We start from the raw sequence: 127,286 nt of genomic DNA on the forward strand, positions 1-127,286 counted from the left end.
TAACAATGTTATTGAAGGATAAAGAAGGAGAATACTATAAAACATGGGATGTTTGGTACGAATGGATAAGAATAAGGTGCAAAGGCATCAAATGATCTATATAATACTATAAAACTATAAAACATGAAGGTTTTCGTGCAAATAAGTGTAAATAAAAATGTATATATGTATAAAATGCCTAGAACGACGAAGAATCAAATACAGAAATGTATAACACGTTAATAGAAGATATTTACAATGTAAACACTGCTATGGTAACATTGTAAAGTGTGGAAATTTGTTTTTAAATGTTAAAACATTGAATAAATAAATTTATTTTTTTAAAAAAGTCCATGGGAGTTGGGCAGCTAAAACATCATTTAAATAAATAATTTATAATCCACTGCAGGAGATGCCTGGAGGATATTCTTTGGAAAGGCACATGTATACCACCGTATGCGCATTCACAGACACGCATACAAACACACCTTGTGCTGGGGAGGAAGGGGGGCAAAAAAGAAACGAGAAATTGTGGGAATGACCCATCGTGAACTTTCACAAGATACAGTAGATACGATCCTGGCTTTCTTGCATTAATGAACGGGTTAACATCCACAGTGTAATAAACCTCTTTGGTCTCAGCTTTAGTCCTCAACTTACAACAGTTCCCTTTAGTGACCATTCAAAGTTACAACAGCCCTGAAAAAAGTGACATGGCCGTTTTTCTCGCTTAATCTCCACGGTCTCGTGATCAAAATTCAGATGTTTGGCAACTGACTCATACTTATAACGGTTGCAATATCCTGGGGGATGGAGTGTGATCCCTTTTTACGACCTTATAAGAAACAAGGTCAAAAGGGAAGCCAGATATGCTTAACAACCGTGTTATTAACTTAACAACAACAGAGGTTCACTTAACAATTGTGGCAAGAAAGGTCATAAAATGGGACAAAACTCACTTAACTGCCTCGCTTAGAAATTTTGGGCTCAATGCCGTCGTAAGTTGAGGATTATCTATATGGGTAGATGTGGCCTTTCATAAGTAACCTATAAACTGGAATTTCCCAAAGGCCTTCAAGTCTTCAGTCCCCTTGCTTACTTTTTCTATCACAATACCAATCTTCCTGTGTGTGGCAACAACACAATTTTTATCTCTGTTCTTTCACCATAGGCCTTAGGAAATGCACACATCCCAAGGCCCCTTGTCCCTCTCCCCCTCCTCCCAGAGTTGTTGCAAATGTAGGGGAACTCACACCCTCCAGGTTTTTTTTTTGTGTGTGTGTGTGTGTGTGTGTGTGTGTTCCTCGATGCCTGGCAGGTCTTGGCCAATTCTCCATTATGCAGAGCTTGAAGTGGTTTGGCTTAATGCAATCCGGCATTCTAAGTATTTGCAGCAAAATATTTTATTTCAATCTGACCAATCAATAGGACAATTTTTCCCGCCGCTGCCGCCGTTTTGGAGTTATGGTGGCGCTGTGGTTGGAATGTGCTATGGCAGGCTAATTCTGCCCACTGCTGGCAGTTCGATCCTGACCGGCTCAAGGTTGACTCAGCCTTCCAGCCTTCCGAGGTGGGTAAAATGAGGCTCCCAGATTGTTGGGGGGCAACAGGCTGACTCTTTAAACCGCTTAGGGAGGGCTATCAAGCCCTGTGAAGTGGTATACAAGCCTTAAGTGTGATTGCTGTCCTGCCACAAGTGCCACATACATGGTGTACATTAAAAAGGGGAGGAGCTTCAGTTGCACCTTGAATTTTGTTTAGTGACTGTTGTAAGTTACAACGGCACTGAAAAAAAGTGACTTATGACTCTTTTACACACTCAACAACTGTTGCAGCAGCCTCATGGTCACGTGATCAAAATTCAGGTGTTTGGCAGCTGACTCATATTTATGACGGTGGCAGGGGCCCTGGGTTTTGTGATTCCCCCTTTGGCGACCTTCTGACAAGCAAAGTCAAGTTTCACTGAACAACGGTGTTGGTAACAACTGGAGTGGTTTACTTAACCAACTGTGACAAGGGAAGTCATAAAATGGGGCAAAACTCACTGAACAATTGTTGGGCTCCCTTGTGGTCCTGCCTCAAGAACTACTTGTACATCCGGCCAGGGTTATCAGCTCAATTGCTTGGTTACAACTTCCCACCGACCCAGAGGTGGTCTTCAGCAGGTTCTGGCCAGTTCTGGAGAACCAGTAGTGGAAATTTTGAATAGTTCTGAGAACTGGCAAATCCCACCTCTGACTGGCCCTGCCCCCACCCATTCTCTGCCTCCCATTGAGTCCCAGCTGGGTCTTCTTTGGTTGCCCTGCACAGGAGAACGGAGCTGGAAAGCAGGTTAGTGGGGTGGGGAGGGAATGGGGATTTTACATAATCCTTCCCCTGGAGTGGGGAGGGAAGGGAGATTTTGCAGTATCCTTCCCCTGCCACGCCCACCAAGCCACACCACGCCCACCAAGCCACGCCCACAGAACCGGTATTAAAAAATTTGAATCCCACCACTGATGGATAGATAGATGGATGGATGGATGGATGGATGGATGGATGGATGGATATTAGAGACAGACAGAGATAGAGAGATAGCTAGATAGACTAGAGATAGATAGTTAGATAGATTAGAGAGAGGAGGTGGATGGCTGAATGGATAGATGGACTTGCAAGCAGCAAGTGTATGGGGCCCGTGCACACTGCCAATTCAGTAAAGTTTGAGGTTGACTCACCACAGCTGCCATTTTTGATGGCTACAAACTAGATAGCAACCCAGGCTTATTGTAAGCTACAATTTCTGGTTGGTGAAAGTCATAAATAGCAGCTGCTTAATATTCAGACCACACAGATGGCCCCCATCACACCTCTTACAAGTATTTGAGGAAAGGGAAAGAGGGCGAAAGTGTGAGCACCTTCTTTTGTCATTGAGCCTTTGGGTGTAACATGTCATGTGAACCAAGGCCCAACTCAATGAATCCAAGGAGAGAAGCAAGCATGTAGCATTGAGGAGCATTTGAAGCCATTGGTGCCCTCTATATAAGCACTCCTTTCAAGCTAATCAGGAACCAAGAATTGTGTTTTGTGACATCCTCATAATGTCATAGGAGTTAATGAACAACTAAATGTTGCAGCTTTGCAAAAAGATGTAACATTTAGAAGGCTTTTAGTGGAAAGGCAGGATATCTACGATTTAAATCAGGGGTCCTCCAACCTTAGCAACTTTAAGCCTGGAGCTTTGCTGGCTGGGGAATTCTGGGAGTTAGTCTTCCAGCCTTAAAGTTGCCAAGGTTGGACACCACCTGATTTAAATTACTAGAAAAATGCAATTATTCATTCTTGGAGATCCTTGTAATGCAGATAAGCATGTACAACAAAAACAGACATACTGATGGGATTACAAGTTACTGTTGTCCTAAGCATAGCAGAGAAAAAGCCCTTCTCTTATCTATTGATTGATTGATTAGATTTTCGATCCCACTTTTATTACTCCATAGTTAGCTCAAAGCGACAAACGTACCTAATACCCCTTCCTCCTATTTTCCCTACATCCCTGTAAGGTGGGTCGGGCTGAGAGAGAGAGTGGCTGGCCCGAAGTCACCCAGGTGGCTTTCATGACAGGACTAGAACTCACAGCCTCCTGATCAGTGGTGGGATTCAAATTTTTTTTTACTACCAGTTCTGTGGGTGTGGCTTGGTGGGCATGGGGTGGATCCCTACTAAATCAGTCACACTTAAATCCCTTTCAGATCAGCCGACTTAGCGTTCATTGTGACTAGATGTCCCATGGAATTCAATTTAGCCACTGTTACAGTGAGAAATGGCCTTCCATTTTCTACCCTCTAACTACGGTAGAAGAAAGCTTGAATTCTTAGTACAGAAAAGCAAATGTAACTTAACAAATGTAACTTAACTTGGCTTGTACAGATAAACTCCTCAACTTACAGCCACAAACGGAGACCAGAAATTCTGTGGTTAAGCAAATCGATTGTTAAATGAGTTGCACATGACTTCACGACCATTTTTGACATGGTTGTTAAGTGAATTGCTGCAGTTGTTAAGTGAATCCGGCTTCTCACTTGCAAGCTTTCAAGAAGACACTGGACTGCCATCTGTCAGAAATGGTGTAGGCAGGGTCTCCTTGCTTGGGCGGGGGGATTGGACTAGATGACCTACAAGGTCCCTTCCAAGTCTGTTAATCTGTTCTCCCATTGATTGCTGGGAAGGTTGCAAATGGTGGACCCCCATGACTCTGAGACATTGCAAACATCATAAATGATTGCCAAGTGCCCCAATTTTTATCACATGACTGTACGGATGCTGCAACATTTATAAATGTGATGGCTGGTTGTAAGTTATTTTTTTCAGTGCTGTTGTAACAATACCAACAATAAGTCAACAATACTAGTAATAGGAAGATAGCAATATGCTCTATTGAAAGGAGTAAGACTAGAAAGTGCTCTGTATCTTAAAATTATCTAGTCCTGCTCAGAAATCCAAACCAAATTTGGGATTGCAGAAGAAAACATCTGGATTCATGGAAATGTGGGGATTAAAAGCAGTATTATTGTTTGTGTTTGGTATCACCCTCCCAGCCACGGAGAACATGCCTTCCAAAAGCAGAAAGTTTTTCTTTTAGAAACACAAAACTCTCATGTTGAGGAATTTTGCCAAGCATGGACCTTCCAGGAAATTCCTAGGTTCTGCTGTTCACAACTTTCTCCTTTATGAAGGTGCTGGAAGCTCAGCCGTCCTTGACTTGATAAAACCCTTGGGACATTTAATTCAGGAAGTTGAAATAGCAGGAATGTGGAGAGCAACAGATGTGTAATCTTAGCATTCTTGGTTTTCAGGAAAACTGAAACCGAGCTATCATTCACCGATTTTGAAAGAAAAGGAACAGAATTCTTTATTGGCCAAGTGTGATTGGACACACAAGGAATTTGTCTTTGGTGCATATGCTCTCAGTGTACATAAAGAAAAAATAAAATACATTCATCAAGAATCATAAGTGATAATAAGCTAACTAATAACCAATAAGATAAGCAATCAAATCATACTAGGAAACAAATAAAACAATATAAATTGTAAAGAGACAAGCAACACAGTTATAGCCCTAAGTGGGAAGAGATAAGGTAATAGGAAGGATGAGATGAAAATAGTAATACAGTCTTACTAAGTAATTTGACAGTGTTTGTGGGAATTAGTTGTTTAGCAGAGTGATGGCATTTGGGAAAAACTGTCCTTGTGTGTAGTTGTTCTGGTGTGCAGTGCCCTATAGCATTGTCATTTTGAGGGTAGAAGTTGCAAAGGTGAATTTTAATAAAAACAACCAAGAGCAATTGCTAAGTGTCCAAAAAATAAAGACAAAGACATCTGTTGAGTGTAAATGGGATAGATAGATAGATAGATAGATAGATAGATAGATAGATAGATAGATAGATAGATAGATAGATAGATAGATAGATAGATAGATAGATAGATAGATAGATAGATAGATAGATAGATAGATAGATAGATAGATAGATAGATAGATAGATGAGAGATGTGTAGACTTCAACTCTCGGCAAACTGGCTGGGGAATTCTGGGAATTGAAGTCCATTTCTTTTAAAAGTTGTCAAGGTTGAGAGACATGGCTCTAGAAAATAGCCACCATTTCATGTCAAGCTATAAAGTTTTTCCCAACTTCACTATGTTCTTCTAAATATTATAACTGGCAGCCTTCTATTTTGCTTGAGTGAATAGTTCTCAGCCCAGTTTATTTCCACATTAAAATCTCCCAGGTTACTGGCTTAATTAACTTTGTTTTTTAATGGTTTCCAGCACTTCTGTTGCAAACTACATTATGAAGGCAGAGTGCGTCAGCGAGTGGCCAAGATTCATTGTTGGTTAAAGACTGCTAGTCAAGAACTAACTGGATATTCCAGGCTGTGGAACAGCTGCAAAAATACAGATGGGCACCTCTGGTTTTTTTTTTTTTTTTTACTGCTGCCAAGTCTCCCTGGGAAAAGAACCATGGGAAGGGATAAAGGAAGCCATCATAATGCCCTCAGTTTGAAGTTTAGAATAGCAGCATCTTTTCAATCTTTGCTGCCCTCTAATGATCATTTTATCTTACTTATTTAGTAATATATATATATATATATCGCTGCCCAGTTTAAGACACCGCAACTCCTGGTTCTTACCTTACTACATTAAAAATTCAGTATAAAAGTAAAACCCCTCCATTGTTCTTAGCCTGATGAATTTTCCAACTGCCATTCAGAAATATCTTTGAATGGAATCAAATGCTGAAAAGTTGCTCTTTTCTATGTTGGATGGTGCTTTACTTTAAATATTCCTACTGGTGATTTTCCCCCCCATTCCTGAAACAGCATTCCTATCTCCTCCTCTCCACCCCCCGCCACCCGCCACCATTTACTGGTACTTCTCAAAGGTGTTAAATTAAGCAGCACATTCGTGGCATTGTAGCAAATTCAATTGGCTGCAAAAAATTCTGCATAAACATGTTTTGTTTTTGTTTTTTTAATGAATGGGCCCTGGCTTTTCCTGCCAGATTCCTTAAAATCCTAATCACCAGTAATGCTGCCATTAAAAAGAAAAAGAAAACTTCCTTGTTCCAGACCAAGGAAAAAGTACACAAGCTTGAAGGCCTAGTTTAATCTCAAAGTCATAGTTAGGGGTTTGAAAACTTCTGTCTCTTGAAGTCCCTTTGAGGAACTCTCTCGCTGCTCCACCAGCCCAGGAAGAAACTGCTTCAAAGAAGCCGGGGGGGGGCTTCTTTGCCACAGCTCCCCCGAAGCGCCCGTTTCACCCCCACCCCGCCCACCCGCGGTTCAACCCAGTGCTCCGTTCTGCCTGCCTGCCTGCCTGCCTTAGTTTCTGGTTGTTTGGGAGCAGCTTCGGCTGAGAATAATAACTATTCGCCTCTTTTACTCAGCCGAAGCTGTTCCGAATCAACCATTAACAAAGGCAGGCAGGCAGGCAGGCAGAACGGGGCACTGAATTGAACCGCGCGCGGGCGGGCGGGGTGGGGGTGACCGGGCGCTTCGGAGGAGCTGCGGCGACAGGAAAAGCCACCCCCCGCTTCTTTGAAGCAGTTTCTTCCTGGGCTGGTGGAGCAGCGAGAGAGCGACTGAGAGAGGAACGAGGCGGGAGGAAACCGAAGCCGCTGAGCCAGAGAGCAGGACAGGCTTTGGTTGCTTCTTCCCTCCCCTTCTTTCATTTGTGTCCTTGATCCCTGATCCCAGCAGCATTCACCGAAGGCGAAGAAAGCCGCCATTTTTTTTATTTTATTTTCTTTGCGGCCTGGTACAGAGTGCTCCACGGACCGGTACCTGTCCGCGTCCCGGTGGTTGGGGACCCCTGGACTAGAAGACCTGTGGATTTCCAGACTCCCATTGCTGGCTGAGGAATTCTGGGAGTTGAAGTCCACAAATCTTCAAGTTGCTAAGGTTGGATACCCTTGTTCCAGAGTGACCTTAATAGCAATTTGCACTTCAGCCATTAGTGGTTGATCCTTTTCTATGCATTGGGACAACCTATTTGTACAAATTAAGCTGTTATCAAACAACCCCTGGGCTATTTTTATTTCAGTTGCTAAGGAGATCGAGGGGAAGGAAAAAAAAACACATTTGTCAATGCAAAGCTGCCACGAGCCCTCTCTTCATCCTCTCAATTAGAGAACATCTTAACATACTGCACCTCTGTATGGTTTGCCAATTGCACAGTGGCAGATAGGAAAGCACTCCAGAGGGTTAACGTCATTGCCCAGAAGATCATTGGTTGCCCTCTCCCCTCTTTGGAAGAGCTTTAGAGCTCCCGCTGCCTTAAGAAAGTTGAAAACATTCTTATTAAAGATCCATCTCATCCAGGGACACCCCCCACTTTTTTTTTGAACTATTACCATCTGGCAGACGGAGGGTACAGGATAATAAAAACAAGAACAAATAGGTTGAAAAACAGCTTCTATCCCAGAGCAGTAACTCTATTGAATTTTACTGTATAGAGCAGTGTCAGGGGTTTCGGTTCAAGGTGTGAAGGATGTGTGTTTGTGTTTATTTTCATGGTCATGATGTGCACTGAAGATGGTGCTTGATTTCCTTGTACGAGGTGCAATGACAATAAAGTAAACTAACCAATTATAGAGTCATAAATTAGCCTGATGTAGGTACAAGCCTTTGCACATGGGGGGAAAACTTTGGCCACTTCTGCAAGGGAAGATTAACCCAATGCCTGCAAAGCAGTTTCTTGATTCTGTAGGTGAATTAATCTATCGCCATCTAAACATCCATTCTCCAGAAATGGACCAGTGAAGGGAGTATAAAGAAATTTGGACAAGGCCTGGAATCAAAGCTTTTCTTCTTTTAATGTACAATATAACGGTAACAGTATAGGGGTAACACTAGAGGGATGTGGTGGCTCAGTGGCTAAGACACTGAGCTTGTTGATCAGAAAGGTCAGCAGTTCAGCGGTTCGAATCCCTAGCACCGCATAATGGAGGGAGCTCCTGTTACTTGTCCAGCTTCTGCCAACCTAGCAGTTCGAAAGCACGTAAAAAATGCAAGTAGAAAAAAATAGGGACCACTTTGTTGGGAAGGTAACCGCGTTCTGTGTGCCTTCGGCGTTTAGTCATGCCGGCCACATGACCACGGAGACGTCTTCGGACAGCGCTGGCTCTTTGGCTTTGTACCGGAGATGAGCACCACCCCCTAGAGCCAGAAACGACTAGCACGTATGTGCGAGGGGAACCTTTACCTATAGGGGTAAGGCCACTACCTGGAATTACTTTGCCTCTCTTTCTTCCATCTAGTCACAGAATACATACACAAATTAAAACACTAATACTGCAGAAAACAGGTTGGTGGTTAAAAGCAAGAAAAGGTAAAGTTTCCCCTGCCCAGTCAGGGTCCAACTCTAGAGCTTGGTACTCATCTGTTTCTTGGCCGAAAGAGCCAGCGTTGTCCATATAATTACCATGGTCATGTGGCCAGCATAGCTCTATGCCAAAAACATGCAAAATGCTTACTTTCCCGCCAAAGTGGTACCTATTTATCTATTTGCATTTGCATGCTTTTGAACTGCTAGGTGGGCAGGAATTGGGGCAAGTAACGGGAACTCACTCTGTCACGTGGCACTCGGGTCTCAAACCTGGGCTATCAGCTTTCTGGTTGACAAGCTCAACTGCCATCATGCCCCCTTTAGATTAAAAGCAGCAGGCTGGAAATCCAAGTTATCATGAGTTCTAGTCCCACTTTAGGCACAGAAGAATCAGAAGATGCTCTGTAGCCTTTTCCAAATGGCATACTTCATATCTACAAGAGAGGTGAGATGCCCTAGAGGTGGAGCTCTCGCCTCACAGTCAGGAGGCTGTGAGTTTAATCCTAGGTAGAGGCAGATATCTCTCTCTGAGCACAATGAGAATATATGGAAACACACTCCACACTGGTAACAGGAAGGGCATCTGGCCAGTAAGCACTCAGCTCCACCCCGATGCAAGGGATTATGGGGTCATGAAGATACTTCATACCTAAAACCTCCTGGAAAGCAACACTCTGAAAGATGAAAAGATGCATTTCAAACAGATCACGAAATAACAGCCCAACATTAAAAAAAAAAAGGAAATGACTGTCCAAACACTGCTTGGATTTATTTTAAACCCTTTAAATCAGTTCAAACTTTATTATTGCTTAAATAATCGGCAGTAGAAATCATTTCCAAGAGAGAGAAAAATAATTAAAAAAACCTATTACACCTGAGCTACAAGAATTTGTGTAAACGCTAGGGGGCAGCAAGGAGACAGAACTCTTCTTTTGTCACCATCTAGTGGCTATTCCTGATTTTTGTAGCTGCATGCAGGCAGTCCTTGACTTACGACCACAACTGGGACCAGAAGTTCCACGGCTAAGCAAGGCCGTTGTTAAGTGGGTCACAGCCATTTAAAAAATTTTTTTTGCCAGTGGCGAAACAAATCACACAATTGTTTAAGTGAATCCAGCTTCCCCCGCTGATTTTTGCTTGTTGGAAGTGGAATGGGAAAGTCGGGAAAAGTGATCACGTGACCCAGAGCATGGCAATCCCCATAGACTGGTTGCCAAGTAACCCATTTTGATCACGTGACTCTGGTGATGCTACTGTTGTGGTTCGCCGGCAGCAGAATCGGACAGTGGGGAAGAACGGGGACCAGTCCAGGAGTCTGGAGAGGACTCGGACGAGGGTCCTGCATCCAATGCAGAGATGGGGCCAGGACCATCTGGGAGTTGTGTGCTACCTCTGGAGCCTTCGGAGTCTGGCAGCAGCGAGGCAGAGGACCCAGGGGAGCCTGTTCCCAGTGCACGTGTGTGCAGAGCTGCTAGAAGGCAAGAACAGCTGAGACAAAAGGGGCAACTCGGGAGTAAGACTGGGAGGTGATTGGCCCTCCCATAAGACATAAAGGACAGGCAAAGGTGAAGAAACCTTTGCAGGAAGCAAAGTCATTCATTCTGTTCGTATTAATCCTTGAAGCTTTGTGTGGACTTTGTACTTCGATTGTTTTTTTATAGTTCATTTGGCACTCTAGTTGTTGGCAGCAATTCAAAGGAAAGAAAGGTGGCTTATCTTGAGGGACTGTTTGGGATTCATTACTGGCTGGGAATGAAAATAATTCTCAGCGCTGAAATAAACCAAGAGTTGTTTTAACTAAGCGTATGCTTAATTATGGTCTTGGGAAGCCTTGGTCAGAACAGCTACAACAGTTGTGTAAAGACCAGCCATGTCACTTTTTTCAGTGCCATTGCAAGTTTGATGGGTTGCTAAGCAAAGGTTGTAAGTTGCACCATTAGCGCCAATACAAAACAATTCCTTTTTCCATTTAATGGAAAATGTGATTGTTAAAAACTGACAGCCTCACACTGGCAGCTTTGTAGGCTGGCCCGATAAAAAGGGAGGAAAAAAGACTGGCCAATTTCACGCCAATTCCCTGTGCCTGGACCACTTCCACACCAGAAACTGCACACAAAAGCTCCCGTTCCACCCCAGCTGTGTTTTTAAATGGAATCCAGTGTGGTGTGCGTGCATCTGCTCAGCTCAATGCAAAACCATTCCAGCAATTACCCTGCGGGGCAGGGGGGTGGGTGAGCAATGCTGGCTCAGGAATTCTGGGAATTGAAGTCCGCAGGTTGTAAAGAGGTGATAGTAGGCCACCCATGTTGAAGGGGGAACAGATGCAGCTGATGAGCATGGTCCCTCTTTTAAGGGCCTGAAGACAAGAAGGCATCTCCAGTTGAAGTGCTGAAGCCAGGAGATATTGGGGCGGAATCCCTCCTGATCAAAGAGCAACTTCGGTATTATGATCTGATTTTGTCGTTGAACGCTATAGCTGAGCTTAAAATGTAAAAAAATTAAAACCGGCTCAGCTGCTGAACGCAGAAATCAGCTCAGAACAGAAGGCACAGCCAATTCTGGAGCAAAAAGCTGTGCTTTTTTTTCCAGGTCCAAATTTTGCACTTACTAGCTTTGTTAGGTAGTGTTAACAACCTATATATTATATATAGGCAGCCTGGAGGAAGGTCTGTGTAAGCCATTAAGGAAACCCCAGTTTAGATCAGAAAATCAGAACAAGTTAAGAATCTGAACATTCCTCCATCTTAATTCTCTTGGGTATAAGCAGCAAGAAGAGAGAGAGAGACTCTTGTCAAGCTATCAAATTCTGTTACTATATGCTTTAAGGTAGTGATTGTTGTGGTATATTTCCTAATAGCAATAGCACTTAGGCTTATATACCGCTTTAACAGTCCTTTCTAAATGGATCGCAGAATCAGCCTATTGCTCCCAGCAATCTGGGTCCTCATTTTACCCACCTCGGAAGGATGGAAGGCTGAGTCAACCTTGAGCCTGGTGAGATTCGAACTGTCAAATTGCAGGCAGCAGAAGTAGCCCTGCAGTACTGAACTCTAACCACTGCGCCACCATGGCTCATCTGGCCAATCTGAAGGGTTGGCACCAATGAACACTGTTGCCATGTGTTGTTCGGTCTAAATGATTTTTGCACACAGTGTGGCACTCTGCACTCCAGGAACTAAATACCCTGTAGGCAGATCAACTCCACATTTTGCCTTTTAAAACTAAAATAAACCTCTTCCTTCTTGGCAGATTTTTTTTTTTCATGCCAGGGTTATAACGGACAAAAGAATGAAAGAAACTTGATCGACTCTAGAAAGGAGTGGTAGCCAAAGTGCTCTGATGGACACTAATTTTTCCCATAGTGCCCAAAAGTGAATTAAGGATGAACTCGTCAAATGAATAGGATTGTGCCCCTATACTTTCTGAGGTGGGAAGGAATAATGGGCTATCCCTATGTGAGACATATGTATCATCTATGTATCCCTATGTATCATCAACGAGGAAGGGGATCATAAGGGAAAGCAAAATATTATGAAACCAGTGGAACATTGTGACTTGGGTGGGTAGAACTGCATTAGACCAAATTCAATCCATCTTTTTTTTTTTCCCCTTGAAGGCCACAGCCAGCCAAACTCTTCCACGCTCACCACTGAGGTGCCCTCCAAGTCCCTCTCATATTGTTACGCCCCTGACAGAGTCTGAATCCAAGGAGGATGAACAGCTGACAGGAAGTGGGAGTGTGGCTCCGTTGCCTGTGGAGGAAACTGGGGAAGGGCAAAAGCTGGCTGGGCAGAGCAGGGGAGAGGTAGAGAAAAGGAGAGGGAGTTCAGAGGAAGACCCAGGCCAACTGCCTCTTCATCCTAGGGCACGCAAGGAAGAACAGAGAGCAACGTGGGTTGCGTGGCTTACGGGGGAGGAAACGGCCCTGATTCCCTTCACTAGGCACACCTGTGAATGAGAGTTTAAAGGAGAGGCAGCTGAGAGCTGCATTAGCCGGGACAAACATGAGTTTATCTTGTGTTGACTGTTATCTGCATTCCTGGCATCCTCCCAACTGGGTTGATTTACTGTCATGCTATTTCCCTTCTGGAACTCCTCATCTTGCTCTGCCGGATTAATTACCTCATCTTGCCTCAATTGGACTTATAAAATTTTCTGTTGACAACTTTTTGAACTTTAATCTCTGCAGCCAAAGGCTGTTCCTGGGAGAGTTTTTCTCTACGCCAGAAGGTAACCAGGACCTTGGAAGCTAATAAAGGGATTCTGGCTATGTTGCCTTTGCGCCACGCCCCAGGTCATCACACATCTTCACATAGTGGCGTACATGTCATTGATCAAGTAATCCAGCCTGGTGTAGCGCTGTGGCTGGCGTGAGCAGCAGATTTTCCCCCCTATCAGCACCACTGCCAAGAAGAAAAACAGCACTCCGAAAAACAAGGCAGCGAGGAGGACGCTTTGGTCAGTCAACAGGGAGAAATCGTTCCTGGCTGGGTTGTCGTCAGGGGTGAAGCCTTCCAAACTAAGTCGTCCATCGCTAAGGTGGGAGCCCCGAAGAGAAGCAGTTGGAGTAGACGGGGCGGATGACAATGAACCGAAACCGCGAGGATCGGTTTCGGAAGGAAGCAATGGTTTGGAAGCAGGGCCCTTGCTTGGCTGGAGAGTGGCCGCCTCTGTCTTTCTGGCATAAGGTGAAGCAGTAGCGGTGTGGCTTGGAGGATTATGAATGGCTGCAGCACCACCAACAGTCCTGCTGGTCAAAGACTCAAGGGTGGCAAGGGATAGTTTAACAGGAGTGGATTGTTGGATGGTGCTAGCAGCACTGTTGCTTTCATGCACTATCGAAGAACCCAAAGTCTCCACTCCCTTTGTCCTTCCAGCCTTGGGATGCTGGGGGGATCCATCCACTTCCTCAAAGGGATGGTCTGAAGGGCCAAAGATTTCCTCTTTCGTAGAGGTCTTGGGCAAAGAATCCGGTCCGTCCAGGGGCCTTGCAAGACCAAACTCAGCTGCTTGTGGGGACGCCAGACTTCCGTTCACTGTAGAATGAGGGACTTTGTTTAAGGAAGGAGCTGGTTTGAATAGCTCTTTGCCTAAAGAAGAAAAGAAAAGGAAGACAGATTATTCTCTACACCTCAGCAAAAAAATAAAAAAAAAAAACAATCTCAAGACACATCAAGAAGTCATCACGAATGGGCCTTAAACCATTACAAGGTTACTCCCATGAATTTCTTAAGGAGTAGGAAATGTGCAGCCTCACTGTTTCTTCATATGAAAGTAAAGCCATTGTCAACCCTGAAATAAACCTGGCCGAGACTATCTTGGAAGGCTTCAGGGTTGACAGACAGCAGTGGGATGGGGGGAAATAGTTAGATGGGGGTTTGTAGCCAAAACACTAAAGTTTCCCTATGGGAACCAAGGACATTCCCACAGGTGGCTGGCCAGAGGAGGAGCAAGTAACCTGGCAACCAGCCAGCATCTGCATTGGACAGTGCGACTGGTGATTTGGAGGGGAAGGGGAACACTTTTACTTTTAATTAGGTGAAAGCCACAGGAAACCCCCGAGTCGGCTTTCACCAATTTGTGCCAATATGATGTACCCAATAAACTGTTCTTTGAGGACCTCAAGTGCCTCGGAGTTTGTTTTCTATGGGTGGCATTACTTGGAATGCTGACAGCTGTACTGTTGTGGTTAGCCAGCAGCAGGTGTGGACGGCTGAGAAGAGTGAGGACTCAGATGATGGGCCAGGACCATTAGGGAGTGGACTGCTAGTTCCAGAGATTGTGGGGGCTGGCAGCAGCGATGAGGAGGTTCCCAAGGAGGCTGTGCCAAGTGCGCGTGCGTGCAGGATTGCTCACAGGAAAGAGCAGCTACAACAGCACGGGCAACTTGGGAGTAAGGCTGCAAGGTAATGGCCCCTCCTTCAAGAAGATAAAAGGCAGCTGTGCAGCGAACGTTCTTTGCAGGAAGCAAAGACGTTTTGCAACTCAGCCTCGTGGACATCACAGTTGGTATTTGAAGACTCTTGTGTTGTAAACTATTTCTTATCTGTTGTTTTTTGGCAGCCTTGAAAAAACTTGGCAAGGCTCTTTCTTGTTGGAGCTAATTAGTTGGAAGCAGCCTTTTATCTGTGAAGAAACAGAATTCATAGATGAAACATTAAAAGGTTGTGCTGCTGCCTTTGTCTTGTGCTTGCTCTCTTGGAAACAGGTTTGGAAACAGGCTAGGTATGAACACATACCTAGCTCAAAAAATGAATCTGAAAGTGGTTTATCTTGACAGCCATTTTCTCAGAAATCTGAAGGCTGTAGATTTTTGGCAGGTGAGTAGGAAATGCCTGAAACCACAAAATCTCTTAAGAATATTTATTGCTCTTTGCAGAATGCTCCTGCTGGTTGGCTCGTGAATCAAGGATTACAATTGGGAGTCACACAATTTGCTGAAACGTGCTGTTGTAATCATAAAGATTCAGGTAGTTAAGGTAGAAACCTGGCACATTGGTCTTGGGGAGAGAAAGCCCTCCACCCAAATTCAATTTTAGCACTAACAGGTGCTTGACAATCATCGATCAATTTAAGAAGGAATTGTGATAAAGATGAGATCATTTACAATTACGTTTATGGTTTATATTCTATTAAAAGAATCCATCCAGAGACTCTTCGATAACAGATCCCACATTGTGCCTTGAAGTATATGGCTTGCTTTGCAAAACAAAAAAACAACAGATCTGGGGATAAAAACTAAACATCCCCATTGAGTAAGAATGGTACTGGCTTATTAAAATAGTCACTTATTCATTACATTGTGTGATGGAATGTAGTCTGGAGTCTCAGGAGAGAGGGGCCCTTTCCTCCTGAGATTTCGGATTACATTCCAACACACACACACACACACACACACACACACACACACACAATTAGCAAATGAATAGAATAACAACTCTGGGAAAAAAAAACATGATTATTTTCCCATGATATCACCACAGGCTCTATTTTGGGAAAAACTTATTTTTCTGGAGCGTGAGAAAGAAAAGGATTCAGTTTCTTTATAATAACATTTGCTACTTTCCACTTTTTGAAGGAACGTCGGCAAAGTTTGACTTACGAAACCCTTTAAAGCTAGTTATACTGCTTGGAGAGTCTAATGGAGCTATTTCAAGTACGTATGTTACAGTTTCCAGCAAATGACTAATTGAACTGGCCGATCAGTAGATTTCCATTTACCTTCTATTATTCTGTACGTGGTCAGTCCTAATGCTGGTTTTACAGGACAGGTTTCTTGGGCAGGGAAATAAAAGTGATAGCAATTTGGAGAACTGCCCTTCATTTTGGTGTTAAAGATGGCATAGTTGCACGTCTTATCACCTAGAAAACAGAGAAACAGAAAATGTATTTTAACAGCAAGCTTTGTGTTTGTCGTATGAACATCTAGTTAGTACAAGGGTCTTCAAACTTGGCAAGTTTAAGACTTGTGGACTTCAACTCCCAGAATCCCTGAGCTAACATGATCAGAGGAGGAATTCTGGGAGTTGAACTCTACAAGTCTTAAAGCTGTCAAGTTTGAAGACCCCAGATCTAGTAATTCCATGCAAGGGAAGAGAAGGGAGTTCTCAAAAATAACGACATCTCAAAAGCCCCAGATATATTCAACCTGTGCATGATTGTCAGAATTGTCCTTGTGTTTATCAGCAAGTTTGTTGGATGTTCACTCCTGCTTGCCTATACAAGAAGTCCTTGTTTAGTGACTGCCTTATACTGTGACTGTTTGCAGTTACGAAGTGACAAAAAAAAGCAACTTTACCACCAATCTTTGCATTTACGTCCTCACCTCCAGAGGTCTATAAAGCAAAGCTGAAGGAAGATTGTAAAAGCACAGGTGGAGTCTCATTTAATGACCGCTTTGCTTAATGTCCGAGTTGTTGGTCCCCACTGTGGTCACTGATTGAGGACTACTTGCAATTCCAACTGTTATACTTATAGGGATGCCAGGAAATAGTCTTTCTTCTCACTGATTTTTTTTTGTTTAAAAACAAACATGTTCCCCATCATTATCCCAAGGAGTGCTGAACAGTCTACCTGACCTCTTTTTATTCTCCCAATAATCCTGTGACTTGGCTTCCTCAGAACCCATTTCCAGTGGAGAAATTTACACTGAATAACAAAGAATTTATCCTGGATTCCAAGGGAGCTGCATGAATGAGAAAATTTATGAACCTGTATACTGCATGTCAAAAAGAGGGCTGTGAAAATATTTACAGACCCCTCACATCCTGGACATAAACTGTTTCAACTTCTACTCTCAAAACGACGCTATAAAGCCCTGCACACCAGAACAACACAAAGACAGTTTTTCCCCGAACGCCATCACTCTGCTAAACAAATAATTCCCTCCCTATTTACTAAGTCTGCACTACTACTATTAATCTTCTCACCTCTCCTTATCACCAATCCCCTCCCACTTGTGACTGTATGAGTGTAACTTTGTCGCTTGTATACTTACGATTTATATTGACTGTTTCCTAGTATGATTTGATTGCTTATTGTATCCTATGACTATTATTAAGTGTTGTACCTGATGATTCTTGACTCTTGACAAATGTATCTTTTCTTTTTATGTACACTGAGAGCATATGCACCAAGACAAATTCCTTGTGTGTCTAATCACACTTGACCAATGAATAATTTTTTCTTTCTTTCTTCTCTTTCTTTCTTTCTTTCTTTCTTTCTTTCTTTCTTTCTTTCTTTCTTTCTCTCTTCTATCTATCTATCTATCTATCTATCTATCTATCTATCTATCTATCTATCTATCTAAAATGAAACCCAGGAGGTTGACCTCAAGTGTCCCAAGATGAGGGCCTTGCATTTCTACAAAGAGGGGAAAAATCGAGGCAGAGTGGAGGAGGATGGAAACAACCTGTGCTGAAAGCCTCAGAGAGAGAGCAAAGTGGTCAGTCTGGGTCAGTGGCAAAAATCCAGCAGTACAAAAGGCCTTGAATAATGCAAATGACCAGCTGTCCGCAAGGAGTATAAATCCTTCCATTCCCCCATCATCCGGTTAGAGCTGAAGAAGCTTCTTGGATGAGAAGTGAAACGTCTTCAAGGAAAAACAAAGAAAGTCTAATTACCTCATGAAAAAGCAACTTTGGGACAACCATGACCTGGACGACTGAGAATCTCCATAGACTTTTAGCTATTCACTTTGGGACGATCCCCCTTTGAATGGTGTGGGAGTATGAACAGATTTCCAGAAAAGTTGCAGAGTACAGGAACCATTTACACTTTAGTTTGACATGCAGACAACACAGACTCATCCCCAACAGCCTGCCCGTCTTCAACAAGTGAAGGGACACAAGACAGAAAACAACCCATCTGCACTAGTCAGGTGACCCTGAGGACACAGATAAACCTTCAAGTGGCCTCGACTTTCTAAAAGAACACAAATGACCAGCTGTCCGCAAGGAGTATAAATCCTCCCATTCCCCCACTGTGATGACCTGGAGTGTAACACAAACATAACAAAATCCAAAACGTAAATAAATGTCCTTTAATGCCTCCAACTTGGCCCCACTGTTCAATAATTCTCAGTTGGAGATAAAACTTATTCAAAAATTGTCTTCAAAAGGAAGCAATACAGTCCGAACTTAATGAGCAGATAAGAGATGAAATAAAAAACTAAAACAAACTACAATGAAGGAATTTCCGCAACGGATTAGGATAAGTAATTACCAACTTCAAGGAGATAACAAGGCACAGTCTGTTGGAGGGACGCCAACCAAGATAACTTCAGCCCAAAATAACACGTACTTTCTTTCTGGCAATGCTGTGTTTTAACTGTCTCTCTTATATACTATTCTCCCCAGCTGCAACCAATGAAGGGGATCATGGCTGCTTCCTCTCTCGTAAGCCAAGTTGTTTCCTTCTCCGTTCCTCCCTGCATGTCCTAGGATGACGAGGGGATGGGCCTGGTTCTTCCTCTGACTGCCCAGCCGGCCTCTGCCCTTCCCCAGCCTCCTCCACAACCTCTGGAGCCACACCTCCACTCACTTTCAGCTGTTCCTCCTCTCCCTCAGAGTCTGACTCTACCAAGGGCATGACACCCCAACCATCCAGTCAGAGCTGAAGAATGGATGAGAAGCGAAACATCTTCAAAGAAAAAACAAACGACAATCTAATAGCTTCTTGAAAAAAAACACCTTTGGGACAACCATGACCTGGATGACTGAGCATCCCCATAGACAGTACAAGATACATTGACAGTCTTTGTTCTGGGATCACCATTTAGAGCTTTCTTCTTGAATACCTGCAGGGTCTATAAGGGAAGCCACTGAGCCTGGTCTGCATACACCTGTCAACTCATACATTCCTATGCCTGTTTGAGTAGTTGCCATAAAAAAGGGGAGGGGGAGGAAGGAAATATGGAAGAGCAGTGCAGCAGTTTGAAATCGAAAGTATATTCCAACTCTTATCTTTAAAAGATTGTAACTAAAATACCAGAGCTTTTGCCCACAAATATATTTAATTGGAGAACGTGAATGATGACACCCAGCCCATGAATGTGCTCAATTGGATTTATTGATTTATGACACACCCAGGGGGGAAACAGGTGACTGTAAATTACATGTGCCAGAGTTGGCTTCATACAGGACAGTGCCAGTATGTTGCCTTTAATAAATCCTTTGAAGCTTTTTGAAGTTTGGCTCAAGAATCATGATTTAATTAGAGCGATTGCTGGAATCCAGACAACAACAGCAAGATCTCCATGCAACTCACTGATGCAAAACCAAGGCAAACACCATTATTGCAATGTGTGGGCTAGGCCGGTTATCTGGAAATAAACCCGGTGGTACACAATGGTCCATAAAACATCCAGGAGGCTCTCGTCCGAGCCTAGCACCTTACTTGGCCTCAAATATGTGGCTGTTACCTGCTATTCTTTCCGAGCAGCAATTCTCCACACAGGCGTTCCAAGATGGTGCATAGATCGGATCCGTCCCCCTGATGCCTTTGGAAAAGGCTGCTGGGATATCGATCGTAGTGTCGTCCACCTCCTCGAAGGAACACCTTTGGGCCTGGGATGGCTTTGCCACGACCAAAGCCAGTGCTACTGATACCCAGGCCAAGCACCGTGTGGTCTGGACAGCCATTTCTTCCTCTCAGGGTAATGGGCTCCAGAAGGATCTTTAGAACTGTTCAAGCTCAGGGTATGGGTTTCCAAGATGGCCACATTCCTTGAAACCCTTCAGCTAAGAAAAAGGAGATTATAACAGGGTTAAAAGCACCGTAGAAGAAATTCCCCCTGGTGAAATAGTCATGTTTCAAATCTGAGTCAAAAGACCAATTACCTGTCACAAAAATGGTTCAACCAGATATGACTAATTGGGATGTAAAGGAACTTTAAGTTGATAAGAAATAGCTTAAGGTGGGGAAAGGAAAGCAACATGACTTCATGAATGTTGCAACAACATACCAAAGCAGTGAGGCAAGTTATGCTTTTCTCAAAGCCCTGGGATATCAAGAGGCTTGCCCTGATCCCAAATCTGAAGAAAGATAAAGCAACTTGGGAATAACAATGGGAAGGCCAAGGGTTATCTCCCAACATTAAGGCAAAAGGTTCTCAAAACTTTGAAGAGAAAACGATTCCTGTGGCTTATAGGAGGAGATATCCTGATAGCCAGAAAAAAAGGTAGGGAATGCTTTGAGTGAAAAAGGACATTTGATGAACGAACACAGATTTTCTAACATAAAGCAAGAATTACATACATAGGTTTGTCAATTATGCACATCAACAAAAGGAGGAATAGAGAAACTAAAGGAGTGCCGTATGCCACTCAGAATCACTTTCATGTGGGAGGCTACACCAGTATGATAAATACCTAAAATAAAGACATATTTTAAGTAGATCAAAGAACCTCCATGAAAAAGTCCAGCTCTGAAGGAACAAGCAGGAATAACCATTAAAGACACCTGGTTGAGCTTGAGATAAAAGAAACGACAAACTACCCCGAAGCTTTTAATAAACACAATTATTAAAAGTGTAAAAATAAAAATATTTGTGCAAACACGAACATTTGCAAAAAAACAAAAGCAAACCCTCAATTAGTAAATGAGGCATGGCAGGCAATAAACCAGTTGGTCAATGGGAGAGCTTCAATCCCAAATGAAATAACCATTGTTTAAAACTGCAGGAGAAAGGGCAGTGAAAGCTCTAACAGCAATACCCATGCTTCCCCAAAAATAAGACCCTGTCCTGTATTTTTTTTTTTTTGCTACCAAAAAAGACACCAGGTCTTATTTTGGGGGGATGCCATCAACTGACTAACCTCACTTGTATGCATTGCCTCTGGCCTCCTTTTCACTGTCAGAGGCCTTCAGTAACTTGTTTTTCTGTGGCCAGAAAGGCTTTCCTGAAGGCCTCAGCAGCTGATAACAGAGCTCTGGATCGATCCAGAGCTTTGTTATCAGCTACAGAGGCCTTCAGGAAAGTCTTGCCAGCCTTGCCAGCTGCAGAAGAAATGGGCCAGGAAGGCAGGTGTCGGGGTGTGCGAGGCCTGGCTACAACTATCCAAAGGTAAGTAGTAGGGCAGCTCCAACTCCCATCACCACCCTAGCTTAATTTTTACCAGTGCACTCTGGAGTGGGCAGGATCTTAATTAGGGTTTATTTTGGGGGGTAGAGCTTATATTGGGCGCACATGTAAAAAAATCAAGCTAGGACTTACTTTCAGGGTAGGTCCTATTTTCGGGAAAATGGTAGATCAACCAATTTGGATAAGTCTGTATGCTCAGAGATTGGAAAATATCTAACAACTAAAATGTGTAAATGTTGAATCACTTGCACAAGTTTATCACACAAATATTTGCTTTAAAACATTACAGGAAAAATGTTAAATGAGCAGGCAGGCAAAAGGTTCAGATAACTAGCACAAAATGGTTAACGGAGAGAAGAACATTTGAGGACGGCTTATCTTTGCTTTGTTGAATACAGCAAAATCACAAAAGGATATGGACCATCCTGTCAATGTCAAGCAACTGGCTTAGCAAATTCACAATGGGGAGTGTAAATGACTCATACTTTTCGTCTCTGAGGCTCCAACTTAATAAAAGAGAGCCAGGATGTTGTAAAAGTAAACAGGAGACTAAAGAAGAAGGCAATGATAACTTAAACAAAATATAAAGGATAAGAACAAAGACCAGAATATTTAGAGCAGTGTTCTTTTTACAGGTGATATACAATTGTGAAGGTTTGACAATGAGAAAGAGAAAGACGACTGATGTGTTAAGTCATCTGGAGACTATCATGAAGTACAACAAAGACCCATCAATCAGTTCTGGACCAAATAAAGACTGCTGCTTAGCTGACATTAACAATCAGTCAACAAAAGATCAAGAAACAAGAACTCACATATTTTGGGCATGTGAGGTAAGTGGACGACAGAGTAGGAAAAAAAAAACCAGGAGGGATTAAAGTTATGGTGAATGGGTGCGATCCGAGAGATTACAGGATTGTTCTTGGAAGAGTTACACATTTTTGCTGCAGGCAAGTCACAGCGAAAAGCTTTTGCCCCGTAACAATCACTAGGAGTCAACTCAACGATGCGTAACTAAGTTGAGGCAGATCACTCTAATGCATAAACAAGGACGCATTTCCTCCTCACTGAAAGACCCACTGGCCTCCAACTTTGTAATTTATACAGCCTGCCACGCAAAAAGGACTTCTGAAAAAGAAAGGAGAAATAGCAGGATGTGCAAAAAAGCTCTGAAGTACTTAGAATCTGTTATATGTTCATTAGATGCAAAAGTGTTTATGCAATGTTTTCTTCTCCAACAGATATATAACAGATATATATATTATATAATATATATTATATATAACAGAGGAGCCTCTGTGGCACAGTGGTTAGAGTTCAGTACTGCAGGCTACTTCTGCTGCAGCAGCTGCCTACAATTTGGCAGTTCAAATCCCACCAGGCTCAAGGTTGACTCAGCCTTCCATCCTTCCAAGGTGGGTAAAATGAGGACCCAGATTGTTGGGAGCAATAGGCTGACTCTGTAAACCACTTAGAGAGGACTGTAAAGTACTGTGAAGTGGTATATAAGTCTAAGTCAGTCAGTCTGTCCTTCCTCCCTCCCTCCCTTTCTCATTCTTCCTGGTGGTGCAGTGGTTAGATCCAGCCCACCGGCCTTGAGTTTGACACCCCTGCCCTATAGCTTACTCCATGGAAAAACTGGGCTGAGAAAGAGGGACAAGCCCAAAGTGATCAACACGGATTCCATTGTTGAGGCTGGACTTAAACCATGATCCACCAGAATCACATCCCATTGATGCCAGTTTGACCCTAAAAGCTTGCACAGTTAAGAGGCAGGGCCTCCCACCATCCGAAGGGAGGCTGAGAAGCAAATCAAAGCCAAAAGACATTCAGGCCTTACAATGGGCAGTAGCAACAACCTGGAAGAACAGGAGGAAGAGCTATAACCAAGACAAGGGTCAGATAAAAGAAAGTTGAGTCCAAAGCAGGAATGTTATTTGATAAAAGCGTCTTAGACTTGACATTCCTTAGCTCTCTTGTGGATAGAGAGAGGGGGTAGCATACCCCCTTGCACGGTTCTGTAACTAACCATATAATAAAAGTAATATTAGTTTACGTGTCTTTTGTTTCCTAGTTTGATCTATTTTTGGAGGGCCGACAAGTCTTCCCATGGATGGTGTTTCTCCTCTTGAACCCTCTCCACCATTCCTGGAGTTAGCAAAAAGCAACCTGTCCTCACGGCCAATCTCCTAATTTTCCCCAAGGCCAATCTTAGAGAACAGGCCCACTTTGAGACTCATCTTGGAGGACCCTTGTAATCAAAGGACGTGATCGAGTGGATGAGGGAAGAATCTCAAGACAAAGGTGGCAAAGAAGGCTGGCCAGAACAACTTATGATGGATGGACTCCCAACTCCCAGAAAATTTCAGCTACTGGCTGTGGAATTCTGGGACCCGAGTCCATCCATGCTAGTTGCCAAGGCTGAAAAACATGGCCATGGTCTGCATTAAAAGGCTACAATGCAGCACACAGCATCAATAGTATACTCTCCATTGTCCCCAATCTCGGTTGTTTGCTGATGTTTGGACTTCAACTCTCTGAATTCTCATCTAAGGGCCATGCTGGCTGGGGAATTCTGGGAACTGACTCAACCACCTTAAAGTTGCCAAGGTTGAAAAACACCTGCTCTACCCGTTTTTGCCATGTGCACAGACGGATTCTGGAGAGAGCCACAACCCACTTATATCAGGAGTGGTGCAGTGGTTAGAACGCAGTACTACAGGTTAATTCTGCTGACTGCTGGATGCCTGCAGTTCGATTCTCATCAGACTCCAGGTTGACTCAGACTTCCATCTTTCTGAGGTGGGTAAAATGAGGACCCAGATTGCTGGGGGCAAGAGGCTGACTCTCTAAACTGTTTAGAGAGGGCTGTAAAGCACTGTGAAGTAGTATATAAGTCTAAGTGCTGCTGCTATTCCTTCCATCCTTCCTCCTTCCCTCCCTGGCTCAAGGTTCACTCAGCCTTCCATCCTTCCGAGGTGGGTAAAATGAAGACCCAGATTGCTAGGGGCAATAGGCTGACTCCCTAAACCACTTAGGGGTGTAAAGCACTGTGAAGTAGCATATAAGTCTAAGTGCTAGTGTTATTGCTATAGCCCTTCCTTCCTTCCTATTCTCCTTCCGGGTGGCACAGTGGTTAGAATGTAGTATTGCAAGCTGACTCTGCTCACTGCCAAGAGTTCGATCCTGACCGGCTCAAGATTCACTCAGCCTTCCATCCTCGAGGTTGGTAAAATGAGAACCCAGATTTTTTGGGGGGCGGGGGGCAATATGGTGACTCTGTAAAACTGCTCAGAGAGGGCTGTAAAGCATTGTGAAGTGGTATAGAAGTCTAAGGGCTATTGCTATTATGGGCTATAGGCTTTGTGGTGAAGAGCACCAACCGGAGCCACCAAGGGAAAATTCCCAATCCGCTGCAAACGGAGACTCTGGTTGGACAAGTGTGCCCGGTATGACTCACCACCAAGGTAGAGGGCTGGGAGAGGCAGCATGGGGGGGGGGCTGCAAAGGCACCCTTTTGTTGCTGGGGAGAGCCCCCTCCCCATGGCCCAATGACCCCGTTGCCCCCCCCGCTTCTCTTGCTCCCCTCTGACCCCTCCTTGCCCCCTCCCCGCTTCCAATGCTTCCCCCCCCACCCCATCTTCCTATCCTTGCGCCCCAGGCTCACCCCAGTGATGGTATCACGGCTCCTTCCTCCGGCCGGGACGGGAACGGGCTGAGGCGCACATCCTCCGGCCGGAGGGAAGATTCCTGGCTAAGCCCCGTGCACAAGACCGGTGGGTGGGTGGGGGGGTTCCCCGGAACGAGCCGTCCAGAACCGGCAGCCGGATGAGATTCAGGGAGGCTGCTTTCCCAGAAAAGCACGACCGTTTCCCGAACGGAGCCCAAACCGCTACGGAGAGCCGACCCAGCCCGCCGCCGCCGCCGCCGCCGCCGCCTTCCCCAGCCACGTAATGGGAGCTAACGCTGCCTGCTTCCCTGAAGAAGCGGCCGCTTCCCGATAGGAAGCGGAAGCGCCTGGTGTGAGGGAGGGGGCGTGGTTAGAACTCTCAGGGAAGAACTCTTTCCGGCCGGCCCCGCCGCGCGCGCAGATGCCTTCGTGTCGCGGGAGGATGACGTAGCGGCCCCGCCGTTGCCTGGTGATGGGGTCCGAGCAGAGCGCCGAGGCTGAGGGCCGCCCTCACGACCCTGCGACAGGTGGGCGCTCCTGAGAGGGATCCGAAGCCTGGATATCGAGTGGGGAGGGATGGGGGGAGCGCGGGCGAGCGGCGGCATCCGCGTAGCTTCGCTTCCCTGCTTTTCCCCTCGTTGTAGTCCGAAGCGCTCCCTGCCCGCGACGGGGCGTTCCCGGCTGCTCAACAGCGGCCCCAAACCCTCGTTGTGCTGAAGAGTTGCGGGTAGAGAGGGGCTGGATGCGAATCGTCCCTTGGAAGCTAGAAAGCGGGGTAGACTGCAGCTGGGTTGTTAAGTCTCGGCAGCTTTCTGAGGTATGTCCCAAAGGTACTTTTTTTTTTTTTCTTCAAGAGGCAACTGGACTTTCTGGTTTTTGTTTTTTTTGAAGACGTTTCGCTTCTCACCCAAGAAGCTTCTTCAGTTCTGACTGGATGGTGGAGGAAGGATTTATACTCCTTGCAGACAGCTGGTCATTTGCATCCTTTTAGAGAGTCACTTGGAGGTTTATCTGTATCCTCAGGGTCACCTGAGTGGTGCAAATGGGTATGGAGAGCCTTCTTGAAACTGTTGAAAGGACCATCATCTCTCTCCACTCTACAACCCAGTCCTTTCAACAGTTCCAAGAAGGGTCTCCACACCTATTTGCACCACTCAGCTCACCCTGAGGACACAGATAAACCTCCAATGGCCTCAATGACTCTCTAAAAAGAATGCAAATGACCAGCTGTCTGCAAGGAGTATAAATCCTTCCATTTCCCCACCATCCAGTCAGAGCTGAAGAAGCTTCTTGGATGAGAAGTGAAACGTCTTTAAAGAAAAACCAGAAAGTCCAGTTGCCTCTTTTGGGGGGGGGAAAAGGCACTTTTGGGACAACCATGAACTGAATGATTGAGAATTTCCATAGACTTTCAGAGGTATGGACTTCAACTCCCAGAATTCCCTAGCCAGCCATACTAGGAAATTCTAGAATTGAAATGAGAAATGTGTATTTCCAGTGAATTATTTTATGCACAGGCATCATTTTGACCCATGGTTGTTTATGCTTTGCGATAGATGATAGATAGATAGATAGATAGATAGATAGATAGATGATAGATAGATAGATAGATAGATAGATAGATAGATAGATAGATAGATGAGAGAAAGAAAGAAAGAGAGATCTACTTTAAGTTTGGAAGCCAGTGAGAAGTAATTCATGCTTTCTCAGCCCCAGGAAGGGCAAACCAATTCTGAAAAACCTTCCTATGAAAACTGCAAAGATTAATCCAGGTACTTGCCAAGAGTCAACATTGACTCAGACATCAAAAAGAGATGAGAAGTAATGAAGACGGTTTTGGTTTTGTGTCCTTTTTTTCAGCATCTCCTTCACCAGCCAAGCAACGAGCTAAAATGGATGATATTGTGGTGGTGACCCAAGGGACTCAGGCATCAAGGAATGTCAGCAGTGACCCAGATGTCATAAAACTACAAGAAATCCCCACTTTCCAACCTCTGTTGAAAGGTAAAAATATCCAAAGTCCACATAAGTTGGATAATGGTTTCCTCTTCCCCCAACACTGTTGATTCCTTGTGTTTCATAACATTCCTATTTTTCCTCTTATTTAGTCTCCTTTGTTTTGGGCTGTTAAGTTTTGAAAGCAGTAAAAGGAAATGAGCAAACTCAGTAATGGCTTCTCCTCTTCCTGTTCCTCATACAGTCCTTCAACTATTTTGAAATTGAAGTTATAATATTGTTGGCTTTAAGACTTTTGTTCACCAGAACAAAAAATATGTTTGAAAAATTGCCATCAAATTTTATGTTTGTGTAGACTTGAATGTGGAGCAGTCCTTTCTGTGTAGCCATCTGCCACTTTTTCCATGTAATGTGATGCTGGGGGCAGCGTTGCCTAAGGCTACTAAAGTTCACTCTCCTCCCCAGGTGGGATGTGGTGGCTCAGTGGTTAAAATGCTGACTCTTAGACAGCTTGGCAGTTCTAGACCTGAATGCCACAGGACAGAGTTACTGTCACTTGGCCCAGCTCCTCCTGCCAACCTAGTAGTTCGAAAGCATGCAAAGGCAAGTATATAAGCATGCGAGAAGGTAACTGCTCTGTGCTTTGCTGTAGGCTCTGTGCTGCAGCATGATGTCATGCTGGTCATATGACCACGGTAATGTCTCAGTGCTGTCTTTGTCTTAAGAAACAGAGATGAGCTCTGCTCCCTAAAGTTGGTCACAATTAGCAGGGTAAAACCTGTGGGGATGCTTTTACCTTATGTTCTTCCCAACATCATTACTAACTTTAAATGTTACTCTTGTGACAGATGGCGTGAAGAAACTAGTTACAGTACTGAAAGGTATCATTCTGGTTTTGCAGTCTTTTTTTGTAGTGTGTGGCTACCATGTTATAGTTCAAGGTAAAGTTTTTTACAAGACAGGAAAACTATCTTTCCATCAAAATTGCCCAGAGTTGATGTATCAGTGAGATGTGCAGCACAGACATTTAATACATAAATGAATAAAGGTACTTCTAGGGGAAGGCTGCATAAAACAGTTTTTCCAGGTGCCTTGTTAACATGTATTGTCTTAAGCTCATTGCCAGCTTTATTTTTCATGCTGCTACTATTACAAATAAAGTTAAAATTTGAATCCAGTGTGGTCCTGTTTATACTTTAAAGTTTTGAATAAAGACAATAGCTTGACAACCTGATATAGAAAAGTTTGAATAAATATTTTTTGGGACTTAAGTCTTTGGCAGTCATTGATTGAACTGCCTAAAGGTGGAAAGTGGGGGCAGGGAACAATTCTCAGTAGCTGTTTTTGGTTGAGCTGTTTTTTAAGTACATGATGCTTTATATGTAGCACCCAGTGCCACCCTTTGAAACAAATGCTACTTTTTCTGGGAATATGTTACAGCTGCAGAATACCAGGAATGGTTGCAAGTTTCTTAAAGGATTGAAGTCTGATGCTGTGTGAGGGATCCCTCATTTATACCCAAAAGGTCAGGTTTCCCATTGTTATGCTGGTGAGGTAGAGCCAGGAGTTGAAGTTCACACGCTATGAATCAGAGCTTCTCTGACCAGACATGATCTGCACTAAATAGGAGCCTCCTAATTTCTAGACTGAAAAGGGGATAGCTAAATTTTGGTCAACTTGAAAAAGCAGCAGGAAAAGATCTAAAATTAAAATAGCAATAGCACTTAGACTTCACAACCCTCTCTAAAAAGTTTACAGAGTCAGCCTATTGCCCCCAACAATCTGGGTCCCATTTTACCCACCTTGGAAGGATGGAAGGCTGAGTCAACCTTGAGCCTGGCGAGATTTGAACTACCAAATTGCAGGCAGCCGGCAGGCAGCAGATGTAGCCTGCGGTACTACATTCTAAACACTGCACCACCACGTCTCAGATGATAGAGCAAGATTTTCATTTGAGTTCTGTGTTCAGCAGTAGGTGCGTGTGTGACTACTATCTCTTGTCTGCAGTGAAGTATCTGCCCTAGCTGAGCCGTGTCAGTGAACTTCTGTTACAAGCATATACGAATTTGACCATCTGTGAATTAGACATTTAATTATGCCCCTGCTGGTAAGGAAAGGACTATTAAATGCCCAAGTAATGAAATATGAAACTTGAACATTGACTTGAAACAAGAAGCCAGGCATTTAATACAGAGTCAGTATTCATATATCTATCAAATTTATATGGCTTTATCAACATCCTGACATCAATATCAAGGAATGTGTTTCTGGAAGTTGGGTGAAATCCTTTTACTATTCAAGATTGATCCGTGCATGGTGAATTCTGTTCTTCATTCAATGCTGTTGTTAAGCATCTGGGTACCTTTGTTTGATTGTAAAAAGTGAAATGTATCGGAGGCAAATATCCAGTGTTTTTTTAAGACCCAACTCTTTGTTGATCATAGTTAAGGTCAGTTGCAACTGAGTGAGGCATCTCAACATCATCTATCCACCCATTCACATGAGCCTTTGATCAGGTAGTACTGCAGGCAAAGCTGAAGTAGCCTAAACTGCACCAATGCCTGCTTTTGTTGTATGCCTATCCTGAGGAAGCCCTGTGACTCTTTGCCTGTAGCAAATGATGAAGGAAAGATTAGCTTTTCATCCCCTAGGCCAGGTGTGTCAAACTCACGATCCGTGGGCCAGATGTGTCATGCACTGGCCACACCCATCCCAGGTTTAGCAAAGGAGAGAAAAGTTGTGATATGTCATGTGACAACAATGTGTTGTTGTGAGTTTGACACCCCTGCCCTAGGCACAGGTTTCACCTTCCAAAGCTGCTGTTGGTTTTAGTGTTTCTCAAATGTTTCCATTACTGTTGGCAGAAGTCTCCCTCAAGAAGCTGATTTGAAGCAAATAATGACTTAACTTTACCTTGTGGGGTTCCATCCACCCTGATTATTATTTGGGTCACAGAAAACTTAATTTTGAGATATGGTCCCAAAGCAACATTTTAGTACTGTGAGTGGAAGAAGTAATTGGAGGTTCCAAATACTTATTAGTATCTTTAAGGGGATGTGTTGCCTTCTGGGGTACCATTCTTGTATTACTGATTTTTTAAAAACAACAACAAATAGCTGTTTGCCAACTTTGGTAAAATACTTTTGACAAATATTGTAAAATATTTTGTACATAAAAATTCTAAATCCAACAGGTGGCACTGTTTCCCACCTCTCTGATGCATAGCAGTTCTGTTGGAGAACTTCAAAAATAAAAAACAACCCTACTATTTAAAGTGATCAGAAGTATTTGCTTAAGGCTTGGAAAAGATCCTCAGAGCCCACAGATGAATGGGAAGGAGCCAGATTTGTAACATGGAGGGTACATTCTCTTTTGTCCAAGTGAAAAATTGGCCTCATGCTCCTTTTAATGATGAGTGGAAATGAGGAAGCCATCATGGACTGGATTATTATATTCTGAAGTTCGAAAATATGTCAGAATGGTAAATGCTGTTTAACATTAGGTATGTTGGCACACACAAAAAATCCAAACTTCACATTATACTGTATATTAATGGGCTGAGAACAATCAAGGCCTGATTAGGAAAAGAATATTATCATCCTAGTGATGAGTCGATGAAATTATCAATCTAGCTAACATGTTGGGAAAAAAAAACCCATCCCTGTAATCATCATTTATATGTTTGGTTATTTTTTAAAAAAAACACTTTTTTGCATTTTTCTAAGTAAAGGAGATTAATGGGCCCCTTTTAAACTCCATTTTACCACCTGTTCCAAAGATTGAAATTATATTTGCTGTTTTATAGACTTTAGGAATAAACATTGATGTTAAATTACAATCTGGACTCAAGGTTTATTTTTTTATTAATCATGTATGTTTACAGTTTTGTCTCTGTCCATCTCATTCTTGTCCTTTAAAAGCCAGCTCTAGCATAATGATCTGTTTTACATCCCCAGTAATGTAAAGAATGAAGTTCTGTTCTTTTTTTTAGGCTAGACAAGGCAACTCAAATTACTCAAGTCATGCAAGGTTGGGAGATAGTTTGATAGGAGGAAAGTGGAATTTTGGCACAGGGATCCCACTGGAGAGAGTGCAAGTATAAATTCAGAGCAGAACAGTCACAAGAATCTTGAGTACTGTTTAAAGCAGTGTTTTTCAACCATGGCAACATTAAAATGTGTGGACTTCAGTGGAATTCTGGGAGCTGAAGTCCTCACATCTTAAAGTTGCCAAGATTGAGAAACATTGGTTTAAGAAAACAGGATACCAGAATAGCAAGAGGTCTTTAGGGCAAGCTACATGCCCAGATTCAAGGGCAGTTCCACTCAAGGAGTTCATAAGAACTCTTTGGTTTTGAGACCTGAAGTCAGGATGAATTGTAATAGTGTTTCCCAACCTGGGTATAAGGTATGTGGACTTCACTTCCCATAATTCCACAACTAGCTTGAACATTGCTAAATTTTCTGGGAATTGAATCCCATGCCTCTCAAAGTTTTTCAGGTTGAGAAACACTGAGCTACAAGAAAGGAATCAGGTTGCTCGTGGAGAATCAATCAAGATATAAGAAAGACTCTTTGTTACTAATTGATTAATGCTACTTATTGATGTAAAATCTATGCTTTTAGGAAGAAAATGCTGACAATAGGCATCACAGGGGATGTTCTGCAGGTACTCAGGTGATTGATATGAGGGGAATTTTTTGAGATTGGATGGCTAAGGTGCCAACCTGAGGATCAAGTAGGGGTTTCCATGGCACCACTGACCCCCACCTCTGAAAACCACTTCCTATGGAGTGTTATGCTTTTATGTTCCAATAAATTGAGGTTGTGTTTGCTTCAATTGGATTATTGCCTCTACTGCTTTCCCCACAAATATATTCCTGCTTACAGTATTGGAAAGTGGTACAGTTTAACTTGGACATAGTCAATTTTGAGAAAAAGTGGCCTTCAACAAATTAGTGTGCTGAGGCTCTTGTTGGTTCATTGATTTGCTGTGATCGTTTCTCTCCCTTGGTTGTCATTGTCCCAGTTTAAAAAACTCTGGACAATCATTTAAATTGGGTCATATATTTTTGGTTTTGCTTCTTTGGCCTTGCTTTTTTTTGCATCCATCATTGGGAAAAAGAGATCTCAGTATTCAGCTTGTACAGTATTTTGGGCTTTCTATTTTTACTTCAGATTATTATTTAATCATATTGTTACTCAGATTATTGGTGTGGTTGTCATAAAGGGAGTCTTTTAAAACCTTTTATAACAGTCTGGATTATTATTATTATTTTTTGGTCTATAGCCATCAAAGATCACAAGAAAACAAGCAACTAGTGCAAACAGCAAAAGGCCGCCAATAACCTTGGGGCTTTGAAACTTTGCAAGTGTTTGTTAGAGTGAAATTCTCCTGTGTATCACCAAATAAGAATGAGCTGAGGTCACTCTTGGCAAGAGCAGGCCTGTTTTTTTCCACACAAACAACACAATATAAGAAGTGGCGTCAAGTAGGAGTAAGGAGGAAGTAAAAGGAAACTCGGGTTGAGTGAAGAGCAGTTTATAAATATATTTTACTTGTGTATGAATGTGTGTATATTATTGTGCGTCCATGTGTATGGCTGTGTGTGTGTGTGTGTGTGTGTGTGTGTAGCCTTTTTTTTCTTCTTTACAAACTTAGAGGAACGTAGTATAAAGATGCTTTTGATAGTCTCCAACATTTGCAGCAATGCTTGTCCTAGAGTTCCCTGTTTAAGGTTTCATAATTCTTTTTGGAAAGACTATGTCTCCTTGAGCAAGCCATAGTTTAAGCCTCCAGATTTCTGGCCGCTTTGCATTTGGTTTTGCAACCAACAATGATCCTTTTAAAGGTTAGGTGGCTGGCAGATAGATGGAATCCAATCCACAGTAGCTCTGGTCTGCCATAAGTATAGCCACAATTGTCTTTCTTCAGATTATCCATCACAGTTGTTTTCCTCTGCTCCAAATTGGACAAACACTCTCCATGGAAACCGGGTTTCTAGGTCTACCCATCACAAGAGTTATTTGCTTTGCTGGGAGTTTCGTTTGTTGTGATTATTTGATTGATAAGAGGCACTGCTGCAGTGTGTTTTTACTGTAGCACACACAGCAATGGGCCACCAATGCTCTATTGGCATAGATCAGGGACCTTACGTACCATGATGTTTTCACACAGCCGTTCCCGTTTGTGGCTTGGCTTTACATATGTGTTTTTAGATAGCCGTTCTTTGTGTGAAGCTGAAGATGTTAAAAAATATAGGTTGAAGTCCCAGAAAATACACAGCTAATTTCATGCATGTTAAAGTGATTTGGAATTTCCATTCCTTCTACAGCATACTCATTAACCTCAAATAAACTGCATGTTTTTTTTAAAGTTTCCATTAGCAATTTTTAATGGTGTACTGCAAAAAAGACTAATCAGTAATATCCTAAGCTTAGACAATTCTAAGATTATGTCTGGAGTAGCTCTCTGAATCCCTGCTGAGAATTACAAATGATTTTGCTTCTTTAAAAAGTATCTGCATTGAAGAGGTACCCCCACTAATGAATTGGGGTGGAAGTTAAATCCTGAATGAGTTTTCATTTGATATCAAATCCAGTTATCTTGCTGTGAAGTATAGAAAGTAGCCTTATGCTGAATAGGTGCAGTGTTTCTCAACCTGGAGAACTTTCAGATGTGTGGATTTCAACTCCTAAAATTCTGGCATCAAATTATCAAACCACTGTTTGTAGAGCTGTCTGAATTGACCAGTATCTTCTACTTCACATTAAAACTTGAATAAAGCTTTCCCCACTAAAACTTGAATAAAAGGACATTTTAGAATAGACTAGACCATCAGTGTCCTGTTGACTCATCATTTCAGACATACAGTAGTCCTCCACTTATGACCACAATTGAGCCCCAAAATTTCTGTTGCTAAGAGAGACATTTGTTAAATGAATTTTGCCCCATTTTATGACATTTCTTGTCTTAGTTGTTAAGTGAATCACAGAAGTTGATAAGTTATAATCCAGTTGTAAAGTGAATCCGGCTTCCCTCCTGACCTGAAGGTTGCAAAAGGTCATCACATGACCCTAGGACACAGCAACCGTCATAAATACATGCCAGTTGCCAAGCATTTGAACTTTGATCATGTGACCATGGGGATGCTGCAGTGGTCATAGATGTGAAAAATAGTAATAACTTTTTTCAGTGCCGTTGTAACTCTGAATGGTTAGTAAATGAACTGTTGTAAGTTGAGGACTTACCTGTATTTCCCTATCTAAATAGAGAAGCAGAATGGCCAAGGACAGGCAAAAACAACAACAACAGTGGGAATAGGAACAACTTGTGACTTCTGTCCAGCTTCCATTGAGTTTCCTTGTTCCTTTCCTCCCTATCTGGTAGGGAGCATTAGGGTAAGTTGCTACTTCTGGGTTGGGAAGAGCAAGAGATTGTGAGACTGGCTGGGAAACTGTCACGGAATGTTGAAAATGAAGACCTGAGTACCAGCAGTTCAACAGCAGCCAGTAAGCACTGAAGCAGCCATAGCTTCCCCAAATGTCATTCCTTCCGGAGTCATGGGTCCCTGGTTTTGGGGCACATTCTGTAAGTTAGCCCATTTGAGGTGCCATGGTTGAAAAATCCATTGCCCTATGATGCACTGATTCTTCTAGTCATGACAATGAGAGTTTTAGCAGTATAGAGACTATCAGGTGCCACAGCTCTTGCGTTAAGTTTAAATTCTGGTTAGCTGTGCCTTAATCTAAATCAGACTTTGGGGAAGCCATGGTCCTCCAGATGTTATTAATATGTAATACCCAGTAGGGTGTGAAAATGTTTCCTTTGAACTATTTCAAGCATAAAGCTTCTTTAAACTACAAAAATCCCAATTTCAAATACTAAACGGATTATTTGAGCGTGAAACAGATTGTTCTGATTATTTTAGAAATGATTTAAAGCAGCCATGCAAGCTTAAAACACCCTGGTTAAAGTTCGAAAGAGTCAAAATACTCAAGGTTAGCCATTTTATGCAAGAAACGGGGAGTTTTGTTATATTTCCTGCTTGAAGTGGTTCAAAACCAAATGGTTTACACTTGCTTAGCACCAAGCATCCATATCTCAATGTTCTTTTGCTATTTCAGCTCTTGGGATTTGAAGTTCAGAAAAATCTACAAAGCTGTAAGACTTGATTTCTCATTATTCCCTGATATATCTCAAAATGACTCGTTCCAGCCAGTAAATCTGAATCCAAAATAAAGATACATTTTGCATGCATGTATTATTGTTTCTGATGTTCTTTCAAACCCCCAAAGGGATATATCCAAACAAAATATTAGGGATTAGGATAGAAACAGTGGATGAAAAAAGATTTCCTCTAAGCACAGACCAGAAAGAGATAAAAAGTTCTAAATAATAACTGAGAATGAACAGTTTCTTGGGCTGCTTAAGAGAAGGATTTAAATGAGAAACTGTCACAATGAATAATACTCTGGAAAGAACTGAAGAAGCTTCTTGGATGAGAAGCGAAATGTGTTTAAGGAAAAACTAAAGAAGTCCAGTTGCTTTTTGAAAAAATACCTTTGAGACAACCATGACTTGGATGACTGAGAATTTCCACAGACAATATTCTGGAAAAGTTGATCTGCATTCATTGTACAGACAATTTTAAAGAAATTGAAGCCAGAACCTTTTTTATGATTAATGGATAAATAGCTGGGGGAAAAAAGCCATGGAAGATTATTTAAATCTAAATAAAAAGCTACATTTATTGTATGCATAGAAATGGAAATGTTTGACACTACATATGGTACTATGGAAGAATGGTTGGTAAAGTTGAAGTTGACCAATTTTGCGGACATGAATAATTTAAATTCTTTGATTAGAGAAAAGACATTATCTACATTCATTACTGACTAGAAGCCTCTTATGGATGTTTTGCATAAAAATGGAAAAAAAATGAACTTGTGACATGTGGTTTTCATTATTAGACAGGATAGATTATAGAAAGAAGAGTAATATATAACTTTAGAGAGGTCAAATATATTTGTCTACTGTGAAGAGTATCACAGTATAAAGAAGCCACTTTATACTTTTTTCTTTCCTTTTTTTCTATTTTTCTTTTACTTTTTTTTTCTCGCACTTTTTCTTTTTTATATATATGTATATATTTCTTTTTCCTTTTCCTTCCTTATTGTCTGTAATATTCATTTGTGTAACCTTTTACCTTTTTGTTTAAAATTTTTAATAAAAGTTATATGGGGAAAAAAGTGTTTTAGCATTTAGATAATGATATGTTTATGTTGGTTTGGCTAACTTACCAACATTGGCTTAACATTATATCATCTTTGACCGTGTGATCATCTTGAAATTTTATTTATTTACATTTACAATATTTATAACCCACTCCAAACAGACCCAAACAGATAATTAACTCTTGTATCTGTTGTTCCACAATTCCTTCTGAGTGCCTATTCCTCAGTCATACCAAATACCTACAGATATGAATGATTTCATCCCTTTGTTACTTTTAGAGAGGTCTGCATTTTCTTTTATTGTATGTCATCCATACAAATGTTTATTTTCATATGCTTCTGACTCATTCCAAATAGTACATGTTCATCTCCTTTAAATGTAATCAAAAAACCCTTTTCTGTTAAATACGTCACTGACAAAAAATTCTCTTTCTAAATATGGAATATTGCCCAGTGTGTTTTGAATGCCCCAGTTTTTATTACTGCATTTAAAATTACTTTGTCCATTTTATTTTAGCTTTAATATTGCTAATAATGTGATATTAAACACCATGCAATCGGAAGAAGTAACAAAGGCTAAATTTACCCTTTCCCCTTCATCAAACTGTGTTTTAACCCCACCAAATTCACGAAGGTGGTGTAGATACTCTAGTAGTTGCAAGGAGCACTACCCCAAGAGACTCTGGTTGCATGTGCCTTTATGTGAAAGTCAGCTGTAAGGGCAAGCAGAAACTGCTTGTGGTGAACAGCCTCTGATAGCTCCTGGATGTAACCTGAAGACCAATGTTGACATTCTTGAGGCTTTTGATCTTGGATGATTTCAATTCACATACCCCAAGGGACATCCAGATTACCTTGTGGGTTCACAGCCTCTATGTTAAGCCTGGAGTTACGGCAAAAAAATCACGGTCCCAGAACAGGTGGTCCTCAACTTATGATCACAGTTGAGCCCAAAATTTCAGTTGGAAAGTGGAGGCATTCGTTAAGTGAGTTTTGATCCGTTTTACGACCTTTCTTGCCACAGTTGTTAAGTGAATTACTGCAGCTGTTAGTAGCAAGACACTTTTTTTCAGAACCATTGTACCCTTGAATGGTCACTAAACTATTGTAAGTAGAGGACTACCTGTACGCTCAGACTCTGCATTTGTGTTGGGATTTGGCCTTTATTTTGGAGTAGATGAGATGCTGTATGAATATGGAGGACATCCTTTGCCTAGCCAGATCCCTTTGTTGCCAAGATGCTTATAACAGATGTTCCAAACCTCTCTATGGGAGGTTGGACTCATAGGTTGGTCCATCTCAGAGAACTTAGGGGGGGATAAGGCTTCTAACAATATATGGCCTCTCATTTCCTAAGTGACTCACTGCAGCTAAGTGTATACTGGGAAAATATATTTTGAAATAATGAAGTAGCTTTATTTTGAGCCAAACTGCTTAGGTTAGTCACATTTTTGCAAGGTGTAACTGATGTAATTGTTTGCATGTACCATAAACTTGGCTGTGTAGCAAAATTGTTTTTCTATTTTAAATATCATCACCTTCCTTCCAAAGAACCTGTCCCCAAAAAGTAATATGATCATTTAGTTATACTATCACTCTTGTCAAATTGTGTAAAGAATGAAGGTCTTCGTTTTAATCAGTATTTATGAAAACCTTGAACGTCAGTGGCATTGGTTATTTTTTAAAGCTCTTCTGATTTGCTTTTATTTCAAAAGGAAAAAAATAGAAAACGAAGGAAGCATTCCGAATCCCTCCTTCCTGGTTTATTCTTTCATTTATCAGTGAGCAAGGGTTGCTCATTGGGTACCATTCACAAAGTGAGATGATATTTCCTTGTCAGGCTGGTCTTTCTGGTTTGTTGTGTCACCAGGATCAAATCAAAGTGACTGCCTGAGACTAATCACACCAGTATTTGACCGCCTTGAACACAATTCCGGCTGCCATTTTCCAACATGACTTGAAAATGTCCTTTAAAAAAGACAGGGCTATTTAAACATTATTTTGACCGAATAATTTTCACTATCTCCTTACAAAATTTGGAAAAGATGATGCAGCTTAGTTTTTAACATTATGTACAAATAAATACGTAGAACATTGGAGCACCTGGATGTAAGAATTGCAAAGAGAACCCATGGCAACTTCTAAGATGGGTGGGCTTCGATTCCCAGAATGCTGGCTGCGGAATTCTGGGAGTTGAAGTTCACCCATTTTAAAGTTGCTAAAGTTGAGAACGACTGGCCTAGGATATTGTATGAAGTGAGGGATGTGTGTTTTACATAAAAAAAAACCCTTTACAGTACTGTTATTCATTGAAGACCTGGCCATTCGACTTAATTGTCACACAGGGAGCAAGTCTTTAATTTATGACAATCTTATTTTTTGTCTGGGTTGTTTACAGAGGGACTGGTTCACCCAGATAACTGGAACATCCTCACAGTATCATCATTGTACTTGCACATTTTAATTTGGAAGGCATTCGGCTACCCTTCCCCCTCCCATCCCCCCACTAGTTTGGAGGTAGAGGAAGTAAATGTTACAGGGAAGTTTCAGGGACATTTCAGATTCAAGTTTGAAGCTGCTGATAAGGCAGCCTATAGTTAGAGGCATAAACAGCCAAGCGAAGGAAGTAGCCTGAGATAATTGGGTGTTCCTGCTCTGTCCCACTTAAGCACATCAATAATATTACTTTTAGGCTTGGTTAACGTAGATGAGAAGAATTTGAAAAGCCGTTCAACTCCAGTCGTGTCTTGACAGGAAATAATGAACGGATATGGCAGCTAAGAATGCAAGAGATTTTCTGCTCATCCAAATAAAAGGTATTTTAATCAGAACTGAAGTCTGAATCCACTCTGGTGTCCTTGATCTTGGAGATCACTCCTAAGTTCCTAACATACCCACCTCTGTGAGCAGAATTAAATAGCTGTTTTGCCTGAATGAGCAATGGTTATGAAGTTAAATTGCCCTTGTACAGGTTTGCAGTAATTTAATTAATTTAGTTTTTATAGCTGCCTTTCTCAAGCAAATGACTCTGGGCAACGAGGTATTGTAGTCCACTCTATGACCAGAGTGGATTTTCAAAATACTGGTAAGCCTTGACTTAATGACTGAAATTGAGCCCCCAATTTTGTTGTTAAGTGAGACATTTGTTAAGTGAGTTAAAGGAGTTTTATGACTTTTTTTTTGCCACAGTTAAGTGAATCACTGCAATTGATAAGTTATTAACATGGTTGTTAAATGAATCTGGTTTTTCTCATTGATTTTGCTTGTCAGAAGGTTGCAAAAGGTGATCTCATGACCTTTAGACACTGCAGTGGTCATAAGTATGAGTCAGTTGCCAAGCGTCTGAATTTTGATCCCATGACCTTGGGGATGAAGCAATAGTTGTAAGTGTGAAAACAGGTCATAAGTCCTTTTTTTCAGTGCTGTTGTAACTTTGAATGGTCACTAAATGAATCGTAGCAACTCAAGCTCTACCAGTACATCAGCAGGACTAAATTACGATGGTGGTTTTTTTTGGCCATTTTTTTTTCAAATTTCTATGCTGCCAGAATCCATATAGACTCTCAGCAGTATCTTTCGCATTTTGGCATTAACATTCTACAAATGGATTGCTCATTTATTCAGAAGATGGATGGAATGGCTTTTCAGTCCGTTGTGAGATCCTAAGAATGAAAGTTGCTGGAGCTTCAGTCAACCAGAACCAAGCTAAGTGAGAGGACAGCAAGCACATGTGCAGAACTGAACTGGTGCCAATTTCCACTGAATATAAAGTGGGAAGAAAAATGTAAAGGCAGCTTGGGTAGGCAGGAGCTGCCCTTTAAAAGACTCTGTTGCTAAATTGAATTCTTTATTGTCATTGTATATACACAGTATACATACAACGAAACTCACATAACACCCAGAGACCAGGCTCAACATGCGCACACACACAGGACAACCCCCAAACACCTCCCCACCTGCCAAAATTCCCCGCCCCCTAAAAACACACAAGCACCCACCACAACAGACCAAATAATATTGTCCAACAGCTCACTGATGGTGGTCCTTAAGTTCACTGTTAAGTGCAATTATAGCTCTGGGATAAAAACTGTTCAGAAAACGTGAGATCTGAGTTTTAATTGTTCTGTATTTTCTCCCAGAAGGCAACAGTTCACAAAGATTGTAAGCAGGATGGGAAGAGTCTCTGAGAATGTTGTGAAACTTCCTCAAACAGCGAGTTGCAAAGATGCCATCCAGGGCTGGTAGCTGGAGCCCAAGTGTCGGGCTTTGAGTTCACTCGGAGCCCGTCAACTCCGAATATGACTCGCAGCAAGTCAGCTGGCCATGTCATCTTATCTCTGCTGCTGCCAGATCTGTATTTCTGCTTGTGTGCTGGCCAATGGCTTTAGAATGACTCAGCAGAGCTGAGGATGGATTCTGCAACAACTGCGGGGATGGAGGATGGATTCTGAAGCAACTGCGGGGCTGCTGGAAATGGCTCTTTTCATGTTTTGATGTGGTGCATATTGTTAAAGGGGTTTGGGGCATATATAGGTGGTAATTAAGCCTTAGGTTAAAACATGGTGAAGGTGGCACCAGGTGGGGATCAGTTAGTGAGGGTCGGAATAGGGTAGGGATGTAGACATAGGGTTAATAGCATTTAGGGATAATGGTTTAGTCACGGCCAGAATTAGAACCGCGTATAGGCCTGGGTGTGGTGGAGTGTGTCTCGTGATAATGGTAATAAAAGGAAAGGGAGCAAACTCAAACCCAACTCTAACCTTGCCTGGCTTTTAGCCTTTCTTGTCAGAGAAGGGTGTTTGTTGTTTGCTGAGCTAATGAGTAAACCACCATTGCACTACAAAGGAGCTGGAGTTTGTATTCATTTCAGGACAAATCTTCAATACTCGAGGACTGGCTGAGACCAATGATATTCTGGGCAGTTTTAATGCTAAAGGGTGGATGGGATCCAACAGATCCCAGCTGTCTTCTTGCATAGCTGAGCTCTTCTTAAATCAGGGCCAAGAAAGATCTTCGCCTGTGTTCTCTGGAGCTCCCAACATACAACTTGGTCTTCCCCAACTTATTCTTTCAACAGTTTATTAGAATGTACATGTAGTATTTACAACCATTCAAAGTTACAAAGGCACTGAAAAAAAGTGAATTAGGGCCATTTCTTCCACCGTTGCAGCATCCCCACAATCACATGATCAAAATCCAGATGCTTGGCAACTGACTCATACTTACGATGGTTTCAGTGTTATCTTTGGTGATCTTCTGACAAGCAAAGTCAACATGAGGAGGCCATCTTCACTTAAAAACCGTGTCACTAACTTAACCAAAACGTCTCACTGAGCAGTATACATTTTGGGCTCAATTGTGGCCGTAAGTCGGGGACCTCCTGTCTACTGTTTGAAGTAGCCCCCTAATTCTAAGAATGTAGGGGTGGGGTTTGGGGTTTTTTTGTTTTTGAAAAATAGGAAAGCACTGTGCCGTATTCTGATGTTCTCGAAATAAGTTGTATTGAAGGTGGCACCTCTCTGCTTGCTTGCTTTAATCAAGCCTAAATAACAGATAACAGATAATCAGAGTTGGAAGGGACCTTATAGGTCATCTAGTCCAACCCCCCGCCCAAGTGGGAGACCCTACACCATTTCTGACAAATGGCAGTCCAATCTCTTCTTGAAGGTCTCAAGTGATGAAGCTCCCACAACTTCTGAGGGCAACTTCTGTTCCATTGGTTGATTGTTCTCGCTGTCAGAAAGTTTCTCCTTATTTCCAGGTTAAATCTCTCCTTGTTCAGTTTCCATCCAAATATATTCCACAAGGAATAATGATTCCTTGTCATGTTTATTGCTTGTCCAATCACCGTGAGGCCTGATCGTTCCATTCTTTTTTTTATCTTTTGGAGTAAGAGCCCAATAGTGTAGAATCAAGTTTTAATGGAATCTGTATTATGTATTATGTATGCATTTGGTAATGGTATAATGTGGAAGAAGACAGAAGTAGCTTTCCATCCATCCTCTTGGCTGCTCCTGTTCTTGTTGCTTGTTTTGTGCTGCCCAGGATGCTACTTATTCAACATTTTTTTGCAATGATTTTTGTTCATTTGAAGTGACTTATTTTTCCCCCAAAGCTGCTTTGAGGCTTGGCTTTTTGGTAGAAAAACAGGCTATATATTTTCACATAATCAGACAAGTCTGACAACGTCCTGTCAGCGGAGGCGAGTGGAAAACGTGATAGAGTAGTCTTTGTCTGCTTTTGTCTGTAAGTCTTATGACCCAGGTAATTGCTCAGAGCAGATGCTAGACATGCCAGTTTTTCTTCTCAGCAGAAGATACTGATAGTGCCACATTGTATAAAGTAGTATTTGTTATTGAAGGGCTTCTCTGCATTTTATAGCTTTTAATTTCCTGACACATTTGCAGGGGAATAAAACAGTAGCTCCATGTCTGCACAGGGTAGCATCAAAGCATTCTGAAGATTTAGATCAGGGGTCGCCAACCTTTTGGACCTCAGGGACCACCAAACTCATAATTTTGGGACCAGAGCCCCTGGGAAAATCCCCCAAAAAGGCTGAAGGAAAATTCCCCATCCCGTTTTCCTATTGATCGATCATTCTTTATTTGGGATTGCAGGATACCATCTCCAGCTCTGTTCTCAGAGGCAGGGAGGGAGGGAGACTGACTGACTGACTGACTTTTGGCTTCGTGCAAGGAAAGCAGCAGAAGTCTTTCTTTCTCTCCCCCAAATTCCGCCAGAAATGAGTCTTTGCTAGACTTGTTGTACTGGCACAGCGTCTTGGAGCAGGTTGCCTTACCGTTTATTTCCCAAAGACTCATTTCTGGAGGAGTTTGGGGGAAAGAAAGAAAGACTTTTGCTGTTTTCCTTGCATGCAGCGAAAAGCAGAAGAAGAAAGAAGCAGAAAGAAGCAGCCTGGTGGCCAGGCAAGGCGCGGGGGGCGAGTGGGGCAAGTTCTCTCCCTTCGCCCTTTTCCTCCTCCCCTCACTACCTCATGCTGTTTGCGATGCAAGCCTTGTGTTCCCGCGCAGCCTGGATTAATTGCTTTGGGGGATGCTTTGGGGGTGACATTTCTCTGTGGACCACCAATATTTTCTCATGGACCACCAGTGGTCCCTGGCCTACTGGTTGGCAACCACTGATGTAGATCAGCTGAATTCTGCTATGTAATAGGCAATATTGACCTCTTGATGGGCTAATTTGGTCAAACCTTCAAAAAAAAAAAAAAAAGACATTGGAACCTAGTTAGGAAGGTGGTGTCTTTCTTACCACCTGAACACCTGTTAATGGAGATGAACTTTATATAGCACAGAGCAGCAACTCTGTGGTCACATACCCTGACTGGGGTTTTTATTTCTACAGGCAGATGTGAAATACAAAGAGCGCAGGTGTTGCAAATCCTTTGCTGAAAGCAAATCACAGGGAAACCAAGTGATCCTGGCTGAGTAATTTCTGGGAAATTTCAGACTTGAGCCACTCTGTAAGGCAACAGAGAAAACAAATGAAAAGATTAGTTTGTCCTGTTGCTTTTTAAACCAGCTTGGAATGGAATCTGAGATTGAGACCAACTTGAGCAGAGCAGGTATGAATGGGTGGATTAAAATTGGCAAGCTCCAAAGTCTTATCTGTCAATCTCTCCCTAAAACCGATTCTTGTAACCTTTCACTGGGCAAAATGGTGCGCCATAGGACAGAATGTTTTGGACGAAGTTGCTTCAAATGGTCCAACTTACAGATTGCATCCAAAATCCAGGACTCATGACTCCCGTGGAATTGAAATTTTTGCAAATTTTAGAAAGGATTTTAATTAATGGCATAAAAATGATCCTGAAACAGTTTACGACACAATACAAAATATCGTAAAACATTTCCCCTGCTGAAGTTTGACTGTACCGTACAGTTCAACATGGGCTATTTTCAAGGCAGGTCCATCTCTGATTCTATCCCATTTTTTCTAGTGAGTACAGTATGTTAGAAGTTCTTAATTTTTAAGAACTTTTCAAGTACATCAGAAGCTATGCCATTGTTGAAGTACTGAGAAATATGATAAGAAAATACCTCTGAAACAGGTTATGGGTGTCTTATTAAGAATTAAAACTAATAAGCCACCTATTAAGAGGACATTTTAAAAAAGGAAGAATTAAAAAAAACTGCCCTTTGTTCAGTCTGTTCTCCAAACCGAAGAGCACGGAAAGACATAAGCACAGCTTCAGTTGAAGGGGATATGTAACTTGTAGGGAGTATCAAGTTTTTCAACTTTAGATTTCCAAACATTAGCATTGCTCAAAAGTTGTGACATGCCTTGGAGATTGTAAAGATATCTTGGTTACTTTAATATAACATAGATATGCTTGGTAAATATCACTTTTTAACATTTTGTTTGCATAGTAACAACTAAGAAAAGAAATTACTGGGAAAATAAGCTACCCAAGCGTCACAAAAAACATTGATTGACCTTGGATGTGATAAGGTAGACATCACTGATGAAATAATAAGAACATACTGTACTTGGTTTATAAAATAGCTGAAGTTTCCTAATATTTTTCAATGATATCTCAGGTGGAGTCATCTCCCTTGGAATCAGTCATGAATGATTGTTATTTGTGGGTATATTATTCATTTGCTTCATTCTATTTTTGTTCTTTTAAAGTTCGTTGGTCATTGACCGAAGAAATACTATAGATTGATTGATCTGAGTGATTGAGGTGAATCAAGATGTCTTGTGCTATGACAGAGTTATTAAAGAATTATATGCGGTTAAAATATTTAAAATTCCTGGAGAGAAAAGCATGGTCAGAGTAGCCTAGAGGTGCAGCTCTCACCTCACAATCAGGAGGCTGTGGGTTTGATCCTAGGTAGAAGCAGATATTTCTGAGTACACTGAGAATATACCTGCTGGAAAAAAACTCCGCATTGGTGATAGGAAGGGCATCCGGCCAATAAACATTCAGCTCTGTTCAGTTGCCTAGACTCCACCTCACCAGGGATTATGGGGTCATTAAAAGAGGATGATTGATTCACTTAACAACAGTGACAACAGTCATAAAATGGGGCAAAACTCACTTAACAAGTTTCTCACTTAGCAACATAAATTTTGGGCTCAGTTGTGGTCATACCTGTACAATAGTCATGTTATTTATTGTTGTTCTCTATATAAAAAGATTTATGAATGGTCCCAATGTACTTCATGGAACCAATGTACTTCAGCTGTGTGTTTTCAAAAGGCTTTTTACAGATCAGTTTGGTTTGGAATATGGTCTCCTGGGGCTTCTCTCGGTTTTCAGAACATTGAAATAGGATCTTTTCAGAGTGTTGATGAATTTGGGGGCTATTCCTTGATTTTCAGCCAGAAAGATGAACTCGGAAAAAATTATTTCACTGTAATGCTGTTTCCACTCCATCAGTAAATATCAGAAATGTAAATAAATAAATAGGCACAGAACTGCAAGGGGGAAATGGAAGCAGTCTGTCTGTTAATAGGAATAAAATCTGATGTGGTTTGAATTGATTTTTTCCCCTTCAGGAGCTTTTATGTCTTCCATATGCTGCATAAAGAAACATTGCTATAGCAGTTTTATTTAAGCTTCTGGTACAAATATGCCGGAAACTGTTTGGATCATCTGTCTTCCTTAACCCCCAGCCCAGCTCCAAATCTGTATTGCTAAAATGTGCCAAAACAGCTGCTTTGAGGGAGTACTTTTCTCCTCCCCACAATTAAGGGTGTAAATAAGGATGGGAGGCTTCTGGAGAACATAATTATTCAATTTCTGCCTTTAAACACCTCCAAAAATTTGGGAAAATGTCCTGGAATTGTGACACCAAAATCTAGCCATTTTGATACTAAAAGTTATCCTGAGCCGTTTTTCACATTTTGGTGAAAATGTGATGTTTGATGATTGGTTTAGAGTGGGTCTGGAAACCTGAAACCTCTTGCTCTCATTTTCACCCTCTTATTTTTTTTATTTTGTTAAATAATTAACATCCAAAATCCTGACCTTCCATACATATCATAGCTTTCTATAGCTCCTTGGGACTGGGACTGAGGCAGAAGGAGCTATCGTTCTCTTTACTTTGCTTTATTGTCATTGCACCTCATACAACGAAATCAAACACCATCTTCAATGCCTATCATGACCATGACCATGAAAATAAACACACACATCCTTCACCCTCCACACATTGAATCTAAAAACCCTGACACCGCACCAACACTACACTGTATAGCAGAATTCAACAGAGCTACTGTCCTGGGATAGAAGCTGTTTTTCAACCTATTTGTCCTTGTTTTTATTATTCTGTACCGTCTGCCAGATGGTAACAGTTCAAAAAAAGGGTGCCCAGGATGAGATGGATCTTTGAGAATGTTTTGAACTTTCTTAAGAGCTATAAAGCTCTTCCAAAGAGGGGAGAGGGCAGCCAATGATCTTCTGGGCAATGACGTTAACCCACTGGAGTGCTGTCCTATCTGCCCCTGTGCAATTGGCAAACCCTACAGAGGTGCAGTAAGTGAAGATGCTCTCTATGGTGCAGCGGTAGAAGGTCACCAGCAGTTTCTCATTCAGTTGTTGTTTTCTGAGAAGCCTCAGGTGGTATAATCTCTGCTGGGCCATTTTGACTAGGGCTTCAATGTGAGCACCCCAGGTCAGGTCCACTTTTATGGTAACACCCAGAAACTTAAAAGTGACCTCTTGCTCCACTCAGTCTCCATGGATAAGCAAGGGCTGGATGTCAGATCTGTTCTTTCCATAGTCCACTCTAAGCTCCTTGGTCTTATTGGTGTTGAGGACCAGGTTATTGTCTCCACACCACGAAAGCAACTGGTCCACCTCATCTCGATAGGCAGACTCATCCCTCCCCAGAGATGAGTTCCACCACTGTTGTATCATCCCCCTTTTTTCCAGTGCGTTTTCCCCTTATATGTGGCCTATGCAAGAGGTTGCATCCCACTGAATGACCCATTGAGCTCCCTGAACTGTTGATTAAGCACCATGAGCATATAATAATGTATGAGCAATGTGGTGGCCTAGTGGTGAAGACGCTCTCCTCCCACTCAGAAGGTTGAGAGTTCACTTCTAGGCAGCGGCAGATGCTCTCTTAGGGCGCAAAAGAAAAACAAAATACCTGCTGCAAACTCCACATAGGCATCAGGCAGGGCATCCAGCCAGTGAATAATCGGCTCCATCGAGTTGCCCTGACTCCACCCCAAATTAAAGGATTACAGAGTCATAAAAACAAAAGTGTAGAAAACCATACAGGTTCGTGACCACCCTTTGTTTTTAGTGACAATTCAAAGTTACAACATGGAAAAAGTGACTCTATGGCCATTTTTTTACTCAGGACCCTTGCAGCATCCCCCTGGGGGATCACATGATCAAAATCCAGGCGCTTGGCAACTGACTCATATTTATGACGGTTGCAGTGTGCCGGGGTCATGTGATCAACTTGTACGACCTTCAGACAAGCAAAGTCAACGGGGAAGCCAGATTAGCTCTGTTGCTAACTTAACAACTGCACTGATTCACTTAACAACCATGGCAAGAAAGGTCGTACAATGGGGGTAAAATTCATTTAACAACTATCTCACTTAGCAACAGAAATTTGGGGCTGAACTGTGGGCATAAGTCGAGGGCTACCTGCATTTGTCTTCCTTTCATTATGAGTGGAAATGAAGATCCAGAATGCCTTAAAAATTATCACTGCTACTATCCATAAAAGAAGCTCTCGGTCAGCTTTGGAAGCCATATTGAGATTGAGACACGCTGCCAGAAACCTGAGAAAGTGGGAGGGTTGAGTAGCTCTAAGTAGACAAAATTCTTTTGTTAGTTCAAGGTCACTGAGTATGGCGCAGGATGAAATGAGGATCTTGCTTTAGGACGGATCGTGATTGGGCCATGTGATGTGATGACGGCCAAGCGGGAGATGGATTTGTAGTTTTAAATATTGCAAGGAAGCCCAAAAACTTTCAGATTGGTGATTCCACAGATGTGCCGGTTTACTATCCAATTAAAGGTACCTTTGAGATATGTCTGTCTCAGAGTTATTGATTGGAATGGAGGTTGCTGGAACGCCGACACACACACTCTCTCTCTCTGTCTCTCTCTCTTTTTTTTGCTAAAAAATCAGCTCTTATCTGGATTACCCTAGCAATGTTTTAAGTTAACATATCTCAACCTTGGCAGCTTGGAAGACATGAGATTTCAATGCCTAGAATTCTGAGAGTTGAAATCCACACATCTTAAAGTTGCCAAGGTTGAGAAACATTGTTTTCAGTGACCTTCCCATGTAGGCCTGGGGTGACAAATTAAAGGCCCGGGGGCCAGATCCGACCCGCAAGGTACTTAGATCCGACCCAGGGGGCTGCACTGGAAACAGCGAAGGATAAGACCGCCATGCTTCTGCCAGCGAAAATGGAGCTCCCAGGCTCCGTTTTCAGCTGCCAGGACCATCCCAAGCTCCATTTTCCCTGGCAGAGGGTTGCCGTGGCAGGCAAAAACGGAGCCCGGGAGCCCATTTTCACTGGCAGAGCGCTTAGGCCACCACAGGCGCCCTGACACAAATGACATCAAACTGGCCACACCCACCCTAGCCACACCCACCCTAGCCACGCCCCCCTGAGGTCAAACACAGCCCTGATGCGGCCCTCAGTGAAATCGAGTTTGACACCCATGATGTAGGCAGATAATATTTGGACATTTTGTGGGTGGGTTTTTTTGTTTTTTGTTTTGGTCTTTCTCATCCTTTAGTTCTTGGCAATGTCCTTAATTACCCTCTCTTTCTCTCCTCTCCTTTCTAGGACTTCTTAGTGGGCAGATGTCTCCTACCAACATTAAACTAGAAAAACTTGATTCTCAGCAAGTACTACAGCTGTGTCTCCGGTACCAGGACCACCTCCACCAGTGTGCAGAAGCTGTGGCCTTTGACCAGAATGCTTTAGTCAAGCGGATCAAAGAGGTGCGTCCATGTTGGGTCTGGAAAAGGGGATCTCCAGTAGATGGGGCTATGAAGTACGGAACGATTCGCACACAAACCATTGCATGCACTGAACTGGCTTGCATGCTTCATATGTTGTTCCAAATACAAAATGAAAGCATTCGGGGCAGGAGCACTAGTGTTGGGTGGTGGTGGGAATGGAAGTGGGGAAAATCTAAGGACAGCAGCAGCAGTAACTCAGGAGAACAAGGACAAGATAGATACTTGAGGACTTTCTGCTCCCCTGAAAAATTACTTTAATTAAAAGTTTAATGAAAAGAAGGACTAGGGGTGACATGATAGCAGCGTTCCAGTGTCTCAGGGGCTGCCACAAAGAAGAGAGAGTCAAGCTATTTTCCAAAGCACCTGAGGGTAAAACAAGAAACCATGGATAGAAACTAACTGAGGAGAGAAGAAACTTAGAACTAAGGAGAAATTTCCTAACAGTTTAGAACAACAACAACAGTAACAATCAGTGGAACAACTTCCCTCCAGAAGTTGTGGTTGCTCCAACACTGAAAGTTTTTAAGAAGAGATTGGATAACCCTTTGTCTGAAATGGTGTAGGGCAGGGGTCTCCAACCTTGGCAACTTTAAGACTTGTGGACTTCAACTCCCAGAATTCCTCAGCGTGTGTGATGTGATTCTCTTTTGCGACCTTCTAACGAGGAAAGTCCATGGGGAAACTGGATTCATTGAACAACCGTGTTACTAATTTAACAACTGCAGTGACTCACTTAACAAAGGTGGGAAGAAAAATCGTAAAATGGGGCAAAACTCACATAACAAATTTCTCACTTAGCAATATAAAATTTGGACTCAAGTTGAGAACTATCTCTACTGGAAAACGCACATTACTAGAAAGTTGAAATCATAGACATCAACTGAACATCAGTTTAAAATGCATGTGTTTCCTTTAAAAAGAAGGTGTGAACATTTAAATGCTAATTCCTGCGTCTGATTGCTTAAACTTTTTGTACTTTTCCACGCGGAACAACTTTAAGTCATTTCTTGTGTCACTGCCTAAACAGTAGGAGTGCCTGTGAGACAGCCATAGCTATTTTACGGCACAAGTCTAACTGAGAAGAAGCAAATGCTTGCTTTTAGAAAATCCTTTAAAAAAAAATCAACAGAAAGTGAAACAGCTAATTGTACCTTAGATGCTGGTGATTCAGAGTACTTGCATCATAGTGTCACAACATGCATGACATTATTGTGGCTTGTAAAAATGTCCACAAAACTCTACAGAACTTCCAGGAGGAACTGGGATCTATACATAGCTTGGAAAAATGCAGTCTTTCTCTATTTTTTCCTAGATGATGAAATCCCAGAATGGCTGCCCCAATCTATTGCTTTACTCACAAAATAATATGCACTGTGTATGTTTGAGTATATTTGGTGGAAGTGGGGAGGGAAGGAGAAAGAATCTGGAAGAGGGAAGAGTTTAAGTCCTTCCTTCCTTCCTTCCTTCCTTCCTTCCTTCCTTCCTTCCTTCCTTCCTTCCTTCCTTCCTTCCTTCGTGGGTAAACGTGATTAATGTAAATAAACAAAAAGCCCAAGTCTGCAAAAATAAACAATAAATGCAGTTTATACAAACTTTCTAAGTTTGAAACAAAAGTAATTCACGTCAAGTTAACTTGTATCAATTAAGGTTGATTTCTAAAATACAGACTCAAGAAGGTACATTGTATGGAAAAAAACCCAAGAGTAAGAAGAGAAGGAAGACAGTTCTTGATGAATTGCGTACTTGGGAGCAAAACAAGGATTAGTCATCCTGATGTGCTGGAATAAACCCAGCATTCGCTTTAATGATAAATGATCACTATATATAACAGCTTTCCAGCTGTGTCTGCATCTAGGATTTCTGAGGATGACTAATGTGCTGTTATTATCGGAAGCAGAGGAGCTGGAAAATTATAGGCTTATAATACTAGGGTATAGAAAATATATAATGTCTCTCTATACTCTATCCAATTTTCTCTTGGAAAATTGCTTCCTATTTTTTTCTCCTAGAGAACGCAGCTCTTCCAGAGTTCATGAAAAGCAACATGTCAGGCTAGACCAGTGGTGGCTAACCTTTTTGGGTTCCTGTGCCAAAAATTGTGCACGTGCTTGTGCTTGCACGCTCATGTGTCAGCACCCAGAAGGCAATGTGCCCCCCCCCCACACCCCCTGTACATATGCACGCAATCTCTCCCTGGCCACCCCCTTACCTGCACTACATTTGAGGCCTTTTTCGGCCTCCCAGAGGCTTGAGGAAAACTTCTGCAGGCTTTGCAGGATGAAAAATGGGCCCGTTTCATCCCTTCCGGTATTTCCGGGAATACAGGAAGTGATGAAATGGGCCTATTTTTCAGCCTGCAAAGGCTTTCCTCAAGACTCTGGGAGGCCGAAAAAGGCCTCAAACAGGCTGAAAATCATCTGAGGAGCACGCACATGCGCAGTAAGGTAAGTTTGCTTGTGTTTCGCATGCCAGCACAAATGGTTCTGCGTGCCACCTGTGGCATGCATGCCATAGGTTCGCCATCACGGGGCTAGACTAAGAGGGGAGGTTTATCTTGTTGGAAGAGGGTTGAGACCGGATTCGATGTAGCTGCAAACGAAGGGAAACCAATGCATATTTAACGGACACTAGAGAGATCCTGCATAAAAATCCAGTGAGAACATTGATGGGAAAGATGCAGTGGGGGGAAAGGATGTAGAATAAAAAAAAAAGGTGAGCAAACACCATTGGGTTGACTTGATTCCAGTGGCAGAGAAGTGGAGTGCATCTCTATTTTAAAATGGATTTTGAAGGAGGAATTCAGAGTTGAGATGGCGTTAAAATAATGGCCAGTGCAGTCTCAGGGCTGTAGCCCAGCCGGAATATGGTCCAGATCATCCCCTAAAAAGTGATGGCGCAATGGTTAGAACGCAGTATTGTGGGCTAACTCTGCCGACTGCCAGCAGTTCAACCCCGACAGGCTGAAGGTTGACTCAGCCTTCCAAAGTTGGTAAAATGAGGACTCAGACTGTTGGGGGCAATGTGCTGAATCTGTAAGCCACTTAGAGAGGGCTGTAAAGCACTGTGAAGCAGTATATAAGTCCAAGTGCTATTGCTAAAAAGGGAAAGTTGCAGAAAGTTATTCACTGACTAGCGCTGATGATCTTATGTACTTTGGGTACAACCATGCACCAAGAATCCCCTTTTTTCAACTGTGAGCTATAAAAATTCTCCTAAATCACTTACTTAACACTTATGGGTCTAAGGATGGCCTTTTGAGAAAGGGGTGTACCCACACCTCTTTCAAGACAGGCACCACCATCCTGCAGAGAGGCATTATTTGTGTGAAGAAGACATAACACCTTTTTGTTTAATGTGAACATTTCGTTCAGTTCCACAGTATTTCATTACAGTAATTTTGCTTCACTTCCCAGCAAGTGATAAGAAATCAATCCTATCTCCTGTGTGCATTAGTTTATGAAGTAATCCATGAACCTCTGAGTGTTGTTACCTGTGAAATATACATTCACTCTTCGTTGTTGGACATCTGGCATGGATATTTGCATTGCAGTGATCCAGGAGACACACCTGGCAGGGAAGATGCATCGTAAGATGAGTTCATTTGATTCCTGGGGTTGAAAAAGTGCTTATTATGAGTTATGCAGAATTTTGTTTGTGAAAGAAGTTGCGAACCGTTCCATGGGTAAGGAACCATGTACAGTACAATGCAAAATCACGCTCACTGTACTGTATCAGGCTTTCTTTATAGAGTTGCTAAATACCATAGGACATCGGGTAGAAGAAATATGATCGAACTTCGCATAGGAGACAGATGGTTTAGTTTGCGATCATAAGCCCTCTGCTCATTGGAGACTGGGCTGATGGTACATGAACAGCAAGGTATGACTTCATCAGGTTTGGTGGTGGTGAGATTGATTGCTGACTGCCACAATTTTAAATAGGAGGAGGAGGAGGAATTGGGTCTGCTGTGAGTTTGCTATAAATGTCAAACAGCTGAACCTCTGGATTGGATTTGTATTTTCCAAAGGGCTTCAAGATAAACGTTGAGAGACAATAAACCACCAGCTTTTTCTGTTTCCATCTCTTCTGGGAGAATTCGTTTGGGAAATGCTAATGCGGATTAAATCAGATTGTATGTATGTTGAGGACATCGTGAAATTAATTATCGTTAATGCTCAGTTTTTTTTAAATAATCCAGGTACGTTAAGATTGTCCTCAAAGGTGCTTTTTCAGGAGGCAACTGGACTTCCTTGTTTTTTCTTTGAAGACATTTCTCTTTTCATCCAAGAAGCTTCTTCAGCTCTGACCTAGATGGCCGCTCTGACTGCTCTTTCAAACCAGAGGCCTTCTCTGTCCAAAATGTGGACTTTGCTGTCTTCAAAAGAGTGGGCTTTTGTCTTTTAAATTCAAATGGACTGCTGAATCTTGTCCTGATGGGTTTGTTCTCCTATGTTGTGCCATGTGTTTATGACGTGGTTGTTTTGTTTTCCCAGCGTACAGTTCTGCACATGGCTCACTGCATTGTACTGCATATACCACACTACTTAGTTTGTGTTTGAGTGTTTTATTCTTGGGGTGGACAAGTTTCTGCTTTATTCTTGGGTTTAAAATGTGTATGTTGTGTTGGCTGAAGATCCTCATAAGCTACATTAAGACTGTTGTGAATATTTTTGCCAGCAGGGCATTTAACTGAAATATAAAGCAAGTTTATTGAAGAGTTGCAAAGGGAATAATTCTGAAGAATTCAGACCCCAAGGTGGATTTCTTTGTATTGGTTTGCAGTATCATTAATTTTAAGTAGTGTTGAAAAAATAGCAAGCAACCCTTTTTCCAAGAGAACACAATGGATATAGCTGGCCACACTGTGTGGTTTGCTAATAAAAAAATAATAAAAATTTGGTCACTAATAAATAAGTTACTTAGAGTACTAATGGCAATAGCTAAATACTGGGAAAAATCAAGGTAGGAATATTTATTTACTTACGAGAGGTATATCAGCGCCCGTAGCACATAACTCTAGGTAGCATGCCAAAAAATAATAAAGCCAAGAAAACCAGCCCCCTGACCCACATTCACCAATGTATCATACAATCTAAACTCTAAACTCCCCCTGACGCAGCACTTGGGGGGAATCAACCCTTTATGACTTTCTGTCTGAGGCTAAGGAGTTTGGAGGAAAATTTTCTTGTAAAATTAGAATTGATTGCAAGTTGGAAGTGTGGGCTGAGGAAGATTAAACAGGATAGTTGTTCAGAAAACAGTAATTTTTTTATAGCAACGGCTAGAAAATTCTGCTAGTGAAAGGAAGCTTTGATTAATTGGTGGATCATGTGCTATCAAGTCATTTTACACTCCCTAGGGAATCATCTATATATGTAAAAGCAAAATACCACTCATACATCATCACAAAATCTCCAGAACTGTAAAGCCTACAAACTTGAAATTTGGCTTCTGGGGGCTCACTAAGAAAGGATTTTTCCAAATGACCGTCCAGAAAGCAAAGAAAACACAAGAGGTTTGTCAGAGCGTAGCGGGGGGGGTTTTTTTTTTTTTTGAGTATTTTTTTTTTTAGTCTAATTTTTTCACCTTTTGACGGGGGTTGGTGGAGGGGGGGGGGGGGGGGGGGGGGGGGGGGGTCTCCCCCTTTTTCCTCCCAAAAAGCCACACCCCTTCTTTTACAGGTATCGAGCTAGTATAGATATAGAAAGGAAAGTTAACCACCTTTTATTGAGTAAATTGATGACCTTGGGTCTTCGTTACTCATGCAATGACATATCCTTTTTTTTCCTATTTAAAAATAAAGCCCATAATTTTGGTTTGTAATTTTCAAACTCCAAGCAGCGAAGGTTAGAAGATCAGAGGATCTCGGCTCATATCCGTTCACTGGAAAGATTGGATCTAGTCTTATTTTTATGCTCAAACAAGCCTCTGCAGTGCAGGATACATTCAAGTATTTTTGTTGTCAAGAGTTACCTATTTCCGGGAGAGGCTGCCAGTTTCATCTCCCTGGGTTGAGTCCTGCTTTCCAGATAGCTTTACATGGAACTGTTGCAGGGGTGGGATTCAAAATTTTTAACAACTGGTTCTGTGGGTGTGGCTTAGGTGGTGGGCGTGGCTTGGTGGTCATGTGACTGGGTGGACATAGCTTGGTGGTCATGTTATTGGCTGGGTGTGGCCAACTCAACATCACTCACATCGCGGCACGCATCTCCTCGCCTGGCCTCTCATGACTGTGGAGATGCTGCAACAGTCATAAGTGTGAAAAACAATCATAAGTCACCTTTTTTCAGTGCCATTGTAACTTTGAATGGTCACTCCACACAAGCAAAGTACCAGAAAAGGAGGGGGGGAAAACTCCAGAGAAGTTCCTGAGATAGGAAGTCTAGTCCTGCCAAGAATGTAATAAGGGTTAACGGAGAGGCAGTTTCTGTAAGCAACACCAGAATGTTTCCTTCCTGCCTTCCTTACAGGATTAGGCCAATAATTTCTTCTAACAACCGGTTCTCCCAACTGCTTAGAATGTTAACAACCAGTTCTAGCAAATAGGTGTGAACTGGTAGAATCCCACCCCTGAACTGTTGTATTTTGGCATGCCCCCAAACAATGACTGCTATTGGAATTTCATGCTCTTAAAGCCGTATTTCTCAAGCTTGACACTTTGATGGGTGGACTCCAACTCCCCAAATACCCCTAAAGTCAAACTCGTGGCCTGTGGCCCGGATGCATCACGCAGTGGCCACGCCCACCCCCATTTTAGTGAAGTGGGAAAAAGTCTCGATACGTCACGTGATGATGCGAGTTTGACACCCTTGCCCTAAAGGAATTTGCTCTAGGGAGGTCCCTAAAAAGGATACTTTTGAGGTAGGCCTTTATGGCTCCAATCATAATGTAGTCTCTGGATTACCAGAATTTCCAGAATATAGGCCTGTATGTATAATAAGGTTACTTGTTACTTAAACCGTCTTTGGAAGCGGGGCTGTTTCTTTGGATTTTAGGACAAAATTGTTCTGTCTTCCAGCTGCTTCACAGAAATCCAACTCAACACAAGAAGTATTTAAATGCATATTGTTTAAATTCATACAATATGTAATTGAAATACGTTCTAGGATCAAGTGAAAGTAAGAAATGGTTCCTTGTGAAGAAAAGACTGCATTTCCCACTTTTAAAAGATTAGGATATAATATTTTTGCCTTTTGTGTTTCATCTTTTTTTTTTTTAATAAAAGAAGCATTAAATTATATTTTAAGGCACAAAAGTGAGCAGAACATTTTTTGGGTTGCCTTTTCCTCCATTCCTAAACAACTGAAAAGACCTCTGTTCCAAAGAACTTACCAATGAGAGAAAGGAAGGGGAAAGGTAACCAATGGAGAGCAAGTTTATACACGTTGATAATCATTATCCTAATCCAGTGATGGCTAACCTTTTCGGCCCCGAGTGTGCACGCATCCCCAAAATGCAATGCGCATGCATCCCCGTGCATGCGCCCTGCCCCCCATGCATGCCCCCCCACCCCTGTGCATGCGTGCATGCCTCCTGCATCATGTGCGTGCATCTTCTGTGCCTGCGCGGCCCCCTGTTCATGTGCTCCGTGCATGCTGAGCAGAGAACCCAAGACCAGCTGGCCAGTGGGAAGCACGCATGCGGGACGGAACTGAACTGGGGTGATGGCTCGCGTACCCACAGAGAGGGCTCTGCGTGCCATAGGTTTGCCATCACCGTCCTCATCCTTATCTGAGCGGGCTTTTTAAAAAGTTACTATTCTTGGATAGCGCATAGACATTCAGCAAGGGAATACACTTGTTTGTTTGTTGAAATGACAAGCATAGCTGCCCATCTTATGCACCGTAGCCCGGGCTGCTTCAGTCATAAAACAATAAAAACCAAATTAAAAACTCTCTACTTCTCCAAACACCTCTCACCTTCAACAAGAGCGTACGGGGAGAGAGTATTTTACAAAGGACCACTGCTGAGAAGGCACACACGGCCGAAGTCCCACAGGATGGCAACGTTTAAGGGCAGGGACCTGGAGTGTGCCCAGCCTATTTGACCTGGTGGAACAGGCAAATCTCAGGGAGAGGCCACCCCACAGGTAAATTGTCTCCTGCCCTTCAGGGCTTTAAAGATGACAGTACCTTGAATTGCACCAGGATTGTAAATAGAAGCCAGTGGAATTCGTGCAGCAGTGATGCTAACCTGGGCAAACACTGCGTGCTTTCAGGACTGGTGGTAATTTCTGGATAGTCTTTGTGGCCATCCCCATGTAGACCATTGCAGGGATAGGATCTGTTCATGATGATGGTGATTGCCAACATGGCCTCCCACAATCCTCCCAGAGTCATGTTGTCAGAGTTAAGAGTTAGGGTTGCCATACAAGTTGTAGGAAGAAAGAAACTCTTTTTCATACCGGGAAGGGAACATTAATAATCCATGTCTGGCCGTGGTGGCGCAGTGGTTAGAGTACAGTAATGCAGGCTAATTCTGCCCACTGCCAGGAGTTCGATCCTGACCGGCTCAGGGTTGACTCAGCCTTCCATCCTTCCGAGGTCGGCAAAATGGAGGACTCAGATTGTTGGGGGCAAATAGGCTGACTCTGTAAATCGCTTTGTGAGGGCTGTCAAGCACCGTGAAGCGGTATATATGTCAAAGTTATTAAGTCCCATTTCTGTTGTTTATTTTTACAGATGGATCTTTCAGTAGAAACGCTGTACACTTTAATGCAAGAGCGCCAGAAAAGGTACGCCAAGTACGCCGAGCAGATCCAGAAAGTCAACGAGATGTCCGCCATTCTCCGCCGCGTCCAGATGGGCATTGACCTAACTGTCCCACTGATGGAGAGGCTGAACAGCCTGCTGCCCGAGAACGAGCGGCTGGAACCCTTTTGTATGAAACCGGACAGGGAGCTCAAGTTATAGCTTCCGTCCAGCCCTCTCTTCTCAGGCTTGACTGCAGGACCTTGCTTGAAGCTTCAGGCTCAGGGGTGAGTAGAAGATCCTCCAGGGACGGACAGAGAGTGCAGCTGCTTAGAAGGACGTGCGTATTTGGCTACTTTCACAGTTTTTGCCCGCTTGCTTATCGCTGCTGTCCACCAAGCAGAGTGTTTTTAATCAAGCCAAGATCCTCTGCCTTCCCTTCCATCTACAGTGGTTTTTAACTTTTTATTTCTAGGGTACCTTGTGACCTCCAGGAACAAGCTTAAAACCATTGTTGAGGGCATCTGGTCAGTTCATACAAAATCTGGAGCGAACCAGGGGTGGTCTGACCACCTGTTGCACCGCTTCGAGCGAACCGGATGTTAATTTTACATCCGGTTCGTTGAACTGGTAGTTGCAACAACTGGCTGGCCCCATCCTCCCCGCACCTCCCAGGAGTCTCCGCATGGCCCATTTTGGATCCCAGATAAGTGCAGGGCCCGTGCGGAGGCCAGGGGAGGCCAGAGAGCCTCCGGAGCCTGGGGAGCGGAAAAACGCCCCCCCTCCCCCGGCTGTGGTGCAGGAGGCCAACTAGGCCATGCCCACCATGGCCACGCCCACCCAGCAACCGGGGCAGAGAACCCCTTCCTAAATTTTTTTGAAGGCCACCCCTGGGGCAAACCTCTTCATTGTCACTGTGGCCTGCCTTGTCAGTCTTAGCCTCCCCCAGCATTCCCTGGCCTTTCAAGCCAAGATTGCAGGTTGTGGACAAATGGACTTTGAGGAGTCTTTGTTCCTCAGCTGCCGTCCCGTCTTGTTGAGTAATTCCTAATAATAAAGATCCATTTTAAAAAAAAACCACTGGTTTCCCATATGACACTTTGAAAAGCCCCGTTTTCCTTTTTTTTTTAAAAAATTGGGTCGAAGAGTCTAATTAAACCCATTGGAGGACTTTTAAGAAAAGAAGAAAAAAAAGCCCAATTTGTCTACCAAGATTTTAGGTTCCTTGTAATGATGTGTAGCTTTTTGCAGTTTATAGTGAAATGTCCGAAGCCTGAAGGAGTCTTTGCTCACCTCACTTGCATAACACAATGCAGCTTGTGTGGGATGAATTTCCTTTTTTGAGGCCTAGTGGATTTCCCTCCCTGTGCAATTCGGTTGTGTGCTTAAATTACTTCTTAGTTTATAGGGCTGTTAAACGCGTGACTGCTTGAGTTATGGAAATGTCACGGCTAGGCTAGGCCATTCAGGCCTCCCCTGCCTCCCCTGCCAGGTCAGGTTGCCTCGTCTTTTGCTCCCGTTTCCTCCGAAACTTTCTGAATCCATGTGGTCTCCTCGAGTTGCCAAGATTGCTAATAAAAAATGGTTTTATAAGAAACAGGAGCTATGTTAAATTTGTGGCCAAAGGAAGTTGAAAAAGTGCTAAGCCAGGGAATTCTTACTTTATTGACATTATCCTTAATGGCAATTGGAAGGGGTCTTCCCCACCTTCCAAGATAATTCATAGGCAGGAGCCTGCCCGGGGTATTCAATTTCTCTTTCTCCCTCTGCACTTTTATCTGTGTTGCTGACATTTTTTCCAACATTAAAGCTAAAACTTGCATGGCAACTTGTGTCAGAACAGCCTATATCAGGGGTCCCCAAACTTGGCAACTTTTAAGACTTGTGGACTTCAACTCCCAGAATTTGGGAGTTGAAGTCCACAAGTCTTAAAAGTTGCCAAGTTTGGAGGCCTCTGGCCTCTATTCCAAATTGCCATGTTTTAATCCTACCTGAGTGGCTCTGTCACAAAAGGAGGAGTGGATTCCCCCATTTTTATATTGACTGTAACCTGCCCTTCTCAGATATTCATTACAATCAATGTACTGCCCTGGCTTGAAAAACACAGTGCTTGAATCCCTCTCTCTTATCATCAGTTGGAGGAAGGCTGTCTTCTGTTTCTGTGCTTCGCTTTCTCTGCCACCAAGATGATGAGGTTTCAGTACTGGCCAGTGAGAACAGCCTCACCTCCCAGTCTCGAGACAAAGATGTAGAATCTCTTCTGCATTTTGTTTGAGGAAAGAAAATTTAATAGTGCGTGTATGTGGTGGTGGGTGGTGGGGGAACAGTCTCTAGACAAGAGATTAAATCACTGGCAGATTCTACGGAAATTCTCAGTCATCCAGGTCAGGGTTATCCCAATGGTGCTTTTTCAGGAGGCAACTGGACTTCCTTTTTTTTTTCTTTTGAAGATGTTTCGCTTCTTATCCAAAAAGCCGAGAGCTGAAGAAGCTTCTTGGATATGAAGCGAAACATCTTCAAAAGAAAAACCAGAAAGTCCAGTTGCCTCTCTTTGGGATAACAAGCCCAGGCCATCGAGCGTGTTTTTCCTTTGCATCCTTTAGTGCAATGATTACTTCAATAAGATATTGGTGCCCAGATTCTTAACACTCAAAAGATGAAAGTCCCCCTTCTGCACAGGCAAATGAAACATGCAATCATCTACTCCAGGGGTCCCCAACCACCGGTCCGCGGACCGGTACCAGTCCGCGGAACAAGTCCTACTGGGCCGCTGGCTTGCTGGCGCCGCCATCTTTTTGATGAAAAAGTGCTTCCGGTGAGCTTTTCCGGTAGAAAGCTCACCGGAAGCACTTTTTCATCAAAAAGATGGCGGCGCCCAGCTGATGCCGGTACCGGGCCGCAGCATAAAAAAGGTTGGGGATCACTGATCTACTCCCTTCGTGATTTAATGTGCCCCTTTCCCTGCCCAGACTTCCTTCCACTCAGCAACCTGAAAACCCGTCACCAGGACAATGCGCCCAAGCCCAGGTCAGGTTTGGCCTGATTCGATGCTGCCTAGAATTCCTGGAGGTTACCCTGGTTGGGAACCAGATTGGGGAAGGTCAGACCTGGCCACCCATAGCCGTTCGTGGAAAAGACACCATTCCTTCCACAGGTAGAAACATTAAGTACCCTTGACAGTAACATGGAGAAGGGAATGCATGGAAATAATAAAAAAAAAAAAAGGCACAGAATGCCCTCTCAAGGGATTGAATCCAGTGTAAACATTGCTGTTTTCTTCCAAGGTGATTAAAAGAATTACGGTGATTTCATGCCCCAACACAATTCCATATGCAGACTGGAAACTGGTTGGAGGATATCGCTGTGGGGGGTCTCGTCTAATTGCTGTCATCCATCTTTGAGCTGATTACCAAGCTTTTCCTTCCACAAGTTTTGGGGCCGACATTGTTGGACATTTGATAGTGTGCCACTTTCTCCCCCCACTTCTTTTTTTGTTTTATGTATATTAAAAAAAAACGTTTGCTATTCTAGCATGGTGCAATTTTTTTTCATTTAAAATCATTTTGATAACTTGTTGTATTGTTATTGGGAACTCCTATGAGTGCCCTGTTTGAAATAGTAGCAGATGCATATTTAATAAACATTACACAATGTTGCTTACAGAAGAGGCATTTTAATTTTTTACTTGGAAAGTCTGTTCTAATCACCAGGAAAAGATTTAGCTGTAATTCTGAAAGTCCCTAACTTTTGGTTGCTCTTCTCTGCAAAATGTTCTATTTCGATGGATTTATTTCCAGAAACTAAACCATCTTTTAAGAAATGAATACATATTAAATGCAATAAAACTGCATTCATATTTTATTGTATAACAACTCTAGTCAAGAATTAACAGCCAAGAGCATACCTCAAGTTGATTTGTTGGGCTTTAACATGCCAAAGATATATTTAGAAAAACATACTTGTTAGAAGTTCATATTTCTAACAAAAATGTGTATCACCTAAATTGGTTATATATCTTTTGGCAGCAATATAATAAACAGCTAGTTTTCTTCTAGCAGAACATTGTTACACCCGTTTTCTTATTTTGTAAATTCAACCTCATTTGCTCAATACAAACTCATTCCATAGTTCTTGTTAATAAAATCCACCATAGCCTTTTTAAAAAATAAAAACAAATTTTTAAATGTTACATTTCCTATTGCAAGCCAAATTTTCACAAAGCTGCAACATATCTGATTTATGCTAAGATGATAGCTCTTAACTGGGCCTGCTACAGATAAATTTGGGATTGCAAAAGTTTTGGAAAGGCTAATTCAACCCCCTGGAATAATCCTTATGCACAAATTACTCTTTAGGTGCTCAGTGGGTCATCAACCTTGAAATACCGAAACTGTTGGATGTGGTTGAAGCTTTCATTGCTGATTTCCTTTGGCACATGAGTCAATCCTGAGCCAGAGAGAGAAAGCAACGATGTGCAAACTTCTAGGCAGGAAGAGAAATCCCATATGGTCTTGTGTGCCACTTCCACTTAGTGCAATATGCATCCTCTACCACTGAATCAGTCCGGTATGTTCTCCATCATGATTAATTAGCAGCCATATCTTGATAGAAGCACATCCTGGGTTATCTTGCTTTATTCCAAAATGGGCATAAAAAAACGAACTGCTAGATGGATTGGTTTTTTTCTCCCCCTTCTGGGGTTCCTTAGGAATATTTTAAGTGTACCGAAAGGGGGTTTATTTGTGGTCTTAAATACAGAATAGGGAGGGTAGGATGGTACTTAAGTAGTTTCTTGAAAACTCTGCAGATGATATTCTGGGTACGATATGTATTTTCCTTCGTTGAAAATTCTGTGTTTTCGTCGTTTGTTTGTTTTTGCCTTGCACTGAATTTCCTTCTCTGAGCGATGTATGATCATGACTTATTTATTAATAAACATGGAAAATATGGATAACCTGATATAGCATCTGCCTTCTTTCTTCCGGGTGGCCACTACTTTCGTGCTGCCAGGAGAATGGCTTTGCCGAGATGGTCCAGGGCTTGGGAGTCTTCCAGCCTCACTTTCCCATCTCCCCCACCCTCCCCCATGCACACACACACACACACACACACCTTTTCACTCATAAACTAGTGTTCCTCCAGAGCCTCCTATGTCCTCTCTAGAGATGCTATTCCTACTGTTGAGTGATCATTTATGTATGATAAATGAAGTAAGCACAGATGATTCACCTGTGAAATCATGCTGACAGTTGATACTACAAATGGGAATATTAACAGGGAAAATAGAACTGAACTGAGAGAAGATAATCTAACCAACAAATACGTGTAATAGAGAAATCATGGAGTGGTAAGCTAAAGAGATAAAAGTTTGCAATTGACCTGTGTCGCTGTTGAGAGAGTAGCTTTTGTTGCATAACATAACAATTTCCTGATTAGGGGAGTAAGCTTGGATTTAAATATTTCCCTGGTCATTGATCACGCCAGTTCTCAAGTTGTCTCCCTGCATCAGCCAACAGAACCAGCAAAGGGTTGGGCTGCGTTGTTGATATGGCTTTTCCTTATGTAGAACACCTTGTTCTCTACGGTTAATTTTAGAGACGAATCCAACGCCGGTGTCATTAGATACAGGCTACGTTCTCCAGGAGTCCATAAATACGGAAGCTGAATGGTGATTCAGGGAGAATTGCAATATGGAATGGAGAAGGAAGTGTGCCTCCACCCCAGAACAGGTAGTCCTCAATTTATGACTACAGTTGAGCCCAGCATTTCCATGGCTAAGCAAGACAGCTGTTGAAGTGAGTTTTGCCCCATTTTTACGACCTTCCTTGCCACAGTTGCCACGGGAATCACTGCAGCCGTTAAAGTTGGTCGCGCTTAAGTGAATTTTGATCCTGTGACAAAAACAGCCATGAGTCGCTTCTTTCCCCCAGTGCCTTTATAACTCCAAACGGCCACTAAATGAACATCGATGACTATCTGTAATGGCATTTCCCCCTCTAGATTTTGGTTATACAAAGAGAAACGTTGCAGCAGTACTGGAGTCCCCTATTTTCAGCACACAACAGCTTGTGTATCATTTGGGATTCTGAGAGGGGGAAAAAAAACTTTACAGTTTCTACATTGGTAGAAAAAAATGGATGCTTAAAATAGGGTGGAGCATTAAAAAAATTAGGGCCCCTGCTATTGCAGTCCTTTGACAGTATCCTCTTCACCGCTGCGTGTCTGTTTTATTATTTTATTTTATTATTGTATTTAAATTCTGTCCTATCCTATTCTCTGCTCCTCTATAAATGTGTCACAGGCCCTCCTGCGTGGATTTTTGGAGGAATAAGCAGAGTTATCTCCTCTCCAAGAACAAAAGCCACAAGAGAAACTCTGCATTAGGGTGTTTCATCTGGTTGTGTGTTGTGTGTGTGTGTGTGAAGAACAGCAGAGAACCACTGACAGTATTCCTACTACATTTTGAGTGGCATGTTTTGAAGCTCAAGAGGATAAATGGTACACCTTTTCGATACAACTTCTGTCCTGTTGCTTGTGCTTTACATTCCACCTGTACTGATTGGAAGTATGGAACGGAATCTCTCTGATGCGTCCCTAAAACACACACACACACACACACACCCACCAACCCAAGAGCATCAAAAATGTCCTTTCCTTTTTGCATTCCTGCTTGACCTGTCGGTGCCTGGGGCCTAGAAATTGGGATCGTGCTTTTGTGAGCTTGGATCATGGAAATTGTCGGGTGCTTCCTGGGTGAATGTCCTTGGTAGGTGAGTGCAGAGGATGTAAGTTTCCTTTAGACCAGGGGTGTCCAACCTTGGCAACTTTAAGACTTGTGGACTTCAACTCCCAGAGTTCCTCAGCCAGCTTTGCTGGCTGAGGAACTCTGGGAGTTGAAGTCCACAAGTCTTAAAGTTGCCAAGGTTGGACACCCCTGTTTTAGACACAGTTCAGGCATTTGTATAACAGCACATGCAGGGTCTCAATTGCAAGGCATATTTGTGTACCTTGAATATTAAAGACACAAATTAAGACATAAAACATGGACAATGTGCACGTGGGACAGCTTGCAAGTCTGCAGGGTAATAATCCTCATCGAGAGTTAGCAACACATCCAGAACCTGAAAAAGTCTGCTTGCGTGTCTCATTTTGAGAGGCTGACTAGGCCATTTAATGAAGATTGTCTAAGGTGGCATTCATACAATGGTTGTGCAAATAGCGCGTGTCTTAAAGTCTCTCTCGGCTCCCATTGAGACATGTTTCTTGGGGGGAAAACCAGCTTCTTTCTTTTTTTTTGGTTTGAAACATTTCGCGGCTTATCCAAGTCGCTTCCGAACTGCGAAAACGTTTCAAACCAAAAAGAAAAAACAAGCCCAGTGCCCACGATTCAATTTCCAGACAGCTCCACCTGGATGACTGAGAATCTTGTTAAGACGTATTTCTCGGGAAATAGACAGCAGCGGAGAGCACAAACTTTCAGTCACCTTTCAATCAAAACTTTAGTAGAAACAAACCTCACGTCTGCTTAACAAAGGCCGATTCCTTAAAGACAACAAGGATGTGCAACTTGGCCTGTCACGCCTTCATTTGTTAAGGGAAACTTAGGAAAACAGCTGCATTTTTTTTTATTTTGCCTTAAGGTGATGAGAACGTGCAAGGCAAGAAAAGAGCTGATTGTCTATATTGCAAAAATTAAAATTTTACCATTTAATCCCTCTTGAATACACTCACGGGGCCTCTGTGCGTGCATGCACACACACAAAAGCCACACACGCAGGCACGCACACGCAATCAGTTTTTGTTAAATTTCGTCCATACCGGAGCTGAACAGTATTCTGAAATTTCAGATTTACAGGGAATTGTTTTATAGAAAATTGGGACAGAAGGAATGGGAGGGGGGGGACAGGAAATCAACGAAGAGAGTCAAGAAACTTCAATAATCTCCATGCTGCCTGAAAAGCTGGATTGGCTTCCCATTTTCCCAAGTTCTTCTCGGGACCTGTTCTCTGACATGATACTTTCCCCAAATTCCATCTGGCAACTCCTCCGCTTGAACTGCTTCTCAAAAGAGCTCTCCTCGTGCCAGCTCCGCCGGGAGTCGCCTCGCTCCCCGTGTTTTTCTCTCCTGCGCACCCCATACGTTTGCTCGCACCCCGTGGGTAGCTGGCTGCAACTGAAGGCCGAATAGGTGGCGCTCCTCCCGTATATGGCTGAAGCGGAATAAATATGGGAAGGATCGGCGGTGAAATACCAGCTGCCGGTCAGGGAAGCCGCAGAGGTTTGTGGAGATAAGATGTCCGAATGCCAGCCTTTGAGACCCAGCCCAGCTGCAGACTTGGCCAGATGTTGCTGGCTGGCCGAAAGGCCGAAGAGGAAGTTGGTTCTGTAATTATCTTCCATGCTCCCGCTTCGATGCAACGGGTACAAGGATGACCTCTGAGCAGAACAATTGGTCCTTCCCGAATGCTGCCGCTTGCTCTGGCTGTCGGGCTGCCAACCCTGGTGGGACTTCTCTGGCAGCTTGGTGTGTTCTTTATCGGGGCTGCCCTCGGGGGTCTGTTCTGAAACCTCCTGGACTGGAGAGAACTGGCACAACTTGCCGCCCGCTTCCAAAGTGGCCGAATGCTTGTAGAACTCCAACGTGTCTTCCAAGGAAGGATAGCCTGGTCCTGAAGCCGTAAGGCAAGCGTTGCCGGCGGCGCACGAGACGGACTTGATATCCAAGGAAAATGACCGCTTCAATCTGTTGCTGTCTTCAACTTTATCGGAGGGGACGTTTAACCCAGTTCGGCCTTGCACCAAGGAGCCGCCCTCTGCAGATGGTGGGAGAATGGGAGCTGATGGCTTTCCTGGCTCCGGGGCTTTCGTCTCCACCTTCTCTGAGGTAGAGGAAGCCCAGAGCTGAGAAGAGGCCCGTAGGGGTCCACCACCTGCTCCGTGGTTGCTGCCGTTTTCCAAATGCAAAAGCTTGAGTTTGCTAACAAGCCCGCCGGTGCCTCCCTGGTTCTTGATCTTCTTTTCAAAGTCCAGAAGCTGGCCGAGAAAGTTGAAGTTAGGAGAAATGGTCGGCCTCTTCTCTTTCACAAACCTAAAATAGGAATTTCAAAATGGAAAAAGGGGAATTCAGCCAATTGACCTTGAACTCAAGGCTTGAATTGTGCGTACACAATATTCACTGAGGTTGGCTAGGCTGTAAAAGCATTACTTTCCAAGGTAAGTTGAGGTCACCCATTGCGCAAAGTACACACCCTTGGATGAAAGCAAAGTCACCTTTGACCAGCCACGTATGTTCTGCTCCCTTAAAGAATGATCTGGCAATGCCACGCATGGCTCTTTATTCTGTTCTCCTTGCAATCCTTTTCTGAAATAGCTCTTTCACGAATCATTTAGCATATACCCAAATCGATCGTCTATCTATCTACTAACATCTGTATCTATCCATCGATTTCGATTGTCTGTATCGGGGTCCCCAAACTTGGCAACTTTCAAACTTGTGGACCTCAACTCCCAGAATTCCTCAGCCAGTTATACTGGCTGAGGAATTCTGGGAGTTGAAGTCCACAAGTCTTAAAGTTGCCAAGTTTGGAGACCTCTGGTCTATATCTCTAATCTCTATGAATCTAGATTGTCTATCCCTTCCTCACTTTTCTTCCCCTTCATTCTCCTCTTTTTTCCTTTTGTGTGTTGTATTTTGTAATACTTTATAACTTATTAAAAATGAAATTGGAAAAAACAACAACAATAAATAGTGACTCAGTAGGATAGATTACAAATTTGAGCTGCAACCCACCAGAGGCTCTTCGGAAAGCCAAGATAATGCCACTCTTAATGAATGAGAAACAGGGACCCTTTCTGCCCTATCCAGAAGTAAAGGACCTCTTCTGCAACTGACCGCGCGGAAGCCATTTTTCCAACCATGACTCTGGAAATAGCCAAGTCCCAACCTCCCCGGTTGAGTTTCTTCAGGATGACAAGAGCTCTTCCCCCTTACCTGTAGGCCTCATCTAAGGACATGTCCATCCTTTTCATTATATAGGCAATGGCAATTGTGGCTGAGCGGGATATTCCGGCTAAACAGTGGACTAAGACGCAACCGTTTGAAGCTTTGGCTTTTTCTGTGGCAAGCAAAGAGAAACAAAAATCAGGATACTCTAAAAAGCAGGAAAATCAGAACCCCCCCCTGCACGCAAGATAATCAGATAATCATCCTTGTCAGTGGGGGAAGTCGAGAGACGGACTATTTTATCAATTGAAACCCTGCACTTAAAACAACTGTATTTTAATTGTCAACGGTTAGGGGCAGTTGCACCTTGCATGAAATCGCAGGGTTGTTCTTTTTTTACAGATGTGTTTCAAATGTCTATATTGTTATGAATTATCACCCACCGGGGCTGAGCCGCATAGGCACCCTTTGGGCTCCAGATCCAATTTGTAAGATCCAATTTAAGTGCAGAAGGTGTTTTTTTTTTCCCCCAGAGCTTTCAGTAAGGAGCAAAACTGGGGAGGCGAAAACGAAGGGGGAAATGAACACAGCAGTGATTAAAGATTACATACAATACTTGCACCAGAAAGCTAATCCAGGCCCTTGGGAGTAATGAAAGGTTGGCTAGCCCTTCTTACTCACCCATGTTTCTCCTGTAGCTAATAGCTTTGTAAAACAGAATACAAAACAACAAGAGTCGGAAGGGGCTTTGGAGGTTTTCTAGTCCAACCCCCTGGTCAAGCAGAAGACAAATGGCTGTCCAGTTCTTAAAAGCCTCCAGCGATGGAGCACCCACAGCTTCTGAAGGCAAGCTATTCCATTGATCGATTGTTCTCACTGTCAGGAAATCCGTCCTTAGTTCTAAAAGGGATCTCTCTTTAATTAACTTTTTGCTTCTTATCGGGTGGGATTCTACCAGTTTGGACCGGTTCAGTAGAACCGGTTGTTACGATTCTGCGCAGTTAGGAGAACTGGCAGATTGTGCCCCTGGCTGGCCCCTCCCCTCCCCGACCAGTCACTCTTTATGGTATTTCTTTTTCCTCCCGACGATCGGCTGTTCCGACAATCAGCTGTGCCGCCGGAGTCTCCCTTGCTGCTTCGCCCAGGAGGCTTCCCTGAGGCCCAGGAGGCAAAAAAAAAAAAAAACACGGAGCGCAGGGTGTGTGTGTGTGTGTGGGATGCTGCAAAAAAGCCACGCCCACCCAGTCACGTGGCCATGCCCACCTAGCCATGCCCACAGAAACGGTAGTAAAAATATTTGCAACCCCGCTTCTTGTCCTGTGCTTTGGAGAATAGGTTGATCCCCTCTTCTCCGTGGAGCCCCTCAAATATTGGAAGACTGCTGTGTCACCCCAGACATTCTCTTTGTTAGACTAGTCCAGGGGTGTCCAACCTTGGCAACTTTAAGACTTGTGGACTTCAACTCCCAGAGTTCCTCAGCCAGCAAAGCTGGCTGAGGAACTCTGGGAGTTGAAGTCCACAAGTCTTAAAGTTGCCAAGGTTGGACACCCCTGGACTAGACGTACCCGATTCCTGCAATCATTTACAAATGACTTGTTTATGTAGATATGGCTACCTGCATACTTTGACTGTGGAGGTTATATAAGGCAACGTACTCATCATTTCAGACAGAAAAGTCATCAAGAACATAGCAGACTGGATGTATTCTTTGTGCTTCACCCCAAATTTAACTACCTCAAGGCCTCCGCAAGCCTCCCTCCAGAGGGATGATGGGAACACAGACCGGATCTCCTGTTTATCCAGGAATATTTGCAGGATGTGGTCAAAAAAAAAAAAAAATTCAAGATGATCGACAGCCCTAGGCTTGTTCTTCTACAACATTTTAACGAATCGGCTATAAAAAAAAAACATCCCTGAGAAAAAAATAGCTGAAATTGGAGAAGAAGAAGGAACTTCTCGTGTTCGAAAAGTAATCCGTGGCACTCCTAAAAACCAAGCATGTTTTCCCTATGGTTGCATGTCAACTCAGCATTTATGGAAAGCAGGCACATGGGAAAGACCCCACTCATTTAAGGAATTGGCAACTAGGTGCCACTCCGCACTCCCGTGTCCTCCAATTTCTAATAATTGTGACATGCCTGCCTTCTCTGCTACACCAGAGGCATCTGCAGGAGGGGATCAGAAAGTCAAGATGGCAGCTACAACTGCCCAATTCGCACACCTTTTGAAAATGAGTTGTGGCTTTGGTTATGCAGTTGCAGTCCTTGACTTCTGACGCTCCCTGAATGTTTCTGCTGCTGCTCGGGTGGGAGCCTTTCTCAATAACCTAGAACCCTACCCGAAAACGAGTGGATGGAAATGCATTCCTGGAGTTGTAAAGAGACCCCTGGTTAACTCAAACCTTTACCTATGAAGTCCACGGACTTGTCCAGCCAGGGAAAGATTTTCTCGCAGAAGCTGTCGTTCACCGGCACCCTTAAGAAGTGGGACTCTGGGATGAAGTCAGGTTTGGGACACGTATTGCTGGCGTTTAACACATAGCCAATCTCATTCTGTTGCATGAGCTCCTGTGAAAAGAAGCCGTATTTATAGATGACTTTAATTTTCACGGGGCTCACACCCCTAGTCTCCCGAGATGGGGAGTTCCACATCCAAGCCATAGTGCTTGGAGAAGCTGCCCCCTTCTTAAAGCCTTCCAAAAAGATCACTGAGTTGGGGCCAAGTGGACCTGGGAAGAGCGGGGGTAGATAATTCCAAAGGGCAGGTATCGCTAAGGATTAGCAGATCCCACCAGATTACACTGTTACAGAGAAAGGATCCAAAGTTTGTCCAGCTTCCTCGAGTGAGTGGGACAATCCACCTTACATGGCCCAGTGCTGTGTCTTCTTTGAGCTTATCTATAACAGGTGTGTCAAACTAAAGGCCTGTGGGCTGGATCCAGCCCTTGGGGTACTTAGATCTGGCCCACGGGCAGGGGTGGGATCTGACAGGGTTAACTACCGGTTCGGGATTCACGAGCTTCCCTGCACGCTGTGAGCCGCGCGCCTGTAAACTGTCATCAGCATGCTGCGGGCAGAGAAGCAGCCTTTCCAAAAGCCCTTTTTTCCTGCTTTTTAAACTGCAGCTGTGCCTCGCATGGCAGCTGAAGTTGAAAAAGCAGGAAATAAAGGTCAGGTAAGAGCCCGGGCGGGCGGGCGGATGGGCAAAAACATCAGCAGACATAGAACCGGTTCTATGTCTGCTGCTCTTCAGAGCTACCGGTTCTACAGAGGTGGACAGAACTGGTAGAAACCCACCCCTGCCCATGGGGCCGGCCTGGAAACCGTGAAGGACTGGTCTGCGGTGCCTCTGCCAGTGAAAACAGAGCTTGCAAGGGCTGTGCGCGGCCCTCCTGAGTTCAGTTTTCGCAGGCAGAGGGTTGCAGGAGGCCATCACAGTCAAAAACGGAGCTCGGGAGCCTGTTTTCACTGGCAGAGCACTTGGGCCACCACAGGCACCCCCCCGACACAAGTGACATACTGGTCACGCCTCCCCGAGGTCAAACATAACCCTGATGCGGCCCTCAATGAAATCGAATTTGACACCCCTGATCTATAATCAAAGATGGCCTCAATTTACGCAGCGTTTAGAGCGCTTAGGAAACCTTGCCCTGCCCTGCTTGCTATGGGGCTCAAGTGCACCCATGATCTCTCCTCCCCCCTCCCTCTCATTTCCAGCCTACCTTGTTGAGGACGTCTCTTTGGCATCCCAGGTACAGGTGGGGGAGAATCCGGGTGGGTCCCGTGTTGGAAACCGGTAAGCAAGGTTGAGAAATGCAGGAAGGCACCAGGATAGATTTTCCTTCGCAAAGGCCAGGGAAGCAATTGGAAAATTCAGCAAATCCACCTGAAAGAAAGAAAGTGCGCAGTTTTCCAATTTTCATTTAAAATAATAACAGCAACACCCACCTCAAATCATTTCCCTAATTTGCTAATTCGAAGTTCAGGGTGGCTTCAAGCGTTCTCCCAACACATATTTTTTTTTTGCTTTTAATCTTCAGCGTAGCTGAAAAAGTGAAGCAAACTGTGTTCCCCAGAGAATCACTTCCACATCGAGAAAGCAAAAAATTTTCCCAAACACAAATCGAAACCCTTGCTACTTCAACAAGAACTTCTTGAAAAGTCCCTCTAACTACAAAATCCACTGCTTCACACAATTCAAAGAGACTTTGGTTCTCTCCTCCTTTTGACAGTTTTTGTCTCAACAACCAGCTTCACAAATTCTTTACAACTGTGCAACATGTTTTTGGTATGCAATGATGTATATGCACATTGCAAGTTCCATTCATCTACAAGAGAACTAGTATTCAGTACTGTCAATTCTATTATGATGTCATCAGGCATATGACACACATCATGTACATTTTTGGTGCCCACAATGTTGTTATGGCTCATTCCCTGCATCTATGGTATGCATGAATATGTAGCGTTATTTCTGTGTGTCTTAATTTTCGTACATTTAGAAGTCTATTGGTAACCAGCTCAGATTTATATGCAAATATTTATAATATTTATGACCCAGCAGTGTGCAGCAGCAGCAGCCAAAAAAGCTAATACAATCCTAAATTGCATTAACACAATCAAGATCAAGGGAGGTACTAATACAACTCTATAAAGCCTTAGTAAGACCACACCTAGAGTACTGCATCCAGTTTTGGTCACCACACTATAAAAAAGATGCTGAGACTCTAGAAAAAGTACAGAGAAGAGCAACCAGGATGATTAGGGGACCGGAGACTAAAACATATGAAGAACAGTTACAGGAACTGGGCCTGGCTAGTCTAGTGAAGAGAAGAACCAGGGGAGATATGATAGAAGCCTTCCAACATTTGAGGGGCTGCCACAGAGAGGAGGAAGGGGTCAAGCTATTTGCTAAAGCACCCAAAGGCCAGACAAGGAATAATGGATAGAAACTGAACAAAGAGAGATTTAACCTGGGAATAAGGAGAAACTTTCTGACAGTGAGAACAATCAACCAATGGAACAGCTTGCCCCTTGGAAGTTGTGGGAGTGCCATCATTTGAGACTTTCAAGAACAGATTGGACTCCCATATGTCATAAATGGTGCAAGGTCTGCTGCTTGGGCAGGGGGTTGGGCTAGATGACTTTCAAGGTCCCTTCCAACTCTGATTATCTGTTATCTGTTATAAAACAAGTCTGAGACTGACAGCCTTGAACTGCTATTCAAATGTATGATGTAGAAAATAAAGGAAGAGTTATTGAAACAACGGGTTCTTTCTAATATAACAGAATGATCCCTCCTCTTCTTCCCCCTTCCCCCCCTCTCAAATCATATTTTAAAATTCACATTCGGTCACTTGTTGGCTGAAATATTATACAAGCATGAATGTAAGAAGCTCGTTATTTCATAGAAATTGTAGATGCTCTTCGATAGCATCCTCCATACACATGCAGAGAACAAACAGAAAGAAGAAATAAGAGAAGTCTATGCATGCCCAGGGGTTTATCGATGAGGCCCAACCCAACAGCAAAAGATTACTTTGATTTCCTTCTACTTCTTTTCTCTTTGCAAATTTCCGCCCTTGGTGAAGGAAAATCAATGGCTCTATCAAACAATTCAAAACCCTCTTCTCAAGGGGAAGCATGTATCACTCAAACATGGTTTGTTTGCTTAAGGCCTCTGCTCTTACATCCAACGTATTCGTGCTTGAATCCAGGGTGACAGAAAAAGCCTATATTGAAACATAGTTCCTGCCTCTGGCTTCCATAATACCCTATTCATCAGTTCATTCAGTTTACTGGGGCAAAGTTGTCTATCACAGAAGTCTTTGCTCTTAGAGGATTAGATTAGATTTTGTAACAACCTTGTTCCTTATGCCATCCATCTTGTAAATTCACAGAATTCTTTTTCCCCTCCCGCCATGCAAATGTATATACTAGCTCGATACCCCTGCTTTGCTACGAAACTATGTGGTCGGCTTAGTTTTTGGGGAGGAAAATAAGGGGGAAAATTTTTGCCTCTGCCTACCAGCATCCATCGGTATTCATCTGGGTAGCGTCCTGTCAGTGTGTGAGAGAGTTGAGGGCTGCTTGGAAACTGAAAGAGTATTTGATGTGTGAGCAAGAAGGAGACAGCAAGGAGCCTGGGTGTGGCTTAGCTCAACTGTTCTGTACTAAAGCTGCTTGGTGCCCTGAAACTGAAACTGAAACTCCTCTCCTCTGCTTGTGTTTGGACCAGATTTCTTTTCAGGTGGGGAAGGGGAGTAGAACTCCCTAGCATCAGAGCGTGTTAATAATAATATACAAAATACTAATGCACTGATGGTCATTTAGAAAAAATCCTTTCTTAGTGAGCACCTAGAAGCCAAGAGTGCCAAATTTCAAGTTTGTAGGCTTTACGGTTCTGGAGATTTTGTGATGATGTGTGAGTGGCATTTCACTTTTATAGAGAGAGAGAGATTCAAACTACACTGTGATGTTTCACTGTGTCATGTGTGTGTGTATGTGGGTATATGCATAATGGTTATCTTTTAAGAGCTGAATGCAACGAGATTTCATTTTAATGTATGCTGATTAGTGTACATTTAAAGTAACAATAATTATTCTATTCTCTATTCCCTTCCCTTCCATTTTATTCTGAAACAGTGATGTAGGGTGTGATAAAGAGCCATACATACCTATGGGCCAAGCTTGGCCAATATTGCAAAATAGTGAAAAGATGTGACGATGCCCAAGAAATTTGATCTTATGAGAAGCAAAGATTTTTGTTACAAAATGCCTGCTTGCTGCTCTGTGACTTTGACCATAAGGAAAACAGCTCAAAAATGAGGCTATGGGGAGGAGTAGGGTAGCCATAAAAGGGAGAGGAAACATATATACATACATGCATGCATACATACATACATACATACATACATACAATACATACATACATACCTACACAAAAGGACAACGGCATAGAGATTATTATAGTAAAATAATTTTGTAGATACCTTAAGAACTGGGTAGGAATTTTGTTTATGCACCTTTTTAAAGAGAAACTACTTCACTCCATACAATGTCACTGTGGGAAATGGACAAGTTAACTACACTGTTACTTTAAGAGTCCAGTCTGAGTCCAGAATTGTCATCTATGACACTTATCTAGAGTGACACAACCTCGGAGTAAAGCCTCATGTAAGCAATCCCTATGAAACGTCTTATAGTGAATGCAGACTTCTGCTATTACTATTTATGTTTCCAACTTAGAGAAAGATCTGATTGATTAAATTGGCCCTCTTGAGTCCATGGAAGTAGAATGGAATAGGCCTCCCACTACAACTTCTGAGATACGATGCCACTGGGGTATTTCAAACTTGGCCACTTTAAGGTGTGTGGACATCAACTTCCAGAATTCCTTATTTATGTTAACAGAAAAAAGAAACATTAAAAGAGGGCATACCATCAATCTAAGAGTCTAATGTTGTCATTTTTGGGTGAGGGCACTGAATAGTTTTAAGGATGCAACTTAAAAGAAATGATGCTAATGTCTGATCAAATAAACCTCATTCCCTCCCCCCCCCTCCCCACACACAAACACACACTATTGTGGTACCTGCTCTGCAAGGCAGAGTAACACAACCTAATTGGCCATGTTATTTCAGGCACTTTAGATTATTTATGAACTCTATCATATCCACCCTCTGTGTTAACATGAGAAGTCATGTCCAGTCGTAACAACCACTGGATTTGCAAATCACTAAAAACACATAATTGCATTACAAAAACACCGAGGGTTAAACCAAATGTACCAACATGCATGTATGCAGGGGTGGGCTTCAAAAATTTCAGCAACAGGTTCTCTGCCCAGTTGCAGGGTGGGCGTGGCCATGGTGGGTGTGGCCTAGCTGGCTTCCTGCACCACGGCGGGGAGCCCGTTTTCGCCTTTCCCAGGCTCCGGAGGCTTTCCTCGAGCCTATGGGAGCGTCAAAACTGCCTCCCAGGGCTCTGGAGGCCAGAAATGGCCCCATTTCTGGACTTCCAGAAGGCCCGTTTTTCCCCCTCCCCGAGGCTCAGTGCAGGCCCTGTACTTACTTGGCATCCAAAACAGGCCGTGTGGAGACTCCTGGGAGGAGCGGGAGAGGCCAGCCAGGGATTTGGCAGTTTGCCGAACCAATCATAACATTAGCTACGGATCTGCCCAACCCAGGCGAGCCTGTAGTAGCCTACCCCTTCATGTATGTGAATGAATGAGTGAGAAAGACAGAAAGACAGAAAGAAAGTTGGCATTGGGCAGAAAGTTCAAATGATTGTTGAGTTGTATTCACTTCTCTGTTCATGATCAAATGTTTATAAGAATAGTAAGAAAAAGATTCACAGCCCATTTAAGCCTCGCACCCTAACCTCAGACTCTTACATCACAACCGAAGAGCCAAGTTGGAACTCATAACTGTAGCCACTTGCCTGGCCACACATGCTCTACTCCCTCTCATCTCTTCGTAATTGCAGAAGTTACTCTGCCTATACCTTATTAAATAACCACAGATGGGAAGGAGTGGCCCAGCACTGTACACTTGTGCGTGAGACATGTTGGACTAGAAGAAAGAGGAATTGAAATTCAAAACGTTGCAAGACATTGTTAACCATCCCAGTGATGCAGAGGAGAGCTCTTTGATGGTTGGAATTGAAGAATCTCTTGTTGACGGTGTGCAGAAACTGGGTCTGCTGCTTAACCTTTATCCAAAACAAACTTAAGATTGTATCCATGGTCAATGTCAATCCACAGCAAATAGAGAGGAAGAGTAGAGGCAGCAAACTTTAGCCCAAAAATGAAAAGATGTTTTCTCTTTAAGACAAAGACTTTGGCGGATCCAGACAAAATATTGAAGTGCAAAGAACAGCACACTGATAAGCAAAGTTCCATCTTATCAAGGCCTTGGTCCTCTCAGCGATAGTGTATGGCCATGAGAAATGAACCATCGGAAGGGCTGAGTGAAGAACAAATGGTTGTTAATGGTGATGCTGGAGAACACACATTAGACTGAACAAGGACAAATAACAGATAAAATTAAAACAAAACTCTAAAACAAAACTCAAGCTTACTTATGTTGAACATATGAAGCCAAGGCAAGAGACCTACTCAGTTGGAAAAATTGAAAACAATCTGGGAATGTACTATCGCTGTTGAAACAAACATGACCTTACAAGAACTTAAGTAACACACATTCCTGATGAAATGATGTACGCCAGGTGAAGAAGGGTGGAACAACTGAACAACATTTCCCCCCTTTCAGTTTAGTGATATGGTAGGCATGGATAGATACTACCATCTACCATGGCGTGCTACAATCCAGTTTCTTGCCGTTTGCCTAATTAAAGCTCTCTGCAGACTCAGAGTGTGCTCATCACAGCAAACAAAAAGGAAAAAACTGGAAGATGACAGACCATGGATAGTCACCGAAGAAACATCACCCTAAATGTGCCTGACGTTATGACCCACATTTCAAAATATTTTAGCTGAGTTTGCTGACGATGGAAAATCATAGTACTCCAGTTGGCTAGGAGCTATTCCTATCCTCCTCACTAAGTCTACAGAAGGAACTCTGATGATCACAGAAGCCATTCAGATATCCAATGGACACTGGTGGCTTCTGCAACTTCCCCTAATTACTGGATTCATCTTTGGCATAAGAAGCATGTAAGGTAAAGGTAAAGGTTCCCCTCGCACATACGTGCTAGTCGTTTCTGGCTCTAGGGGGTGCTGCTCATCTCCGTTACAAAGCCGATGAGCCAGCGCTGTCCGAAGACGTCTCCGTGATCATGTGCCCGGCATGACTAAATGCCGAAGGCGCACAGAACGCTGTTACCTTCCCACCAAAGGGGTCCCTATTTTTCTACTTTCATTTTTTACATGCTTTCGAACTGCTAGGTTGGCAGAAGCTGGGACAAGTAACGGGAGCTCACTCCGTATGTGGTGCTAGGGATTCGAACCGCTGTACTGCCAACCTTTCTGATTGACAAGCTCAGAACTTTAGCCACGGAGCCACCGCATCCCTTATAAGAAGCATAGGAATGTCTTAAACAAATAAACCATGTTCAGAATTACAGGCTTAGCATTTGAGATATCACTCATTCACCCATACTTCTACTTTTCAGAAATCTACCTTGTTTATTGCCTCTCGTCTACCAATTAACCTAGTAATTAAAGTGGGTACCATCAATATTTTTATTTTATTTTAATTGTTACCATATATGGTGAGCATTTGTTGGTTTCTTGCCTTTTTCATATTTTATCATACAGAAATCATTAGCAGCCATAGAATAGTAACCAATAGTATGGTCCCATTAGTTCCTGTAGTGGTAAGTTTTTTATATAGAAATTAATATTTACTAAACTACGACACAACGAAACCATGCAGTTATGATCGTGAAGTTTCAGGATTTGAATTTGACTTATAGGACAGTTGAAATCTGCAGAAGGAAATGCCAAGATTTAAATCGCAGCGGATGTCCTGGACAATTGCACTTTATTGCAGATATTTGATTTTCCATCAACATTAGGTTAACAAACATTACCAGCACAGCTGAAAATGTCCATTTTGTCAAACTATTTCCTAGCGTTTTGTTTAGGAGAAGACACCTAAACTTGGGAGGTTCAAGAATATCCTCAGTTCTCGTTATCAGTTTGTAAAAATAGAGATTTTGTTTCTTTTCCCTAATCCGTGGGTCTTTCGGCTGTCACATCCAGCTGTTTTATTTAGTTGGTGGTTTCTGAATATTTCCCCGTGTTAATACAGCGTTTCCAGGGCTGGCTTTTCTAGTTTATTACTTGTGGCTGCAATTCTCGGAGGGGTGTTTTATGAAACCAACTCAAGGCGCCAAAAGCCATTTGTGGAGAAGAAAACTCCAATGGTTTTTCACAATCTAGGCTTGCGGGCTTTCCAAGTATTTAATGATCTGGCTGTTGAGAATGGGGAGAAAAACAGGGGGGGGGGGTTTCAAAAAAGCCTTTCTCTGATTAACGCCCAAGATTTTTCTCTGACTAGGGGAAGTTGTTCAAGATCCATTGGTTTTCCTTCAAGGAATTCTCAACAGTGCAGAACTGGCAAGAGTTTATTCCCTTAGGAATAGCATGGGAGAATTTTAAAAAAGCATTCATATTTGCATCCGTTTTCACCTTTTTCTCCTTTTCTGCCCCCTAAACCGCTCACTGAAACCATTACTTAAAGAAAAGGGTTGTTTTTTTTTCCAACCCAACCACAGATAAACACCCAGACCTTCTTCCAGACCTTGATTGTGTAACTATCCCCCATTTGGGGATAAAGGAACAACTCCGCCGAAAATCTTGGCATCCGTTGAGATGTTCTTGGTCCATTCCTCCAACTTGAGGAACGCAGCCAAGCTGAGATCCTGGGATTCTACATCAATGTTTCTCAATCTTGGCAAATTTAGTTCTTGGGAGTTGAGTTCCACACAGCTTAAAATTGTCAAGGTTGAGAAACGGAGATCTATATCACGGTTGTGGCTCACCATACCCTTAAGAAATCTGAAATCTAGGTTAGTTGCGTATTCAGCTAAAATAATAATCTCTGGGATTATTCTAGTTCCAGTGATAGGAGCTGTGAATATGGAACAGAAGCTCTATCTTGATGCCATTGAGGGTCGCATCAGGGTTATATCTGACCTCTGGGGGGAGTGGGCGGCCAGTTCGATGTCACTCACTTGGGGGGCGCCTGTGGTGGCCCAAGCAATCTGTCAGCGAAACAGGCTGCCGAGCTCCGTTTTCCGCTGCGATGGCCTCCTGCAACCCTCTACCAGTGAAAACGGAGCTCGGGAGGGGCGTGTGCAGCCCTTGCGAGCTCTGTTTTTGCTGGCAGAGGCACCGCAGGCTGGTCCTTCACTGTTTCCATGGTGGCCCCATGGACCAGATCCCATGGGCTGCCTCTGGCCCAGCTCCCGGGCCTTCAGTTTCACACCCCTGCTCTATCCCCTTTCTAATGTGCACTGCATGCATGGTGCACATAATAAAGGGATATGGCTTGTGGTCTCCCTCTTGACTTTTTTGACCTCCCCGCCATGGATGCTCCTGATGTAGCTAAAGATTAAGTTATTATATCCACCAAGAATGTTGACATTTGCAACTTTCCCAGCCGGCTCCCAATGAGCAAAGTCAATGGAGGAGAAATCAGATTCGCTTAACGACCTTAGGATTTGCTTAACAACTGCAGTGAGTTGCTTAATATCTGTGGCAGAAAAGGTGATAAAATCGGCATGACTCACTAAGCAACTGTCTTGCTTAGCAACGTAAATTCTGGTCTGAATTATAGTCATAAATCTAGGACTATCTCTACTGAACTAGAGAGAGTCAATTAACCCCAAGTATGCATTAAAAATGGTTGGAGCTTCGATTCTTATTTATTTAGTTATATTTCTTTGACTATTCCCTGCGGACTCTCTCAATGCAAAGTGAGGTCCTTCTAAGAAGATGCTGTTTAGAAAAAAGAAATAAATATACATCCAATAAATGTGCTTCAGAATGAATTTAGGGCAATGCACACACACCTACCCAGGCACGCACATACATCATATCAGCAGGAAGAATTTATATTTGCACTAACAAATTAAAACCAATCCTTACGTTATTTCTACAGTCACCAACTGGCCAATTTTAAAATAGGCTTTAATTATACTTTCAGATGAATAAGCATTCAAAAATTTGTGGAAACTTGTGTTGGCATGAAATACTCAGCCCAACTATTTTTTTAAAAAAAAGAAATTGTATTGATTTTACAATTAAAACAAACCAACAACACATACATAAATGAAAGAGAGAGAAAGAAGAAAGGAAGAAGAAAATAGAAAGAAAGATGGCACCTTCCTCCTTTGAGATTAGCGAAGATGCACCCCAATATGAGTCCAAATTGCTGGAAATGCAAAAAAAAAGAGGGAACTTTTTTCCATATGTGGTGGTCCTGTACAGAAGCTCAAAAATTTTGGCAGAAAATTAGAAATTGGCTGGAAGAAATGACAAGAGAACAGATCGAATTCAAACCAGAGTCCTTTCTGTTAGGGATCTTTGATAAACAAATTTAAAAAAAATGAAATATATAATAATACACATTTTGACAGCGGCCAGATTGGCTTTTGCACAATGTTGGAAGCAGCCTCATGTTCCATCAGAAGATGATTATTCAAAAAATTTCAAGTCGTGCAGAAATGGACAAATTAACCTTGGCATTAAAAGATAAAGACACTTCAATATACTACAACAGCTGGAACTGCTGGTACAAACGGATAGACCAAAGAAAGACTTCACACTAAAAGGCAAAAGAGGATAGGATAGATCCATAGTAGTGATACACAGATATATGTAAGGATTAGGTGTGTGTACATGGCATAAAATAAGGACAAAAAAGAGGTCTTACAAACTGTTGAAGATGAGAATGTTTTTAATTGTTTTCTACTCAGCCCAACTATTAAGAGTTCATTTCAAAAGTGGATAACTTGATTATTACCCATGAAAGGAATAAACAAGTCGCAGAGAAATAGATTGAAAGCGTTCGGTGGTAGAGAATAAATAAACCACCGTCTCTTGCTCTGGCTACTATGCCCAGATGTTTTGAATTTTTAGAAGCAGTCCCAGTCATGTCCCACCCCAATCAAAACAAAGAATTGTCTCCCTAGATGGAAAACACTGCAATACGTCTTGGAGCATTCCGTTTCAACTGTCTTTTATTTTTGCAAAACTCATCCAAATTACGCCACAGTCAGATCAAGGATGCCATTCACATAGTTTCCAGATCTTGCTGTCCACGTTTGGTGTGGATCAAAGTGTTTCAAATGGATAACAAAACTAAAAAAAAAGAAGCTCATAGAAGCTGAAATATTTAGGCAGGAGAAGCTCAGGTAACGTGGCTTCCAAAGGCTCCGAACAAGGAGATTATCAATAATCCGAATCTAATCTAATCCTAATCTAATCATTTAGAAGTGAAGGTAGACCAGGCCTTCTTTGAGAGAGAGAGAGAGAGAGAGAGAGAGAGAGGGAGGGAGCCCTGAACTTTTCCTAAGGAATATTTCTGCTCCTGTAGATTTATTTTTTAAAATTTTGTTACCCCCCACCACCAAGCCTGACTTAGATTGAATGGCAAAATATTTCCCTCTTCTTGCCCAGATGATGGTCTCAATGTATAACCAACCCTTGGCTACTAGTGTACCATAATGGATTGGCTTAAACCTTAAACTGAGTTCTCAAGACAGAACAGGGGTTTAGAAACTGTTAAGAGACGCAAGCGAAATAGGACCCAATAGGGATAAATTCGTTTGAACTTGGAAGGAATGGAAAGTAACTCAGAGCAAGCCAAGAAGAATTCATATGAAAAGGATATTGAGAATTGCATTTGAAACCATTGCATTCTCCTAAGCCAAGGCAAGTCCCCTGATGTCAGGCTTAATGCCCAACAGAAGAACCAAAACAGTCATCTTGAAAATAGCAGTGAATAGTATCAACAAAGGGAAATGACATTATAAACAGTAATTAAACCTCGGTTCCCAAGAATGCCAAATTCTATTTGATAGGCTGGAAGAAATCATATGGATGTCCAGATGCAATGAACATAAGAGAATGCTGGCATTTTTCAATCAATGTTTACTCCACATATGATTTTTCAGACGAAGAGTGTTTTTTTGGGGGGTTGTAGCCTTTAAAGATGGATAAACAACTTAAGAAAGGGACATGGTGGCTCAGTGGCTAAGATGCTGAGCTTCGATCAGAAAGGCCGGCAGCTCGTGGGTTCGAATCCCTAACACCGCGTAACAGAGTGAGCTCCCGTTACTTGTCCCAGCTTCTGCAGTTCAAAAGCACGTAAAAAATGCAAGTAGAAAAATAGGGACCACTTTGGTAAAAGCGTTCTGTGTGCCTTCGGCATTTAGTCATGCCGGCCACATGACCACGGAGACGTCTTCGGACCATCTGGCTCTTCGGCTTTGTAATGGAGATGAGCACCGCCCCCTAGAGCCGGAAATGACTAGCAGATACGTTCCAGGGGAACCTTCACCTTTAAACAACTTATCTCAATGAGCAAGAGCACCAACTGTGTAGTTTCTCAAGACAAGGCAAGACAAACAGATGGAGACACTGTTTCTGAATCAGGCTGAGTTAAGGTTCTTTCCCTAAGGGAGAGAAGGGAAATCTGTGCTCATAAAGACTCAAAAGAGAAAAAGAGTGAATGTATTAAAAATGTAATAGAAGGAGATAAACTCAGTCCTCTGAAAACTTTGCGTCTCCTCTATCCTACCACAGAAAGTCTTATCACAGAAGGAAAGGAAGTGCTACCAGACAAGAACCTCAAATCTTCTGCCAAGGTCAGGTTTGAGTATGGCTTGAGTCTGCAGGCAGAAGCTGATCGTTAACCTTAATTGCTGAAACACTCTAGACAAACCACAAATGATCAGAGCCATCTAAATGAAAAGAAATGACTTTGAGTGGACAGGTAATTTAGCTGAGGTCCACCTCAACCTGTTCTGATAAAAGACTCTTTGGAGAAAACCCATCAGCTGAGGTGGACCAAAAGCAAGAATGGACATCTGGAAGATCTTCATCCTATTTTCCATTTACAATCCCACCTTTGCTCTCTCCTGCCACATGCTCCTGAAAGCGTTGACAGCTACAGAAACAACTACCTCTAACCAACTTGATGGATCTTCAGGGTCATGACTTTTTTTTTATCTGGTGGGATATTTATTGGTTAAGAACGTTGATCCTTCTTTCACAAAACATTTCTCCAAACTTGATGCTTGGTTTATGCTGAACTAATGTGGGAAAATTGGGCGGCAGACCAGGAGTGGACTTGGGGAACTGGTGATATTCCAGCTATTAGAAGCAATCTAGAACTAAGGAGGACTTTCCTGACAGTTAGAACAATTAATCAGTGGAACGGCGTGTCTTCAGAAGTTGTGGGTTCTCCATTAATGGAGGTTTTTAAGAAGAGACTGGACAGTAATTTGCCCAGAATGGTATAGGTTCTCCTGCTTCAACAGGGAGTTGGACTAAATCTAGAAGACCTTCCAACTCTGTTCTGTCCTGTCCTTTCATGTCCACTAGATACTGACAATTCTTCTGAAAGTTAAGTCCATCTTTTATTTACATTGACCTCCCCAACCTACACAAATGAAATATTCAGAGAGTGAATTCAACACTGCTAACCATTATACAGGTAATCCTCAATTTACAAGCACAATTAAGGCCAACATTTCTATTGCTAAGTGAGACATGTTAACTGAAGTTTCTCATTTTACGACCTTTCTTGCCACATATGTTAAGTAAATCACTGGCTGAGGATACTGGATGAGGAATTCTGGAAGTTGAAGTCCACAAGTCTTAAAGTTGCCAACTTTGAAGGCCCCTGAGCTACAAGATATGGAAACAAAAACCCCATATATCTCTTTTGAAGGACAAAACAGGCTATTATCCAGAACTTATGGAAGTCATTAGGGTGTTTTTTTTTTGTGGACTGCAGGGATACTGACATGTTTTGGCAAGCTAGCTTAGGTCATCTTAGCCCAGTTATACTTCATTTAGCCTGCTAGATCCCTCTCTCAGGAAACGACGAAGCTTGTTTTGAATCATTCCGGCACAAGCATTACATCTGAGGTTACTCCTGAGTTTCTGAAATAAAAACACAATTCAACCTTGGGATGGTCCTAGCAGAGTTTTTTTTAAAAAACCCAAACATTAATGCTGATTTGAGAGGACAGCGGCTGAATGCGATGTGCTTTTGAAATATTTTTTGATAAAATTGCCCACTTCTCCAGGGGACTGAGACATGGCTGTTCTTCTTATTCCATATTTTATAAAGCCACAGGGATTGACCCTGCTAACTCTAGGCCTCTTAGTCTCCAGAATATAATTGGCAAGTTATATGCTAGTTGGTTCTGGTGGGGGACTTTGGGATTATCTGTCTCAGGAAAAAATATGTCAGGAAAAGAACAAGGTAGACTTTGAATCAATCTCCCCAACTAAACGCCAGGAATTTCTATGATAGCATCTGGTCAAAATATATGTCATACAGCCCAAAACATCAGTTCACTCTGCCTTTGTTGAAAATCAGACCTGATTTTAGTTTGATCTCATGGAGAAAAAAAACCCCAGCAGTCCACCAATTAGCATAAAATTCCAAGGCTTCAAAGTCTACATATTCTCATTAGTTAGGGAATTGAAATAGATGCTTTTAATTAGCCAAGAAACACATGCCAATCTCCAATCGCTCTGGATCACGATTCCGCTATTACTCATCTTTCAATCTTTTAATGGCCAAATTCTTGGAATTTAACTGGAATCATGCTAGTTTTGTTTTTTTGTTTTTTCTATTGACCCACCAGAGTTTCATTTGGTTTAAACAAATGGCAGATTTTGCACAGACTACACATTCTTCCTCTTCGAAGGCATCACATTTTCCTGTTACTTTAGATGTTTCATTCCAGCAGAGAGATATAATCTGATTCCTTCTGGACTAACTGTTCCATCCTGACCCTTCAAAAGATTTTATTTAATTTGTGACTGTTGAAGTTAAGATTTTTCTATCAAAAGTCATAAGGGGGGGTTGGTGAAATATAACAACTCTCTAATTTTTTTCAAGGTGTTAATATATCACAGAGAAGTTCTGAATTATTAGATTCTCTTTGGTGCTGGTGGTTTAGATGTTGGACTTGATTAGAGATGATGCCCAAGTACAAACTAAACATAAATTACGGACAAATAAAATTTAGTATATCATGGGAAAAATCGGTTCATCTACATCAGATTTTATACAGCATAGCTAGCACATAGCTTCTAACTTCTGAAAGGAATCTGATAAAACAGGCATAAACAGTGGTGGGATTCAAACATTTTTACTACCGGTTCTGTGGGTATGGCTTGGGCTTGGCTTGGTGGGCGTGGCAAGGGAAGAATACTGCAACATCTCCATTCCCTCCCCACCCACTAACCTGCTTTCCAGCTCTGTTCTCCTGTGCAGGGCAACTAAAGAAGACCCAGCCAATCAGCTGGGACTCAGGAGGCGGAGAATAGATGGGGGTGGGGCCAGTCAGAGGTGGTATTGGCTGGTTCTCCGAACTATTCAAAATTTCTGCTACCGATTTTCCAGAACTGGTCAGAACCTGCTGAATACCACTTCTGGGCATAAACTCACCAAAAATATGTTTTTTTTTAAAATAAACTGGGATAATCAGAAACGGTGATTCTGGATCCTTCTGATGTTTTGCCATTATAGGCTAACTCAAGTCTTCTGCTACAAAGCTCCCAACTTTGTAATTCAATCTTTCGAACACCGTCAACAACTTCACTATCAAATCTGATGAAATTCAGTCTATATTACCACTCTTATTCCAAGGCCAGACAAACCCATTATCTGCATGCTTCTTTGTTGGAGAAAATCTAGACTAAACAGCAGCCCAGACCAAGCAAACATAAATATTAGGGAAAAGTCATTTAATGAACCCAAAGGTGCTTTTTCAAGAGGCAACTGGACTTTCTGGTTTTTCTTTGAAGACATTTCTCTTCTCATCCAAGAAGCTTCTTCAGCTCTGGAGAGCTGAAGAAGCTTCTTGGATGAGAAGCGAAACATCTTCAAAGAAAAAACAGGAAGTCCAGTTGCCTTGTTGAGGTATTGAAGATTTAATAGCTGACCAGCTGTAAATGCTGATGCAATGAGAATGAGTCAGCAGGGTATTGCCATTTTAAGAGTGAGGTTGGGACAGCAGCGTATTGCCACTTTAAGAAGTTGTCTATATAAGAGAGACCATGAGAGGGTGTATGTCTCTCTCCTTGTGTTCTAACTCCATTGTAGTTCTTCCTGCAGAGTAATGAAGATAGATTTCTTGCCCGGTATGTGCCTACCACATATATGTATGTGTATAGCAGTCTTGTATATAAACCACTGTTAAAAGACAAAGCCTCAGTCTGCTTTGTTGTGCTCCTGGGTTGTCTCAAAATAGCAGTCATGCTGCAAACACTCTGACATGCCTTTTGAAAAAGCACCTTTGGAACAAGCCTGACCTGGATGACTGAGAATCTCCACAGACATTTAATAAACAAGGCTGTTTTCTTGCCTTCCCTGTTTCTTTGTCCTCTGTGCCCCTAAAATACTTCGCCCTGTGTTTTCAACAGCTCAGCCTGGAGAACCCATTGCACCTTCTCTACTCTTTGCCTTTTGTACGGCTCAGTGACCCTTGAACTCAAACATTTAAAGAGTTTGTCATCAACTTGCTGAGATAAGGCTATTCAGGCCCTCCAGAGATAAGAGCTAAAGAAAGACTGTACACACGGGACAGGCCACGTGATTGTGTTAATCTGGGCCTTAAAAACTCTTTAAGGGAAGACTAGAAAGCTGCCATGACAAAACAGGCTTCTGCGTTCAAGGCATTCCAAGGAGGAAATGAAATGTTACTGTTGTTTAATTTCCTCCAGCCTTGTAATCTATACAGTGTTTGGGTAATAGCTGACCCTTTTACATACCAACCTTGGACTGAAAAGATAACAGTTGTTGACACTGCAGTTTGTTTTTTTTCTTTCTTCTCATTAATTTAAAAACAGAGGCACTACACCCAACATTTAAAAACAACAGTTTAGCAGTTAGCACAATCTCAAGAGAGGCGAGGACAGTTTTTCTCCTTTCTTAATCGTTCTCCCAAGAATGTTTTAAAAATTGCTCTTCTCAAATGTGGCTGAAGGTTACACTTTTCCCATCTCCCCCACCATCACATTTTCCCCCCTAGGTCTGTTTTCACAACTTTATACAGAGACCCCAACTTTATTTGGTTCCTAAAGAATGACTCAGGTGTAAGAGGCTGTGGCATATTATACCAAAATGTAAATTGGGTGGGAGAAATAATTTAAAGCCAGGCAAATATGCCAACTGTAAGAGACCAAAGCAGATTTACCAAAGGTAGGAAGAAAGCATGTCTGACAAGCCATTTTCCTGGATTCCACCCTCCCCACCCAAAAATATTTGACAAGTTCAAATTGGATTGGGTGTTTTTCATTCAGGGCAGTATGCAGGCTCTTGAGATTGATGTCAGCCCTTTGAGATAGAACAAGTCAAGAAGCCAATGTGACAGGGATTCCAGAAAATGCTGTTTCATTCTTGTAGGCAGGGGTGGGATTCAGCCGGTTCGGGCCGGTTTGAGAGAACCGGATGTTAAATTTTTGCTGAACTGTTAGTTGAACCGACCGGCTGGCCCTGCCCACCCCACCCCGCCCCTCCCAGGAGTCTCTGTGTGGCCCATTTTGGATGCAGGTAACTACAGGGTCCGTGTGGAGGCTCTGGGAGGGTGAAAAATGGCCCTCCCAGAAATTCCAGATGTCTGGAAAATGGGCCTGTTTCTGGCTTCTGGAAGGCCTCTGGAGCCCAGGGAAGGCAGTTTTCACCCTCCCAGAGGCCCGAGAGAAGCCTCCGGACTCTGGGGAAGGTGAAAAACGGCCCTCCTGGAATTTCAGTAGGCCACGCCCACCATGGCCAGGCCCACCCAGCAACCGGGCAGAGAACCAGTTGTTGAGATTTTCGAATCCCACCCCTGCTTGTAGGTTAGAATAACAGAATATGAAAAGCCTATCCCTAGTTTTTAATCTGCTGCACCTAATGCCAAGCAGGGGAAAGCCAGATCCATTCCATGTTCTTTCTGAACTGCCATAATAGCCCACTTGGCTAAGATTAGCATTTTCTTCAAATTGAAAAGAGAAAGGAAGGACACAGCTCGGCAAAACAAGTTCAGTGCCAGAAGTTATGCGCGCTTATTCTTTGGAGTGACTGGTGCAATCCCTTGTGTCCTTGCTCAGGTGTTCAGCCGCGAATCCTACCTGCAAGCAGGTGAACAGAGCTGAAGCTTTTCTCCAATTTTCTCAGCAGGAGACACAAGAAGGAATCGGGAGGGACAGTAGCCAGATCTGTTGAGCTTTGGTCATACACCACGACTTCCTGTTTGCCATCGATTTCAACCTAAGACAAGCCAGGGAGAAGAGACAAGAAATAGTTTTCAATGTAGTCCAAATTTTACCTTTCTGCCATGGTTTTTTCTGGATGACACTATTACTGTACACATTTCCTGTCTCAAACAGGAATGATTTCAAGCAACAGCAATAGCACTTAGACTTATATATCGCTTCACAGTGCTTTACAGCCCTCTCTAAGCAGTTTACAGAGTCAGTATATTGCCCCCAACAATCTGGGTCCTCATTTTACCGACCTCGGAAGGATGGAAGGCTGAGTCAACCTTGAGTCAGTGGGCAGAGTTAGCCTGCAATACTGCATTCCACCCACTGTACCACCATGGTTCTTAATCCCTCTTGTTTCCCAACTTCTGGCTTCTTTCTCAACACAGAAAAATATGCTAAGGCTGGAATATTAGAAAAAGACCCAAGCATTTTGCCTGGGGCTGTAGCACCAGGAATGATGTATCAAAGATATATGGGCCCCGAACTTTCATTATCTTGCAGAGATTCAACTGGAAAACTGGCCAGTTCTTATCCTTTTGCTTTTGACAGTTGGATTACATAATACCTGAAGCATATAATCATTGCTGGCATCAGCACAAAATTGTTTCATGTTTCCAGGGAAAAAAACAACAATATTTCTTATCAACAATGTTTTATTGCTACCTAATGTTGGCAATTTCGTGCTGTACTGATTGTTACTATGAAACCAAGCTGTCTTCAGGGTAAGCTCATAAAACAATGTGATTTATTTGCCTCCTGGTGAAAAGTGGCCAAGGCCACCAGAGCCACTGTTTTGTGAGAGTGCCCAATGATACGTTCCTACAAGTGCAAAAGGGGATACGGATCCTGGATTTACTTCAATGGGCAAATTTAGTCATTGAATTCCTTGGGGAGCAGTAAAAGTGTGGGAGAAGGAAAGGCGGAGGGTGGAGGCAAGAGAAGAATTAGCCTGGAATGTTTATGTTGTTACCAACAGTCTAAGTCCAGCCCTTCTTGAATTCTGTTGACTCTTATCTAGCACAATTTATTGCTGGCTTTTAGTTGACTGGATTCTTGTATACAGGATTGAATAATAAATCAGTTTGACTGGAATGTAACATGGAGTCCTGATTCTTAACACCTGACAAATGCTTTCTGTATACTAGGTAGCCCTTTCTCAATGAAGACTCATTCAGAAACCATTCAAACTAAGATGGTGCTAAACAAGTGGTACTTAGGACCAGTCCTTGTATTACATATGAGCCGTGGTGGCGCAGTGGTTAGAATGCAGTACTGCAGGCTACTTCTGCTGACTGCCAGCTGACTGCAATTTGGCAGTTCAAATCTCACCAGGCTCAAGGTTGACTCAACCTTTCATCCTTCCGAGGTGGGTAAAATAAGGACCCAGATTATTGGGGGGGCAATAGGCTGACTCTGTAAACCGCCTTGAGAGGGCTGCAAAGTACTGTGAAGTGGTATATAAGTGCTATTGCTCTTCCTTCCTTCCTCCCTCCCTCCTTCCCTTTCTCATTCTCCTTCCTGGTGGCGCAGTGGTTAGAATGCAGTATTGCAGGCTGACTCTGCCAACTGCCAGCAGTTCGATTCTCACCGGCTAGCCTTCTATCCTTCTGAATTCAGTTAAATGAAGACCCAGATTGTTGGGGACAATATGCTGACTCTGTAAACCACTTAGAGAGGGCTGTGAAGCGGTATATAAGTCTAAATGTTATTGGTATTGCTAGTGCTGTGTTGATCCTCAGTGTCCTACAGTCATGTGATCATGATTTGCAGCCTTCTTGGTTGGCTTCTTACATGTAAAACCAATGAGAACACTGGGAGGAGATGACAAGGGGACATTGTGCTTAACAACGGCAACCAGAAATGCTGTAGTTTCTATCACGCAGTTATGTGATGTTGCACTTTATTCATGCATCATTTAATGATGGAAATTCTAAACTCAATTACCGTTCTTCAGCTATAATTCCAAGAAATATACATTGCTCCAATGAGCTTTGGGAACATGTAACAGCATTCAAAAAGAAAGCAAGATTATTTAGGAGAATAACGTCTTTCAGAATGAATATTTGGAGACCATAATTTGATCATTCTGAAACACTAAAAATGAAGCAGAATCTTATTTACTGTTTGGCAAATACCGAACAGTGCAGGGATGCAGGATGATTGGGGTTGACGTTGGTTTTAATTTATGCCTTTTATTGTTTTCCTACTGTTTTAAATTTTGCCTTCTACCAAAAGTTAGCTATTTCGAGCGCACAATCTGACAGAAGAATGGGGGATGCAAGTGTAATGAATTAATTAAGTGAAATATAGCCCTGATTTTCACACTGGGCTAAATCTGCCAATTGTTAAGCTTTGGCTCGGCTGGACGTGTAAACCAAATCGCTGTGGTTGCGCTAGCTGACAGCAAAGCAATGTTATGATCTCATTGCAAATTATGACTCATTCAGACGATCGTGGCCAAAACAAAAACCGGGTTAAAATAAAGCACACTCGTCTTTGAAGGCCTAATATGCTAAGTCTGCCAGAGAGCCTGGAATGGGGATTTCATGCACTCCGAGACAAATTTCTCTGACTCTGTGGGGGACTGGCGTCCACAAGCATCCTCGGGGGAGTGAGGGGGTCAAGTGAGATCAAATGCGTCATCTGTGGCTTCTCTACCGGATGGACGCTCGTGTTTGTATCGGCAGGGCCACAAGTTGCGATCCGCTTAACCCGAGGTGAACTGTTTTTTGTTTTTTTTTAAGTGACAAAAGAAAAGGCTAAACCTAACGGCTATTTCAGTTCATAAAACATCAAACTCTTCCTCCCAAGAGTGTTTATTTTACCTTTCCATTGTAGCCACATTTTTTTCAGGATTGAGAGCAAATTGTTGTTAGCGATGCTCAGGATAAGGCCGGTATCAAGAAAACTCTTGATTCTGCTTAAGAATCATTTGTGCCAGACCTGCACAGCATCATCTGACAGCATTACAAAAAAATAAAAATAAAGTTGTTGAGACTTTGGAAAAAGGGCAGAGAAGAGCAACTAAGACGTTTACAGGCCTGGAGACGAAAACGTATGAAGAAGGGTGGCAGGAATTGGGTGTGGCTAGCCTAGAGAAAGGAAGGACTGGGGCTGACATGATAACAGTAGTCCAGTGTTTGAGGGGCTGCCATAAAGAGAAGGGGATCAACTTATTTAAAAAAAAAAAAAAACAGAAGGAAAGACAAGAAAGAATGGATGGAAACTAATCAAGGAGAGAAGCAACCTGGAATTAAGAAGAAACTTCCTAACTGTGAGGACAATTAACCAATGGAACAAAGTTGTGAGTGCTTCATCAATGGAGGTTTTTAAGAAAAGACTGGACAGCCCACCTGTCTGAAATTGTATAAGTGCTTGGGCTTGGAGTTGGACTAGAAGAGCTCAAAGGTTTCTTCCAGATCTGTTCTGGTTGGTTGATCTCTTGCCAATTCCCAACTCTGTCCATCATCTATAAATGTATTCTCCCACCCCTCAAAAAGAAAAACCCACCCTCTGCTTCCCAGCGCCTCACCTTCTGTTTTGCCGAATGCTGAATAAGTTCGGTGATCAGCACCTTATCCTGCTGCAACCTGCGCTTCATGAGCTTGGAGCAATGGATGTTGATGGCCTCCAAGATATGGGACATGTTGTATTCCACAAAGGGGCGGCTGTCAATCAGGAGCAATTTCTCCATGCTGCTTTCCAGCCAAGTCACCAGCCTCTCTCCGGGGATGAGCTGAGCACCATTCATTTCATCCGCCATGACAACCACAGGCGCTTGAACTGGAGCAAGGCTTTGCTTTTTAATCTGCGGCCCCCACGAAGACGATGAGGTAATGGCTATGAACTTAAAGGCCCAGACTCTCCATTGTCCTCCAAATGAATGAGGTCATCTTGGTGGAGACTGGCAAGAGGAAAGGGAGATCCATTTTCTCTTTCGGAGGGTCCTCTAGAGAGAAATGCCCCGTCCAGCCGTGCCACACAAAGACGCCCCTCAGAAGCCATTCATCTTGGGCTACGGAGTCGCCATTTCGCTCTCTCACAAAAGATCCTTCTCAGATGCTCCTGCCATTACCTCATTCTCTATCTTTGTTCCCCCATCGTTGGTTGTCTCCTTCGAGCAGCCTAGGAGCCTGTACAGAAACGAGGCAAACAGAAAGGAAACAAAAACCAACAAGAAGTGAGATGAGACTCTCTAAATCCCAGCCCTGCCTCCCCTTCGTTTGCTCCCACTCTGGTTGTAAGAGCAGGGGCCCCGTTCTCTGGCAACCCCCAAAGGTGTGTGTGTGTGTATATATATATGTGTGTGTGTGTGTGTGTGTGTGTGTGTGCACGGTGGCATCGCAGCCAAGCTTGATTAACACTTGCCATGTGTTCCTCAGGGAGGAAAGGTAGAAAGCAAAAAAGGCAACATCTGGGATGCCTGCCGTATGGAGGAATCTGGTAGCCCCTTTTCAGACCAACTAAAAGAACCACAAGGAAACCAAATCCTAAGTATAACTAAGCAAAATGGAGAAAAGAAAGGGGACCCTCTCAATGAGTGTAAATGGATTAAATTCCCCTTCTAAAGGAAGATTTTTTTTTTTTTTACCATTATGAAAATTGGACACAGAAATAATTGGTTTACAAGAAACACACGTAAAGAAACAGCTATAAATTTTTAGAATACCCCCAAATTGGGGAAACTATATTTTACATCTGCACAGCAAGAGAGAGAGAGAGAGAGAGAGAGAGAGAGAGAGAGAGAGAGAGAGAGAGAGTAGTAGTCTGATATATAAAAGAATCATTGGATTCTAAACAGATATATTCAGATGAAGAAGGAAGAATTTTGATGGTGGAAATAATAACTAAACAAAAAAAGATTTTGATAATATATATATATAAAAGCAAAATACCACTCATGCATCATCACAAAATCTCCAGAACCGTAAAGCCTACAAACTTGAAATTTGACATGTATATTCGTCTTGGCTTCTAGGTACCTACTAAGAAAGGATTTTTCCAAATGACCACCAGAGCATTAGTATTTTCTATATTATTATTAATACGCTCTGATGCTAAGGAGTTCTACTCCCCCTCCCCACCTGAAAAGAAATCTCTTCCAAATGCCAAACACAAGCAGAGGAGAGGAGTTTCAGTTTTAGTTTCACAGAACAGTTGAGCTAAGCCACGCCCAGGCTCCTTGCTCTCTCCTTGCTCACACAGCAAATATTCTTTCAGTTTCCAAACAGCCCTCAACTTTCTCACACTGACAGGACGCTAGCCAGATGAATATTGATGGATGCTGGTAGGCAGAGGCAGATTTTCCCTCCCCTTATTTCCCTCCCCCAAAACTAAGCCCGACCACATAGTTTTGTAGTGAAGCGCAGGTATCAAACTAATAGCAATATATGCACCAAATGATAAACAAGAAAATTTTAACCAAAAATTACATAAGAAAATTTTGGAAATCGAATATCAGACTAACCAAGTTTTATTGAAAGGACAGAAGCTTTCGGGAGATCTGGGCACCAGTCTAGCCCCTCCACGGATCTGAAGAATAGACCTGCAGTTCACAAAACCTTCAGCCTTTTCATAAAATTGATGAAAATTAATGCTGTTCTTCATCCTGGCCACTGTTGAATAATGCAGCTCTCATCTTAAACTGCTGTAAAAGCAAAACCTGATCTTCACCCCTAACGTCCAGAGGGATAATCTCCAGGGACAAAAAATAGCTATCCTAGACATTGATACTTTTCTCTAGGAATAGAATAAATAAAGGCCACCTAAAGCTTCCATATACAAGAGCAGGCATTTCACCCATTCATGAAACTTGGAGCAGTACTGCAACTTCATTCAGCTGGAACCTCTAAAATTAGCAGAATGGACCGGGGCTTCCCCGAAATAAAGTATTGATTTAATGCAGAGCTCTCCAAACTTGGCAACTTTAAGATTTGTGGACTTCAACTCCTAGAATATCTGTCTTAACAAGTCTTAAAGTTGCCAAGTTTGGGGACTCCTGATTTAAAGGGTTTCTTTCCATACACAGTGAAGCATCTGCAGCAAGCGGTTAAAAAGTCACTACAGTGGTCACTACGTATCTTAAACCCCACTCCTCTTTACACAATTTTTTTAAACCCTCCACCCCAAAAGCTCCCAGCGTGTAAACGAACACAATCTTTTCCCGTGCATTTTAAATAAGAGATTAGAAAGGAACACTTAGATCGTAAAAGCCAACACATTTTTCAAACAGTCGCAGTTTTAAGAATTAAACTGAACGGTCTCTAAAATGATCGTGTGAAATTTTCCTAATAGATGAGGCTTGACTATCATGGGTGTTTATTTCTTCCCCAGGCACAGCTGGAGGAAGACTAGCTGTCTTCTGTCATTCCTGACTTCTTTCCAACAATGATGTCGGCGAGAACCGGCCTGAAGCCCCCACAGGATTCTTGGCCAATGTCCAGGATTTCATCATTTGGTTGGTTGTTGCAAAAAGGGTGACTTCAGCACAGAATGGTTGAAAAGCAGTGATTTAATCACTAAAGAGAGCCAGGCTGGGAAGCCAGCTGCCCACCAACCAAAATCCATGCCAGGCATCCTACAAATGACCATCTTTGGCACCTGATTTGGCACCCTTTAAGCATAATGCTGCCATCATATTTATCTCTCTTTAAGCAAAAGAAAAAAACAAACTCAAAATGCCCCGTTAGAACCTGCGCTATTGATCTGAATCCGTCCCCAAACTGGAAATCCAGTGAGGGACAGGGCCTCAAAAACATTGCCCTGAAGATGTCCTGTAAGTATAGAATTTGTTCCAAATAAATAACCTTTGACTTTATGTTCTGGAATGTGTTGAAACAGCTCGTGAAACTTTCCAACGTTATTTTGAAAGATGTCAAATTGTCATTGTTTGGGGGTTTGGCTTTTTTTTTGCTTTTTGCAACTGTAGAAAGTTACCACCCATCCCTCTCCTAGAAGAATGAAATATTTTGAGAAATATTAAAGAGGCAGAATATTATCTTTCCCTGAATGAAAAATGGAGAAAATTGCTCCCGGAGAGCAGCCCCCACCTTCCTTAATATCCCTCAGTGGATGTCAGCACTTAAGAGATAGCTAGCTCTATTCATAAGCAAATATATCCTTACCCAAGATCCAACAACTCTGGAAATGGAAAGAGGCAATTTTCAATCTTTGTAGCTCTACATGGCTTGGCACCAAAGTATCTTCACAAACACCTTCTCTAGGTGAGAATTCTCCTGCACTCTTTATCCCACGGCAGAGGTGGGATTCAGCAGGTTCTGACCAGTTCTGGAGAACCGGTAGTGGAAATTTTGAGTAGTTCGGAGAACCGGCAAATCCCACCTCTGACTGGCCACGCCCCCATCTATTCTCCACCTCCCATTGAGTCCCAGCTGATTGGCTGGGTCTTCTTTGGTTACCCTGCACAGGAGAACAGAGCTGGAAAGCAGGTTAGTGGGGTGGGCAGGGAATGGGGATTTTTCAGTATCCTTTCCCTGCCATGCCCACCAAGCCACATCTACAGAACCAGTAGTAAAAAAAATTGAATCCCACCATTGTCCCACGCGGTACAAAGCATGGGATTCCTCACTACCAAGAAATCGAAACCTTAACAGGTTTCAGTCTTAGCAGCGAGGATTATTTTTGCACAATGTTGGAAAAACGAAGAAGCACCGCAAGATGGAGAGATAATAAAGAAGATATTAAGGTTGTGCAGAAATGGACAGACTTACATTGAAAACAAAACTGGAAAGAAGACACAGAATATTACCAAATAATGGAAAATGTTTTTCCAGTGGATTGAAAAAAAGGGGTGGAGAGTAAGAAGGGAATTTGTATTGTTAAGCAATTTAAATACCCAGACAACACGGTGTTGATCAAGCACTAAGAAATATAATAAATAGAAAATTAATAAAATTTATTAAAAACAAGAAATTGAAACCTATTGGGGATCCTGAGGATCTGACAGTATAGGTAGTCCTTGGCTTACAACAATTCATATAGCGACCATTCAAAGTTACAAGTTATGACCATTTTTCACACTGACAGCCATTGCAGCATCCCCCTGGGGGTCACGTGATCAAAATTCAGACCCTTGGCAACTGACTCATATTGATGACAGTTGCAGTGTCCTAGGGGTCATGGGGTCATCTTCTGACCAGCAAAGTGAATCAGGAAGCCAGATTCACTTAACAACAGGGTTACTAACTTAACCACTGCAGTGATCCAGTTAAACAAGTGTGGCAAGAAAAGTTGTAAAATGGGGAAAATTTACTCAACGACTGTCTTGCTTAGCAACAGAAACGTTGGGACTCAATTGTGGCTGTAAGTCGAGGACTACCTGTTTAACTGTTGCTAAAATTGTTGAGAAATGCCTTAAAAAGAAATCATTTGCAACCTAAAGATTCATTAGTTGTCACAACTAATTGTGCATATATGGCGAGGATGGGAGCTACAACATTGTGGTTTTTTTTTACTGTATTCTTTTTTGGTTTGTTAATTTTATGACTGAAAACTGCTGAGAATCGGGTGAAGCTAGTGATATATTCAACAAATAAATATTTTCTGGTCCAAAAAGGATTAGACATTGTCCTTGGGGAAAGAAGTTGTTATGGGGCTAAAAAATGATTTAACACCAGATTAAACCCAGATTGTTGAGGGCAATAGGCTGACTCTGAAAACTGCTTAGAGGGGGCTGTTAAAGCACTATAAAGCACTATGTAAGTCTAAGTGCTATTGGTATTGCTATAAGTTTGATCAATTTCTAATATTAACCTCATTTTTAAAGTATCTCTTGCTGTGTGGATGAGGAATAGAACAGAATAAAGTAACAGAGTTGGAAGGGACCTTGGAGGTCTTCTAGTCCAACCCCCTGCTTAGGCAGGAAACCCTACACTACTTCAGACAAAAGGTTATCCAATCTCTTCTTTAAAACTTCCAGTGTTGGAGCATTTACAACTTCTGGAGGCAAGTTGTTCCACTTATGAATTGTTCTAACTGTAAGGAAATTTCTCCTTAGTTCAGGGTTCTCTCCTTAATTAGTTTCCATCCATTGCTTCTTGTCCTGCCTTTAGGTGCTTTGGACAATAGCTTGACTCCCTCTTCTATCTTGTCCTTGTTCTCCTGAGTTACTGCTACTGATGTCCTTAGAGTTCCCCACATTCCATTCCCACCCACCCACCCACCCAATACCAGTGCTCCTGCCCTGAATGTTTTCGTTTTGTATTTGGAACAATACACGAGGAGTAAAGGTGGACTGAGAAGAATAGAAAGAGATGCATTATAAGAATCCAGGAAAGGCTGGATTCAAAAGAGTTCCTAGTGTAAGATTAAAAATATACAAGTAATGATAAATGAAGAAAAACATCCCTTTAAAAAAAAAACACCACTGTATTACCGAAGACACATCGTATCTCGTTTGGTGAATAACTTTCCTTCCAAAAGTGAACAAAGAACTATTACAAGGTCTGTGTTACTATCACTATTAATCTTCTCATCACTCCTGATCACCCATCGCCTCCCACTTGTGACTGGATGACTGTAACCTTGTCACTTGTATCATTACGATTTTTATTAACTGTTTCCTAGTATGATTTGATTGCTTATTGTACCCTATGACTATTATTAAATGTTGTACCTTATGATTCGTTGACTCTTGACGAATGTATCTTTTCTTTTAGGTACACTGAGACCATTTGCACCAAGACAAATTCCTTGTGTGTCCAACTACACCTGGCTAATAAAGAATTATATTCTATTCTGTCAGAAAATGTTGATCCTTAACTGTCAAAAGGATTTGCCAAACTTATCTCTAAATCTCTCTCTGCTGAATGCAACCATTATCTTGCTAAAATCCAAATTCAGCCACACAAATCCTCAAGGCTGAGAAGTTGCTGAAAAGAGGTAGAACAACTTCTTACATTCCAAGTCAACAAGGTCACCAGGGATGGGTCAACAGATACTGATCTCTACCTACCCACCATCCTCTGGTCAACTGAGGCTTTCAACACTACGTTTTCTAATAAAAGAAAGAGAGGGTAAATTCAGGACAGTCATCAAGTGAATCCATGGTCACTAATCAATCTTAATCACAACTTTGCCACAGGCAGAGTATCTGTCACCATCCTTGGCCCATTTTAGTCAGTACATCCTAAGTACAGGTAGACCTCAACTTACAACTGGGCACTTAGCAACTATTCAAAGTTACGAAGGGCCCTCAAAAGGTACTTACATCCTAGTTCTGAGGTTCCAGTGCCACCTCCTGAATTTTTACAGCTCTTTACAATGTCTTGTAGCCCTGGGATTGCATTTTCCATTTTTGCCCAAACCCCCTGATTTTTAGCAAAAAAAATTATGGCTTGATGAGCACCTCAAATAAAGGTAGTAAAATCGGATTGGTCACATAATTGTAGTAGCTACTGAGATCCTGTAGATGGCGCTAGCAGCAAACTGCAGTGTTCAACCTATAGGGGCCACTTTGTTATTGCATGATCTCATTCTCTATCTTGGGTTGGAAAGTCCGAGACTTTCCGGACTTATAGGTGACCTCATTTTACTAACATCACCACTATTCTTAAGGATTGGTTGGGAGCTTGTACCAATGTGGTTGGGAGGTTTCACCCATGTGGTATCTATTCTCCAATCCAAATGCTGTATCTATGCTACTCTTCCTTGCTTGTAAAAATGGTATAAAAGAATAAACGCTGCCCAGGCAGTCAGACATCTTGGCACCCTGCACAATGACTGATTTTTGAAATCCATCACATAATGACCTGCTTTATGATCACTGCGACTTACAACTGTGATAGGTTGAGATACCTTTTCCCCCGAAACCCAATTATGTAACATAGTCAGAGGTGGTATTCAGCAGGTTTTGACCAGTTCTGGAGAACTGGTAGTGGAAATTTTGAGTAGTTCAGAGAACCGGCAAATCCCACCTCTGACTGGCCCCGCCCATCATCTAATCTCTGCCTCCCATTGAGTCCCAGCTGATTGGCTGGGTCTTCTTTTGTTGCCCTGCACAGGAGAACGGAGCTGGCAAGCAGGTTAGTGGGGTGGAGAGGGAATGGGGATTTTGCAGTATCCTTCCCCTGCCATGCCCACCAAGCCACACCCACAGAACCAGTAGTAAAAAAAAAAATGAATCCCACCACTGCATATAGCTCTGTCCTGTCTTTCTAGGGATGAAAAAGTATAACAACTAATGAAGTGCACCCCCTGGTCTTGGAGTTTTGGAGGGTGGGGCCTTAGCTAGAGGGATTCAGCCCTTCTTTGCTTTCCTGTGAGAAATCACTCGATCTCACATGAAATAAATGAAATCAAATATAGTATAAAAAGGATGGAACAAGACTGGTAAACATTCTTTTCAATACTCAAAAATGGCAATGTTCAATGATAAAGCAGACAGACTGCAAAGTTTTTCAGCAGATTAAAAGAAAACACAGAAAGAAATGCAGATCCAGAAATGGCTCAGTCTTTGCCTCCAAAGCCTCTATAAGAAGAAACCGGTTAGATGTTTCAAATAATTTAATATTGCGGAATACAGGAAAATTCTAGAGAAAGTTCGGTGTGTTCAGGAGCCCTATTGATGGATTGAAGGCTGAAGTTTAAAGGCTCAGCTCTGTAAGTTATATAAAGAGGCACAGACAGAGACAATTAGATTTGACTTGCATAAAGCAAATAAAAATAAATTAAACATTCATGCAATATCCGGCTGAAATGGTTTACTTATTTCTCCAGAAACAGGACTCTATGAATATCATCTGTTCCTCTGCTTTAGTTCTGCTGGGCTTTCAGATTCTTGGGGATTCTCAACTTTAATCAGAGGCTGGTGGGAATATTAAAGCCCCCATGATTTCCCCAGCCTTATGTCACTGATTTCTCTATTCTGCCCTTTGGTCAAGATGACTCAACTAATAAGGGAGGGGCTGGGAAAAGCTAATTTGGACGTGACCTGAAGCATTCATCTCTCCCCCTGAAGGAATGTGGGTTGACTTCTAGTCTTAGAAGCCACACTAACAATAGCCTGTGTCAGAATAATAGTGGAAGGAAAACAAGGATTTAAAAATTGGGCACCATCCAGTGAAAGCTAATTTCACTTTCTGAACTGAGCTTAATTTTCTCCCATTACAATAAAGAACTCTGGCTGAACTATTATCCATGCTATGCTCGCAAGTTATTATTATTTTTAAATAATACTAGAGCAGAAGAAGAGATTTGTTTCGCTTCTAGTTGAGAACTCATTGTTCTTTCAAAGTTGTGTGACAAGGCTCATGTTGAAACGTGTCTCACCTAAAAGGGTTTCATTTCTTGAGAAAGAGATTTGCCTTGTTGTTTCCTTGTATACTTAACATAGCAGCTTCAAGGAAATGACACCCGTTTCATGTCAAAATTAATTCAGGAGTTGCTCGTTGCTTTATGGAATCTAGATTTAAAATCTAGAACTTCATGTAGGCCGAATAATGTACAAGAATGTGTAGCTGTGCTACCTTTAGTTACCTTTGGGTCCGTCAGTAATTAAAATCTGGTGATGGGCCAGTTTGATTCAAGCATCAGTTGGAAAGTAGAATTTTTATTTCTACTTTACTTTTATAAAAAAAAATAGAAATTTTATTTCTACCATAGCCAAAAAAGAGATAATTTTGGTGTGAGTTTCTCCCCCTCTCTTCACACACACACACACACCACACACTCCATACACCACACACTCCAAAATTAATTCCTTCCTAAACTAAGCTTACTTTTGCTTGATTTCACGCATAGCTGACTGCACAATTCTGAAAGTTCAAGTCCACACATCTTAGAAGTAGCCAAGGTTGAGGAACACTGTTTACCTGAAATTTACTAATTGAAATACCATGTTTGTTTCCTGTGGAGATCTCCATTGCATTCAACTGAATTTCAATTATATTTCTTCTTCAGCTACACAGTTGGACATGATGACCCAATGAACCTTTCCAGCTCTTATTTTCTTCTTTTACTAGACTTGGAAGTGTAATTAAAAACTGCTATCCTTTGAAATCACAACTTGGGGGAGAGGCAAGATTGAAATATCCTTAACCAACATTGAAAGCAAAGTTCTATCAGTCTAACTGAAGACCTATGGATCTGACTTGAGTTGTCCTGACCTGTTGCCTTAAGGACATTTGGCTTATCTCCCTACAGGTGAGCTATGACTCAAAAAAATAATAATGGGAAATTTCACAACAGCCTTTAAAAAAAATATTTCACTTTCTGTTTATGGATTTGGGAGAAACAAGGAAGAATTACTGACAGTGAAAACGATTCATCAGTGGAACAGGAATTGTGGGTTGCTCCATCACTGGAGGTTTTCAAGAAAAGATTGGACAACCATTTATTTGCCCAGGATAGTATGAGGACTTGAAGGATCAGATGATGGAATGTATGTAAATAGTTGGCCCTGGGGATCAGATGAAGGGTCATATGTGGAGATAGGATCCAGGTATGGATGGAATGGACATGAGAAAAAGGAATATGAATTCTGATACATTTTCTATTGTCTTCATATTTCCTATTGTCTTAAGCAGCCTTGCTCCTTCCTGTCCCTCTCTACAGAAGGAGGAGGGTCATGTGGGAGTGGGGGTGCTGTCTCAGATAAAGATTTAAAACTGCTTTTCCTTTTCTCTGTGGAAGGAGGGGGGGTCGCAGGGAGTGAGGGAGCTACCTTGAGCTGCTCTGCAATAGGAAAGAGGTTGGAACTGCACATTCTTAGCGAGGCAGAAGTTAGCACCTTAAACCACTAGCCAGGATATTAGGCCCAAGAATAGCTTGCTTATATGAAAAACCCCAAAAACCACGTAGCTGGCACATGAAACTAGGACACTTTGCAAGATACCCGTGACCTTGGGGTGAAAAACAGATGACGCGACATTTAGCTCTATAGGGGGCTGAGATCCAAATAACCAATCAATTTTATCTGTTATGCATGCATTGTTAGGGGAAGGGCAAAGGGCTGAATGAGACCACCCCTTGACTATAAAAATTGCTGTAAAATTCTCATTGAGGCCTTTGGTTATCTTTCGAACCAGGGTCCTTATATCTTGGTACCAAAATAAAAGCATATTGTATCACACTTTGCGTCCGGTAACTTATCAGCTTCGACACCAAGCAAGAGCCCAATTTTGAGGACAACAAACTCACATCTTGGCGCAAATCCTTTCCAGCCCTACGATTCTATTCTATTTCTGACATGGTTAAAAATAAAACACCCATTCCTTTAAAGAGCAGATGCAAAAAGGAATTATGCAAGAATCTTAGCGGATTTGAAAAAGGAAGCTGTAGCTCGTGAATGAACATAATTAGAATAGGGAGTGCTAATGCTAGGATTTTCCCCTTTTGCATACAATAAGAAACAGCAGGAATAGGGTGTGGAAAGCCATTGCAAATTGTCTTGGGAATTTTCATTACCCATTTACATAGTAATAAATGAAGGCGATGACAGAAGAAACACATGGGATATTTTAGCCCCAATGACAAGACGGAATTAATCACTGCATTACTTCACCTCTTATTTCTAAATCATGTCACAATCGTGTCATTAAATGTGCCATTAGGTCTGATTTCGATCTTTACATGCAATTCCCAGAATTATTACAGAAATCAGAAAGATTACAAAAGAGAAGGCTGATTCATCGGTATCTAGTGAACAGAGATCAAAAGATTTAAGACATGTCACAAAATTCCTAATAAAGGAAAACACAAACCTCTAATCCATTAAAAGGAGGCTAAATATTTTAGAAAATTATTTTATTGACTTCCCACTATTACAGTTTACATAAGAGAACGGGCTGTTCAGGAGAGTCCCTGGGAAATTCCTTCCACGGAATAATAATAGTTTTCAGGATATCTGCCACATACAATGATATATTTGTCCTTTTCCGTGTAATGTTAGTCATAATTGGCTAATTTTTCCAAGGACCACTGATTCCCCACTGTTCAGTCAGAACTGAAGAAGCCTCCTTGGGTGAGAAGTGAAACATCTTCAAGGGGTAAAAGAACAAAGAAAGTCCAATTGCCTTTTGAAAAGCACCTTTGGGATGACCACTGATTTTGTTGAATTGGTTGTGATCTAGCAACACAAACATTGAAATGGAAGTGGAGAATATTATATTTCAGATAAAAGCTGGGAATATAGCCCTTTGACACATACAAATGGAATCACCTGTCTTATTTTTGGCCCTCCATGCATCATATTTGTTTAATGGCTGATTTAAAAAACAATTTCCTTAAGATTTTAAGAGGTAAACCCCAACGCTCTTCTACCGTGAAAGGTTTAGCACATCCCAGGCGCAAACCACAGATATAGAGTAGAATCTTGTAGGGTTTCTGCAAATCAGCTGCAAATCACCATGAATGCAGACATGTTGAGCACCAGAAGTTCAGTCATATGACTGCAGCCATCGGAAATCTACAACCAGATCGTAAGTCCCCTTTCTTGGGTCGGTCATAACTCTGAATGATTGCTGAACAACCGATTGTAACTCAAGGACCACTTGTGTGTGGAGAGGATATGATGAGACAACTTCTGAATTGCTATCAAGGAGTTACCTTGGTCTTGATAGGAATGCATTAACACAACTACCTTCTGATTCTTACCAGCAACTATTTTTTGTAAACCACTTCGGTGAGATAGACAGTGTAGAAAATTAATAAAATAAATAGTCTTTGTCACTGAAGCACGTCTTGACTTTGCTAACCATTTTATTCTGTTTACTAACCATGTATCTATTTCATGGGTACCCAGGAAATATTTTAACTATCTTATGATATTTCCCTGATCCCTGACTGAAGAAGAGTTGCACACATCACTATATCCTAACTTTTTGGAGTAAACAAAGCCCCCTGCCTTTGGGAAATCCTAAAATGGCACAGTACAGGGCTACCAACATCAGTATTTTGAAAGCTGCCAATTACTTTAACAGCACATGAACGCTATGCAATGGCTTCATATCCCATTGCATACTGTTGTTCATGAACTGTTAACGTAACTCTGATGTAAGCACTAAGTCCAGACTTCTTTTAAATAATAATTTAATTACTCATAATAGAACAGATGAAAGAGTCATACAGCATTTCCTCATGCCTAGATCTGACATAGACACATTCTACTGGGGGGGAAAAAAATCCCACCACACCAATACAAATAGGATTATATTTTAAGTATAGCTGGAGGAGGAGGAGATGCCATGCCAGGGAGGAAGATTATGCTCACGTAATCTGTTTCTGAGGTGACTGTGACGAAGCCCACATTACAAAGCGCATGAGGCAGCACATCGTGTGACGAGTGGCAAAGGCAGGGCCATAAGCATCTATATTGCCTGGGATGACTAAGAGTTGAATATGTAAACTGACTCGATGGGGAGGATCCACACCCTACCCACACAATAGGGACGTTAGCTGCATCTTGACAAAGAAGACACTGAATGCTGACCTGAACAAATGGGTTAGCTGGCATGCACCTTCTGTCCAAGGTGATCGAAGAAGTGGTAGGACAACCAGGATAGGTGGAATCAAAAAGGGTTAGTAGACAATCTCCACTTTGACATCAAAACACAGATAGCAATGGGCTAAGGATCTGAACTGACTCATAGGTACTTCAAAAACAGGGGTTCTTGAACCCTCCTTTCCTAAAACTCTCTTTTCCAACAACAAATGTTTCACCAGAATTTTTCTTCACTGTGGAGATCCACTAATATTAATCTGGAGAGTGAACCATGCAAGGAGCAGAGAAGGAAACCGGGTATGTCTAAGTCTATCAGAGAGAAAGAAGGCTAGGGGTGACTACTTGAGGGGTTCTCACAGAGAAGAGGGGGCTGTCTTCATCTCCAAAGCACCTGAGGGCAGGACAAGAAGAAATGGGTGAAAGCTCATCAAAGAGAGAGATCCTACTTGAAATTAAGGAGAAACCTCCTGACAGTGAGAACTAATGAGTGTCATGGCTTGTCTACAGAACTTGTGGGTGCTCCATCACTGGAGGTTTTAAGGGAAAAAAAATAAGAAAACCATTTGATTGGGATGGTATAAAGCAGAGGTCCCCAAACTTGACAACTTTAAGACTTGTGGACTTCCACTCCCAGAATTCTCCAGCCAGTTGGAGTCTTAAAGTTGCCAAGTTTGGGGACCTCCAGTATAAGGTCTCCTGCCTTGGCTAGCGAGCAATGAAGATCTCTGAGGTTCCTTTCAGCTCTATGATTCTATGAGATCAAAATGTAATTGTAAAATGTAAATTAAATCACGGACAAAATAAGAAACGTTGGAGACACATGTTGGAAGGCCTTAAACTTTAATCCTCTCTTTCCATCTGAAAAAGGGACGCAGTGGCTCAGTGGCTAAGACATTGAGCTTGTCGATCGGAAAGGTCAGAAGTTCGGCGGTTCGAATCCCTAGCGCCGCATAATGGAGTGAGCTCCCGTTACCTGTCTCAGCTCCTGCCAGCCTAGCAGTTCAAAAGCACGTCAAAAATGCAAGTAGAAAAATAGGGACCCCTTTGGTGGGAAGGGAACAGCGTTCCGTGCGCCTTCGGCGTTTAGTCATGACGGCCACATGACCACGGAGACGTCTTCGGACAGCGCTGGCTCTTCGGCTTTGCAATGGAGATGAACACCGCCCCCTAGAGCCGGAAACGACTAGCAATGTAAGTGCGAGGGGAACCTTTACCTTTACTTTACCTTCCATCTGAAGGTCAGCAGAAGGGCACTAGAGCGGCCCTTCAGCTATGCTAGCAATCCGTTTGGCTTGCCTTTAATTAGTCCAACTGCCAAGTGGAAAACAATGAACCAGGTCTTTCTCAGATTTTTTTTCCTGGGAGCGATAAATGGTGGGTTAAACATGCGTGTTTGCCTGCGACACACATTGGGGAAAAGTGAGGTGGCCACCAAGTATTTTTCACTGATTATTTGGTTTTTTTAAAAAATTGAAAATACAGTCTTCTTTAAAATCTGTTGGCAGGCACTAAGGAAGTGTTAAAACTTTACAGCACGCCTTCAGAGACACGGATCTTCTATAATTCAGTTTTCATGATAGAAATAACAAGCAAAAGCACCGACCTGTTTTGTTGTATCATTTTCCAAGTTGGTTAAATAGTGTTATTTATATTATGAATTTTTGAATAAAAGTTGTTTGTCAAAGGCAGTTTCTTGTAACATTCTTCTTTTTCTTCTAAAATTCTTTCGTTCAAATGCTGGGTATGCGGAATGGAAAACAACACTGAGCAGGAATTGTGCTTCAGAACCAATGCCCATTTGTAATTGATGTTTTAAAACATGCTTTGGATAGTACTCATGATATATAATTTATGTTCTAAATGCACAGAATTGGTGAGCATCTGGTGGCCTGGGCACAAAAGCTAAACCGAGTTTGATCTGGTTAGTACTTGGATGGAGTCCATCCGGAAATCCCAGATTCTAGGTTAGAAAGAGAAATAAAACAAAAATTCCAAGTCGCTTTGGTAGTCCTTGCCAAGAAATCTCCATGGGCACATCTATGACGTCACCAGGAGTTGAGCTGTGTGAAAGAAACTTTCCCCTTTATAAATCTTCGCTATTGATCGAGGTGGAAAAAAGGACTAAGAATTTAGTTACAGAGATGTTCAGCTGTCAGAAGAATTAAATCACTACCGCAAACTCTTTGAAGGAGAAAATTGTTTCATTGAAAATCACTCCATTTTCATCTAGGCTGGGGGGTGGAGATAGTAGATTGATAAAACCTGACAGCTCAGACACTTCGGGTTGTGTGCAAACTCACAGGTCTGTGACAAGGGGAAGACAAATAGGAAATCCTACAATTAGGTCAATCTGTATACCAAGACGGGCCACTTAATAACAGGAAGGAAACTTTGCTTCTGACTGTATTTTAACTTAGCTCTTAAACGTTTGCTGGTTGATCTGTCTGGGACTATAGGGTATATGAGGCAGTATGCCAACACATCAATAGCACAACATTTTAGGTTATATCAGGGGTGTTAAACTTGATTTCACTGAGGGCCACATCAGGGTTGTGTTTGACCTCGGGGGGTTGGGGTGGGTGTGGCCACCACAGGCACCCCTGACACAAGTGATGTCAAGCTGGGTGGGCGTGGCCAGCTCGACATCATTCGTGTTGAGGGTGCCAATGGCAGCCCAAGCGCTCTGCCAGCGAAAACGGGATCCCGTGCTCCGTTTCTGGCTGCGATGGTCTCCTGCAACCCTCTGCCACCGAAAATGGGATTCCGTCAGGGGTGAGATTCAATTTTTTTAACAACCGAGGTGTGGCTTACTTGGTGGGCATGGCTTGGTAGTCATGTGACAGGCTGGGCATGGCCAACTCAACATCACTCACATCGAGGCATGCATCTCCTCACCTGGCCTCTCATGACTGTGGGGATGCTACAACAGTCGTTAGTGTGAAAAATGGCCATAAGTCACTTTTTTCAGTACCATTGTAACTTTGAATGGTCACTCCACACAATCAAAGTACTAGCAAAGGAGGGGAAAAAAACTCCAGAGACGTTCCTGAGACAGGAAGTCTAGTCCTGCCAAGAATGTAATAAGGGTTAACGGAGAGGCAGTTTCTGTAAGCAACACCAGAATGTTTCCTTCCTGCCTTCCTTACAGGATTAGCCCAGTAATTTCTTCTAACAACCGGTTCTCCGAACTGCTTAGAATGTTAACAACCGGTTCTAGTGAATAGGTGCAAACTGGTAGAATCCGACCCCTGGATCCCATGCTCCGTTTCTAGCTGCGATGGCCTCCTGCAACCCTCTGCCAGCAAAAATGGAGCTCGGGAGGGCTCCCCTCACGAGCTCAGTTTTCTCTGGCAGAGGCACCGTGGGCTGGTTCCAGGGTTGGCTCCGTGGGCCAGATCTAAGCACCACATGGGGCAGATCTGGCCTGAGGGCCTTGAGTTTGACATCCCTGGGTTATATTGTAGTACTTTACTCAGAAATGCTTCAGCTTGCCAAGTATAACATTAGCAAAAATTTACACAGGTACTTCTTGACTTACAACAGTTCATTTAGTGACCCTTCAAAATAACAACGGAACTGAAAAAGTGACTTATGACCACTTTTCACATTTATGGCCATTGCAGCATCCCCGTGCTCACGTGATTTACATTCTGGTGTTTGGCAACTGGCTCACATTTAGGACACATTGCGGCCTTCTGACAAGCAAAGTCAACGGAAAAAGCCAGGTTCACTTAACGACAGTGTTTACTAATTTAAGAACTGCAGCGATTCACTTAACAAACGGGGTGAGAAAAGCCGTCTAACTCACTTAACACGTCTCGCTTATCCGCATGATAAATTGTGGTTGTAAGTTGAGGACTACCTGTATAAAGACGATCTGATCTTTTTTCACCCTGGGGTAGCTCCTTTCAAATGTGCCCTCCTAGTTGGCTTTTTTTGACAAATCCATAGGACAAGAATCTTGACCGAAGCAATTTGGTTCTTTTTTAATGACTGTGATCGACAGCCCTGTCTTGCCATAAGGAGGAAACAGCGAGGGATAGGAGCATGTCATGCTCACCTCACTTTCTTAATTAACTGCAATTTTCATTCCTCTCCTGCGTTCTCCGCTCCTTCGCCTACCACGAAAGAGCCTTTCGCAGAGACTCAAAGTGGACAGCTGCCAGCTCCACCAGAGCCAAATCAGAGTAGGTCACCCTTGGCAAGGCAACAAACCACAAATGGAGCACAAGGAAAACACAGGCTGCCCTCTCCCTCTTCCCCTCTCTCTCTCTCTCACACACACACACACACGGCCATTAGCTCCATTCCTGCTTTCTGCCTCAGATGAGAAACCTGTTACAACCATTCAGGGGAAAAATATATGAAATGCTTTCCCCAAAAAGCCACCGCAAAGGGAGTACGCACAGCTAGCTAGAACAACTAGACACAAGGACAATTTTTCCCTGAATGCCATCACTCTGCTAAACAAATAATTCCCTCAACACTGTCCAACTATTTACAAAGTCTGCACTACTATTACTGTTAATCTTCTCATCACTCCTTATCACCCATCCCCTCCCACTTGTGATTGGATGACTGTAACTTTGTCCCTTGTATCCTAACGATTTACATGGACTGTTTCCTAGTATGACTTGATTGCTTATTGTACTCTATGACTATCATTAAGTATTGTACCTTATGATTCTCGACTCTTGACGAATGTATCTTTTCTTTTATTTATACTGAGAGTATTTGCACCAAGACAAATTCCTTGTGTGTCCAACTACACTTGGCCAATAATGAATTCCATTCCATTCCATTCTATTCTATTCCATTCCATATTTTCTATTCTATTCTATTCTATTCTATTCTATTCTATTCTATTCTATTCTATTCTATTCCATTCCATTCCATTCCATTCCATTCCATTCCATTATATTATATTCATACTGTGCAGTCATTCATTTATTCATTCATATCTTTGGAAGAGAAATCAGGAGAAGAGAGTAAAAAGGTGAGATTGTGATAGACGTGGGGCAGAAAAGTCAAGAATGAGTCTACAAGCATGAGAAATGCTCTGATCTCCCTTACATGCATCCTGTGTGTGATATGTGAGAAAAAGCATGAACAGAACCTCGTTCCTCTGTGATCAAGGATTAGGGAAATTTGCATACTTTCCTACTCAATCTCTTTTTAAAAAATAAACAATAAAATAAAACAGACTTTTGAATTTAGTCTGGTTGGGACATGGAAAGGAAAGGCTAAAACATATGATGATGCAGGAACTGGGAATGGCTAGTCTAGTGAAGCGAAGGACCAGGGGAGACATGATAGCAGTCTTCCAATATTTGAGGGGCTGCCATAGAGAGGAAGGGGTCAAGCTATTTTCTAAGGCACCCAAAGGCAAGGAATAATGGATGGAAACTGAACAAGGAGAGATTCAACCTGGAAATAAGGAGAAAATTTTTGACAGTGGGAACAATCAACCACTGGAACAATCTTCGGAAGTTGTGGGAGCTTCATCACTGGAGGCTTTCAAGAAGAGACTGGACTGCCATCTGTCAGAAATAGTGTAGGGTCTCCTGCTTGGGCGGGGGGTTGGACTAGATGACCTGTAAGATCCAGTGGTGGGATTCAATTTTTTTTACCACCGGGTCTGTGGGCGTGGCTTGGTGGGCGTGGCAGGGGAAAGATACTGTAACATCTCCAGTCAGAGGTGGGATTTGCCGATTTTACTGAACTACTCAAAAGTTCCGCTACCGGTTTTCCAGAACTGGTCAGAACCTGCTGAATACGATAAGACCCCTTCCAACTCTGTTAATCTGTTAACAATATAAGATTGCAATCTAGGTTTGGGAATCTTAGTCATTGTGGACTTTGGCCAGTGAATTAAACTGTGGACAAAAATCTCCGTAACACTTTGAAAAAAGCCAATTCAGTCCAATGTGACAATTCATGCCCTACACAACAACACTCAGATTTACGGCTGTGGTTTTCTTCCATTTCATCCGGTCATTTCTCGTATCGTTTGGAAGAGGGCCCTTCCAGCCTCAAAAACCCTGCTGGTGCTTGTGAATGGAATACTTCGAACGCTTGAAATATTTTGTTGGAAGGGCCAAGCAATAGCTGACTTGTTGTAACTGTTTTCCTGGCAAAGGGAGGTCTGAGTGCCAGACTTTGGGTCTGTTTGTGGATGTGAGGATCAATGATTTACAGTGATAAGAAGATGGACAACATCGCCTTGTAGAAATTTGTAGGTTATCAGGGTTGGGCTGCTGGAAGTTCGTAGGGGTTGGGGAGAGCCCCTAGCTAAGAATCTGTGCAGTTCAGAGGACCCCCAAATCCCACTCCTGGCTGGCCCCACCCACCCCTCCTCTCCCAGGAGTCCCCACGCGGCCCGTTTTGGATGCAGGTAAGTGCAGGGCATGTGCAGAGGCTCAGGGATGGCGAAAAACGGGCCTCCTGGGAGTTTGGGAAGGCCGGAAATGGGCCCAGCTTCCAGAGAGCCTCCGGAGCCCGGGGGAGGCCATTTTTGCCTTCCCAGAGGCTCAAGCAAAGCCTCCGGAACCCATGGAGAGCAAAAACGCACACACCCCCAGCCGTGATGCAGGAGGCTGACGAGGCCACGCCCACCATGGCCACGCCCACCCTACAACCGGGCAGAGAACCAGTTGCTAAAATTTTTGAAGCCCGCCCCTGTAGGTCATGCATGTCTGAGCGTAAGCCCAAACAGCCATGACTCCAGATATTATAGGGAGTCCTCAACTTATGACCAGTTGGGACTAGAATTTCCATTGCTAAGAATGGTAAATGATGCACCCTGAATTTGCAACCTTTTGTGTTGTAACTAACCGAGAAAAATTAAGGAAATCACTATAGTTTTTAAGCAAACCATGAGGTTGTTTAACAAATCCAACTTCCCCCCATTTAACTTCGCTTGTCGGAAGCCGGCTAGGAAGGGAACAAACACATGGTGTTCCCATCACCATAGAGGTGTCGTGATGGCTGTAAGGTCGAGGACTATTTGTGTTCTCTTCTTTGATAACGACCAATTTTAAATCACATTTCGTATCCTCTTTAATATGCATGAAATGATTTTTCTTATAGGCAATCCTGAATTCGCAACCATTCATTTTAGTGGTGGTTGGAAGTTATAACCACACTGAAAAAAAGTGACGACTAGTTTTCACACTTATGACCGTGGCAGCGTTCCCATGGTCATGTGATCAAAATTTGGTTGCCTGGCAACTGGCATCTATTTATGACAATTGTACTGTCTTGGGGTCAAATGTGATCCCCATTTGTAACCTTCTCAGACAGCTTTTGACAAGCAGAGTGAATGGGGGGGGAAGCAGATTCACTTAAGTACAACAGGATTCACTTCACAACTATGGCAAAAAGTCATAAAATGAGGCACAATTCACTTGGTAATAGAAATTTTGGGCTCAATTCATAATCTAGAGCCCTCCGTACTTTTGACACAGTTGATCAGTTAAAATTTTAAGATTCTTTTGTATAAGCATCTGTCTTTCTGTCTCTCTCTCTCTCATCTCTCTCTAATCTATCATCTCTCTCTCTCTAATCTATCCATCTTCTCTCTCTCTTTCTCTCTCTCTCTAATCTCTCTCTCTCCTCCCCCCTCTCTACCTATAATCTGCCACTTGGTTAGCAAAGCCATGTATTTGAGTTAATACTTATGATCCTGCAGAACAGACTCTAGCCTCCAAGAACTCTCAAAAGCCAGTCCTTCTGCTACCAGAATATAACCTGCTCCCAATGAGAGCCAGTTGGATCTAACGGTGAAGGCACCAGACTCGAAAGCAGGAGGTCGCGAGTTCAAGTCCTGCCTTAGCCATGAAAACCAGTCACTCTCAGCTCAGCCCAGCTCACAGGCTGGTTGTGGGGAAAACAGGGGGAGGAAGGTGTGTTGGGTATGTCTGCCACCTGATTTTTATTTGTAAAAATAATAACGGTGGGATGCAAATAAATAATTAAATAAGTTCACAAACTTCACAAAATGAAGCATATCCAATACTAAGTTATTTATTATCCAACTAAGAAGCAGGAAGGTCATCCTCTAAATTCTCATTTTGCTAACAAGGTCGCCTTCAATCCAGCTTAGTCACCATAAGCCACAATATAAAGATAAAAATGCGAGACAGAGATTATATATTAAAGCCTTCCTTCAGTTGAGCTCAATGGCCTTGTGACCACCTGAATACAACCAAGTATTATTTTTTTCCTTGGCAGCAACACAGAAGTGGCTTGTCATCAATTTTCATCATCATGACATTTTCCCAACTTCCAAAGGCTATAAATTAGACTGAGAGTATATTAATTACTAGTTTACCAGTCCCATTAGTAAACTCCCAAGAGTAACCAAGTTTACCTCAGCTTAATATTTGCGGGATCAGCCACATTTAGCTAATTGTTGATACCTACAGTGGCTTAAGCATCTTGGAAAAGACTATTTATTAAAAAGCAAGTAAAAAAAGAGACTTTCGGTTTAGATCAAAACATCTGGAATAAGTACCACATGCTGGGTTTTTTTGTCATGCTTATAAAATTCCAGTGGCCCATTTAATTACCTTTCCCCCCCTAAAAATACAGTATTGTATAACATCTTGATAATAAACTACATTTAACAGAAATCAGAACAAGTAGAGATTTGTCGACAATAAATTCCTTGAGACCAATCTTCCCTCTCTCTCTCTTATCTAAAAATCAACTTCCTTTAGTGGAATATGAGAAAGTTGTTGAAATAATTTTAATTTGAAGGGTGCATTTAACAAGGATGCATCTGATATTTATGGCATTTGGGTAGGAAACTGATAAATACTGATGAATTGTAGTAACTTGGGGCTGCTGGGAAACATGCCCTCAAGGATGTATCCCAGTGGTTCCTCCTTAAAAAAAAAAAACAGGAACATTTTCATGTGTGTGAATTTTCCAAAGATTTAAATAACCAAGAGAATACTTATAAAATTCCAGCTAGCCTAAAATTATTTGCAACTAAGAAGATAAAACATACAGTAGTAATAAGTAAGTGACTTGGATAGAATAAAAAATTGAATGGAAGTTGAACAAGAAAAAGACAAATTTCTCAAATTGTCTTCCTCAAGTTGCAAACTTTGTCTTCCCCAAGTTACATAAAGAGTGCCTTGACAGTAAATGGGAATATGAAAAACGTTCCAGGATTTTAGCTGATTGCTGAACATGAATTTAGGAGGTGATGCTGCTGCAAAACAAGATTATGTAATCTTTGGATAACACTTATAAAAATCATTTCCAAGCGCAAGAAGTAATTATTCTACTTTATTCTATACTACTCCATTATTTTAGACCTGAAACATCACATCTAATTCCAAGTCTTGCAGATTAAATTTACTAGCAATTTGAAATGCCTCTAAATGAGGGAAGGATACGATAAGAAATCAAACTTCTTTTAAAACAGATCTACAGAAGAAATAAGTAGGGGAAAGGATGGGTGGGTACGAGATAGTTCATAGAAACTATTGAAAGATATCCAGCCTCCAGAACTGAACAAATAAATTTTATAGAAGGACAGAGGAAGTTTCCAGAACACATGAAAAATTAATAGATTAACAAAGTTGGAAGGGACCTTGTAGATCATCTAGTCCAACCCCCTGCACAAGCAGGAGACCCCACACCATTTCTGACAAATGGCAGTCCAATCTTTTCTTGAAAACCTCCAGTGATGAAGCTCCCACAACTTCTGAAGGCAAGGTGTTCCATGGGTTGATTGTTGAAAGCAAATAAAGCATTTTAAAGTTTTTAGAGGATAAGAGAATTCAGATGAATGGCTTCCATTTGGGAACAATTCAGTTCTAAGGGATAACTGGGACTCACCTGAATTGATTTAAGTAGAGGATAATACTCAATAAAACTTTCTCTACTGATGCTCAAGCTTTGAGTTCCTGCATCAGGTGGGAAATGAGAAGAAGGAAGCCTGAGTTATGGCTTGATCAGCTTCTGAGGAAGCCCCTTCAGGGTAAGCAAATGGATCCTTCTGCATCTATGAGCAAATCTCTTCTCTGTGTTCCTTAATCTCCTATTTTCACGTCCTTTCCCCCATTCCACCCCTCTATTAAACAACTAATTCCCACAACATTATCAAACTACTTACTAAGACTGTATTACTATTATTCTTCTCATCCTTCCTATTACCTATCTCCTTTTCTACTTATGACTTATAACTAGGTTGCTTGTATCTTTACGATTTATATTGTGTTATTTAGTTTCCTAGTATGGTTTTGATTGCTTACATAGTATCATATGAGTATCACTAAGTGTTGTATCTTATGATCCATGATAAATGTTCTTATGATGACTATGATCATGATTTATCACTTCTATCTTTGATGTACACTGAGAGCCTATGCACCGAAGACAAATTCCTTTGGTGTCAATCACACTTGTCCAATAAAGAATTCTATTCTATTCTATTCTATTCTATTCTATTCTGTTCTGTTCTGTTCTGTTCTGTTCTGTTCCATTCTCTATTCTCTGCTATTCTATTTTCTCTTCCATTCTCTATTCAATTCTCTTATCTTCTATTTTCTCTTCCATTCTCTATTCAATTCTCTTATCTTCTATTTTCTATTCTATTCTCTATTCTCTTCAATTCTCTCTTCTGTTCTGTTCTATATTCTGTTCTATTCTATTATCTATTCTATTATCTATTCTATTATCTATTCTATTCTCTATTCTATTCTCTATCCCATTCCATTCTCTATTCTCTATTCTATTCTATTCTATTCTATTCTATTCTGTTCTGTTCTGTTCTGTTCTATTCTATTCTATTCTATTCTGGTCTGGTCTGGTCTGGTCTATTCTGGTCTGGTCTATTCTATTCTACTCTGTTCTCTTCTCTTCTCTTCTATTTTCTATTCTATTCTACTTTATTCTATTCTCTATTCTATTCTATGCTATTCTCTCTTCTCTTCACCTCTCTTCTATTCTATCTGCTGTTCTATTCTATTCTCTATTCTATTCTCTATTCTATTCTCTATCCCATTCCATTCTATTCCATATTTTCTATTATATTCTATTCCATATTTTCTATTCTATTCTATTCTATTCTATTCTATTCTATTCTATTCTATTCTATTCTATTCTATTCTATTCTTCTCTTCTTTTCTCTGTCTGGTGAGGTCCTCCTTAGCAGTCACCTGCAGGATCACCTCACCATTTAAGACACCATTAAGGAGCAGGAAAAACCATCAGAGGAAGGTGAATGGCATACACAAGTACCCACAGTCACCAGGATTACACATCTATGTACATTCCCCTCCTTTCTCAGTCATTTTCTTTCTTTCTCAGTCCCTTTGAATTAAGATCTATTGAAACATTCACTATAAACCCATGCTCATTTAAAAAAAATAATGAAGGCGTGCTTGCGAAGATTCAGTTTGGGGTAGTGGTTAGCAATAGCAATAGCACTGAGACTTGTATGCCGCTTCACAGTGCTTTTACAACCCTCTCTAAGCAGTTTACAGAGTTTTTTTATTGCCCCCAACAATCTGGGTCCTCATTTTACCCACCTCGGAAGGAGGGAAGGCTGAGTCAACCTTGAGCTTGGTGAGGATCGAACTCCAGGCTGTGGGCAGAGTTAGCCTGCAATACTGCATTTTAACCACTGGCCACTCAGAAGGAGAATGAGAAAGGAATAAAGGAATGAATGAATGAATGAATGAATGAATGAATGAATGAATGAATGAAGGAAGGAAGGAAGGAAGGAAGGAAGGAAGGAAGGAAGGAAGGAAGGAAGGAAGGAGGCAGACAATAGCACTTAGACTTATACACAATGCTTTACAGCCCTCTCTAACCAGTTTATAGAGTCAGCCTATTGCCCCCAACAATCTGGGTCCTCAGGCTAAGGCACCGAGCTAGAGAAACCAGTTCTAGCCCCACTTTAAATTCCATAGTCAACCAGGTAACTGGGCCAATCACTATGTGCTCTCCCAGCCTTGGGGAGGAGGCAAGGGGAAACAACTTTTGAAATCTTGCCATGAACCTATAGAGACTAGTAATCAGGAGTCAACACTGACCTAAAGGTGTGTGTGTGTGTGTAGAGGAATGAACACACACACACACACACACACACAAACACAAGCAAAGCACTTTAGAAACCAAGAATGCCCACCATTTTAAAACAAAAAATGATCTTAACAGCATAATGTCAAACTATTCTACAGCCATCCAGGTAAATTCACCTTGCCACAATTATACAAAAAGTATTTCACTTTCTCTTCGGTCTGATTCACAAGTTCACAAGGCGTTCATCCAATGGTGTTAAAAAAAAAAAAAAGGTAACAGGACTCTTAACACAGCAATTGGACACAGGGGGTAGTCCCCTCATCCCACCCACCCCTCCAAAAATCCCATACTTAGGCTGAGGAGTGAGGCTTTTATTAGTTGCCACTTTGTCCTTTCTTTGCAAAGGTATCTTATTACGGTTGCAAAACAACATGTTTGTCGGCAGGTCGGGTTTATGCAACGGAAATGCTTCCCATCCACGAAGCCTCGGCAGGCAACAGAAGTCGGTGGAGGGTTTGCACTGCAGCCAACTAGCCCATTAACACCGCCTGCCACAACTCAGAAATACAGGGCTTTAAAACGCGACAAAAGCGCGGTCTTCCCAAGCCTCGCTCGGCTTTGCCTTAGCCTAGCCTAGCCCAAACCTCCAGCCTGTCTAACCATCCTAACCTTATTTGAAAGGACAAAGCCCGTGCAGCGCCTAAATTTAAATCGTGTACAGGACCGACCTACAAATGAAGGGCAGCCAAGATAACCAGATACCCGTGTGAGTGTGTGTGTGTGTGTGAGAGAGAGAGAGACAGAGAGAGAGGGAGGGAGGGATTCTGTGTGTGTGTGTGTGTGTGTGTGTGTGTGTGTGTGTGAAAAATTCTTGTTTTCTGAGCCAAGGATACGGAGCGGGGGTCCTTCCCCAAAACCCAGAGGCTGCCCAGGTGGGGATGGGTGGGATATCAGAAGGGAGCTGCCCCTCCCACCGAGCCCCCCAAATTTAAATGGTGCAAAGGACCGGCCCGTTTTCCAGCAAATGAAGGGCAGCCAGCGGAACCATATACCCTTCTCTCTCTCTCTCTCTCTCTGTGTAAAAGATGCTCGTTTTCTGATCGAAGGACACGGAACAGGGGGAGTCCTTCCCAAAAATCAGAGGGGCTGCCCAGGTTGAGGGGGGAGGGCAGAGGGGAGTCCGTCCCGCCTCCGGACCCCCTCAAATAAATGTAAACGATGTAAAGGACCGGCCCGTTTTCCAGCAAATGAAGGGCAGCCAGCGGAACCATATACCCGTGTGCGCGTGTGTGTGTGTGTGTGGGTGGGTGAAAGATGCGGAACTGGGGGGTCCTTCCCCAAAGCCAGAAGGGCTGCCCAGGGTGGGGGGGAGGCAGAAGGGAGCCCCCTCCCGCCTCCTCACCCCCGAAGCCTCCCGCATGAGGGGCTCCTCTATCGCTCCGTCCAGGCCGATTCCTCGAAGTCGGAGAGCGAGCGAGCGAGCGAGGCAGCGCGCACCTGGCGGGCATCCCCCTCCCCTCGCCTCCCGGTGCCAACGGCTGCCTCAGGTAAGGGGGCTACCTGTACGCCCCGCCTACCCCACTCAGCTACCTGAGGGAAACCCCTCTTCCCACCGGGTCTTCCAAGGCAGAAAAGCAAGCCAGGCGGAGGAAGAGGAGGAGGAGGAGGAGGAGGCGAGGAAGCGCTTGAGGAGAAGCGAGACAGTCCCGGCTCCTGGGGGGGGGGCGAAGGAAAGAGCAAAAAAAAAAAAAAAAGCCGGCGCGCCGACCCCACCTCGTCCCTCACGCCCCCCCTTCAAAACCTACCGTTCCCCTCCGGGCGCGGGAGGCGAGGCCGAGTGAGGGGCTCCTCCCAGCAGCAGCAGCAGGAGGAGGAGGAGGAGGAGGAAGAGGACGGAGCAGGGGAGAGGGTGAGAGAGGGGGAAAAAAGGGCTGCCGGCGAGCTGCTGCCCAGCTGGAGGCGTCGAGTCCGGGCTGCAGCCTCGGCTGGAAGGCGGGCAGGAAGGAGGCAGCGCGGGGAGAGGGGAGGGGAAAGGGGTGGATGGGGGGAGGGCAGCGGCAGGCGGCGATGAGGTCATCGGGGTAAAAATAAAGCGGTGGCGTCACTCGAAACCAATCCCAGGGATCGAGCGCGCGCGGCCGGGCGGGGAGCGGAGGGGCCCCTCCTCCTCCTCCTCCTCCTCCTTAGTCCCCCCCTCCCCTCAGGCGAGGTCACGCCCCCTCCGCGCCGAGACCCCTCTTTGTCTCTCCCTCAGCCCGGGACCAGCTGAGGGGGTGGGGAGGGGGCGCCTATGGCCAAGGAGTCGGGGGGCATGGAAAGAGAAGTGTCCCCCTCCCCCATCTGCGCCCCCTCCCCGTCTTTTTCCAGCTTGGTTTTTTTTTTTTTTGCTCGGGGTCACGCCGCCCCCGCCCCCCATCTTCTTCTCCCCGCCCCCATTTCAAGGGGTCTTGCTCTTGGATGTCATGCATGCAACAAACAGCAGCTAGAATTGTATTTGCTCCGAATCGGAAAAGTGACAAGATACCGATAGAGGGAAAGGTAATTGGAAAAAAAGAAGAAGATTTGAATGGGCAGAAATGAATAGATTAACACTGGGAATGAAAGAAAAAGATATATATAAAAGGAAGGGTCTTGCTCCTGGACTGGAGGCGCAGATCCCCCCAAAAAAATGGAGTCCTGCTAACTTCAAACCTCCCGCCCCTAAAAAAAGGGGTGGGACCATGGGGGCTCTATAACTATCTATCATCCATCCTATTCTTTCTTTCTTTCTTTCTTTCTTTCTATCTATCTATCTATCTATCTATCTATCTATCTATCTATCTATCTATCTATCTATCTATCTATCTTTCTATCTATCTATCTATCTATCTATCTATCTATCTATCTATCTATCTATCTATCTATCTATCTATCTATCTATCTATCTATCTATCTCCAGGTGGTAATCCCAAGCATGGCTTTGATCCCACAATGGTACCATCATCTGAATTTTTTTTTTTGACATTAGGCAGTTGTCCCATAATTTTATAGTCCTCTTCTTGTTGTTGTTAGTTGCGAAGTCGTGTCCGACCCATCGCAACCCCATGGACAAGGTTCCTCCAGGCCTTCCTGTCTTCTACCATCCTCCAGAGTCCATTTAAGCTCATGTTGACTGCTTCAGGACTCCATCCAGCCACCTCATTCTCCATCATCCCCTTCTTCTATTGCCCTCAAACGTTCCCAGCATTAGGCTCTTCTCCAGGGAGTCCTTCCTTCTCATGAGGTGGCCAAAGTCTTTGGGTTTCATCTTCAGGATCTGGCCTTCCCAAGAGCAGTCAGGGTTGATCTCCTCTAGGACTGACCGGTTGGATCTCCTTGTAGTCCAAGGGACTCGGAGGAGTCTTCTTCAGCACCAGAGTTCAAAGGCCTCCATTCTTTGGCGCTCAGCCTTTCTTGTGGTCCAACTTTCACAGCCATACATTGCAACTGGGAAAACCATAGCCTTGACTCTATGCACTTTTGTTGGCAGGGGGATGTCTCTGCTTTTTAGGATGCTGTCTAGACTTGCCATAGCTTTCCTCTCCAGGAGCAAGCGGCTTTAGTCCTCTTAAACATAACTAAAGCAGGTCAGATGTCCACAAAAAGGTGGGAGACCCATTTTATACCCCAGTGTTATCCTATGCCAAGAGTTACACACCAATGCTAGTTTCTTAAGGAGAGCTGCCTTACCCAGAATCCATCCCAGCACAGGGTAAATTGTTTCTTCCCAAAACCCCTAATCATGGAAGAAGATTTGGAGATGGTGCTCCTTTTCTGGACCTTCTGAATTAGGTAGCTGTTTTACGTGCAGTAGAATTAAAATAAGATCAGGCCATTGGCTTCCATTGGTTTCTCCATGAAATTTCCCTTTCTTTCAGGTCGTTAATCATCTAAGGCCAACTTAACCTTTCATCTATTTGACTGAAAGACTGCATTGACACGTGCTTGCTTAATTAAGGCTTGTTGAGCTAGCCACAATCTAGACAAGACAAACTGGACTTTGATTTTGTGGTATGGAATAGGAACATTTTGTCCCCAGAAGTTGTTGGTGCTCCATCACTGGAGGATTTTTAAGAAGATATTGGACAGCCAGTTGTCAGGAATAGTATAGGGTCTGTCGCTTGAGCAGGGGTTGGACTAGATGACCTATAAGATCTCCAAACTCTGTTATCCTGGAATTTTCCCTTTATCAGCCCACAAAACCCACCTGTTGATAGAAAACAATGAAGTCCAGTTCTCTAATTACTAGCTCAAATCTTCATCCTAATAAATCTGCACAATCATTGTTTTGGCATTTTACAGCTTGCTTATGAAGCTCATCAAAGGATCAAAGTATTTAACAATGGGTAGCTCAACTACATCACGGCACCCTCTGTAATGCATAACAAAGGTGTACATTTTGCATTGGGGGAGTCCAACTGAAACCCCCCCCTGCAACACAAAGGCCACAAAGATGAGAATGTGACATCACAACCATCAATGTTCAACTTTTCATTAGTAAAGCGTTCTGGAACAGCAGCAAATCTACCAGCCATGCAATATATACTACTTAATTTATTTCTGCTCCTCTCCATTTCTATTCCTGTGCCTCCCCTTTTACGGGCTAGAAGAGAATAGTTCCAGCCTAAATATTTTCAGAGGAAGTTATAAAACCTTTTCTTTGAGGTGTTGTTCAACAGCAGAGCTGAGCTGCAATTATCTTCTTGTGCAATGCATTTTTACTTTGTGCATTTGGATGGGTAGGTGGCAGAAATATGGGATGGAGATGGCTACCCTGAAAGTCTTCCTAATTAGGCTGTTGGTTTGAGCTCTGGGCTTGGCATCTTGGTTGTAAATGTTTCATCACCACTCGAGGAGACATCGTCAGTGCACTTTGAATTGTGCTCATCTGTGAGAGCACTGGCCTTTAAATATCTTCTTATGTGGTGCAGATTTTGTGGCTTAAGCTGGGGAACAGAGAACATGGCCGAAACAGATGGATTTGCAAGGCATTCCAGGCCACCTGCAAAATCTGAGGCATCTGCTAGAGCAGTGATTATCAACCTTGGCAACTTGGAAGATGCGTGGGTTTCAATTGAAAGATGAGCGACTCTGTGTTGGCACAACAGACAGACAACCATTATCTGCCACACTGTTCCATCCGAAAGGTCAAAAGCCGGTGATGTAGTCCACCAGTTTCCCTAGTTAATGTTTATATCCCAGATATTATAGCAACAATATCTTTGGTTAATGAGTAGCTTTGCTCCAAGAGGAGAGATGTGCCAGAAAAATCTTTATCTCTTCTCTGGATGCATTGCCCAGAAGCGAGAATACAATTTTGTTGGTCTTTAACAGCCTGCGTTGAAACATCTAAACTTGGGTTTAGGATTTAGCATCTCTGCTTTCAGAGTTGGACAATCCTGGGGGAGCAAAAGGTAGTTCAGTGTGGGATTGGTGCACAATTCCTCCGAATGCTCATATTGGCTTTTGACCTTATTGGCAAATTTACAAAGGCCATCAGTGATTGATTCTTGGCTTTTTTAAAACATAGGCTATAGCTAACATTGTTAATGTACGTGCAAATTTTTTTACTACTGGTTCTGTGGGCATGGCTTGGTGGGTGTGGTGTGGCTTGGTGGGTGTGACAGGAGAAGGATACTGCAAAATCCCATTCTCTCCCCACCCCACTAACCTGCTTTCCAGCTCCGTTCTCCTGTGCAGGACAACCAAAGAAGACCCAGCCGATCATCTGGGACTCAATGGGAGGCAGAGAATGGATGGGGTTGGCGGGGCCAGTCAGGGGTGGTATTTGCTGGTTCTCCGAACTACTCAAAATTTCTCGCTACCGGTTCTCCAGAACTGGCCAGAACCTGCTGAATACCACCTCTGATTCTGACTATTGTTCATGCAATAAATTTGAAATATATTTTCTTATTTAAATACGCCTCTAGTGTTTCTGAAGCAGGTCCCTAATTGCAGTTGGAAGTGGAGGTCATGAAGCTGGCTTGGACAATGCTTTGTTTGGGGGTTTGGCTTAGCATGTTGTGCCAACCCAGCTAACTGCAGCTTATTCAGCAAACCAATTAACAAAATGACGGTTTAGTAAAACGTGAGCTTAACCTACCAGAATCATCAGGAGAATGAAATGAGAAAGAGGAGAATTAAGGGAGGCACTGTGAATTCGGTGGAGGATCATCAGATGGGACAAATGTAGAAATTGAAAAGACAGTCTTGGTTCAAGAAATGAATCTGCTGCAAACATAATCGGTTGAATAAAATTTTATAGTGAAGTTCGAGGAGACGGATTGTCTCTCCCCCCCAAGAAATATTGTTCAGGTTTTAAATGTTCTTATTGCATGATCAACTGCTCTGCTTGGCCAAATGAATTTCACTGTCATTCCTTTTGTTCCAAATATTTTTGAGTCCTAAAAGGCTAGAAGATTTTGGTCTATTGTGATTGACTGAAGGTGAGCTCCAAATGCAGATTGTACTTGAAAGATTAAGGACCATCTATTCTGTAGCTTGGTTTAGATTTATCTTAACCATGTTTCAGTTTGTTATGGATGATCAAGATCCATTGCTCTACATGGTAAACAGTCAGGTTGCTGAAGGGGCTAAGCCAGCCCAAAGAATTCAAGCAAGAAGACCTCAGGGTTATTCTTTCCAAATTCTGCAGGAACAGGGAAGATTCTATGATAGCGGACTTCCAAGACTTGAGGGAAGATAAGAGGGGGGCTATCTATTCTTCAAAGCAGCTGAGGGTGGAACAAGAAGAAATGGGTGGATGATCATTTAGAGATCCAACCTAGAAATTAGGAGACATTTCCTGACTGTGAGAACAATTCATCAGTGGAATGGTTTGCCTCCAGAAGTTGTGGGTGCTTTTATCACTGGAGGTTTTTAAGAAAACATTGTGGACAGCCATTTGTCTGAAATGGTATAGGATCTCGTGCTTGAGGAAGGGGTTGGACTAGAAGACCTCCCCAAGATCTGTTCCAACTCTTTTATTCTATGTTATTCTGTGTTATTCCTGGATCATGAAGAGATGTGAACTGTCTCCTACAGTATCTGTGCAAACAAATCCCGACACTCCCCATTTTAAAAGAAAGGACAAATAATAATAATAATAATAACCAAAAGTGTTGAATGATTGGCAGGTTGGTCTCCATCAGCGACGTTCTCCAAAAAGTAAGCCAGGTTGGAACAGTTTCATAATGGCATAGGAGATCACAAGGAGATCCCAAGGCCAAAGGCTAAATCCCTTTTAAGTTTCATAGATGTGGCCAGAGTCAAGCCCAGGTCAGGGTTGATTATTCTTTCATTATACGCACAAAACTTTGTGTATACATACCTAGCCTTTAAGAAATAAGTTTAAGAGTATAAGACTGTGTTGGACTGTTTGTAGATCTCAAGGGAAACTAAAAATGAAAAGCATAAGTTACAAAGCACTTTTTTTAAAAATCTCTTTTTCTGACTTTCAGAGAAGAGCAGAGAGAGAGAGAGAGAGAGAGAGAGAGAGAGAGAGAGATCCCAAGTCCTGGGTCTGAAAGGACCATTCATAAATCACAATGTGTTTTTCTGGTTGTTGTAGGTATGCATATCCAGGCATACTTCTCTGCGTAGGCCAAAGCAGAGGGAATTTTCTCTAGAACACAAGAAAGCCAGACAATCCAACAGCTTTGAGTTACAGCCTGCCTGTCTGCAGAATGAACAATGCCCTAGCAGAAACCCAGCACATAAAGAAGAAGACTGTCATCTTCTCGTGTCTGATTTAAGCTCAAGCATTTAATGAATTTCTCATGACCCACCCACTTTTTTTTCTTTCTCCACACCTCTGTGATTGCCATTAATTGTTGGGCAATCATTCATAGTTTGCGGTCTGTGGGGCTTACAGGACCACGAAAGCCACCGATAGTTCAGTGCTCAGTTTTACTTTTCAATTCTGCCATAGCATTGAGTGTTATCAATTGTATAGCCCCTTCATGCTTCCTCAAAGGCAGCGTTCAGCTCCTAGGTTCTTTACGCCCCTGAAATTATCTTTGCAAAGGATCCAGGTTTCTCCCGGGTGAAAATTATTTAATGCATCAACATATCTGACAGTAAAGTCACAAACCCCCCAGACAAGCTGTGGCTGTGTGTCCTTGCATTAAAGCAGTGATGTTCTAGCCGCAGTTTTTAAAGTGGTTTAGGATCATTGCCATCCATTGGCTGCTTTTTCTCTCTTTCCCCCCTCTTCTCTCTCTCAAATAAAGTTTAAAACACAACAATATGACCCCAGGAAGATACAAAAAAGCAGATTGAAAACATTGGCTGTACCAACATGTTACCAAACATGGTTTCTCTGCACCACTCAGAGGATCTTAAGCTTTTATCATATTTATATTTAAAATGAATAATGAATAATTATTATGAATTAATAATGTCCACACTAGTTGACAAAAACTGCTTGCCTTTTTGGTTAAGGTGTAAAGTCATGTTAAGATGAGAGAAACTACAATGGTTACTGTTGATGAAAAATCACTGTTGTAAAATTGACTGGACTGCCTAGAATGTTTTCATTTCAAACCACCTATTTTAACAACCACTGCAGCATTTAAACAATGGCAGAAAGATATACCTAGGTGTTTGCATGGCAAGGGAAAAAGCCAAGGGTTAAATATAAAGTCCTCCAAGATGCAACGGAATGAGGAAGATTGGGATTTCGGCCATACCTGACACCAATGCAGAATCTTCAGGAAAAGCCCTGGTTAACACTCTTAAATTAATATGATTGTGGAGGTTTATGGAGATTCTTAGTCATCCAGGTCATGGTTGTCCCAAAGGTGCTTTTTTAGGAGGCAACTGGACTTCCTTTTTTTTTTGGAAGATGTTTCACTTCTCATCCAAGAAGCTTCTTCGGCTCTGACTGGATGGTGAGGAATGGAAGGACTTATATTCCTTGCAGACATCTGGTCATTTGCATCCTTGAAACACTTGGAGGTTTATCTGTGTCTTCAGGGTCACCTACAGCAGTGATCCCCAACCTTTTTTATGCCGCGGCCCGGTACCGGCATCAGCTGAAAAAGTGCTTGACCTCACCGAAGCACTTTTCATCAAAAGATGAGGCGCAGCTTGAGCTTTTCCGGCAGAAATGGCTTTCACCCGGAAAGCTCATCAGCTAGCGCCGCCATCTTTTTGATGAAAAAGTGCCCGGTGAGCTTTCTACCGGAAAAGCTCACCGGAAGCACTTTTTCATCAAAAAAAGATGGCGGCACCCAGCAACCAGCGGCCCGGTAGAACTTGTTCCGTGGACCGGTACCGGTCTGCGGACCGGTGGTTGGGGACCCCTGACCTACAGGAACCATTTGTGCTACTCAGGTGACCCTGAGGACATAGATAAACCTCCAAGTGGCCTCAACAACTCTCTAAAAAGAATGCAAATGACCAGCTGTCTGCAAGAAGTATAAATCCTTCCATTCCCCACCATCCAGTCAGAGCCGAAGAAGCTTCTTGGATGAGAAGTGAAATGTCTTCCAAGAAAAAAACAAGAAATTCCACTTGCCTCTGGGAAAAACACCTCTGGGTTGACTCTGGAGGGTTTGAATTGGCTCCAGAGTCGGCATTTCTGTGATCCAAGCCCTGTTTCTTCTAAATCTCTCCTGCAACACTCATAAAAAGAGGCAAGACTTTGCTTGCAGAATTGCAGCCCCAATCTGGATTTATTTTTGGACACTCCTCAACCTTCTTTACTTATCAACATCAGGTTGGGGTGAAGACTCCGACTCCATGGTGCAATAGGTTGACTCTCTTTGAGTTGCAAGCATCCCGACGTCCACTAGAGCGCAGCCCGTGGAACAGCTACGGGAATCTTTTGGCTGCCCTCTAGTGGCCGTCTGTTGGTTGCAGCTCTATAGTGATGTGGGGAGAGACTAGTTTCCACCCCTCTTCCTAGAGGAA

The 127,286-nt window shown here is 42.7% G+C and overlaps 3 protein-coding genes and 1 long non-coding RNA gene across 5 annotated transcripts; 2 read left to right on the plus strand and 2 right to left on the minus strand.

Moving 5' to 3' along the window:
- Positions 1-9,606: 9,606 nt before the first annotated feature.
- Positions 9,607-25,446, minus strand: MANSC1 (MANSC domain containing 1). The gene is made up of 4 exons (XM_087969530.1): positions 25,090-25,446; positions 19,761-20,079; positions 16,061-16,201; positions 9,607-13,929 (listed from the first exon to the last, which is right to left on the minus strand). The coding sequence occupies exons 2-4, from the start codon at positions 19,978-19,980 to the stop codon at positions 13,148-13,150; spliced, it is 1,143 nt and encodes a 380-aa protein (XP_087825656.1). The 5' UTR covers positions 19,981-20,079; positions 25,090-25,446; the 3' UTR covers positions 9,607-13,147.
- On the plus strand, positions 21,351-22,254 carry LOC148130144 (uncharacterized). The gene is made up of 2 exons (XR_015750288.1): positions 21,351-21,404; positions 22,058-22,254. It is a non-coding gene; the product is annotated as an uncharacterized LOC148130144 (long non-coding RNA).
- Positions 25,447-25,494: 48 nt separating the features above from the next.
- On the plus strand, positions 25,495-59,071 carry BORCS5 (BLOC-1 related complex subunit 5). Of its 2 annotated transcripts, none has more exons than XM_026679268.2 (4): positions 25,495-25,619; positions 26,953-27,096; positions 49,077-49,234; positions 57,937-59,071. In XM_026679268.2, exons 1-4 carry the CDS (start codon positions 25,565-25,567, stop codon positions 58,165-58,167), a joined length of 588 nt encoding a protein of 195 aa, XP_026535053.1. In that variant the 5' UTR covers positions 25,495-25,564; the 3' UTR covers positions 58,168-59,071. The 2 variants fall into 2 exon arrangements, with proteins under 2 accessions (XP_026535053.1, XP_087825657.1); XM_087969531.1 differs by having other exon boundaries at positions 25,515-25,909.
- Positions 59,072-65,628: 6,557 nt separating this feature from the next.
- On the minus strand, positions 65,629-119,389 carry DUSP16 (dual specificity phosphatase 16). Its single transcript, XM_087969533.1, has 7 exons — positions 119,159-119,389; positions 92,385-92,985; positions 88,718-88,856; positions 71,610-71,773; positions 70,296-70,455; positions 67,937-68,060; positions 65,629-67,033 (listed from the first exon to the last, which is right to left on the minus strand). The coding sequence occupies exons 2-7, from the start codon at positions 92,613-92,615 to the stop codon at positions 65,869-65,871; spliced, it is 1,983 nt and encodes a 660-aa protein (XP_087825659.1). The 5' UTR covers positions 92,616-92,985; positions 119,159-119,389; the 3' UTR covers positions 65,629-65,868.
- Positions 119,390-127,286: the final 7,897 nt, after the last annotated feature.

This window comes from Notechis scutatus, chromosome 6, assembly GCF_049901735.1.
Source record: "Notechis scutatus isolate UNSWTSFEM ecotype Mainland chromosome 6, rNotScu1.2, whole genome shotgun sequence".
Lineage (NCBI taxonomy): Eukaryota > Metazoa > Chordata > Lepidosauria > Squamata > Elapidae > Notechis > Notechis scutatus.

What these genes read in the sequence shown, in the direction of transcription:
- MANSC1 (XM_087969530.1), bottom strand. Translation starts at nt 19,980, where the DNA reads ATGGCTGTCCAGACCACACGGTGCTTGGCCTGGGTATCAGTAGCACTG. An exon ending in CTGCTCGGAAAGAATAGCAG is followed by an intron (nt 16,202 to 19,760) that starts GTAACAGCCACA and finishes TCTGTTTTCTAG; the next exon opens with GTGATAAGACGTGCAACTAT. An exon ending in CACGTACAGAATAATAGAAG is followed by an intron (nt 13,930 to 16,060) that starts GTAAATGGAAAT and finishes TTTCTTCTTTAG; the next exon opens with GCAAAGAGCTATTCAAACCA.
- BORCS5 (XM_026679268.2), top strand. Translation starts at nt 25,565, where the DNA reads ATGGGGTCCGAGCAGAGCGCCGAGGCTGAGGGCCGCCCTCACGACCCT. An exon ending in CCCTCACGACCCTGCGACAG is followed by an intron (nt 25,620 to 26,952) that starts GTGGGCGCTCCT and finishes CCTTTTTTTCAG; the next exon opens with CATCTCCTTCACCAGCCAAG. An exon ending in TAGTCAAGCGGATCAAAGAG is followed by an intron (nt 49,235 to 57,936) that starts GTGCGTCCATGT and finishes TTATTTTTACAG; the next exon opens with ATGGATCTTTCAGTAGAAAC.
- DUSP16 (XM_087969533.1), bottom strand. Translation starts at nt 92,615, where the DNA reads ATGGCGGATGAAATGAATGGTGCTCAGCTCATCCCCGGAGAGAGGCTG. An exon ending in AGCATTCGGCAAAACAGAAG is followed by an intron (nt 88,857 to 92,384) that starts GTGAGGCGCTGG and finishes GGCTTGTCTTAG; the next exon opens with GTTGAAATCGATGGCAAACA. An exon ending in AAAGAGACGTCCTCAACAAG is followed by an intron (nt 70,456 to 71,609) that starts GTAGGCTGGAAA and finishes TTCTTTTCACAG; the next exon opens with GAGCTCATGCAACAGAATGA.